Below are 144,179 nucleotides of genomic sequence, written 5' to 3' on the forward strand. Positions count from 1 at the left end.
CTTTTTTACTGGCCACTTCTAGGTGTAAGGAGGGCTGAGAAATGTATCCCTAGATTTTGCTTCTATAAAAATAAGGTTCTGGGGCACCTGGGTGGCTCAGTTGGTTAAGCGACTGCCTTCAGCTCAGGTCATGATCCTGGAGTCCCAGAATCGAGTCCCACATCGGGCTCCCTGCTCAGCGAGGAGCCTGCTTCTCCCTCTGACCCGACCCCCCATCATGTACTCTCTCTCTCTCATTCTCGCTCTCTCAAATAAATAAATCTTAAAAAAAAAAAGTAAGGTTCTGTTAGTAAGGAAGAAGAAACTGGATATTGGGTAGAGAAGTAGACGTTTCTGTCCCAAAAGGAAAGGACATACAAGGATTTACAGATTAAGATATGGTTTTTTTTTTTTTTTTTTGATGCAAGAAAAGGAAATTGAATTGGTTAATGTTGAATAGACTTGTAATTTCTGTGAATGTCTGCAGCAAGGTCATCACTGGAGAAAGAGGATATCCACAGAGACGCTGAGAATGGTGGACACATTTGCAACAGTGTTATGAGAAAATGAAGGGAACGGCAGCTGACCAGACTAGCATATAAAAGAACGTTGAGCAGTGCTAAGGGCTTAGCAGGAGTTGGAGATCATTAATTGGTCTTGGTATAAAACCGAATAACTGTGGGATTTTCTGTTGCAGTGTTCAGCAAGTAGGATACAGGCGCATGGTTAAATTCATTTCACATTGTGTGCGTGCTGGGTGTGGGGGTTGCATAAGCCAGAAAGACTCAAGGGAGGGAAAGATTATTTTGGCAGAAGTGGACAAAGAAGGCCTAGAGAAGGTGTGGGATTTTTATTCAGACCTCAAAATGCAGGCAGAAGTCTGTCGGGAGGTGAAAGAATATTAAGCAGAGGAATGAGACAGGAGGTGGGATCAGAGGTGGGAATGGAGAAAGCATGTTAGAAGACACAGTAAAGCAATCTGGCTGAGTGGGAGGGCTACAGAAAGGCCCACATGGAAGGAGGGTGTGGAAAGGGCACATCTGACAAGGGTCAGGTGAAGTACAAACTCTCTAGCCTCAAAGTCCAAGTTATATTTTCCAGGCAGTGGGGATCTGATGAAGGTTATTGTGCAGGAGAGTGATTTAAGAAGATGAAAGTGGTGGCAGTCTGCTCCATCCAAGGATGGGAGGGAGATTGGCTGCAGGCAGGAGAACTGGTCTAGGAGGCTGGCAAAGGAATCTGACATTCAGGAAACAGAGGAAAGAGGGTTAGAGGCAAGGGACAGAAAGTCACCCCGACTGTGCTCCCAGTACTTCTCACACTGCAGAATTCTTGTTCTCAAATGTGAGTGACTTGCACAGTGTTTCTGTCACCCCATGAGGCCTCTCTCCTTCCTTCCTTCCTTCCTTCCTTCCTTCCTTCCTTCCTTCCTTCCTTCCTTCCTTCCTTCCCTCCCTCCCTCCTTTCACTTCTTTCTTTCTTTCCTCCCCTCCCCTCCCCTCTCCTCCTTCCCTTTCTCCCTTCTGTGTTCTTTCTTTCTTTTGGGGGGGGGGGGGCGCAAGGTGGGGGAGGGGCAGAGGGAGAAGGAGAGAGACTTTTTTTTTTTTAAATAATTTTATTGGTTTATTTGACAGAGAGAGAGACAGCGAGAGAGGGAATACAAGTGGGGGAGAGGGAGAGGGAGAAGCACGCTTCCCGCTGAGCAGGGAGCCCGATGCGGGGCTTGATCCCAGGACCCTGAGATCATGACCTGAGTTGAAGGCAGATGCTTAACGACTGAGCTACCCAGGTGCCCCAGGAGAGAGACTCTTAAGCAGGCCCCAGGATCAATGAGGAGCCTGACCTGGGGCTTGATCTCACAATCCTGAGATCATGACATGAACTGAAATCAAGAGTCAGACACTTAACCAACTGAGCCCAGGAGCCCCTCTTCCTCCCTCCCTCCCTCCCTCCCTTCCTTCCTTCCTTCCTTCCTTCCTTCCTTCCTTCCCTCCTTCCTCCCTCCCTCCCTCCCTCCTTCCCTCCCTCCCCTCCTTCCTTCCTTCCTCAATACTTATGGAGTATTTACTGCTTACATACTGGATGTTGTACAAGGCACTGAAGATTCAGAGAAGGAAATCTAATTCTTGTGGGGAAAGCAAACAAGTAAGAGAACCAAGTGGCATTCAGCAGGTGACCAAGTAGAAGTGTGTGTCAGGTTTTAGGGGTACACAGAGTAGGGGCCTCTACTCTGTTATGGCAGAGAAAGTATCAATTGAACTCAGCCTGGAAAAATCACAAGGAAGTCAGGCGGTAGGGTGGAGGGGGGGAGGGCTTCAGGAGCCCTAGTTGCCTGGGGGACCTGCATCTCAGGGTGTGTGTGCTGCAGGGAAGGGCCATGAGGTTAGAGAGGTTAGCAGGGCCTTATGTGTCCTGATAAAGAATTTAGGTTTTATTCCAAACACACTGGATGATCCTGAAGGACTTTACACAGAAGAATGACATTAGCTTCTTCTTAGAGTCATCAAAACTCAGGCTTTGGAGACAGATTGAGACCAGGGTGTTACTCATGGTTCAGCCAGTTGGTGGCTGTGTAAGCTTGGACAATTTACTTAATCTCCTGAAGCCTTGGTTTCTTCTTCTTTTTTAAAGATTTTATTTATTTATTTGACAGAGAGAGACAGCAAGAGCAGGAACACAAGCAGGGGGAGTGGGAGGGGGAGAAGCAGGCTTCCTGCGGAGCAGGGAGCCTGATGCGGGGCTCGAAACCAGAACCTTAGGATCATGACCTGAGCCAAAGGCAGATGCTTAAGGACTGAGCCATCCAGGTGCTCAGTTTCTTCTTCTTCTTTTTTTTTTTAAATTTTTATTGTTATGTTAATCACCATACATTACATCATTAGTTTTGGATGTAGTGTTCCATGATTCATTGTTTGTGCATAACACCCAGTGCTCTGCGCAGAACGTGCCCTCTTTGGTTTCTTCTTTAAATTGAAAACAAACATAAAACCCTACCTTCCTCATAGGTATTATTGTTTTTATTTTCTGAGAATTAAATGAATACCATTTGTAACATTCTTAGCACAGGGCCTGGTACATAGAAAGCCCTCCAATCCCGATGGCTACTCTTTACCAGCACTCATATCATTATTACTATCGTAAATATTGCTCTGGGAGTGGTATGCAAGGTGAGTCAGGTAGAGGATAAGCTGGAGGAAGGGAGACTGCTTAGAACGCCTCTGGAATAATCTAGGGAAGAATATTCTATTTTTATTTATTTATTTATTTTTGTCCAGTACCCAGCTGTCATTCAGAAGGAATAAAAAAAGTTTGTGGAATAAATGAAAAGGAAGACTGAGCAGAATGTAATGATTGATTAGCTCAGAGAAACCAGGGGGAGAGTAAAAGATGACTTTAAGTCTTCAAGCTTGGGTGACTGCAGAGTTCTGGTACTGTTGACACAAAGAAACCTTTTCTCTTCCCATTCCATGGCTCAGCTTTCTCAGACCATTGCTCGCCTGACACCTTCGGATGGTCACCAGCTTTTTTCAGTTTCATTTATTAGCTCAGTGACTGTGCTGTGCACATCTGCCAATTTGTCTTTTTCTAGAATGCCTTGTCATGACCATAATGGAGGTATATCTGAATTTAAAAACTTCGAATTTTTGAAGTCTCAAACTCCACTTACAAATCGGGTTTGAATACCCTTCTCTAGCTGCTTCCAAATCTCATTTCATTTTTAGATCCTACAGATGTCTCTGGAAAGACTAGCATTCTATGCCTCTATATGGGGGCATTAATAGAATCCCACACTTTTACAATTAATATTGTGTCTGAAACAAAATATACTTATGGCTTCTCAATATTATATAATTGCCATTTTCTCTTATATGTAGAATTATATTTTTGGTCCCATGTCACAAACAAACAGACAACCCAAAACTGGCTCAGCTTTTGGCTTTTCTTTTACTGCTAAATTGGTGTTTCTAGTCTAACTCTGAAGACAACCGGAAAAACCTGGGAATTTGACAGGAGGTCTTGTTCTAGCCAGGTCATCTGTCCACATGAATGATTTTAGTACCAGGTAAGAGCAGATGGGGCTGAAGCCATGGGCATGGTTCCCTGGGTTCCCCCTCTGCCCTGCCCCACCGTTTTCCTTGAGTTTGATTATTCTGATTACTAAAAATGCCTTTCTGTTTGTCAAAGAACAGGAATTTTGAGGTTGTGCTGAGGCTTGGTTAGCTAGGTCAAGCCTCCAGTAACATATATAGAGATTGTTTTTTTTGGAGTGCAGAATTTTAATAAATGTCTTATGTGAAAACAAGTGACACATCATAAACGAGTTGAGAGTGGTCTCTACTAGTGAAAATGGCGGTGTGTTGATCTGTCCACATTCTCTGCCTGATTGTTCTTGTGATCCAGAGCACACATTTGTGAGTCGGCTGTCGCAAACAAGAGGAAGTAAAGCAAACGCCACTGCCCATCAGGATGGCTGTCTGATCTCAGCGTCATTAGCTCCTGAGGTACTACCAATGAAGTTAGTCAGAATTCCTGTAGACCCACAGCTGCTCACATGCAGCCTTTCTACTCCTTCTCTCTACTGGTCCCCTAATCTCTCTCTGTGTGTATGTATTTCAGAAATAGCACGTGAGAGATGGGAAATTAAATGTCTCTGTGGGAAAGAGCAGTGTTTCAGGTTCTCAGCATTTTAGTCAGCTGCGGTCGTATTTTTCCAGACTGTAAATATATTTTGAAGCTATTAAAAATTGATTCAGTGATGAAAAAAGGTAGGAACTCAATAGTTCTTTCCCAGCTGCCATTTGTCCAGTAACAAATATCTAGACACTTTAATTATCCTTTTAATTTCCCCTAGTGTGGCAGAATAATCCTACTCATCTTCATGAACAGGGAAAAAAAATCTGTGTTGGGAACATAGCAAGACAAAAAGCTCCCTGGGCTAGCCTGTTTATCTGGTAGTATGGACTTTGGCAGCGCTTTAAGAGTTTGGCTTCCTGGTGAGGGCGCTGGTCTCTCTTGGGTGTGGGAAGGGAGAGGTAGAGAGGACAGGAATCTCTTTTAAATCACAGAGAAAAGGAAACCAGGAAGTAAGGAGAAATTATTAGTCTGCTCATAGCTCAGGATGTTAAAGGCAATAGGCTCAGCTGGTTGGTTAATCATTAGCAAAAAGGAAAGAGCAGTGGGGGTCAGGACCGGCCAGACCACAGAGACGGACCTGAAGCAGGGAGGGAGCTTCCGGCAGAGGCAAGATGTAATCTTACCTGCAGTTCACCTCTTTCTCTTATTAACTTTACCTCCGCACATAAAGCAAGATGAGTCTTCTGTTCGCAGACGTTTGTCTAAATAAAGCCCTCTTAACTTTATTTTTGCTGTGGGATTCCTAAGCAGACAAGAAGAAAAGGCATCTTCCCCCGAGCAGCCTCCCAGCTCCCACTCAGTTTGGCATTGGGGCAGCAGCTCGGGCCACAGAAAGCAAGCAGGTGAGTGTCCCCAAGCGGGGATCACCGCAGGCAGGTCTGCCGCTTGTTGTGAAACGGGGCTTTGCACCCTCTCGGAAGCCGGGGGAGTTGGTGCTGACTTCCAAGCTGCCTGGTGGAAGAAGAGAAAGTGGATCTGCAGAGACTGAGGGGAGAGGGAGAAGCCCCTCTCCCCTCTTCCCTACCACAGCACCATGGGCAACATTTGTCTGAGGTTCTGGGCGAACTTGGGGCCCTGCCTCCCGTGCTTGTTCCAGGAGGCCGACAAGCCGGCGGTGGTGATTGAGAACCCAGGAGCCCGCTGCTCCCCCGATCCTCCCCAGTCGCAGAGTCAGGAGCCCAGGAGAAGCCACGGCCACTACTTTGTGGCTCTGTTTGATTACCAGGCGCGGACCGCAGAGGACCTGAGCTTCCGCGCGGGCGACAAGCTCCAAGTCCTGGACACTTCCCTCGAGGGCTGGTGGTTGGCCAGGCACTTGGAGAGAAGGGAAGATGCCTCTGGCCAACCGCTACAGGGCTATATTCCTTCAAACTATGTGGCTGAGGACAGGAGCCTGCAGGCAGAGCCGTGAGTAATACAAACCCACACTTTCTCAACTCTCTGAGGGCAGGTAATGAGTTTTCCTTCTTACCTATCCGCAGCCCCCGCATTTCCAAAGAACTGCCCAGAAAGTAGGAGGAAGCCTTGGTAAGAACCTCCTAATTGAAACACACCTCTCCTGCTAAGGGAGAGTGAGACTGGCATGTAATTGTTGTGGAAAGGACTTCTATTACCGTGGGCCCTGGGTGAATCTTCATCCATGTAAACAAATGGTGCATTTAATGCCCTACCTTTTCTTTGGCTGTAAAATAAGTCATGCCTCACTTTAATAATATAATAATGTAAATATATATTAATAAATATATTATTATAATATATATTATATATAATATATATTAAATAAATATAATAATAATAATAGAACTGCATTTCATTTGCAGGTATCTCATAGATCTTCCTTAAATCTTTCAAATCTGAAGTCCAGCTCTCTCTCTTTTAAAACTTTGGAGCATCAACCCCCAACCCTAACTCTAATTTTAATCCTTTTTCATTCTGTTAGGCGCACACAGGGCCAACTAACATACAGGGTAACATTTAGAAGATGCTGATTTTTCACTCCTTTTTCCCAGTAAAATCATGACTAGACTTTTTTCTTTGATTACCAGATAAGGACTTAGGCTACCCAAATTGTGATAGTTTGGAGCTTTTATTATGATTAGAAACTGGCCAGCTACAGATATTTTGTAAGTTTTAACAAGGAAAATATAATGGCAGTATTTCCCCAGAGGAGGTGATAAAGACTACTCCGATATTTGAAAAAAATCCTATGAATTATGATGGACCCACAGAGGAAAATTTTATATACTTATCCACTCATCCATCCATCCATCCATCCGTGCATCCAAGCATCCATCCATCCATCCATGCATCCATCCATCCATCCATGCATCCATCCATCCATCCATCCATGTAAGTGCCAGGCACAGCAGGGGCGTGGTGAGTGGGGGAGGAGGGAGGTTATGCTAGTGGTGGTTGACTATAAAGTAGGTAAAGCACAGTCTTTTCAATGGATACTTGAGGTTTGCTGGGTTGAGAAGCAGGTGGGGACTGTTACTCCCTAACTTTCTTCCTGCCTGGTTCCAGTGAAACCCAAGACTGGGAAAGTCTCTCAGGACTCATTTTATAGAATGGATCCTTAGTAGAGGAACGAGCCACTGGGGATTCACTCATTTTCTCATATGGTTCTCCTTTTTATGAGAGCTGCAGCATCCTTTACTAGCCCAGGGAATAAAATGGCAAGGAATGCCATTGGGGCAGTACTGCTGCTTTCTAAACTCAAATACAAATACAGAAGGAGGTTTTATAATTTTTGAGATTCTTTCCAACACCAGGAACCTATACATGTTAAGAAGGGTCTTATTTTATGCCCAAATAGAAATGAATTGAAATCTAGACTTTTGAGGAATGGAATTGCTCTCAAATGAGAAAATCATCTGTGTAAACATTTGTTTTCTGTGTTAATCTATAGGAAATATCTTATTCATTGAATGCTTACTTATGTGCATTTGTTTTTACTACTGTACGATTTACAGATATGGTATGGTAAGGTATGGTATTATGTATGTTTTATATTCAGCATAACATATGCATACTATACGAATGAATACTAGAATATTTATACTAGAGTCTTGAACTCATAATCTACTAATATTTTTATCATTCTATTTTTTATTCATCATGATAAGTGTACTCTTTAATCTCCACCCCATATTTCCCCTATTCCCCCATCCACATCCCCTCTGGTACTCATCAGTTTGTTCTCTCTAGTTAAGAATCTGTTTGTTGATTTCTCTTTCTCTCTCTCTTTCCCTTTGCTCATGTTTCTTAAATTTCACATATGAGTGAGATCATATGGTATTTGTCTTTCTCTGACTTACTGATTTCCCTTAGTTTTATATTCTCTTGCTCTATCCATGTTGCAAATGGAAAGATCTCATTCTTTTTTACAGGTGTATAATATTCCACTCTCTATCTATCTATCTATCACATCTTTATCCATTCATCTATAAGTGGACACTTGGGCTGCTTTCATAGTTTAGCTATTGTAAATAATGCTGCAATAAATATAGGGATACCTGTATCCCTTTGAATTAGTGTTTTTATATATTTTTTTGTAAATATGCAATAATATGATCACTGATTATAGGATAGTTTTACTTTTAATTGTTTGAGGAAGCTCCATACTGTTTTCCACAGTGGCTTCACCAGTTTGCATTCCCACCAACAGTGCAAGAGGGTTCCTTTTTCTCCACATTCTCACCAACACTTGTTGTTTCCTGTGTTTTTGGTTTTAGCCATTCTGACAGGTGTGAAGTGATATCTCATTGTAGTTTTGATTTGCATTTCCCTGATGATGAGTGATGTTTAGCATCTTTTCATGTGTCTGTTGGCCGTCTCTATGTCTTCTTTGTAGAAATGTCTGTTCATATCTTCTGCCCATTTTTTAATTGGATTATTTGGTTTTTGGGTATTGAGTTGTATCAGTTCTTTTTTGATCCTAACCCTTTATCAGATATGTCATTTTCAAATATCTTCTCCCATTCAGCAGGTTGCCTTTTAGCTGTATTGATTATTTCCTTCACTGTGCAGAAACTTGTTATTTTGATGTAGTCCCAATAGGTTAGTTTTGCTTTTATTTCCCTTGCTTCGGGAGACATAGCTAGAAAAATGTTGCTAGGGCCAATGTCAGAGAGATTACTGCCTGTACTCTCTTGTAGGATTTTTATGGTTTCAGGTCTCATGTTTAGGTCTCTAATCCATTTTGAGTTTATTTTTGTGTATGGTGAAAGAAAGTGGTCCAGTTTCATTCTTTTGCATGTAGCTGTCCAGTTTTCCCAACACCGTTTGTTGAAGAGACTGTCTTTTTCCCATTGTATATTCATTCCTCCTTTGTTGAAGATTAACTGACCATATAAATGTGGATTTATTTTGGCTTTTCTGTTCTATTCCATTGATTTGTGTGTCTGTTTTTTATAATCAATACCATACTGTTTTAATTACTACCGCTTCGTAATAGAGTTTGAAATCTGGAATTGGGATACCTCTAGTTTTGTTTTTCTTTTTAAAGATTCCTTTGGCTATTTGAGGTCTTTTTTGGTTCCATACAAATTTTAGGATTCCTTGTTCTAGCTCTGTGAAAAATGCTGTTGGTATTTTGATACAGATTGCATTGAATTTATAGATTGCTCTGGGTAGTATAGACATTTTAACAATATTTGTTCTTCTAACTCATGAGCATGGAATGTCTTTCCATTTCTTTATGTCATCTTGAATTTCTTACATCAGTGTTTTATAGTTTTATATTTGCAGATGACATAATACTATATATAGAAAGCCCTAAAGACTCTACCAAAAAAACAAAAACAAAAACAAAAAAAGTACTAGAACTGATAATTCAGCAAGTCTCAGGATATAAAATTAATGTACAGAAATCTGTTGAATTCCTATATGCTGGTAATGAAGCAGCAGAAAGTGAAATTAAGAAAACAATCCCATTTACAATTGTACCAAAAACAATAAAATATCTAGGAATAAACTTAACCAAAGAGGTGAAAGATCTGTACTCTAAAAACCTTTTAATCTACTAATTTTAAATGTATTTAATGTATATAATTGCTTAGGACCTCTGTTTGCTCATCTATAGGGTCCCTGGGGTCACGTAGATCTCTGGGTTCCCTGATGGTCTGGGAACATGAGCTCTTAATGTTTCATATGTAGTGGTTTAGCTACATTCATACTTGACAAAACAGCAAATGCTGAAGAAAACAAGTAAACTGAAATAAGACCATTCAAAAGTGATAATAGTCTGGGTAACAGGTGCAAGCACAGTGTCCTTTGCTTATTTAGATTATATTTGCCTACCAAACACAAAATAAGATGACTAAAATATTGTGGCTATTTTTTTATTCTCATGGGCTATCTGTAACCAAGAATACTTTTTCTTTTCTGCACGTAACTCCTGACATTTTTCCTCCTGGAAATGGTTCTCAGCAGTATTCCGGTGTGTCACTACTGACCTATAGTGGGCTCCCCTTGGGATCTTCACATCCACTGGAATAAAAACTTGATGCCCAGAAGATGTTGCCACTGTGTCTCTTGGTCAACGTGGACCATTTCTTTTCATTTAAGTGTACACCATGGCCTTCATCTATGAACAGAGGTTATTAATGAGAGTTCGTGCCACCAAATAGCTAAATTCCTTCAATACTTTCAGTGCAGGTAGCTGCAGCTTCTAGAATTCCAGTCCATTTCAAGTGGTAGTGATTTAACTTAACAGTTAAGCAGTTAACAGTCTTCTGAGTGAGGGTGTCCAAGTGGCCCACACAGTGCCTTACTACCCGCAGAATTACACAAAGATGTTTTTTAATATCTTTCTTCATTGAGTGTTTGAAAATTACACTTAATTTTTTTCCTTTCAAATACTGTGGAAGTTAATGTAGTTTATTTTACAATGAGCTCAGTATATAGCATTAAGTAAAGATTATTGTTTATATTTGCCTGTGTGAGATGGGAGGCAATGGGAAACCAATGAAAACTGAGTTACCAAAATCCTAAGTAGACTAGTTTATTGCATGCATATTAGTATTTGTCTGTTTGTGTCTTTATTCTTGTCTTGCTGAAATAAGAAAACAATGCAAATACTTACGGAGTTACCAGTGTCAGGGCAAATCAGTTGAAGGTTTTAGCTTTTTTTTGTTTTTTTAATACTAAGAAATGGAGATGTTAAAAAAAGAACTATGCTATTGTTAAAAGATAAACCAATTTAATACTTGATTGTTATTCCACTTTGAAATACCTTTTCTGAATATCTCGCATTAAGCGATATAATAAAGCCATTCTTAATGACTTATTTTGTCTCTAGGAAAAATTATTATATTTACCTTAACTTCAATTTGAACTCCTAGGTCCTTTCATAGATGAGTGCTATTCTTCAACATCTTCAACATGGAATTTCTCAAAAGCCTTGCTCTTAGAGTCTGATTACTCAGAACTCTGCATTTTTTTCTTTTTTTAAAATTTATTTATTTTTATTTAAATTCAATTAACATATAATGTATTATTGGTTTCAGAGGTAGAAGTCAGTGATTCATCAGTCTCATATAATACCCAGTGCTTATTACATCACGTGCCCTCCTTCATGTCCATCACCTAGTTACCCCATCCTCCCAACCCTCTCCCTTCCAGCAACGCTCAGTTTGTTTCCTATAATTAAGAGTCTCTTATGGTTTGTCTCCCTCTCTGATTTTGTCTTGTTTTATATTTTCCCTCTCTTCCCCTATGATCCTGTTTGTTTCTTAAATTCCACATATCAGGGAGATCATATGATAATTGTCTTTCTCTGATTGACTTATTTCGTTTAGCATAACACCCTCTAGTTCCATCCACATTGTTGCAAATGGCAGGATTTCATTTTTTGATGGCTGAGTAGTATTCCATCCATTTACATTTTTTTATTCACAGTGTTTTTAGAAATAAAGTTCACCCAGAAAATAATGGTATGGAAATTACATATAAATCTTGGAGCCAAGAACAATGGCTTTAAATTCCATGTTTTTACTGTAAAAAAAAATTTAATGCAATATAGTGATGGAAAGCAAAATGGTCAGCAATTGTACAATTTACACATAGCAAATCATTTATCCACAAAAGGTTTAAAAACTTCTTTGCCTAATTGTCTAAGTGTGCTTTAGGTGGTGCTCACACACTTTATACCAAATTAAACTATGAAAGCATTCAGTGGAAAGCTTTTTCTCCTCCTTTCAATTGCCACATAAAGGCAGATTATTTCCAGTTCCTCTCCTATTCACCATTTTATGAGCTGCTTTGAAAAAAAATATTTGTACCTTGTAATTTTGTTGGTAGTTTATGCTATGAAATAAAAGTGTTAGAATTTTATGAAGTATAAAGGTAATGGAATTTCTCCCTATCTGTTTAGGGCATATTTTCCTAATTGTGCTCCTCTTTACTGTGTCAAACTAGAGTTCTGTCAAAATTTTATCTAATTTAAGATCATTGCCATTGTCTGGCTTGAAGAAAGTAGCACTGAAAAATAAAGGGGTCTATTCTCAGGAAGAGAATTCTTTTACCCCACCATTTTAAAATACAGTTGGAGCTTCACTATTTGGTGATTTGAATACTGCTGAATTTGATAACTGTCCAATACAAGTTGTGCGTAGTGTTCCTAGTTATTTTCAAACTAGATGTCAGTAGACTTCTTTCTCAGCTGGGTAATGAAGCCACCTTTTGAATCTTATTAGTGAACGATGTAGTTTAAAAATTAAAATTATCATTAAGACATAAATAAATGAAGGTATCAGTATATATATATAATTATTTGAGTCTAATTGACATACAATGTAGCATTAGTTGCAGGTGTACAACATAGTAATTTGACAAGTTTATACATTATGCTCTGTTGACCACAAGTCAATACCATTGACTATATTTCTTATGCCTTGCCCTTTATTCCTATATAATAGTCATTCCGTAACTGGAAGCCTGTTTCTTCCACTCCCCTGCACCCATTTTGCCCAACCCCCATCCTCCTCCCCTCTGGCAACCATGTTTGTTCTCTGTATTTTTAGGTCTGATTCTGCTTTTTGTTTGTTCATTTGTTTTTCGTGTTTTTTTTTTTTAATGAGTGAAATCATATGGTATTTGTCTTTCTTAGCCTGACTTATTTCACTTAGCATAATACCCTCAAGGTCCATCCATGTTGTCTCAAATGGCATGATCTCTCATCTTTTTTATGATTTCATAATGTTTCAAATACCCCACATCTTCCTTATCTGTTCATCTATTGATGGACACTTAGTTTGCTTCCATATTTTGGTTATTGTAAATAGTGCTGTAATAAACATAGGAGTGCATATGTCTTTTCAAATTAAAGTTTTCATTTTATTTGGGTAAGTACCCATTAGTAGAATTTTTTGATCATACGATATTTTTGTTTTTAATTTTTTGAGGAACTTCCATACTATTTTCCATATTTCTTTCCCTTTGTGATAGTTTTCAAGGAAGACTAAGTGCATATATGTGGAAAATGAAAATAATGCATTTTCAGTTTTTCTCCCCCAAACAAAGTATAAATACCATTGTTTTAGAAACTAAGTAAAATAGAGATTTCCATATATAAGTAAAATATATTGTAAGAATAATATACCTGTTATCAAAATAAATGTTCCAGATAAATCCAACATAAGAATTTTAGGACAAATAATTTAAATTAGTTAGAAAAATGTATTATTTTTTTTAAAGATTTTATTTATTTGAGAGAGAGAGAGAATGAGAGATAGAAAGCACGAGAGGGAAGAGGGTCAGAGGGAGAAGCAGACTCCCTGCTGAGCAGGGAGCCCGATGCGGGACTCGATCCCGGGACTCCAGGATCATGACCTGAGCCGAAGGCAGTCGCTTAACCAACTGAGCCACCCAGAAAAATGTATTATTAAGTGACTTTATTACCTATAGAATTATGATGTATTCTCTCCTAATCCCTTGATGTAAAATAATAAATATGGTGCTAAAATACTTAATTTATAAAACATTACATCACAGATATAATATTATATGGTTGGTTGTTCATATTAATATAACTATTATGCTTATGTTAACATAACTGTGTTTCTCTTAATTTGTTACATAATGAATTTTATGTAAATTGTCACCATTTTCAAGAAAAATGATAATTAACTGCTAAATTAAAATAAATTTTAGGATGCCTGGGTGGCTCAGTTGGTTAAGCAGCTGCCTTCAGCTCAGGTCATGATCCCAGGCTCCTGGGATCGTTCCCCGCATCAGGCTCCCTGCTCGGCTGGGAGCCTGCTTCTCCCTGGGCTCCCCGCTCATGCTCTCTCTCGCTATCTCTGTCTCTCTGTCTCAAATAAATAAATAAAATCTTTGAAATAAAATAAAATAAATTTTGTAAGCATAATGGCAAAGTCGTAGAAGAGAGGAAAAGAGGAACCAACTAAACTGCACTAAAATCAGCGTTAAGGGGCATCTGGGTGGCTCTGTTGGTTAAGCATCAGACTCGTGATTTTGGCTCAGGTCATAATTTGAGATCGAGTCCCTTGTTGGGCTCTTGCTGGGTGTGGAGTCTGCTTAAGATTGTTTTTCTCCCACTCCCTCTGCCCCTCCCCTTCCCTCCTCCTCTCTAAAAAAAAAAAAAAATCACAGTTAAAGTGTAAGTGTAATTAATAGCAGTTTAAAGTAGTTGCTGAATAGTAAAATTTGATTACATGTATCTCAAGATATCTTTGAGAAGCAGTGAAATGACACCCCAAGAGAGTTGTTTGAATGGCATATTGCAATTGAAACTTTCAAAGTATTGGGGCACCTGGGTGGCTCAGTCGTTAAGAATCCACCTTCAGCTCAGGTCATGATACCAGAGTCCTGGGATTGAGCCCCGCATCAAGTCCCACATCAGGCTCCCTGCTCAGCGGGGAGCCTCTTTCTTCCTCTCTTGCTCCCCCTGCTTGTGTTCTCTCTGTCAAATAAATAAATAAAATCTTAAAAAAAAAAAAGTAAATGAACAACCACCAAAAAAACCAACTCTTTCTCTAGTAAGAGTATTGATTTTTTTTTTCAGGTTTTCAACAAATTACTAATGATGAAAAACATTTTATATAAAAAAATAAAATGATGAATACTATAAAAATTTTTCATATGAGTGAATTACATTATAAGCTACTGTGCTTCAATCTTAAAGATTAGAGCCTAAATTCCAACTTAATCAGATTCATTTTTTGAAAGAAAAAATATTCTATTGGTTTTTTTCTAATTTGTTTTTGTTCAGATGAATTTATTTGAATGTTTAGTTTGCCTCTGTAGCTACATCCTGGTGTTATTTTTGATGAATAAAGGTCAAACATCTCACCAAACTGACATTTCCAAAGTAAACACAACCTTCTGTACAATAAAGTAGAACTAACTTTTGTTAGGCAACTATTATGTCCTGTCTACTAGGTCTTGAGGTTCCCAAGAGAAAAACCAGGTTTTGCCTTAGTTAACTGCCTGATTATCAACTCAGAAAATTCCCTTTGGACTTCCCAACTCTCAGTCCTGTAGTGATACCACCATATCATGAATAAAAATCAGAGCAACATTTGGGTTCTTGCTGGATATTTTAACTAGGTCAAAATGTTAGTGGCGTAGAATTTTAATGGAGATATAATGCTAATTGCTTTTTTAAATGTGTTTAAGAACACAGGCTGGGTGACCAGATGATCTAAATTTGAGTTTGGCTCTGTCATGGCTTAGCTGTGTGAACTTGAGCAAATTATTTGACCCCTCTGCCTCAGTTTCTCATATGTAAAATAGGAATAAAAATGACACCTATCTCGTAGGGTCATTATGTGACATAAATGAGATTATTTGTGTGAAAAGCACACATCACAGGGCTTCATAAATGTTACCTATTACTGAGTTGCATGGCTCCCCATTTACTTATACCTAAATGAATCACACTTTGTGCATCTCCGCTCTAACCTCAGCTCACAGTATTTTTTCCCTTAAATGGGTTTCACATGCTGAGTATCTTTTAGTCTTTTTTCCATACTCTCCCTCACTGCGGTCTTGGGCTTCACATGGGCAGGCTGTCTTGCCTACAAACCTCTCCCTCCTCTTTTCCTGACCACCGCTCACTCATATTCAGTATCACCCTGTTCGTTCCTCTCTCCCTGAAGGCTTCCTTGACTTTCTGGACTACGTGAGGTGTACCTGTTTAGAGCCTTTAACGTCATTCATCATCATTGCCTATCTATTATCAGAGACTATAAACTCTGGGTGTGGGAGGTGGAGAGAGGAGCCATTGCCTTGGGCCCCAGAGCTTGGTGTGGTGCCTAAATAGTGTGGTGCTTAAATAATTCATTTACCCAAATACTGTTTGCGTAAATGAATAATTAAACAAATGTTTACTTATCTACAAATCTCAGATCTTTTGAAGAGCAGCTGACAAAACTACCTTTTTTTTTTTAACAGTTCTCTGAGTTGCTTTTTTACCTACCAGAAATATCTAATGAGTTTCTAAAGGCATAGGACATTTTGCATTCTTTTCTCAATGAATTGTTCATCTTAATTTTTGGTTAGACTCATAGTCATAAATATAATTTCTAAGGTTCCAGAAATTTGTGGCTCTAATCCACTCCTGGGGAAAAAATACTTAGGGGTCACCGATTGATTTGAATATTATCCATAATGTAGAATGAATATTGAGCCAGAAACAGATTGTGAATCTTATTGAAATGGTATTTAAAAATCGCATACATACGTATTAAACTATATTGTGGTTATATTTAGAGTAAAGGAATTATTGGCCTGAGCTTTTAAATGGACAGAAAACCAAAACCCAATTTATAAAATTAATGTCATGGGGCCAGACTTGTAATTTCAGTTTTTATGCTTAACAGACATGATTTCAAATTGTTATGGATATGAAATATTTTTCAGATTGTGCATGCTGAAAGTTTGATGCTTTTACTGAATATTAATAGATTTTCACTGTCACATTCTAAAACATTACCAAACAATAATTATATGTTTTTTTTACTAGTTTTCTTACTAATTAGCTGCTAATTTCTCTGCAGCATTTTCTGACTCCTATTTTTAATTTAACACTTATTAGCACTGGAAAGATTGGAACAGTTTTTCTGGGGGAAGGTAGTTATGCAGATTGATTGTATTTTAGACCACCTTATGGCTGTTTTCCTGAAGCCTGCAACTTTAGTATTGGTTTATGTGGATTTTTTTGAAGATTAACGTAACAAGAATTTTGCTAAACTGTATAGGTACAAATGTAGATCATGTGATCTGTATTATATACCTTCATGCTTATTTAACTAATTTCAGATGCCATATAGACTGTCCTTGTGTATGATCGTTTTGTCATGAGGTCATTTTTTTTCTACAAAGTTTTTCAATTAGGTTTTTTCCTATTTAAAAATTGAATTAATTTTAGTGTTAGATTCTTAAATGTTTTTGTCTTCTTTTTTCTTCATATGCATATTTTGTAGTGCCTTTAAATTCAGACTAAATTTCTCAATTAGAGATTTTTTTCATGAATTTTATGCCTTTTGAAGGGTAAAATGGAAATGCAATTCAAGAAGCGCTGTAACTAAGAACTTTTGTAATTCAAGAAATACTATTACTGAGAACTTTTAAAATTTATATTAGCTATCTATTTTGAAAGGCATTTGGAATCTTATATCAAAATAAATATTTCCATTAACACAAATGTTGCATACCACACTGGCAGCATGATTCAGAAGAATCCCATATAGTTCTGTGACAGGCCAGTATCGTTGGTAGATTTAAAGTCACTCTGATGCTATTCCAATCTCACATATATCTTTTCTTCTATATCTGAATATTAATCAATTATGTCATACCAAGTTTCTCATTACAGGAGGGGCATCATCCTGTAAACCCCAGAATTGTGCTGACGGCGAAGTCCCTTCTAAGAAGTCCTCTCTGGAAGGTGCTTGTGTTATGTCTATGAAGTAGGATTCAGGACACTTTCTCCAAAATCTCCTCAGCATTTCTAGTCATTGAGAAAGATAGAGTCTGTGGGGTTCATGTATCCATTCAGTAAGCATTTTGTGTATATTTACTTTATTAAAGGCACTGTTTTTGGATAGTGGGAGATACCAAAATGAACAAGACAGTGCTTCTTCTTCTCAGAGAATTCTAACAATCTCTGGAGGTAAGACAAATAAACCAAGACTGTATGTCAGTGCTTGTCAGCCAAAGACCACCAGGAATATACCTGTGCTGGTTTATTACTCAGTGTGGGGAAGGAGAACACAGCATGGACAACAGTGGACTATCTCAGTAAGAGCATGTTAGAAAGAATGCATAATAGAATTTGGGGGTATAATTTTGGGGAGGGATGAAAGAAGCAAGGCTTCACTCTAGATTGACTACTGTCAGGAAGTGGGGATAACTGTATGATTGGGTATTTTAATAAATTTTGTTGAGAAGGAGGGAAGACTAGTTCAAGATTAAGGCTATAATTGGTAAAGAAACAACAGTCACTCATGTTAGCCAAGATAAGGGGATGGTTGGTCATTTTTGTGGTTAGACAATGTCCATGTCTTTGTGGGTATTCAGGTGTGATTCAGAGTGATCTGATCTTGTGTTGGACTTGGCTTCATCTGATGTTAATGTTCTCTGAGGTTGTTTATATTCAACAGGAGAACACCAAGACCTACTCACAGCACAAGGCTAGCCCTTGGATGTCAGGGGCTGTTTTTCTCAGCTAGCATAAGACAGATGTTGATAAATGCCATAAGAGTAGCACAAACTGTCATGTCATGCACTTTAAAAAATTATTATTTAGTGAGTGAATGAAGAAATGAATACATGGATCAGTCCTGGTTTGGGAAAAATCATACCTTTCTTTCAGGGTTCAACTCATAAGACCCTTTTCTAAGAAGGTTTTTCTCACCTTCATTGGAAAAATTCATAATTTGTTCTTCCTATGACTTTGTATTTCTTGTTAATAGAGTGATGGATATAAAGATGGGATTTTGAGTTTTGAAGGCATTCACACAGAGGTGTTATAGATGTCACAAGAATAAGAATTGCAGACTATTGTAGACCCCACAAGGATTATAAGAACCATACAGTGTGAGTCTAAGAAATAGGAGAAGGGGCCAAAGATCACCTCTTTAGAAATGCCCATATTTTAGGTGAGTAAGTGCAGTGTGTAGATCATAGTAATGGCCCCATTGGTTCACATCTCCTTGAATCCACACACTTCAGAAGTCTCCTCTCACACAAACTCTCAGTTTGGCCAACTGACTTGTTTTGGCCAATGGAACAATAGTACATGTGACAAATACAGAGATTGAAAAGTGCTTGCATCTTGGGACTTGCTTTCTTATTGTTCTTGGACTTTTGCAAGTACCATGAGAAAAACCCAAGCAAACCCCCTGGAGGATGATACTGTGTGAAGAGAGGTCTTATTTGTCCCAGCTGACTTTCCAGCTGACCGGAGACTCACGGTCAAGCCCAGCTAAGATCAACAGAGCCCATCCCAAATCACTCACCTCTAGATTTGTGAGTTAACTAAATAGTTAGTTTGAAGCAAAACCTAACTAATACAAGGAAGAAGAAGAGCCACTGAAAGAAACAGTGAAGAATTCATGAAAGTAGAACAAAAACAAACAGCATATTTTTCAAAATAAGAAGATAGGATGTGAAGAAGGAGATTTTTGGGTCAAATGCTAAAGAAAGATTGGAGGAATGAGAAAGATAAAAACTCCTCGAATTTCTTGGAGATTACTGATAGCACTAAAAAGCAGTTTCATAAAATAATTATGGGTGATTTCATGAGCTGAAGAGAGTTCAATGAGGAACATTATGCTTCATCTAGAACTCTGCACTGGGAAGGTTAGGCTGGACTGAGCCATAGGAAAAATATTGTATGATAGGGCTCTGCACATGGGACTTGGATTTGTCCTGATACTCAGCTAAGGGAAAGCAAAATCAAAAGAGGCAGTTGGAACCCAGCTGAACAGAGCATGCACGGTCCTAAGGACTATGTCTGTTTGGTTTCAGTTCTCACCCTCTGTAGGGCATCAAAGTTGGTAGCTTTTCAACATCCTCTGGTGGGTTGGGATATTTAGCATTTGGTGGTTGGGGTAGAGCGAGAGTAGGTTGAGGGTTCATTTTTAGCATGGTCAGTTTGGTCTTCCCAAAATTGTTCAAAAAATTAACGAGTTTTCTCTTTGGTGCTATACTTCCAAGTTTTGGGGTCATGTGGGAAGATTGAACTCAGTCATTTAACAGCTCCTTAAGAATACTTCAGTACTTAATTATATACCTCGCATCTACATTTTTATTTTTATTTATTTTATTAAAAAAATTTTTTTTGCATCTACACATTTAGTAATTATTTTCTGTGGTATTGTAGTAGTACTATTATACAAAATAAAAAGAATGCACTCAGATCCCATCTCTTCCACTAATGTTGTATATACAAAACACAATATATGGTCCTCTTTGTATTTTCCTAGAAGACAGATGAGGAGTGGGTTAGGTAAGCCTTGACTATCTTCTATTGTATACTACAGTTATAGAATGTTCCTCTGTTTAGCTTTAGGCTGTTATAATACAGTGAGTACAGTGATATTTCTGATAAAAGCAATACAAAAGTGACTCAATATCTTGTATATGTATTATGCAATAGTTTATAGGAAAACAGGCAGATACTGATTTTGCTGCTGAATCACTTTGAACTCTGTGCTCTTATCAAAAGCCTAACTTAAGGAAGCAGTAGTTTAACAAAATGGAAAGTCATGCTATTGATTTAGTACTTCCTTCCTGGTAAAGTGGTAGAAAGCAAAATAGTTTCATGATTAGTGAAGATCAAAAAATCCCAACAGATGATTTTTCACTTATGATAATTTTGGTGCTTAATGAAACTCCTGATAGGTTTTACTTATTTTTATTATTTTTTAAAGATTTTATTTATTTATTTGACAGAGAGAGAGAGTGAGAGCAGGAGCACAGAGGGAGTGGGAGGAGAAGCAGGCTTCTGGCCGAGCAGGGAGCACGATGCGGGGCCTGGGATCATGACCTGAGCTGAAGGCAGATGCTTAGCTGACTGAACCACCCAGGCTCCCCAAAGTTTGTTTCTCTTGAAAAATTATTTACTTCCTTATAGCAGATAATAAGAATTTTATTACACATTGCTTTTTTTTTAATTCTTAGGTACTAGGAAGCTCAGAGACCAGTTGAATGCTTGTTCACGATAACCATTTTTTTTGAACTTAAGTCTGGCTTATTTTCTTCCTTCTCTCTTCTTTTTGTTCTTATTTTATAGAACAAATACTGAGTTTTATAGGGGTCTGTTATATAACCTACTTTAATACATAAATAATATCATTCTAGACATGTTTTACATTTTATTTTTTATTTTTTTATTTTTTTTAAAGATTTTACTTATCTATTTGAGAGAGAGAATGAGATAGAGAGAGAGAGCATGAGAGGGGGGAGGGTCCAAGGGAGAAGCAGACACCCTGCTGAGCAGGGAGCCCAATGTGGGACTCGATCCCAGGACTCCAGGATCATGACCTGAGCCAAAGGCAGTTGCTTAACCAACTGAGCCACCCAGGCGCCCTAGACATGTTTTACATTTTAAAACCTTAAATTAGAAAGAAAAAGGTAATTTTGTATCTTAATCTATATCCTAATTAAAGAATACATTTTTAAATTGTCTTTCTAAGCTTGATTGAGAGACTAATTCTAAGGCAAACATGACAAGTTGTTGCATTGAATACAATTAATGATTGTTGGCCAAAACCCAACCTCACCACTCCCTTACATTTCTCCCAATTTTTTTCCGAGGTTCCAACACTGGTTGGTGCTGTCTCCCCTGCCTCTTGCCTTCTGTTTCAATCAGGCATACATCTTTGTTTGCTGGAGAATTTGACACAACCTCCCCAGCCTTCTTCCTTGTTCCCGGGATTGCAGGCAGTGTGTGTTTGTACACGGGTGGGATTCATTCTGCAGAGTGAGGCCGGAAAGTGCTGTCAGTGGGGGATTCAACCCTGTGTGAAACCCACATGCATTTGAAGAGAAACGCACGAGGAACAAAGAGAAGGATTGGAACAAAGGGAAGGAGGGGAGTCCGTGGTTTAAAATGTGGGTAAAAGGCCAGATGAATTTTTAAATAAACATCAGAAAAGAAGATATAAGGAACAAACAGAAGTTACCATAAGCAAAAATAAAAGAATATAATGCTGGTGTTTAACTAAATGAAAGGAAGTGAAACTGTATGAGAAGGTGGGATAAGAGATTGATGAGCAGGTAGATAATTAGCCGGGCGTGGTTTGCGGTTGAGGGAAGACTAGATAGAAGGATGCCTTGCTAAGAAGGGAAATAAGTCGGACAGATATGGGCGTGTAGGGAAATTCGTGATTCTAGGCTTAGGTTATTTTAACCGGGTTTAAAAATTTATCCCTGGGCTTTTACATTTCTTTAATAAACATTTATACTAAGGAGACTATAACAAGATACAGTTTTTCATCTCAGGCTTTACTTTTGGGGCCACTGAAAAAAAGAAAATGCTGATTATTGTCGACGAAAGTGAGTTAAATCCTTTTCTTCTTTCTACCTTCTTTTTACCATCCAGTGATATATTACACTTTAGTGTAGATTATCTTTCACAGAGTAAAAAGAAAACAACCCACAAAACTACACACATCGAAAGTGAAACCAAATAAGTGACTTCTGGGACCCGAAAATGAATTGACCTCCTACACTGTGTGCAAATTGGGTTAAAGCAACTTAATAGTGATGTAAGAAGTCTTTCACATTAGCTAATGGAAAATGATCTGTATAGGCAAAAGGTGCTAAAACAAAAGACTTTTGTAGGGAATTAGAGGAAGTTAATAGCCTTGCTTAGCTCCCAGTGATTAAGAAAGGCTCACAAAGAAGTACTGACACATTTGGGTGTGTTACATTCTCCCTTAGGGAAACCTGAAGGCTTTGTTATTTGTTGATTTAATAGTTTAAAGAAATGTTGTGTTAGTAATAATAATAACTTTTTTTCTGATGACATGTTCACATGCAGAATATGAAATTGCTTTTTGAGGAGTTAGAAGAATAAATAGGTGAATGTATACTGAGGAAGGCTTCATAAGCTTCTGCATGGTTCCAATGATGACTTTTCCTAGGACAGAGCACACTTACTTTGGTCACCTTATTTATACATTTGCACTTACAGTTAAGTAGACTGATAGTTATCTTGGAAGGCTGTTTCATTTATTAAATGGACAAAATACAATTAAAAAATCTTTTTCAAAGGAGTATTTTCAGTTTATTTGAATTTTGACAGTAATTTAACAAAAACTAATCTTCAAATGCAAAGAAGAAATACCTCCCAGGCATCTTTGCTCAGTGGTTCTGGGAATATAAAATATGTCAATAAGCATTTTGATTTAACATTCTAACTGCATTGTCATACCTGACGGAGATCACTGTGCATACCGAGTGATTTAGTTTAGTACAATGGGTATTATGAGAAAAATGATCCCAACTTGTTTTTCAAACCTATGTTTTTATGCATTTGAACATATTTTAGCAACTTTTGGTTGCTATAATTTTGTGCCATTGTAAAGAAGTAAGAGTATGAGTAATGAATGGTTTAGTTTGATCCAGCAGAAAGTAAGTTTATTTGCTGCGGGCAACCCAAGGAATTGGCAAAGTTCACTGCATTCCTGGAGATTACCTTATCTAATGGGATCTCAGCCACTGCTGAAAGAGGGGGGAAACTATCCCTATTACTCGAGGATTTGTCATGGAAAGAGGCTTTGTCCAAGCACAGAAGGAAACTGTTATTTCTTCTTAAATTGCAGATCTATTTTCAGAAACGAAGTATTTGTTCAGACAAACTCATTTAAAAAGAGCAGCTAGGGTGCCTGGGCGGCTCAGTCGGTTAAGCGTCTGCCTTCGGCTCGGGTCATGATCCCAGGGTCCTGGGATCGAATCCCACATCGGGCTCCCTGCTCCGTGGGGAGCCTGCTTCTCCCTCTGCCTCTCTCTCTCATTAAAAAAAAAAAAAAAAAGAGCAGATAAATCTACTGCCTGTTCCTTTTCTATCCACTTTTTCAAGAATGGAAAACTGAAATGGAATCATATTTAATGAAACTTAGAGGTAATGATCCTTGAGAAAGAGAGCCAGAAAAAAGGAAAGAAAATAGTTGAAATGAGGACAAGATGAAGGAGACTAAGGATAGGAATGAGGGAAGAGAAAACAATACTTAAATTTCTATTACAAAGGACAGTAACAAATGCCAAAGATCACTGTGAATGTTCTTGTCTACTGTAAATAGAAACCATAGAAACAGACATTCACCTGCTCACTATTTATTCATGAATAGTTGTTGCAACACAAAAACTCAGTACTTGTTAGCTTAGTCACCAATATTGGAAACAATAATAGGTAGAGTGGAGAATTAAGGAAGACATTTAATAGTAATTCTACTAAAAGGTCAATGAGTCGGAAAGTTTGATTTTAAGGAGTAGCTACATGAATTATATGATAATTTTCCTTGTTTCTTCCTTTCTTTGATTCAGGCATTTGTTACATTTAATCCAAATTTATTAGCTATCATGCACGGTAGTTTGCTAATCAAACATGTTACTAGATTATAACTCTGAAACAGGCTTTTCAATCAATAGTAGGTAGAAGGTTTCTGAAAGTATGGTTTTGATGGATGTGTAGGAATGAGTAATGACTGTGGTCATATTGGAAAAGAATAAAAACTTTAGCAAGTTTAGAATGGGCCTGATTCTTAAGCTTGCTGGGGGTTCAACTGAAATTGAATAATGGGTCTCTTATAAAAATTATTGACCTCTCTTACATTCACCACTACAATTTAAATTCTAGTTGGTAAAGAATTAAATGATTTTTCAGAACTAATTTCATCTTGGAAAGCTATGTAGCAGCAAACAAGATCAACATTCTTAACTCTTAAATTCCTCTGAATTCCTCTTCCCCTCTGGCTACTGCACATTAATCTCTTCTCCTGTACAGCATACCTTTGAAAAAGTTGCCTATACTTGGGTCTCTTTTTTTCTTTCCTCTCTCTCTCTTATTTTTAATTTTTTTATAGACTTACAGAAAACAGTATCCGCTCCCCCCCATGTCTCCTCACTCAGCTTTAACAATTACCAACACATGGCAATTTTATCTGATCCTCATACTCCTTCTTCCTACCCTTACTCCCACCCCACCACTGGGTTGTTTTGAAGCAAATCCTAGACATCCTATAATTGTTTCTGTAAATTCTTTTTGTAGGCATCTGTAAACAACATGAAATACTCTTAAACATAATTATAATGATCACTCCTAAGAAATTTTAAAAAATTCCTAATATCATCAAATATTCAGTCACAGAAACTTCCCCAAGTCTTATAAACCTTTTTTGATACTTTGAATGTAAATTTTTGTGGATTTATTTTATGGTTTGTGAATCCAAATAACATCCATATGTTACAGTTGGATAATTTGTCTCATTTAAATCTCTTTTAACATGGATCCCTCCACTCTGTTTATTTCCTTGAAATTTATTTCCTTTGTCTGTAGAGTTCCCAACAATCTCAATTTTGCCCACTGTTTATCTCTTGAGCTGACTGCAATTAGACTTTTACTCTTACCACTCTGGGAAACTGCCCATTCGACCTTGGTGATCAAAGGTCACCAAGAAAACTCCACATTGTAAAATCCATTGGTCAGTTCTTAGTCTTCTTTTTAATTATTTTATTAACACTATTTAACACATGTGATAACTACACTAGCCTTAATAAACTTCCTTTAATTGACTTCCTTTAATTGATCTCTCATCTGGTTTCCTTCTGTACCTCCAACTGAGACATTTTTGCTTGGTTCCTCCCTTCTCCCTGACCACTAAATGTCACAGTACCCAATCCTTTAACTTTTCTCCTCTTTCCCATCTGCCCTGACTTTCTTGGTCATGTCCTTCAATTTGAGACACATGTGTTCAGTGATCTACTTGAAATCTCTGTATTTACATGGAACGCTCCAAATTCCAGCTAGTTCTAACTCTTCCAAGACTGAGCTCCTCAACCTACCCCATAAAGCCTTCCCCTTCTCTGTCAATAGCAACTAGGCCTCCACTTGCTTAAGCCAAATATCTTGGACTCACCGTGACTCCCATTTTTTCTTAATACCTCACTTCCGGTCAATCAGCACATCATTTTGCCTCTACTTAGGACATATATCCACAAGTCAACCATCTCTGACAGGTCTTGCTACCATCTAGTCCAACCCACCTTAATCTTTCAATCTGGCTTTGTGTGATACTCTCCTCACTGGCCTTTCTGATTTGACTATTGCCCTAAAAGACTATATACTTTCAGGGATCATTTCTATAGTCTGTGACTGTTGCCCTAAATATACTCTATGCTCAACCCAACAGGCAGGGTGACTCTGTTTAAATGACAAAATATTAAAATTACTTCTCTGTTCAAAATTCTCCAGCAGCTTCCTGTATCATGGAGAGGGATCCCCTATTTCCGCCATTACCTTTCTTTCTGACTCCATTCCTCATCTGTCTCTCCTTGGCTTCTTCTACTTCCCCCACAGGACTTTTTTAGTATTTTCACTCAGACCTTGGAATTGAAAAGTAGCCTTTTAATTAACTAGTGCTGATATTTCATCTGTGTTTGGCATTTCAAACTCATTCTCATTAGTACATGGTAGCCTGTGTGCCTTTGCATGGTCTTGAGAACACAGTCTTTCTGGCTCAAGGATGTTAAGTTTAAGAAGAGAAAATCTGGGACTTGAACAAAATAGTCTCTTGTACCTCTAATAACATCAACAAAAGTCTGTGTTATTAATAGATATCTAGATTTCAGTTCTAGGCATTTCAAAATCCTTGACATTGAATTTATTTTTCTCTTATTTATATCTTTAATGAAGAATTTTTCTTAATGAATTCAGTGCAATATATGCACATCTAAAAATAGTTCTAAACACAGAAAAATTATGAATCAATTCTGTGTTGGAAATTACCCTCTGCAGCTCAAATATGTTTCCCCCTCCCCTAAGAAATTAAACACAGACATGAAATATAAATGAATATATGTTTGCTGTAATGCTACTTGACATTTAAGTGGTAATCGACAGGATTTCTAATATTAACCAACGTTAATTAACAATGTAACGTGCTTAAACATGGAATGTAGTAACAATGCCAAGTAGATTAGGTATATTCATCAATATACCTCATGCCTATTAATGATTTCTTTTTGAATGCCACATTATTAAACAAGTTTATTATGCCTGCCATCATGAATTTTGAGTTTTCTCTTTTATTCGTTCTGTAGATATTACTTCTTCTTTAAGATATGGTGGGTGTTAGGGATAAGCTCCATGGACTGAGTCAGCAGGTTTGAGGCAGGAACAGCCTTAGGGGGAGAAGCTGATTGGAGGTATGGTTCTGGGAGAAAAAGAGCTGCCATCTGGCTTTGATTTGGTTATGTTAGGTTTGTTTTGTTGGTTTTTTTTCCAAAATGGACATAAGTTCACTTTTTTCTGATTGTGGGCACAAATAAAGGCTTACTATAAAATGTTTCAGACAACACTGAAAAATGTGAAGAAAAATTTCCTCTCATCTGAACATCCAGAGATAGTAACTGTCCACATTTTTGATGCATATCATCTTTCAGAAATTCTTCCTTTGTTCCATATCAGTCTTTTAGGAATTCTCTCTCCTTTCCTTTCTCCATATCTATATATATGTATCTGTATATCTCTAAATAAACCCACTTGCTACATTACATCTCCCCTTAACCACTACAGCTAAATGCGATTTTCCTCTTCTCAGAAATTCTCTTAAGTATTTTTGGCACTTAATCATATGTTGTCTGACGCTGCTAATCTTGAATATTGTTAAAAACATTTGCCAAGCGATATACATATATAACAAATATAAAAATATAAAAATATTTTCTAAGTTTTCTTATGCATATGTCCTCTGTATAAAAGTAATCAGTGTATATATTCTGCTTTTTCACTTCTGTGCATTTTAAGGTACTATAGAGTCTCCTTATTAGTTTTTCAAATTTCTGTAATATTCTTGTCAGTGAATGCACCATAACTTATTTAACCTTTCTCTTAATAGTTAGCACTTAGGTTTTCTTCCATTTTTAATTTAAAAAAATTTTTTTAAAGGTTTTATTTATTTATTTGACAGAGAGAGACATAAGGAGAGAGGGAACACAAGCAGGGGGTGTGGGAGAGGGAGAAGCAGGGTTGAAGGCAGACGCTTAACCGACTGAGCCACCGAGGCGCCCCCATTTTTAATTTTTTTAAAAGATTTTATTTATCTATTTGAGAGAGAGAGCACAAACGGGGGGGGGGGCAGTGGGAGGGTGGGAAGGGCAGACGGAGAGGGAGAAACAGGTTCTCTGCTCAGCAGGGAGCCTGACGCCCGGGGTTCGACCCAAGATGATGACCTGAGCGGAAGGCAGACACTTAACTGACTGAGCCACCCAGGCGCCCCCCATTTTTAAGTTTTATAGTGTTTTGAATAACATAGCAACGAATATCTTTCTACGTAAAGATTTTGCCATGTTTTGTATCATTTCTTTAGGATAGATTCCCAGAATCTAAATTACGGAGCCAAAGGTAATGAACAGTTCTAAGGCTCTTAATGCTTACTGCCAAATTTCTTTCAAACGGATTCGAAAGGATTCCACTGACACAATATGGAATGCTTACATTCTCATAAAACCATAGTCAGTACACAGTATCATCACTATTTTTTCTAGTGACTGGAAATCCAATTTTTAAAAAAATTTTTTCTACACTAACAAATTTGAACTTTTTCCATATGTTCTTTTATTAATTATATTTTCCTCATGGATAAAAATTGGATCTCTTTTGCTTTCCCTTACCATTATGTATGGGCTCTGTCAGAAGAAAACATTGGTTCAGTCTGTTCCTTTGCTAGGGCTCTGCGACAAAGTGCCTCCAAGTGGGTGGCTTAAACCACAGAAATGTATTATCTCACAGTTCTCCAGGCTGTAAGTCTGAGATCAAGGTGTTGGCAGGTTGGTTCCTTCTGAGAGTTATGAGGGAGAATATGTTTTATGCCCCTCTCCTAGCTTCTGGTGGCTTGCTGGCAGTCTTTGATTTGACTTGTAGAAACTTCACCCCCATCTCTACCTTCATATTCGCATGGTATGTGTGTGTATCTGAGTCTCCAAATTTTCACTTCTTATAAAAACAATAGTCATATTGGACTAGGGGCCCATTCTGCTCCATATGACGTCGTCTTAACTAACTACATCTGAAATGACCCTATTTGCAAGTAAGGTGATATTCTGAGGTACGGGCACTTAGGACTTCAACATATGAAATTGAAGGGGACATGATTCAACTCATAACATGCAGTAATTCATTTATCAATATATTTATTGATAGTATTTATTGGTAATTTAGGCAAGAACATTTATGTAGTGATTCCTGCAATGTTAAGCCTCATGCTAATCATTGGAAATAGAGAAGAAAGATACATATCTTGTCCTCATGGAGCTGGAAGTTTCAATGTGGACCCTACAGTTCTGTTTGACTGCCTCTGCCCCAGCTACACTGATCTCCTCCATGATTCAGGACACATTGGGCACGTGCCTTCCTCTGGGACTTTGCACTTTCTTTCTCCTCTGCCTGAAATATTCGTCCCCTGGATGTCCATGGGGCCTGCTCTTTCCCCTCCTTTAATTCTCTGCTCAAATGTCACCAGCTCTATGGGGCCTTCTCTGACTGTCCTGTTTGAAGTGGTGACACCACACATCTTGCACAACCTATTTCTCTTTCCTGCATTTACCTTCTCAAAATTTCTTATCACTTTCTAAGATTATAGTCTACAATTTACTTATTTATTTAGTTTATTGTTTGCCTTTTTAGTGGGATACAAATGGCTTAAAGACAGGGATTTTTGTCTGTTTTATTCACTACTGTATTCAAAGGGCCATGTTCAGTCAATATGCAATGAATGAATGAAGAGAGAACTATGATCCAATGGATTAGGAGATACTATAGTGTTAAGCTTTTACTATTTAATTGCATTTTTATTATTATTAAGACTTCATTTTTTAGAGCAGTTTTAGATTCATAGCAAAATTAAGGGGTAGGTATAGGGATTCACATATATTCCCTGTCCCCACACATGCATAGCCTCCTCTGTTATCAACATTCCCCACCAGAGTGCTACATTTGTTACAATTGGTGAACCTATATCGACACATCATAATCACCCAAAGTCCATAGTTCACATTAATGTTTACTTCTCGTGTTGCACACTTTATGGGTATGGATAAATGTATAATGTCACATACTCATTATTATGATATGCAGAGTATTTTCATTGCCTAATACTTCTCTGTTCTCCACCTATTTATCCCTCTCCCCACCTCTCCACCCCATCAACCACTGATCTTTTTATTGTCTCTGTATTTTTGCCTTTTCCAGAATGTCATAGAATTGGAATCATATGGTATCAAGCCTTTTCAGATTGGCTTGTTTCACTAAGCAATAGGCATTTAAGTTTCCTGCATGTTTTTTATAGCTTAATAGCACCTTCTTTCCTTCCTTCCTTCCTTCCTTCCTTCCTTCCTTCCTTCCTTCCTTCCTTCCTTCCTTCCCCTTCCTTTCCCTTCGTTTTCTTTCTTCTTTCTTTCTTTCTTTCTTTCTTTCTTTCTTTCTTTCTTTCTTTCTTTCTTTCAGCACTGAATAATATTCCATTGTCTGGATATACCACTGTTTATCCAACTACCGAAGGATATCTTGGTTGCTTACAACTTTTGACAGTTACTATAAACGTTCATGTGCAGGTTTTTGTGTAGACATAAATTTTCAACCCCAAATAGTGTGATTACTGGATTGTATGATAAGAGTATGTTTAGTTTTGTAAGATACCGCCAAGCTGTCTCCCAAAATGGCTGTACCATTGTGCATTCCCACTCTCAGTGAATGAGAGTCCCTGCTGCTTCAGATCCTTGTCGGCATTTTACTGTTTCCAGTGTTCCAGGTTTTGGCCATTCTAATAGGTGTGTAAGTGGTATCTCATTACTTAAATTGCACTTCCCTGATGACATTTGATGTGAAGAATTCTTTTCATATGCTTATTTACCATCTGTACATAATCTTTGGTGAGGTATCTGTTAAGATCTTGGCACCGCTTTTTAATTGTTTTCTTATTTTTGAGTTTCAAGAGTTTTTTTTGTAAATACATTTTAGGTAGCAGTCCTTTAGCAGATGTATCTTGTGCAAATTTTTTCTCCCAGTGGGTGCTTTATCTTCTCATTCTCTTCACATTGTCTTTCATAGGGAAATTTTTAATTTTAATGAATTTCAGCTTATCAATTGTTTTTTTTTCATGGATCATGTATTTGGTATTACATCTTAAAAGTCATCACCATTCAAAGTCATATAGGTTTTTTTCCCCTATGTTATCTTTTTTTTTTTTAAAGGTTTTATTTATTTATTTGACAGAGAGAGACACAGCGAGAGAGGGAACAGAAGCAGAGGGAGTGGAAGAAGGAGAAGCAGGCTTCCCGCTGAGCAGGGAGCCCGTTGTGGGCCTCAATCCCAGGACCCTGGGATCATGACCTGAGCTGAAGGCAGACGCTTAATGACTGAGCCACCCAGGCGCCCCTACCCTATGTTATCTTCTAGGTGTTTTACAGTTTTGTGTTTTACATTTAAGTCTGATCAGTTTTGAGTTGATTTTTGTGAAGGGTACAAGATCTGTGTGTATATTCATTTTTATGAATGTGTATATGTCAAATTGTTCCAGAACCATCTGTTGAAAAAACTACCTTTGCTCCATTGTATTGTTTTCGCTCCTTTGCCAAAGATCACTTGACTGTATTTGTGAGGGTTTATTTCTGGGTCTCTATTCTGTTCCATTGATCTATTTGTTTGTTCTTTGTCCAATACTACACTGTAGCTTTATAGTAAGCCTTGAAGTTGGATAGTGTCAATCCCCCAACTTTGTTCTTCTTCAGAATTGTATCAGCTCCCTGAGTCTTTTGCCTCTCTACATAAACTTTAGAATGCAGTTGTTGCTATGCAAAAAATAACTTTCTGTTATTTGATTGGGATTGCATTGCATCTATGGGTTAAGTTGGGAAGAACTGACCTCTTGACAACATTAGGTCTTTCCATGAACATGGAATATTTCTCCATTTATTTAGTTCTTCTTTGATTTCATTCATCAGAGTTTTGTAGTTTTCTTCATGTAGATCTTGTACATATTTTGTTAGATTTATACCTAGGTACTTCATTTTTTGGAGCACTAATGAAAGTAATAGTATCATAGTTAAGGTTTTAAGTTCACTATTTCTTTATTTTATAATTATTTATTGAGCACCTATTTAGATAGTACATGTGTAGTCATGACCAATACCTAATTCAATTGTTTTTTTTTTATTCTTTCTTTCCCTTAAGAATAATTCTCCTAAGTCATGAATTTACCTCTGAGTATTGCTTTTAGGGATCTGGGAAAGTACCCAATGTTCTATTGCATTAGGGAAGTACCATGCACTGCATGAGTTATTTACATTAATTATTCATCAATTCTGCAGAACAGCTATATAAGGGAGGCACTCTTATCTTCAATTGTAGACAAGAAAGCTGAGAAGTAGCAAGTCTAAGGGCTGGAAAGCAAATCCAGATATCTTAGTCATACCTTTCACTCTCTGTGGATTCTTCTGTTTGGCATGATTCTCCTAGAAATAAAAATACTCTGCTATTATATTCTTAGTGTCCTCTTTAACCTGACTTTTCTTAGGAAAACTTTAGTTTCCAGTTATTTTTAATTTTTTTTGTTTGTTTTAGCTTAACTCAATAATTCCAGGTCTTAATTTCTGACCATCTCAAAAAGTAGTATGTAAATTCCTACTTTTACATTTATTGGATTTCTTAGTGGCCTACCATGATCTGTTTTTATTTGTGAGCCACACATCTTCCTTAAGAAGATATCATCCAGATGTGTGTGGTATAGGGTTGGTTCTCCCTGCCTCATCGTAGTTCAGAGTATGAGATGATAATGAGCCAGCCACTCCACAGTACAGACCCTCTCAAAGAATTTCTCTTAAGTGCTAAGGTGGGACAGATGGAAGAGAGAATGATCCCTCAGGTGTCCCACAAAATGCTGTTCTTTTGGTGTGGTAAGCCCAGCCACTCTGGGACTGCTGACTTTCTCAGGTGGTGCTATCTGTGGATTCTCTTCATTCAGAATACCCGTGTCATCCATTTTTGTTCAAGCGATCTGTGGCTGGAATGGCTCTGTGCCTTAGCTGACCATCTTCTTGTGACATAATGTTGCACCATTCTTGCCTTCAACACTTCTTATGAATATCATAATGATTTTCAGTGTTCCTTCTCTGGGCTGGCTGGCTCCTACCTTGAGCCCTGATCTTCTGTCTCAACAGCCCTTTTGGCCAGTGTTTGTGTAACAATCCTGCCCCTCTACTCCTGTACATTTGCATTTAAAAAACCTTCAAAGTTCTAGTTCCATCCTCAAGTTCTCTCCTAATATCTTTAACCTTAATCTTTTTAATCATATTATTCTTTTTCTTCTTTAAGCCATTGAAAATTTTTATAACTGAATCGATTGTAGACCTGTAATACTGGATTAAAAACCTCCCATTTTCCCTTCTAATTTTAAATAGCTCTTTCTTTATGTTATTTGATTTATCCTATTTTTGTATATTAACATATCTTAAAGTTTAATTATGACTTCTCAATTATAATGACCTTTGTCTTTTCCAAGTTAATATTTTTTCTAGATTAAAACAAATTAAATTGATAAGTTTTTATCTGACATTTTACTGTTTTCATTTCTGTGTCTTTCTACCTTTGGTGCCTCAAGTAATAAACAGACAGTTAGATTTGTTCTTTTAAACCAGTCTTAAATTCTCTGACTTGATGGGCCATTTTGGCTGCTTATAGTCATTATATAATATTCATTTGCTTATATAATATTTATTATTTAAGCATTATCTATCATCCTATTTGACATGTTAAAAATTATACCTCCTTGTCTCTTTTCTTTTGAGGGTCTTTATTTGGGACTGTTTTTGTTTTTCATTTTGCTAGTATGATGGAAGGATATTCTTTCATCTTAAAGTGTAAGCATGTTTGAACACTGCCAGATGATTTAAATATGTTCTTTCTTTGGTCGCAATCACCATGTGAAGTAGTTAGTAATTACCTTCAACACGTTTAACAGTTTGGATGGTCCATGGTTAACTCTTCAAGGTCTGATTCTATCCCTGTGGGAGCACATGATTCTGCATAATGCAGACATCATGGCCAGTGTTCAAAACTTTCTGCCATTTCTTATGAACTCCTTACCATCTCTTTCCTACTCCATACCCTGTTTCTTGCCACATTTTGACACATTTTTCTCTGGTTTCTCCAGGTCCCAAGTTATGGCATCATCATTCACTTTTATGCTGCATTTCCTTCCTTCTGGCAAATCATTTGTGACAGTTACCTCGCTAATAACTCATCTTTTGGCTTCTCAAAACCTTTTCTTTCCTGATTACTCTTATGGGAAGAACAGCCAGTTCTCTCTAACTTGAATCCCAAAGAACTTAGCTTCTTGAAGGACACCTTATTCACATTCCTGACACTTTTTCCTCAATAAAGACAAATCTAATAGTCAGTCTGTCTGTCATCTATCTTTCATATTCTTGTAGTACCTGTTGTTTGATCTACTTTGGCCCTTCTAATTGTTCCTATTATGCTTTGGTCATGGATGTAGGGACTATTTAAAAACAACAATAACAACAGCAACAAATTTCTGGGCAGTTAACTCTGGAATTACTCCAGGCTTATTTCTTCTTCGGTCACTTAGAATTTCCTTATAATCAGTATGTCTTGTTTATCATCTCATTGAATTTAAACCCTTTACCAGAAAACTGGGGCACAGGGATTGGTGCCCTGTGACATTTTCTCTACCACTTCTCTTTCTAGAAGTGGATATTTATCTCCTCTCTGTTCCTTTTCTTTTTTTACTTTGCCAATATGTTATTTTTGCTTGCTATTCAAATTCTGTTCCTTGAGGTTAGCAGGAACTCAGTTACAACTAATAATTTGATTACTTTTAAATATGACACAATTGACATTTTGGAATCTGGTGCCGTGGTAATTTGTAATTGCTACAACCATTAACGCCTGCAGCATAGATAAAATAAACCTAATTTCTTCTTTCTAGCTCTTTTATTTCTCAAATAAGAAAGCACACTGAAGCATAATCAAGTGAGATAACTGAGTCGGCTCTGAGTTTTAGAAGAGTGAGCGATTTGTAGACATTAGTGCCTTTTTAAAAATTAAACTTTTAATTATGAGATAATGGTAGATTCATGTGCATTTTGATAGAAATAATACAGAAAGATTTGGTATGCCCTTTACCGTCTTTTGTCTAATGATAACATCTTTTAAAACTATAGTGCAATATCGAACCAGGATATTGGTAGTCAAGATACAGGTAGTTCTATTACCATGAGGGTCTCCCTTTTTCCTTTTTTTTTTTCTTTTTACTCTTTTATAGTCAACCGCCACTCTGCTTCCCACCACCCCCCCACCCCACCACCCCGACCCTCCCTCCAGTCCTGGTCCTGACCCCTGACAACTACTGATCTCCATTTCTTTAATTATTTTTCAAGAATGTTATATAAGTGGAATCAGACATTTTGAGATTGGCTTTTTTCCCCACTCAGTATAATTCCCTGGCAGTTCGTTCAAGTTGTGTGTGTGTCAGTGTGTTCCTTTTTATTGCTACTGCTATGTTTTTATTGCATGGGCATAGTATTCCACAGTATGGAGTACACAATTTGTTTAACCATTTACCCATTGAAGGGCATCTGAGTGATTTCCATATTTTTGGCTATTACAAATAAAGCTTCTGTGAACTTTCTTATATAGGTTTTTGTGCCAATGCAAGTTTTCATTTCTCTGGGATGAATTTCCAAGAGTGCAATGGATTTGTTTTTCTCCTGTTGAGTCTTGAGAGTTCTTTATTTATTCTAGACACCAGCCAGTCCCACGTACATGGTTTCCAGATACTTCACATATTTTCTCTCAGCCCGGAGATTGCTTTTTTATCCTCTTAATAGGATCTTTCACAGAGCACAAGTTTTTAATTTTGCCAATGTTCAATTTATCATGTTTTCCTATGATGAAGCATACTTTTGGTGAAAAGTTTAGATCTCTTTGCCTAGCTCTAGATCCTGAAGATTTGCTCTGTGTTTTTTACAACAGTGGGTTTTACTTAGAGAATTGCTTGCTGCACTCTTCTCAGCTGAAATCAGTAGTCTTGATTCCAAAGTTTAAAACTCTAAATGAATACATGGATGAATTAGCCATAGCATATATAGCTGGGATCTTTAAAAAGTATATTTGATGGCTCCAGCATTACAAAGAAACACAAAGTGCCTCTTCTGTAGGTACTGTCATGAAGGCAGAGCATGGAAAGATAGGACTCTTGTTCTATGTGCCTTATAGAGTTATTGGCAGATTCCTAGAACGAGGGGAATCCAATAGAAATGTCAAGGAGGAAACTGAGGCCAGAAGTCAGGCAACATGTGAAACATACTCATTTACAGTGAATAAATGGTATTCTTTGGAGTAAAGTATAAACAGAACTGTAGCCTGTTCTCCTAAGAGTGTTTAACATCCTGGATTACAGAACCAATGATAGATGACTCATATTATTAACAAAGAATTATAACACACAAAAGTTGGTAATAGGTAAGGCCATAGTTGAGAAATAGTCAATAACTAAGAAAAATATAACCACATACCTTGGGTATTTGGGTCTTCTAATAAGTCTGGTCTTTTTAAAGGTCAAAATTATAAGGGTGTGGTTTCAAGCTTTATTATTTCTAGAAAGGGTTTGCTTACTTTGAAAGTTTATGATCCATGTGTAAGTGCATGGTGACTTCACAAATAGTGGTAAGAGTTTCTTTTTAGAAGTGAAATTTAGGGGCACCTGGGTGGCTCAGTTAAGCATCCAACTCTTGATTTTGGCTCGGGTCATGATCTCAGGGTTGTGAGACTGAGCCCCACATCAGGTTCCACACTGAGCGTGGAGTCTCCTTGAGATTCTCTCTCTCCCTTTGCTCCTCTCCCCGCCCCCTGCTCACGCTCCCTCTCTCTCAAATAAATAAATAAATAAATAAATAAAATCTTTTAAAAAAACACTGAAATATAAAATAACTTTTTATAGGGTGCCTGGGTGGCTCAGTCCATTAAGCATCTGTCTTCAGCTCAGGTCATGATCCCAGCATCCTGGGATTGAGTCCCACATTGGGCTCCCTGCTCAGTGGGGAGTCTGCTTCTCCTTCTCCCCTTGCTTCTCCCTCCTGCTCATGCTCTCTCTCTCTGTCAAATAAATAAATACAATATTAAAAAAAATAAAATAATTTTTTACAGTTAAATATAGTGTAGATTCTATATATAGATTTTAAGATGTTTATAGTCATTTTTCTCTAATAAAAGTTAAAAAAAATACATTTTTGTTTATTTTCCCATCTTTGTATTTCCCTTCTCAAGAAACTAGCTAATCACAGGGCACCTGGGTGGGTCAAGTGTCTGCCTTCGCCTTGGGTCATGATCCCAGGGCCCTGGGATCGAGCCAGCCCTGCATCGGGCTCCTGCTGACTCTGCTTCTCCCTCTCCCTCCCTCTGTGCTCTCTCTCTCTCTAATAAATAAATAAAATCTTAAAAAAAAAGAGACTAGCTATTCAAAAACATAAGTTTGCATAACATATTGAAGATTAGATATTTACTTTTTTACTCCAGTACTTGAGCCTTAGCTAGTCCTCTGAAAATTGTGTCAATCTATACCTTTGAAAAAAAAGACATTTGACATTTGACAGATGTTTCAGGGCCTCACTAACCCCAATTTCTCCTGTTCATGGAGCCTAAAACTTTTGTTGTCCTGGAAGTTAAAGTCCTCTCTCCAGAAGATCTTTTTTAAAGAAGTAAATATCTTAACCAGGGAAGCAGATATTAATATCCTCAAGTGACTCACACTTCTACACCCACCCCTTAAGTGAGAATAGGATCCTAAGGAAGCAGAAGCCAGAACAATTGTACTCAAGTGGGGCAGTCTAGTAAGGTGGGGAAGGAATGGGGGACATTTTCAGGTGCCCATGGCAGCACAGACGCAAACTTTATGAAAGGAAGATTTCTGAGGTCCAACCTTCCAATTGAATTGTTTTTGCAAATGCCAACCTATTTTCAAGTCTAACTAAGGAAATAGTGGCGTTATAAAAGCCACATAGTATAGTTTTTTAAAAATTAATTTTATGAAGTACAATTTATATACAGTAAAATGCACAGATCTTAAGCTTACATTTTGATGAAGTTTGATAAATATATATGCCCATATGAAGAACACAACAATTAAGATGTAGAACATTCCATCACCTTAAAAATTTCCCTCATAGTCCTTTTCTAGACACTCCCCCTTTCCCTGCCCCTGGACAGTAGTTGTGCCTAATCTGGCACTTCATGTAAATGCAGTCTTACAACATTTACTGTCTGTGTCTTGCTGCTTTTGCTCATCGTAATGGTTTTGGGATTCAGCCATGTTGTTGAGTGTATCATTAGTTTGACCTTCAGTGCGGAGTACTAGTTTATTGTATAACTATATCACAGTTTGCTTTTTCATCCTCTTGGTAGACATTTGGCTATTTCCCGTTTTTTGCCCATTATGAGTAAAACTGCTCTCAACATTTTTGTGATAGTCTAGTTGTGGACATATGTTTTTATTTTTCTTAAGTAAATACCGGAGAGTGGAATTGCTGTGCCATAGGGTTAATGTGTGTTTAACTGTACAAAATATTGCCACATAGTTCTCCAAAGGGTTTGTACTATTTTACACTCTTGCAACGACATATGAGAGAGGCTTCATAGCTTGCTAATGCTTGATATTCTCAGTCTTTTTTATTTTAGCCATTCTCCTAGGTATGATATAGCTCACTGTGATTTGATTTTTTTTTTTAAATTTTATTTTATTTAAATCCAATTAATTCACATATAGTGTATTACTAGTTTCAGAGGTAGAATTCAGTGATTCATCAGTTGCATATAACACCCAGTGCTCATTACATCAGGTGCCCTCCTTAATGCCCGTCACCCAGTTACCCCATTCCCAACCCACCTCCCCTCCAGCAACCCGCAGTTTGTTCCCTATAGTTAAGAGTCTCTTATGGTTTCTCTCCCTCTCTGATTTCGTCTTATTTTAATTCACATTTCCTTAATGACTAATGATATTCAGCACATTTTCCTGTGCATACTGGCCAATCCTCTGTTTCCTTTCTAAGTCTTTTGCCCATTTTTAAAATCCAACGTCTACTACTTGGAGTTACTTTCTATTGACTTCATTTTTCCCTGGGTATGGATCACACTTCCCTATTTCTTTGCAGTACTGCTAATTTTTGATTGCATACAGGACATTGTTGTAGCTACTTTAGATTCCATCACATTCTTCTGAGAATTACAGGCTTTCTGTTTTTGTAGATAGTTTAGTAGATAGTAGCCTGGCATCTAAGTGCAAACTTTGTTTCCTTTAAGATATATAACTGCTTGTATCTTTATTCTGTTTTTATTTTGCCTGTAAGCCTGACAGGGTTTTTTCATTGTGGCCCTTTTTCAGATTGACGAGGTTTTCCTCTACTGCAAGTTTGCTAAGTGTTTTTGCTTTTAATCATGAATAGATTGCATTTTTCAAAAGTATTCTGTGTCTATTGATTTGATTCTGTAGTTTTTTATTTTTAGTCTATTAACATGGTCAATTACATTGATTTTTAAATATAAATCAACTTCTTCCTGGGATAAACCCCATTTGGTTGTGATATATTTTTTATTTTATAGATTCTTGGATTTGATTTATTAGTATATTTTAAGGATTTTTGCATCTATGTTCATGAGAGATATTTATCTGTGATTTTCTTGAAATGTCTTTGATTTTTGATATCAGGGTATTTCTTGCCTCACAAAATAAATTGGAATATATTCTTTTTCTTGAATTTTCTGAGAGAACTTGGATATCAGATTGATATTATTTCTTCCTTAAATTTTGGTAGCATTCACCTGTGAAGCACTAGAGACATAGAGTTTTCTTTGTGGGAAGGTTTTAAATTATGAATACAGTTTCTTCAACAAACCTTCTTTATGGTTATTAAGATTTTCTGTTTCTCCTTGTGGTAGTTTGTATAAGATGGATTTATCAAGGGGCATGTCTATTTCATCCAGGTTGTCAAAATTATTGGCATATAGTTGTTAACAATATTCCTTTATTGTTATTTTAACATCTGTGGGAATCTGTGATGGTCCCCCTCTTTAATTGCAGATATTGATAATTTGTTTTTTTTTCCTTGAATAATGTTGCTAGAGGCTTATACCTCTTATTAATCTTTTCAAAAAAATCAATTTTTGTCCTTGTGGATTTTTTCTATTTTTTTCTTTTTTATTGAACTAATTTCCACTGTTATTTTTATTGTTTCTTTTCTTCTATGTCTTTTAGGTTTACTCTGTTCTTCTGTTTTTGTGTTCTTTTAAAGGGAATATCTGGTGTGGTTTTGAAAAAGCAATAGAAAGATTTGTATTAGTGTATACTTAGAAAATCTATGTTGAACAGATTTTGCGATCTTATTTTTGTAATCAAGGGACTTTTAAAATTAAATGACTATTGTTGTAAATTTAATCTCAATTAATTACATATGAAGGGCATGAAGATTGAGGCACATAGAGAAATTGTGAGGTGGAAAATCCTTGTCAAGCCAAACTCCTAAAAATAGCACTTTAATGTGGAGGTAGAAGTATAGTTATATTTTCCAGGCAATTACACTCATAGGTCTTTTTTTTTTCATAGTCTCTGCCTTATTAGCTATTATCTGTGAAATTTTATCTGCACCATTGACATATTGATCACATACATGTCAATTATGGAACATTTCCTCACAATACATTTCTTTTAAAATATATTTCTTCAATTATCTGACATCAAAATGATGTATGATATGGTTAGGTAGCTTATATTTTTTGACTTTTGTGTTTTCTTTTTATACTGGTCTACATGTGTGTTTTTCCAGTTGTAATGTAAACTTGTAAGCAAGCATATTATCTTTTTTTTATTATTATTCCTATAGCTTATCGTAGACTTCAATAAATGTTTATTGTAGTGTTTTTCCTTTTAGATGTGATGTTTCTCAGCATTTGAAATGTTTTAAAAACCATCCTTTTAGTTTCTAAAGAATGAGAATCTGATTTTAAAAATTAATTGAGCATAAAATATCATTTTAAAAAATGAACATGAAACCATTTAGTAGTTCTTTTTTTCACTCCAATTTTCCAACTAAGATTTGGAAACCATGTGAATGCAGATCAATTAAATATATAGTAAGAATTAAAAAAATAAATAAATATATAGTAAGAAATAAAATCAGAAAAATGTTGATAATTATTGAAGTTGGGTGTTGAATAAAAGTGGGTCATTATACTATTATCTCTACTTTGGAAAATGAATGGAAAGTTTAAAAATGTCTATTATGAATGCATGTATGGAAACTCAAGGAGATGGGGAAATTGTGTCTTGTCATTGAGACTTCCTAAGAAAATATTTCCAAACATGGACGGATCTTGGTTTCATGGGTCTACCATTAATGTGGTTTGGAGGGGAAGGTTCTCTTTAAGACAGTGAGTACAGGGGTGCCTGGGTGGCTGAGATGGTTAAGCGTCTGCCTTTAGCTCAGGGCATGATCCCAGCCAGGGTCCTGGGATCGAGCCCCGCATCCTGCTCCCTGCTTGGCAGGGAGCCTGCTTCTCCATCTCCCTCTACTCTTCCCCCTGCTTGTGCTCTCTCGCTCGCTCTGTCAAAAAATAAATAAAATATTTAAAAAAGAAAAGAAAAGAAAATGAGTACAGAACTATGTGAACAGAATTTGGTAAGAAAAGGAATATTTAGGGATGCCTGGGTGGCTCAGTCAGTTAAGCATCCGCCTTCGGCTCAGGTCATGATCCCAGGGACCTGGGATCAAGTCCTGCATCAGGCTCCTTGCTCCGTGGGGAACCTGCTTCTCTCTCTGCCTGCCACACCCCCTGCTTGTGCTCTCTCTTTCTCTCTTACTCTCTGTCTTTCTGACAAATAAATAAATAAAATCTTTTTTAAAAAAAGGGAATATTTAAACAGAAGTCACTACAAATTAAAGAAGCTGACAGATAATAAACATAACCATAGTGAAATATTAATGAACTGCCTTCTATATAATTTTTCCTCCATATTTTTGCTCATTTTCTTTGACTCTTGATATGACAGTGATTTTGTAATACCATTTTCCATAGAAAGAATAAATGATAATTTGATCTTTTGAAATGTTTGATCACTTTTTTTGTTGACAGTTTAGAAAAACTACTTTAAGCTTCATAATTCATTATTTGTAATATCTAAATTTTGGGATTGCTTTGCTTATTTAAATATTTATTTGAATCTTATTTTGTGCTTTTTATTTTCAAATTTTGATCCTTGTGCAACCAAGCGTACCTCTAAATAACAAACAGGAAGTAGTGTTTAACTTCATAAAAGTATATTTTGTTACTCTATGGGAATATTTTTAGGAACAAATTTGGTGCTACCTACCTATTGAAAATGATCCATCCTTTGTGTTGTACACATTTTTTCAGGCAAATGTTAAAGTGAATAAAGGGTAAGTCTCATGGTTTCCTTTTTTTCTGGAAAATCAGTGAAATTGAAGAGAAATTTAAAAATAAGAAATGAAAATATATGACTTGTTACACTAGCACAAACCCCGTGGCTTACTCTGTTCAGCATTCCTTCTGAGAGATATTATAAAAGAGAGCTTATCGACTCACAATGAAAAGGGGTGTGACCCCAAATCCTATTTTTTTTATTATGGTCACATTGTGGGGTAGTTTTCTATGAATTTAGGTGATACCTATTTATAATGTTTTCAACTTGGTGTTCCTCTTTCTGCCATGGTTTCTGTATATTTCTGACCTGCTCTGTAGAGTGGAATTATGATGTGAGGACAACTCCGTATGTCCCACTGTGCGCATTCGGCACAGTTTTGGAGAGGTCACGTGTAACTGCCTTGCACATTTGCCAACACACTTACACTGCTTATGCTCTTCTCTCAGCTCTAGTTCTTAACTCCGCAAAGTGGAGCTATTGAAGCACCCGCTCTGAGGGCCCCAAGATTTGCCATGAGAATGAGCGCCACAATGTCGATGATGACGCTGGAAATTATAAAGTGGAATCCAAATGTTAGTCTTACTGTGATTGTTATTACTGTCACCTCCCTTTGAGGACTGTGATCATTTGCTTGACTGTGAGGATATTCATGACTGATAAAATCTGACTTCTTTCGCCGTCTGTTCCAAATCTTCAGATGATTTTCTCTATATTCTTGTCCTATTTTTTTAAAGTTGTTTGGTCAGCTTTAATGTTTAACAGCGAGACTCATGTCCCCAAGCAATCATTTGTTCATTCATTCATGTATTCATTCAAAGATATTTGTTGAGAGCATATTTAATATCCGGTGCTGTGCTAGACTCTGAGAATTGCAGTAATGAACAAAAAGATAGGGTTTTGCTCTTGGAGCTTATAAGTATAGTTGGGAAGTAGGAATTAATCAAATAATACCAAAAAGAGGAATCCAAGGAAAGGGGTGTGAAGGAAAGGAACAGGAGAGGGGGCTGTGTTCTGTCTCACCTGCTCTGCAGATAATCCAAAGGTTAAGGAGTTAAGGGAAGGGAAGTTCTGATATATAATGAATGAATCTGTCATCACTCAGTCTTAAGATTACCTGCTTCTCAGACTGACTGGGGGGGGTGGGGCGGTGTCCCAGTTCCAAGGCTTTAGGGTGTTCCTTTCCTGTGCTCTCATTCCAACAGCAGTCTTTTCAAATCTCTAAGATTTAAAAAATCTTTTCTCTGGGTCACAACTTGACTGACCAGTCAGAATTTATTATACTCTGTGTGTTTCACTGAGTTCTTTCTTCAATTAATCCCGGACAAAGAAGGTAGCATTTTCGTACCTGGATAATTTTTTGTATCACCAAAATTATGGAACAAACCTTACTTAATTGCAATTTGCTAATTAGTAAGGTGGCCATCCAGGCAGGACATACTTCAGTTTCTCTGAACACAAACTTGCACACAGGTAGTTCACATGCTACTTACAAATAATATTTACTTTGTGTATCATTAGAGTTTGTCCTTTTTTTTTTTTTAAAGATTTTATGTATTTATTTGAGAGAAAGACAGAGAGCAAGGGCTGGGGGAGGGGCAGAGGGAGAAGCAGACTCTCCGCTGGTGGGACTCCATCCCAGGACCCCAGAATCGTGACCTGAGCTGAAAGCAGACATTTAAGCAGCTGAGCCGCTCAGGTGCCCCTGAGTTTATCCTCTTCAGAAGACATTTTGAGAGAGCAAATATTTTAACCTAGTTCAAGAAATTCATATTTTAATAAAACTACATTCTTTAAAACATAAATGTAACTGAAAAAAAAACACCCCAACTCTGCCCCTTCACCCTTATCCTCAGATGTGGACTAGTTTTTGATAGCAAGAGTATGCATAATTTTTCTGCTACCTTCTGCTGTGGAGAATGGTGTGAGAGGTGCTCTGCCTGAGGATATATCCTGCTAAAGAAAATTCTATTTTCAAAGCTCTGGTTGTTTGTACTGTTGAGAATCAAGACCTGGAATGGATGGGCCTTTATGGAGCAGAACAAATGAACATCTATTGGAGTATACAGAAGGCCCAGAATGCTCCTTTGGAGTGGGGGTGGGATTAAGAACTACATTGCTTTGCATATAAAATCAGGGGTATTTTGTTGTAAAAGCCTGATCCAGAGGAGAGGGGAAGGGCCTTAGCAACCTGGCAGGGGGCTCTGGACCTGAGGGATAAGAGCATTTTGGGAAATTCCCTCTTCAGGACACTTGGTATTAAATTTCCAGGAACAGAGAATTCTGATGTATTTGAACTTGTTACTCTAGATTGTACTTGGCTCTCCACAAATTTTACACAAAGTTCGGGCTGAATTTATATCTTTTGGTTGGGATGAAAATAAGAGAGTGGGGTCCGGTTTGGGGCAGAGTGGACCAGAGAGAACCAGGGTTTGGGGTGGGTGATGGCAGACATGAGAGAAAGTCTTTCCCTTCAAAGAATAGCTGTGCTTTTCAAAACTCAGCCCCAGGTTCCCAGCCTCAGAATGCTCTGGGGCACTTGGGAACCTGCAGCATCTGGAGCCCCACTTCCAAGCTGGGAGTACCTGTACACACTCTTCCTCGGCTTTCTTAGCAAACTGGGGTTTGAGAACTGAGGCCCTGGAGGAGGTTAAGAAGTGTGGCGGGGTGGATGGGGAGGGACAGTTTTCCTTCTCTCACGCAGCCTTTCCCCATAGCCGTTCCCAGGAGTGAGGCTGTAAGATACTTGTGCACCTGCCCTAGAATTAGAGAATTCTAAGCAAAAACAAGCAGAGAACTAATTTTCAGGTTTCAGAAAAATCCACCAGTGTGCTGGCAGAACCTTCCTTTTGTTTCCTGACAAATAGCTTGTTGGCACTGAAAACAAAAGGTGTATTTTCTGGCACTGTTTCCGGCTTTCCTTTTGACAAGAATAAGCTGCTTTGTGGATAGGTGCAGCTTCTACCATTTCAGGAGTCCAGTGGGGGACATTTACATAGGTTATAAATACTTCAGTTATTAATACTGGTGTGATTATTGATAATTATTAATGATAGCGATGTTGAGTTGGTAGCTGGGTGCACAGGATCAAATTACTAAAAAGAAAGGAAAAGAAAAAGAGAATATGTGTGTCCATTCTGACCTTTATGGACTCTGTCTCTCCTCTTGTCTGCCTTGGGACACCTGCTTCATTTAAACCCCTAAAAAGTCAGTGATACTAGTGCACATCTGTGATGGTAGCAGTGGGTTCACACCTACACACATACACACACACCCGCATACATCCACATCCACAACCACATCCACATCCACATCCACAACCACATCCACATCCGCATATATGCCTGTGTCTCTGTGCCGTGTGTGGGTTAAGAGAATAGAGATTTTGTTTTTCATTATATATTTGCCAAATGTGAAAGACAGTTTCACTTAAACATTTTGATTTTTATATGGATTTAAGAGATATCTATAAAGAAATCCTACCTCAGCTATTCCTTTATAATCAGAAATATTATTTCTATTCTATGTATAGTTATTTTTTTTATAAAAGGGTACTCTTCCTGTTAAACAGATTGTTCATTTTTCTTTGGCTAAAGAGCCATAGTGCCCAAGGAGACCCTTGGAGGATACCTGGAGCTTCTGGTGTTTTGCATTTCCATAAATATCAGTGATTGTCAATGAAGTTGATGGATATCATTTATTTCTTACCTAGAAAAAATGCTAATAGATATTGGCCAGGCGGCAGTTGAGAAATCTGGATATTGTCTCAATCCTAGAGTGGATTACAGTCCTCACTCATCTACTCCTTCCAAAGACTCTATCCAGTTTTTCTCCACAGCTGAGTTTATTTTGATTACTTTGACTTCAGGAACACACAGGCAAACCCTCTGGAATTCCCTCTGCCACATATTGCAGCCTACTGAGTGATTTTAAAAATTTACTCTCTCCTTCTTACGTTGCTTCATTTTTTTTCTCCTTTGCCCTTACCACCTTCGAACACACTGTATAATTACTCATTTATTTTATTTATTGTCTATCTTTCCCCATTATATGGGAGTCCAATAAAGGCAGGACTTTCTGTTTGTTCCATTCACTGCGCTATTTCTACCAACTAGAACTGAGCCTGACACATAGTAAGTGCTCAATAAATAATTGTTAAATGAAAAATGAATGAGTGAAGGAATTTTATGGTGGTAAGGCTGTGGTTATAGCTTTGTTACCTGCTCTTGCATGAACTTGGAAAAAAAAACACTTAGCCTTATTGAAGGAGATGTGTAGTTTCTGTCACAGGCATCATTGAGAATTTAATGAAACACTGGACTCTCTTCCCAGAGAATGCACGTACTCATTAAAACACATTTACAATAAAAGTTTCAGAGGTTTACACATGGACCCTCATAAAAATTTCTTTCTAGTTCTAAAATTCTGATCACCTCTCCTGTGTCCCTCCCATAGAATAATTCTCCCTTGCTCTTGCCTTCCACATTTTCATCTCTTAAACTTATTCATTAAATGATTTTTAGAAAAAACAAGTCAAAATTTCCCATCATTTTTGCAGGTGTGCTCAGAACTCAAAATTCTTTACTTTGTTAAATCTTAATTGGAATATCTTATCAACCTCCTAATGTACTTTTTGAATATTTACCGAAGATCTACCTCAACTGTGGAGTTAGTAGTTTCTACATGGGAGTACATATAAACATCGAAGAACTGGTTTTGTTTCTTCTTCATTTAATCGACCCTCTCCCACCCCCCATTGCCCACCAAACCAGGCTGCTCACAGACATGCTGCTGGTTCTTCACCTGTGACATGCCCTTGTCCTTCATTTCTTTGGGTTTCTCATCTCTTCCAAATCCTTATTCCAAGTGTCTTTTCTCTAAGATGCCTTCCCTTTTTTTTTAAATTTTATTTTATTATGTTATGTTAATCACCATACATTACTTCATTAGTTTTTGATGTAGTGTTCCATGATTTATTGTTTGCGTATAACACCCAGTGCTCCATTCAATACGTACCCTCTTTAATACCCATCACCAGGCTGACCCATACCCCCACCCTCCTCCCCTCTAGAACCCTCAGTTTGTTTCTCAGAGTCCATAATCTCTCATGGTTCATCTCCCCCTCTGATTTTCCCCCTTCATTTTTCCCTTCCTACTATCTTCTCTCTCTCTCTCTCTCTTTTTTTTAACATATAATGTATTATTTGTTTCAGAGGTACAGGTCTGTGATTCAACAGTCTTACACAATTCACAGCACTCACCATAGCACATACCCTCCCCAATGTCTATCACCCAGCCACCCCATCCCTCCCACCCCCCACCGCTCCAGCAACCCTCAGTTTGTTTCCTGAGATTAAGAATTCTTCGTATCAGTGAGATCATATGATACATGTCTTTCTCTGATTGACTTATTTCACTTAGCATAATACCCTCTAGTTCCATCCACATTGTTGCAAATGGCAAGATTTTGTTTTTTGTTTTTTTTTTTTTTGATGGCTGCATATAAGATGCCTTCCCTTACTGACACACTTGATTTGCTTATTTCTTGGATTGCAGTTCCCTTAGCAATTAAATGCTCCTTTTGTTTTTGTCACTTCTTTTTTATTTATTACTCAGTTAAAGTGATCTCTTATCCCTCCCTTCATAATCTAAAATTCTCAAAGGGAAAGAAATATACCCTTCTTTTGCTCTTATGCTTCTTCATCTGTTTTCCATATAGTTAGTATGAAATGAATGTTACTGATATATTTTAGCAAATGAAGCACACAGAAAACTATATCTGTATGACCATGTACGGTAATAAGAAGGTAAAGTTACCTTCAAGTTGTATACTTTCTGATTTGGGATAAAGGATTTAACGAAAGTATATGATGACATGGAGTGTAATGTTATTAACCCATCTAGAAGAGGGTACACACGTGGACTACTAGCTCACTAGACTCAACATTTGGTCTTGTTCCTTCTGTGAACATTCCCAAAGAACAAGTTATTTTGTAGATCTTTATTTTTTTTAAGTAAAATCTATGCCCAGTGTGGGGCTTGAACTCACTACTCCGAGATCAAGAGTTGCATGCTGTATCGACTGAGCTAGCCAGGTGCCCCACATTTTGTAGATCTTTAAGAATACTCAGTGCTTTAAATAAAGTGGGATGAGATAATATCATTCATGACTCTGGGAATTAAGATTCTTTAAAATTAAGTGAATTAAAAAGTTCCTTTCATTTTTCCTTCTTGGAAGTGAGAAAGGAAATGATTCATGAGAGGAAATAACTATTGTGGGTTTTGTGTGTGTGTGTGTGTGTGTGTGTGTGTGTGTGTGTGTGTGTGTTGATAGGAAACTGAGTGGGGCTATCACTTCTGAAATTAGAACTCCCTATAACTATTAAAAAGTCATACTAGTACCCAAAAACTTATTCAAATAAAGAATTGGAGTGAACATTTGTGGTATTTTGTGAAGTAAGGCATTTTCCTAGACATTATAAAATCAATTGCATTTACTTTCTTTGGATGTGACAAAGATGGAAATTCCTTAATGATTGATGCTTTCAACTCTAATATTTCTCTCGTTTCTAGGACAAACATTATCACAAATGTACAAAAACAAAGCAGACACGCTTAATGATTGGAAATGCCATTATATATTCACACACTTTATTTATTAATTTATTTTAAGTAAGCTCCATGCCCAGTTGGAGGGCTTGAACTCCTGACCCTGAAATCAAGAGTTGCATGCTCCACCTACTGAGCCAGCAGGCACCCTTGTTTTTTATTTTTAAAAGAGAAATCAATATTAGTTTCCATTTCCTTTTATACAAATAGGAGGTGGTTGTGAGACCAAAGCAGTGCCTTCAGATTGAATCCCTATCTGAACTTTATTATGCTCTTCAACTTTTTGTGAGGAATTGCTTTTGATTACTAGACACTGGCAGGTGGGTTCAGGTTATAATCATATCCTTACAAACATATAGCACCACACCTTCCGCAGGGGTGAAAGTACCAATGAGTTCCTCTTACTTCCTTTCTAAAGAAGTTCCTTCAAAATTCCCTTTTTATGATGACTGTACAGGTGAACAATAACAAAAAAGCTTTGTCAAATGAACCAAGCAAGGAGCTTCCTGGTTTCTTTGTGATTGCAAGTCATACCTCAGACATTGAAGGTGACATCGTCGCTTTATCACACATTTTTTTACATGTGTGCAGCCTTGATACGCTTGTGTGTGGGAGGGCAGGAAAATCAGCTCTATTTTTGACCTTTACATTCATAGGCAAATGTTCTCTTTGGGAGAAGAAAGTGGTCAGATTGGAATCTGTGGTCTGTGGCCAATTAACATCTGAATCTGTGTTGCAACTGGCCCAGGACAGATAAGGCTTCTCCCTTAAGTGTTTACCACTCAAAGTATGTGGCAAGCGCAGATAAATGATTACATGAACACAGGTTTTATCTAGTTCAACATGCAGTATAAACTGGAAGACATATATAAATGCCCACATTGAAGTACAGTGTATTGTTTCATCAACAGGTATTTAACTGTTCCAAAAGGTATATGGGGTGTTTTCAGTTAGGCTTTGTACCGGAGAGGTCTGCAGCCTCAAGTGAACGTGGAATAATAATAATAAAATAATAATAATAATAATAATAATAATAAAGCAGCTCTAACTTTTGTATGCTACATGTGAAACCGAAGGGTGGTCACTGAAGACTGGGAATTCTGGGGAAGCAGATTTAAGTGATGCCAGTGCAAATAGCCATAAGAAAATGAGTTTAGCTAGAGCCGAAGAGTTGATGGTGGGGAAGACATTGTTCAGGAAGTGGCCGGTGTCCAGATGGTAGAGGGCCTGAAATTCCAAGTCAATAAGGATTTTATTCCATAAGCAAAGGAAACCCTTAAAACTTATTATGTGTATGTATGCCTTGGTGAGATGTATCAGGTCATATGATCAAATGATTAATCTAGTGGCGGTGGCATAAGCAAGGTGGGGGAGTCTAAGGTAATGCATGTAACACCATAACAGCAGTCCCTGGCTCCTTGTCCGTGATCAATAAGCAGAAGCTGTTAATATTAAAGAGGACAGAGAGTAAAATATTGCCATGATCTAAGTGGTGATGTTAAAGTGGACAAACGTTGTGATGAGGGAAATGAAAAGGAGGGAATGCATAACAAAATACATATGAGCATTATTTGCTTTTTCTTTGTCCTTATCATGCTATGTTCACTTTCTGTGAGCTAAGTGGGCTGCTGAGCCTCAGGAGACTTTGTAGAGGAGAGGGACATGCTTACCTGGACAGGAAGGGAACTTCACAGGGGCTGTCCTGACAATGTTGCTGAGACGCAGATAGATGCAGGGGAATCATATGGAACTGCCATAGCTCAAGGGACCATGAGTTCACACCTTACTTACATTTAGATATGATAAATGACTAAATGTGGATGATGAGTGTACCCTGCAAACTATAGGTGTTTTGCAAATGTTTGTGTCTCTGATGTCTCCCAAGCCACGCTGGTGAGGATGATGGGAGGTTTTATCCACTGTGACATGTGTCTGTGAAGACTATGAGGAAGAAATGAGGAAATATTAATGGACGTACCACATCTTTATTTTTTTTTAATTTTATTTATTTTTTTAATTAAGGAGGCTCCACACCCAATGTGGGGCTTGAACTTGGTACGCTGAGATCAAGAATTCTATGCTCTACCAACTGAATCAGCCAGGTGCCCCTGGAGGTATCATGTCTGTTTACATATTGATTTCCCTAAATTTTGATTGATATCTATATTTTTTAAATGTTGATATTCAGTAATAACACATAAATTCTGTTGTTTTCTTTTTAAGACTGATTTTGTCTTTTTTGTCAAAGTACTTCCAGTTATCACAGTACAGCCTTTTTGAATTAGTAAAATTGCCTACTGCCACCTGGTGGCAGCATGTCCTAATCAAGAATGGGCAGGCAGGACCAAAAAATCACTAGGGAGGAACCTTCCAATACAAACACATCTAGAAAAGTGAGATCACGTTCACATATTTATCACATTTTTTTCATGACCTCACGCCTAACATGCCTAAAACCAAATATATAATTTCTCCCTTAAATTAGTTTTCTGAAAATAGGTGCTATTTATTGAACATGAATGTAGCCAGGCATCCAACACTTGATATACATCATTTTTTCTTTTTTACTCTCAAAACAAACCTACCAGGCAGTTGTTGTTGTTGTTATTATTATTATTATTATTATTATTTTTGCTAACAAATGACGAAATCTGGGCATAGAGAGGTTAATTTTCCCAGTGAGGTGCTGTAGCTCTTAATCATTATGGTACTTTTTTTTTTTAAAGATTTTATTTATTTATTTGACAGAGAGAGACAGAGCAGGAACACAAGCAGGGGGAATGGGAGAGGGAGAAGCAGGCTTCCCGCCGAGCAGGGAGCCCGATGTGGGACTCGATCCCAGGACCCTGGGATCATGACCTGAGCTGAAGGCAGACGCTTAATGACTGAGCCACCCAGGTGCCCGGTACTCTGTCTTTAATGCGTTGCCCAGTATATTGTTCTTCAGTCATCCAGATTTGAAACCCTGGGGTCATGTTTGCTCTTCTGTTTGTTTCCCTTCTCATCCATCAGCACCTGTCCTGTACTCTTTTGAGATTTTTCTTGTATCTATCAATTCTAACTGCCAAAGTTTCTACTTCAGCTCTCTTACAGCATGCAGATTTTTATAGCTTATTTCTGATTGGCTTCCTTAGATTTTTTCTGTTTAAGTAGATTGCAAAGTAATATAAAACTACATCTTGCTGTAAATATCCACATTATGGAGAAGAATGCAGAGTAAAAAGTGAAAGTTGGTTTTTGGTTTTTTTGGCCATCGGTTTTGCTATCTCTCACTAATCTCTAGAGAAGTAAGCACATATAAGTTTTGGTTTGTTGGGTTTTAAAATATAGATAAAACTAATATTTTGATTCCTCTGCAGTTTACTCTTTTTCATTCAGGAGTATGTCTTGCAGATCTTTCTGGGTCTGTGCTACAGAATTTACACACAGTAGACGCTGGATAAATGTTTGCAAAATAAACCTTAGACTTCAATTACATACTCCTTTCATCCAAAACAGATATTATGCTTTTTGCTCCATTTTCTATTTGAAGCATTTCCTTCTCTTTTTTGGTTATTCTTAATCAAGATCTCTTTCATGGCAAGTATGGCATAGCAATAAAGATTAGTTTCATTAAAGATCAATAAAATGTGTGTGTAGTGTCATTTTACTGGATAATTTTCACATGTAAACACCAAACTCTAACAGTATTCTCAGCTGTCTCATAAAGATTTTTAATTTTTTTTACTATTCCTATAACTCAGTAGTTCTCAAATTTTCCTGGGCATCAGAGGCACCTGGAGACTTACTGAAACCTAGATTGTTGGGCACCACCCCACAGTCTCTGATTCAGTAGGTATGGGGGATACCTGCAGATTTCCCTTTCTAACAAGTTTGCACGTGATGCCAATGCTCCTGGTCCGGGAACCACACTTTCAAGGGTCACTAACCTGTAAGACTCTCCCAGGATCTGTCCTGGGATATCCTGATCACTTCTCAGCACTCACCATTTACTGCACACAAGAATTACAGCAGAAAGAGGCATTAAAAGTGGCTGTGGTGAGCATGCTGGGATGTGCGTGACCCTCTGGAATGGGGCCAACAGGGGCTCTAGCAGGCAGAATGGAGAAGAATGACGGTTCTGCCACAGGCTCAGACCACAGGTTAAGGCACAATTTTCCCATGTGCAGAGGGTGGAAAGAACTGTCTTTCTCCGATTAGTCTCCACAGCAGCACGTGCCCTAATGATTCAGCACATGCTCTAACGTAGAGTGGTTGCGTCATCATTGAGTATGAAAGATGGCATTATAATGCCACTACATCCAGAAAACAATTTTTTATTTATAGTCACTTCCTGGTGGTAGTCAGCCAAGTAAAATTCCAGGTATTAAGTGAGCAGATGCATCCAGTCAAATATTTATATCTATTTCATTACTGTGGAGTCAATACTGGTGTGATTTGCCTTGTGAAGTGAGTGTACAAAACTCTTATACAAGAATCCAAAATTGGTGAGAAAAAAAGGATTTATGGGGCGCCTGGGTGGCTCAGTCTTTAAGCGTCTGCCTTCGGCTCAGGTCATGATCCCAGGGTCCTGAGATCGAGCCCTGCATCGGGCTCCCTGCTCAGCGGGAAGCCTGCTTCTCCCTCTCCCACTCCCTCTGCTTGTGTTCCCTCTCTCGCTGTGTCTCTCTCTGTCAAATAAATAAATAAAAGCTTTAAAAAAAAAGGATTAAAAAAATTACCACAGTTTCTCTCTACAAATGTTATAAAGTTACTATATCTTTGATTTACAAAACTGCTTGCTTATACATATATTGGGCAGAGAAAATACATCATTTACAGATTTGATTAAATAAAATACAAATGTATGTATATAAAACATATAATAGAATTTATTCTTAAGGATGATGAGATATATGAGATATAATCATACTTCTAAGAATTTAATCTGCTAGATAAATTGTAATTCTTGTAAAGGTTTAAATATTTATATTTTGAGCAAACATTTTAATGCTGATGCATAATCAATGCACTCAGAATCAAGGAAATGCATGGGCTTGATCAGTATATTTGATCCATGTTGCTAATGTGCTTGAAATATTTGTGCAAAGAAATTTTGCCATTTCTGGAAATGGAGTAAAAAAATGTTATTAGCTATTAACTATTAGCTTTCATTAAGCATGCAACTGTCCATAAAAATATATAGTGTTTTTTATGTGTTCACTTAAACTTTACATAAAGGACATTATAGTAGTATGTGTCATTCTTCAGCTCCTTTTTGTCCCTCAACAATTTGTTTTGACTGCTGTATGTTATTCTATCTTTTATCTACAACTAAGTTTATCTATTCCCCTGCAATGGACATTTAGATTGTTTCCAATTTTTCAGTGCTAGAATTCTTCAGTGATCTTGTGATTTATTTCCTTGAGCACATATGGTATATAATCTAGAAGTGAAATTGAATGGTATATAAATGGTATGCAGCCTTATTAGATATTGCCAGGTTTTTCTCTGAAGTAGTTGTACCACATGATATTGCCTCTAGTATTGTATGAAGGTTCTTGTTTCACATTTTTCCTGATACCTGAATGTGAAAGTTTTAAATTTTGTCTAGCCTGAAAAGTGTGAAATTTCATTGTTTTATTATTTATTGGTATAGATAATACTGGTACAGATAGAGACTGTGCTTATTTTCTTATTTTTATTAGTTAATGGATTTTCCTTTTCTGTGAACTGTACAATTATATACTATGCCAATTTTTCTACTGTGTTGTCTCTTTATAAAAAATTCTTTCTAGGAGCGCCTGGGTAGCTCAGTCGGTTAAGCATTTGCCTCCGGCTCAGGGCGTGATCCCGGAGTCTTGGGGTCATGGGCCCCCTGTTCACTGGGGAGTCTGCTTCTCCCTCTCCCTCTGCCCCTGCCTGTGCTTTCTCTCTCTCTGTCAAATAAATAAATAAAATCTTTAAAAATATATATTTATTCTGAGAGAGCGGGCGTGCACCAGTGCAGGGGAGGAGCAGAGGGAGAGGGACAGAATTCCAAGCAGACACCCCTCTGAGCGCAGAACCCAAGGCAGGGCTTGACCCCATGGCCCCTAAGACCATGCATGACCCGGCTGAAATCAAGAGTAGGGCACCTAACCAACTGAGCCACCCAGGCGCCCCGTGTTTTTTTTTTTTAATTGATTATAGGTCTCTATGTAATCTGATTACTATGCCTATTCTTGGTTATATACTTTGCAAATATTTTCTCCAGGTCTGTGGTTTGTATTTTAATTTTATTTCACGATAATCTTGCTGTTGTAGAAGTTTTTAATTGTGGTATAAGAAATATTATCAATCTTTTCCCTTAAGGTTTTTATGTCTTTTTCTTTTTCTTTTTCTCTTATCTAAGAAACCCTCCCTAGTCTGGTAGCCTCACAAAGTTTTTAAAGTTTGCATTAGGTCATTAATCTACATAGAACAATGTTGTATGTTGTAAGTAGTATCAATTTTTTTTTCCGTATGGATTACTCATGGTACTAATATTGGTTATTGAATAATCTGCACTTTCATCTCTAATTTGTGTGTTTGGGTCTGTTTGAGGTTTTTTTCCCCCCCCCATTATTCTATTGACTTATTTCTGTAGTCATAGAAAACATGCATTTCTATTTTTCTGTGAATTCATTACATAACCCCTTGGAATGTTTCCCTGGCTTCCATAGTTTCTGTCCGACAAACAGTAGTCTGTGGACATCAGTTTGGTCCCTGATATTGAATCGGTGAGGTGGTCATTAGTGCAGTCTACCACGTAGGATTCCAGCTCTGCCTTCTGGGAAACGGTGCGACTGCGTTTCCTACTCTCTTTGCATTTAGGCACAAACATAGGACTTATTTGCAAGAGTTTCATTCTTGTATAGAAGCTTTAACTAGAAACTCCAGGAACCAGTCTGTGATTGGCCACATGTCTTACTCCTGCCTCAGCCATCGTGGAAGCGTGGAGACAGAAATGCCCTGGTAGTGCTAGTGATAGACCTAGAGCAGAGCCCTGGGCGACCTTTCGGACATGCAGCTGAGGGAAAAACAGGTCTTCATTGTCTTAAACCATGGAGATTTTTAGCACTGTTCATTACTCTAATATAACCTGGCTTATCCTAACTGATATAGTTAAGATTGTGTAATTTCCAACTTGATGATTGGCAAAATGGTAAACAAGCACCTTGCCTTTGCTAGGAGGTAATGATTATGTTTTAATGTCTCTCTTTTCACTTCCTTTCCCCTCTTCCTTCCAATTGTATCACCCTCAGTGCACTCATACTCTCCAATATCCATGACCTGTCAGACCAGTTGGACCCAATTTGGTATGGCCTGTATGTCCTCCCTCAGCCTGCAGCTCCTCACACAGCCTGTGTATCTTCCCTCAAGCCTACATTTCCTCTCTTTGAGTGTCTACATTTTTAAAGATGATACCCGAAAAGATAAAATCTGTACCTAAGATTTTGTTGTACCTAAAATCTTAAATGATAAAGATTAACTTTGTGACTCTAGAGTGAGGGGCCATCAGTGAAAAGCAGGTTTTCTCAACTTCCTTTTATTATAACATTAGTGTCTACTGACTCGATATACATCTTAGGCTGGCTCCAGCGTTACAATCCATAATTCTTGGGGCGCCTGGGTGGCTTAGTTGGTTAAGCATCCAACCCTTGATTTCAGCCCAGGTCATGATCCCAGGGTCCTGGCATCGAGCCCTGCATTGGGCTCCCTGCTCAGCGGGGAGTCTGCTTCTCCGTCTCCCTCTGTCTGCTGCTTCCCCTGCTTGTGCTCTCTCTGTCAAATAAATAAATAAATAAAATCTCAAAAATAAAATAAAGTCCATAATTCTTTGTTAGGGTTAATCACATTCACAAACGTGTGTGTTCAGTATCTGACTTTTATATTTCTGGAATGTTCAGGATAGGAGGGTAAAGATAAGAAGTGGGGGTGGCCCTAGGAAGATACTTCCCAGGTGGAAGCATCTTTTTCACATCATCTCTCCACCAAGGACAATTTCCTTTATATTTGATAAGTTTCTCCTAAACATGCAAAATTGTCTCATATTATGGTGGCATTGGGCAGTAATGGATGGGGTGGGGGGGGGAAGGAATTAATGCCCAGAGAACTACATTTTTAATTGTTCACACTTTAATGTGGAGTATATGAATCCATTGATTGGAATGTTTGCCTCCTCACACCTAGAAGGTGTTAGGTGAGGTGGTGAAAGTTTGATGGTGATGATGAGTAATTATAGAGCATGGAACCCAGCCGGCTAATGTGGTGGGCCCACCCTGGAGGCTTTGAATTTGACAGAAGGAGGACACATTACCTCTCAGACAGAATACAGATGTGAGAAGGAATGTGGTAGCAGGCATCAGCCAAATTCCTATTATATAATTTTTAAAAGGCTCCTGGTGAGGGTTACAGACATCCAGAAAAATCATCTCAAGTATCGAAAGGTACATTTATACCTGTAATAGTTTCACTGAAGAATAGCAAACATTTCTGATGTTCGAACACTTTCTTGCCAAACTTTCTGCTCCTTAAAAAAATGACTCTTGATTGGTTAATTAAAGTTTACATCTGTCTCTTTTTAGGTGGTTCTTTGGAGCAATCAAGAGAACAGATGCAGAAAAACAACTATTATATTCAGAAAATCAGACTGGTGCCTTTCTAATCAGAGAAAGTGAAAGCCAGAAAGGAGATTTCGCCCTTTCAGGTATGGGCATTATTTTGTGTGATTTAGGTGTGGGTTTGAGAGTCTGTAGGAATGAACCTGCTGTGTGAACATGGACAAGTTAATCTGAAATTTGCCTTATTTCTTATTTTCATAATTAAGTACCAAATTAAATCTGAACTACCCAAGAGTAATACAGAAATTAGCAAGCAGTTTCTATCTATGGATAGGAGTCTCTGTAAACAAATACATGCGCTCTGGATATGAAATGAAAATCATATAGATCTGGCCGCATTTTCTCACTTTTGTATTACCTAAGGGTCTATCCTTCTAGGGAAATGATAAGCAAAAAAGTGAAAACTACACTGTTGTCAAAATTGATCTTTCCCCAATATAGTTTGAGTTTTTGCATTTCATTTGTCTTTGCCTGGTAAATAGAAAATGAATTGAAATGCTGGATGCAATTGCATTTAGTTAACTCCATGACATGTAAAATTTAGCCAAATGTAGTTAGTTTTCTAACTAAGAGTCAAATACATGTTTACTTTATGTTGTCTTAGGAAGGAAGAAACACCTGAGAATTGTCTTTGATAATTACAGGTGCTTACATGCATGTCTCTGCCTTCAAGAATCTGTTTCTCGGGGTGCCTGGGTGGCTCAGTCAGTTAAGCATCCAACTCTTGGTTTTGGCCCAGGTCACGATCTCGGGGTCATGATATGGAGCCCCCCCACCCCCAACTCGGGTCAGGCTCCACACTCAGCAGGGAGTCTGCTTGAGATTCTCTCTCTCTCCCTCTGCCCTTCCTCCTGCTCATGCTCTCTCTCTCTCTCTCTCACAAATAAAGAAGTCTTTAAAGAATCTGTTTCTCGGTGTATGTTGCAAGGCCACAGAACGTCCTTTCTTCAAGACCATCCAGACCATCTGTCATGTGAGACTTTTTCTCTCCTGACTCTGCTCTGACCTCTGTTTTGTCCAGGCGCATTGTGTGCTATTATCCCCTTTAAAGCGTGCACTCTGTCTAGATATAAACCTTTTGGGGGAAGGGATTTTGCCTTCCTTTATCCCTGTTGCCCTGCAGTAAATGTTTATTAAACACCATGCCCAGGCACCTGATTTTGTCTGCCTGGCTCACTGAGCTGAAGTCAGGACAGCCTCCAGGGTGCACCGGGGAAGCAGGCCTTGAGCTCACATGTCCTAGGAACTTTGATTGAACCTGAACTCAGGCCAGACTGTGTGTGTTGGGGACCCATTTTTCTTACTTACACTAGGCAGTCCAAATATCGGGGCAGATGGATGGGACCTGGAAAGGATTAAGGGCAGAGGTGTTGAAGCACCTTTTTTCAGAGGTTCCATCCTTCAGCCCCTGCCTCATCCTGCACCAAATGAATGTGGTGTTCTCAAATTGTTTGGCTTCAATCCACCCCTCCTTAGAGGATGCTGTTCTGATTACCGTTTTTGAAATGTGCTCCAGTATGATGTGCCACTGACCTTTCTAATCTTGCTTATACCCAAGGTGATAATAAAACAGTACAATGACTGATACAGGATAGGCATTCGCCACTTAGAATTGATGACCCATCAGCCTGTGACTTCATACCAGGGCACACCTATACACACCCAGGTGACATACATGAATATTTTATTAGATCTAATAACTTTTTTCTGATCATGAAAGCAATATCAACATTGTTATATAAATAGAGAAGCTCAAAGAAGAATCAAAAATATCACCTTCTGAAGATGTATTTTTAATACCGAAATACCTTTCCTGGCAAGCTTTTTTTTCTGTGCTTCATCTGTAAGTATATTTATTTAAACAAACACACCCTCATATTCAGAAAATAAATGGAGATCATCTTATAAAGAAAAGTAAATATAGATATGTGTATATATGCATATCTATATTTATATATACATACACACAAACTTGTGTGTGCACACACACAGTGGATCTAGGCTGCATTTTTCTTATTCTGTCTCTCAGTGTCCTGTGAACAATTTTGCATGTCCTTTCATATTCGTCTACATCATTATCTTTAGAAACCACATAACCTACATTGTATGGGTAATTCATCATTTAATCTATTTCATGTTTTATGTATTTTCATTATTTTTAGCTGTTTTGCTGTTAATAAAGTATGATGCAGTGAACATCCTTATAGATAAATATTTGAAGATTTCCATGAGACTATTATACTCAGAGGAAGAAAAACGAGTCTTTTGGAAATCTCTATGCTTAATGATAAGAGATAGAAGAGAATTCCTAATTTAAGTGCATCCATGTTTGTTTATTTGGCTTTCCCAATACTTATATGCAAAATTAGGTAATCATTATTTAGCTAAGAGCTAGATTATATGTTTTAGATTAGCATTAAACATAGAGAAGAAGATTTCCATGAGGAAAACAAACTAAAAGTAGAATTGCTTGAGTTATATGTTTGAATAATGCCCAGGCTGCAGTGACTGTTCTGAACACTTTCTAAGAATATTATGGAACAAAACAGCTTTACAGGCTTAGAACAAAATTACAAGGATATTGACTTTTATGTGCTGAGAATACTCTAGTGCTTGCTTATGGATTTAGGAAGCTTTGTAGGACTTTCTTGGAAACCAGCATATCATTATATATTCTTTTTGAATGAAGTCAAATGATTTAGAGTCTTTCAAACAAATTATCTGATTGCTGTATATTCACTGGGGGACAAAGTAAATGCAGACCATTATATTCTACTGAAAAGAAAATTTTCTTATTAGCCAGAAGGAGGGTGATCCAAGAGAAAAATGGAAAGAAAAAGGTCTTCAGTATGTCCACATTAACACAAACAAATACACCAACAAACAACCCAACTGCTGACTGTTGATTACCACTGAGGATCTTCAGATATACCATGGATTTATTTCTTAGCGCAGTTGTTCCCTTAATAAGTCTGAATTGATGGTCTTCCATTTTGCTGACTTGTGTGCTGCCAAAGGAAGGCAAATAATACCCCTTTTTTATCCCTGTCTTTCCCACATGCATTTTCTTTAGAAGTATTGTCTTTATTCCTTGGGCAGCATTGGCTTGCAGCTGTCAGAAGAGCTTCATGATGGAGCATGATTTATTGGTGCTAGGGCAGGCTGGAGAAGCAGCAGCCCAAGGTTGGGGTGGGTGCTAATTGGCCTGTTGTGATCCTTGCATGGCTGTCAGCTCTTCTGAGGTCTGAGTAGATCTGGAAAGAGAGTTAGGGCCGTGACACTTCTCATAATGGCAAGACATTAATTAGCTGTGAATTATAGCAGCACTTTTGGATATTACATATTATATGTGGTAGCCAGAGAATCTGTCTTCATTTGATGCCTGACAGGTAGTTTTAGCAGCCCTACTGTTATTTCTCACTGGTAGTGAATTGTTTTTCTGATAAAAAATATAAAATTTCGATTGCATGTCAACTTGTTTGGCTATTTTTTGACTTCAATGAAGTCCTTTAAAGACAATCATTATTGTTATTACCATTAATATTAAGTTGATGTTTGAGTTCTATACGCATTTATATTATTGTTTAAAATACACTTTGAAGAAAATACACTTTGAGGGCTAAAACTGGGCTGCAGGTAGGTTTTTCAGAAGAGATTCTGCATTGCACATTGTAATTTCACTTTAGGCAACTCTGCATACAAAAGCCTCCAGAGTAGTAGAGGGAATTCCAGATTAGTCCTCAGTGAAACCCTTTCAAGAGCAAGCGATAACAGATTGAGGATAGTTGAAAAATGACCACATCGATGACACGAGGCAAACAAGCTCCTCAGCAGTATTCAGGGAGATGCATTCAGGAGTTGACATCATTTATTTGTACATTTGCTTATTTCTTCAACAAACATTCAGGTGCCTACCATGGGCCAGGCCTTTGCTAGGTGAAGGGCAGTGAAGACAGCAAGGCACAGTCCCTGGGCCCAGTCTTTGGGAAGATTATAAGCTGTCTAGTGAGAGGCGGTGGGGGCAGGGACCCAGTCTCTAAGGAGGGGGGCAAAGAGGTTTCACAGAGGAGGAAGCATTTGTGTTCTGGCCAATTTCTGTTGCCAGGTAGCAGTGTGGGAAGGCAAATGCACAGGGTTATATGTCTGTGTGTGTGTGTGTGCGTGTGCGTGTGTAGTGGGGATGGAGTTGAGGAGAGGAGAGAAGGAATAGTAGAAAATGAGCCTGGAAAGGAAAGTGGGAGCGACACCGTTTAGGGCCTTGTGTACCATGTGAGGAATTTGGACCTTGTTCTACAGGGGGAAGTTTTAGGCAGAAAGCGACCTGGTCTGACCTTCGAGAGCTTGTGAAGGGACGAGGTTTACAGGTGATAGTCTGCAGAGGAGTGACAGGCAAACACAGTGGCATCACTTGTCACTGTTTGAAATCACAGGTGCAAGGTGGCAGAGTTCATCAGCATTACGCACAAAGGGGCAACGGGACCCAAGCTCAGCTGGTCCCACTGAGGCTCCACTCAGGCACAGGGCAGCCCCAGAAGCCACAGGGCCCATCTGTTGCTGAGCTTTTCTTATGGGGCAAGTGTGGGAATCGCCCGAGGATTCACAACAGCAGCTTTGTCTTGGTGCAGTCTGGGCTTGGATATCAACTGTTTGCCAGGTTGTTTGGAAATCTCACCACCTATGGGCTTCGGGCATGGTGGGAACTGCAGCTCCTTTTTCATCCAAGGAAACCATGGGATTTCTTAGAAGTGGAGTTTAGGTGCAGCCCCTCCTGATAGAGGGTGACAGTGAAACAGGCCCAGTGGGTCCTTGCCACACAATCAAGAATGAACTCCTAGGGTTCTTCACTAGAGAGTCCTGCTTATCTCCACAGATGACAGCCTGAACCAGGGCAGAGGTATGGCAAATAGAGAGGAGGAAAGGGAGGTGAGAAAGAATTAGAAGATGGAACTGACAGGAGTTGGTGGCTGATCAGAAATGGGGTACTGTCGGGACGCAGAATCTGGGATGACTCGGATCTCTGACTTGAGTGAGGGGGGGATAGTGTCAAGATGAGAAATATAGGAGGAGATGGCGTAAGGGGGAGAGGAGAAAAGACCAAGGCAAGAACGCCTAGAGATGTTTGAGGCAATGCACATATGGTGAACATACGAGTAGCCACTATCTCTCTCTCTCTCTCTTTTTTTTTTTTTGACTTGTTTCTGCTGAATTTGAGCAGAGTACTTACTATGATAAGTTTCCATTACAGTGAACATGTCCGTCCCATGGAATATGCACTTTTATGATAGTTTGTGATTGCTGTGAAGTCCCTTCTTAAGAATATAAGATAGGCCTCTGTAGTGACATATTTTAATTTTAAAGTAAATAGAGATAATTGGAACCAAATCACTGTTTTTGCCCTTCCAAGTAATAGATTGCCCTTGATTAAAGTATTGCACAAAGGGTAGAAGTGTCTTATAGAAAGGATATCGCTTTCGTTAAAGGCCTTCAGCGGGGGCGACTATGTGTTTGCTCACTGAGGGTAGCTTTGACGCTTGAAAGTGGCCGGAGTTATCTGAAGCAACTTTCTGAATAATATGGATGATTACCCTGAGTGATACCATGGATACAAAGTGATACCACCTTGTAAATATTTCTGCATGTGTTATAGATTAATTCTGAGGGTAACTCAAAAGCTAATGAGAACAGCAGCTTCGTCAGGGAAGACGCTCACCCTTTCGTGTTGACCTTGTGTCTGTCCTTCACATCGAACTTTCATATTCCAAGATTCATTTGTATTTGTGAGCACCTCTTTCACTGTAGGTAAAAAAATGTGCTTCTCAAACTAGGTTATAAATTCCTTGAGCAGAAGACACGCACGCGTTTTGCTTCTGTTACTTTCTTCCTCTCTATCTGCACAGTTGCCGTATCATTTGTAAAGCCAGCAGGCGCTCAAACACTCACTTCTGTACCCTACAGTCCACCAGGAGCAGAGATAAGCAAGGCCATTGTCACTTTCTTACACCTCTGAAGTCTGGACCATGCAAGATCACAAATAATCCTATTTGCTGGGCTTCAGGCTTATTTTAGACAGACTATTTCTCACCTTGATAGGTTAGTTGTTTCCAGGTAATAAGACTTTTGTAGACGAGACCAAATTGAAAAAGGACATCACTTGTAGTGTGGCCTCTGTTTGTCTCCCTGGCACAGGGTTTAAACCCAAACTCACTTTCACTGACCACTGAGAAGCCATTATTATGCCCAGACATCTTGAGATCTGCTGCCTCATGCTCATCTGTTGCTGGCCCAACGGCAAGAGTCCGTGTGTTTCATACCTGTCCCCTGAGCCATCCATTCGTTCTTCGTTTAAAATTAATGTGGACATAGTGGCCACAAGAGTGTGTCAACAGTTCTATTACTGTTTTTTTTTTTTTTTTTTTTAAGATTTTATTTATTTGAGAGAAAGAGAGAGAGTGCACACATGAGAGGGGGGAGGGTCAAGGGAGAAGCAGACTCCCTGTCAAGCAGGGAGCCTGATGCGGGACTCGATCCAGGGACTCCAGGATCATGACCTGAGCCGAAGGCAGTCGCTTAACCAACTGAGCCACCCAGGCACCCAGTTCTATTACTGTTAACCATGAATGGAAATACAATTGTATATCTCAAGTAGGAACCAGTATTAAATGATTGGAAAAAATTGCTCCTTGAATTTATTATGCCATGAAACTTCTATGGATTCTGGGAGCATTTTGATATTGGTTAAAGATGTTTTGCTTTTCAAAAAGTGCACGTGCTGCAGAAAGAAATCTTTATGTTAATAACTCCAGTATCTCATATAAAATGTATTAAATTTTAAACATGTTGGTGTCATCTTAGAAAATGCCTTTTAATTAAAGACATAATTTAGTTGTATTCAGCTTAATTGCAAATATCATTGCCTATAATAGCAAGTGGCTTTTTTTGTGAGTTAGGGCATTTCTTAACGTTTCCTTTTCTTAACATTATTACTGATAAATTATATTTCAAATGTTTTAAATACTCTATAAAGTTAAATTAACATTTTATTATGTAGTACATGTCTCTGTGTTTATGTCTGTATATACACACACACAGATGCACAGGCAAAGAACCTTTTCTCTAGGGCACCGGCTCATGGAAAAATCTTCTCTCTTATTGAAAATCTATGACTAGGGGCGCCTGGGTGGCTCAGTCGTTAAGCGTCTGCCTTCGGCTCAGGTCATGATCCCAGGGTCCTGGGATAGAGCCCCGCATTGGGCTCCCTGCTCAGCGGGAAGCCTTCTTCTCCCTCTCCCTCTGCCCCTTGCTTGTGTTCCCTCTCTCGCTCTGTCTCTCTCTGTCAAATAAATAAATAAAATCTTAAAAAAAAAAGAAAAGAAAATCTATGACTAACATTTCTAGAAGCCACAGTATTCTTTAGGGGCTTGCATTCTATTTTTTTTTTCTTCTTCTTTCATTTATCTCTGAACACCACATACTAATTCATCTCAATTTTCATTTCTGGTTTTGCTTACCTTGTTTTATTTATTAAAAAAAACCTTTCTGTATGAATATTTTGAGCTATTTGGAGGAAAACACAAAAAAGAAATGATGCATATTATTATTGCTTTTTGAATGTAATGTTATAATAATAAATTCCAGATATTAAATAAATAAGTGGGAAGTTGATAAGTCATGTGGAGGTCGGGGAAACTGCTTCCTTTTTGTAATTCATGATGTATTCCATTCTGTTATTTTTTTCATTTTATTAGTTGCAGATTAAACTGATTATTTACATTTTGTCCCATTTTGTACTTCTAGTTGGAAATAATGGCTAGATGAAATTATCTGAGTTAGCATCCTCTGGTTTTATATTCAAGAATATACATAAAAGGGGCACCTGGGTGGCTCAGTCCGTTAAGCAGCTTCCTTCGGCTCAGGTCATGATCTCCGGGTCCTGGAATGGAGCCCTGCTTTGTGCTCACTGCTCATCGGGGGACCTGCTTCTCCCTCTTACCCCCCTCTGCCCCCACTCATGCTCTCTCTCTCTCTCTCAAATAAATAAATAAAATATTTTTTAAAAAAGAACATACATAAGAGGTACAGAATCAGAGCAGCTCTGTAAATGGAGTCTGTCCATTGATGATTTGTTAGACTCTGGGTAGACGTTCTCCCTACTTCAGTGTGAATGTAGATGAACTGACGTAGAAGGGGCTGGAACAGATTTTGACTTTCACATCAGGTCAGGGCTAATCATGAAGAAGGGGGGATGGTTTGGCCTGTGCTCAGTGTATGTTTCTGAGGCAGGATATGCTGCCACCAGGAAACCAGGCAGCCACTGCTGGCCTGAGTGGAATGGCTTAGTGGTTTGGGTCTTCCCTTGGCATCCATTGGTCGCCCCCTCCTTCTCTCCATCCAAGTGAGAACAGTAAATGAACTTCCCGAACAGTAAATATTATAAAGATGGAAGTTGACAGGCAATGATAGTGTGCTGCAAACTAGGTGAATTTAACCTTGTAGAAAGAAAGAAATGAGCAATGTACTACTCTCTTGTAATTGTGTTTTTCACGCATTCTTCTGGTTGAACAAACAACTCAGCATTACTATCTTGGTTTGATGTGCTATCACAAAGTACCATAGACTGGGTGGTTTAAAACAGCAAACTACTGTTCTGGAGACTGGGAAGTCCAAGATAAGGTGCCAGCAGATTCAATGTCTGATGAAGAGTGTTCCTGGTTTGGAGCTGGCTGCCTTCTTGCTATATCCTCACATGGCAGAGAGAGAGAAAGACATCACGTGTGAGCTCTGGTGTCTTCCTCTCCTTATAAGGGCCCTATCCCCGCAGGAGGTTCCACCTGCATGGCCTCATCTACCCCTAAGCACCTCCCAAAGGCCCACTTCCTAATACCATCATACTGGGGATTGGGGCCTCAGCAGATGACTTTGAGGAGGAGACAAGCATCAGTCCATAGCAAGGACTGAATTCTGTTCCTTACTGTCAGCAGGTGTGCCAGGGGGTAGGAGAAGATCCACCTTTCTTCCAGCAAAGGTGGAAGGCTGAACAGTTGCTGAACATTGGCAATATGCGCAGAAGCTGGGTGCGTTAGCAGCCCTGCTGTGCATGCACCAAGAGAAGGAAATGTATGCTTATTCAACTGGATGGAGAGGAGGACCTGTGCATATGTGTTTTTTTTTGAAATGCCAAGTTTCTTTTCATTGAGTATAATGGGGAAAAAATAGAAGTAATGAGATTCTGTATACTCAATAACAAACTTTCCCAACTTATGTTCTAGCACATGAAGTCTTTGATAAAGTGAAAGTGACCCATAGAACAGGTTTAGGGGTTAAATGCATTTGAAGAACACCTCATTGTCTCTGCCCTGACTCGACAAAGCACATGAAAGTCTTAGAAGTCCTATAGCAAAGAAACTTAACTTTTCAACCCAGAGTTTCCCAAGCCACTTGATTAGAGAACCATTTCTTTTTCTGTAAGATGTGGTTTGGGGAAAAAAATTCTAATATAAGAGATGATAAATGGTAATCTGAAGATGTAGAGAAAAGTCATCCTTTGGAGACATATTTACTAAAAGGAACAGAAGAAAATTTTTGAAAGCATTTGATTTGCAGTTATAAAATTCAAGAAAATACAAATTCCAAGAAATTAGGCATAAAAAGCAGCACAAAAAGGCAAAAGATGGAGATAGCAAACAGCAAAATTGTCACCTTAAGGATGTAAAGAATGACTTGAGATGCTCTCAGAGACAGAAGAAAAACGTGAAAATTTGTGAGGGCAGGTAATGCATAAACAGGAGACTTTTCTTGAAATTTATAAGAATAATTAATTGGAAGCAACAGTTAAATATGTAGTAGAAGAAAACTTTCTTGAGTTAAAAAAGAAAATCTGTGCTTGTCGATTAAAAGGACTCACATTGTTGCATGTAAAAAGATCTATACCTAGTGTGTCTTTTCAAAATAATTTAGTATTGGGGTAAACGAAGAATTCTGTGAGCATCCAGGAAAAAAATAATTTCAAAAGAATGAAAATTGTGTTGGTTTCAGAATTCTTTTCCACACCTTTCTTTTCCCACACCAAAACTCAATATAAACATTAAAAAAAAATTCACCACTGATGAAAGACTAAATAAATAAATAAATAACCCCCCACAATATCTTTTATACCCCCCACAAGTCTTTTTTCCCCGAATCTTATTGATAAAGTTAAAAAGGTAACTGTATAACTTTCGCTCCAGTTCACCAGTTTTAATACTTTGTGACATTTCTCTTCTCTTCATCATTCATATATTGATATATGTCTCTTTATATAGATATTTATATAGAAGTTGCAGATATCAGGTTACTTCACCTTTAAAAACTTTAGTATTAGTATGTATGTCCTAGGAATAAGGACATACTTTTACATTACCACAATACCATTATTAAACTCAAGAAATTTCACACTGATGGAACAATATTATCTATTATAGAGTATATACTCAAATCTCTCCTAATGTCCCTGCTAGCTCTTTGTTTATTTATTTGTGTTTTGATGCAATAAGGGATTATGCATTGCATTTGGATATTGAATCTCATTAATCTCTTTTATCTAGAAGAGTCAAAGCCTTTGATAACTCTCCTTTGCATACCCCATAAATTTTTATCTGCCTTGACATTTCAGCCCTTTATGGTACTGCTCAAGGCTGTCTCCCAGCCTAATCTTTCCTATTCTCTGTAGTCAAACCGTGCTTCCTACAAGGTGAACACTAGCTATTACATGACCATCCCTTGAACTTCCCCTCTTCCTAACCGTTTTTTTTTGTTTTTGTTTTTTTTTACTTTGGGATATGAGCAAGGTACCCAGGACTTAGCACAGTGTCTTGCGTGTAGAAAAAATTTTTTGATAGATGTTTGTTTACTAAAGGTTGAATCATTTTAATAGTTTGCTACTAATTTTTTTCTTGCCTCACTTTTTTTTCTTTTTTTAAAAGATTTATTTATTTCAGAGAGAGTGAAAGAGAGAGAGCCAGGGACGGGGAGGAGCAGAGGGACTGAGAAACAGGCAGACTCCCTGCTAAGAGGCTTGATTCCAGGCCCCTGAGATCATGACCTGAGCCAAAATCAAGAGTTGGACATTCAACCGACTGAGCCATTCAGGCGCCCTTCACTTTTCTTTATATAGAAAAGCAATTTCAAAAAAATATTGGGACGAATATTTATTTTGAACTATTTTTAATAATTTATTCATTGATTTATTCATTCACCCATTCATCATGAACCTTTCTTTTGTGTATGTTATGTGGCATAATTGTATAAACAACTAGCTGACACTATAACAAGCATTTGGTTATGCATATAAAGCACTTATATGCAAAGTGCATTTAGAACCCAGAGAAGAGAACAGTTATTTCCTGGATTAAGAAGGGAGGCCATCGGGGCACCTGGGTGGCTCAGTCGTTAAGCACCTGCCTTCGGCTCAGGTCACGATCCCAGGGTCCTGGGATCGAGCCCCACATCGGGCTCCCTGCTCAGTGGGAAGCCTGCTTCTCCCTCTCCCACTTCCCCTGCTTGTATTCCCTCTCTGGCTGTGTCTCTCTCTCTCAAATAAATAAATAAAATCTTAAAAAAAAAAAAGAAGGGAGGGCATTACAGGGAATGAGACAACAGTCAACACTACCTAATAGTGAGTAGAAGTAAATGGAAAATAGTGTGCACAAAATTAATTTTTATTTTCAGATAATGGCCATTGTTAAGAACATTTCTTACTTTGAAAAAAATCAGACGATGCTCCTTAGATGAAAATGGGAATTATTTTGAGCACTTTGACAAAGTAGAGATCTGTAAATCATCTATTACTACCCATATGCTTGAATAACTATCAAGGTAGTAGACTGTATATATTATAAATGTGATCATGATCAAGTCAATAGGAGTTTTATTTTTGAATAGCAAGCCAGTGCCCAAACTGAGATTTGAACCCACGTCTCTCTGGATCTTGGACCCAGATAACATATAAACTTAATGATCTCAAACTGGGACAAGGGGGGAAAAATAAAAAAAGTTGAGCAGTGGAAGACAGCAGGAGGCAAAGAGAAGAACATTTGAGAAGGCATGAGGTTGAGTTTTGGATCGAATAGGAAATTAATCTTGGCTCTGGAAATGAGTTAGTGACCCACGGGCCTTTTAATTCCTCCTCTTTTCCACTGAGCATTCTTGTCTTGAGCATTCTCATCCAGTTTATACTTCAGAGAATAACGAAATGTTTGCATTTCAAGGCTGCCGGATTCTTAAATTAAGCATCTAATCAATTTCTTTTAGTTACTCTTAAGTGGCAAAAAAATATTTGAAAACATCCTGTAGAAAGAATCCTGAAGAAGCCTAACCAGCATATTTCATAGAGTGTTTATACAAACAGAGACACTGTCTACAATGCTGAATGCTTTATGTCTATCTTTTAAAACCAAAACACGGGGCACCTGGGTGGCTCAGATGGTTAAACGTCTGCCTTCAGCTCAGGTCATGATCCCAGGGTCCTGGGATGGAGCCCTGCATCGAGCTCCCTGCTCAGTGGGAAGCCTGCTTCTCCCCCTCTCACTCCCCCTGCTTGTGTTCCCTCTTTCGCTGTGTCTCTCTCTGTCGAATAAATAAATAAAATCTTAAAAAAAAAACCAAAACACTATGCTGGCTTCTATTTTCTGCTTACACTCGTTACAACTATGGGCTGTTGGAGGGCTTTCAATCAGACCCTTGCTTTGGGGCTTTGCTCCCTCTTGTGGCACATCGGAGATAACATTCCATTACAGAAACAATACAGGAGATTTTTGTTTTGTTTTTGTTTTTAGGTTTCATGACCTATTAATTTATGGGAAGGGAAGGAATATCTGATTTTAGTTGAAAACAAGTTTACAATTTTAATTTATTTTTTTTAAAGATTTTATTTATTTATTTGAGAGAGAGAATGAGAGATAGAGAGCACGAGAGGGAAGAGGGTCAGAGGGAGAAGCAGACTCCCCACTGAGCAGGGAGCCCGATGTGGGACTTGATCCTGGGACTCCAGGATCATGACCTAAGCCGAAGGCAGCCGCCTAACCAAACAAGTTTACAATTTTAAAATATCTTCAGCAGCCTGTGCTATAAATGGAAACACATCCGACTGCAGTAATTTTACTTTATTCATGTCAAAAAAATTGACCAAGGTTTAAATTTTCTTAATGATTCAGATATCTAGGTACTATGTGGTGATAGTTACACAAAATGTGTTCATGATGTAATAAGTGAGTGAAATAAATACAGTCCAATTTAATAAATTAATAGCTCTAATTTTAAACTATGTATTTAAAATGATATATGCATATTAGCTACTTTATAACTGTTTATCAGCATCGCATCAATCATGAAGTCATTTCTAATGCATTTTAGAAACGTGCTTTGCATTATATTATTAGAAACTTTGGCACAGGAGCTACAATCTGAGAAAGTATTCTGTTGTCTTAAAAGCCTATGCATGGCAGGTACTAAATTTATTTTCCTATTTGTGTTAGCAGGACAGGAACTTTCTTTAAATCTCTTCTCTCTGCAGAATTAGCTCCTTATCACCTTCACATGCTTTAAAAAATGTTTTGCTAGAAGTAAAATATGGAGGAGGCAAAAGCATTAAAGGAGCAAAATGAAAATTGTATTCCTATTTTTATATAATTTTAGTAAGCATCATTTTCGGTTTATCTCTTATGTGTATAATCCTGAACAAAATGATAACCCAGGCCTTCAGGAACTTGTGATTCATCCGTCCATTAATTCATTCACTCAGTCAGTCAATACTTGTTTAATGCCCATTATGTGCAGTTAGTATTCAGAGGGTTGAGCTACAATGGCAAACAGTCTCTGCCCTCATGGAGTGGACACTCTAGTTGGCAGTGAGAGAGAACTGCCAATTAAATATAAAAGACACACTTATATAGGAAAGATATCTATAGATGTGCTGTGTTACTCTGGTTTCTACAAGAGTAAGCAAATAGTTGAAATCAAGGAAAACACTTTGTTTTACTATACAGAATAATGATGGATTGGAGTAGAAATGAGAATTGCTTTCTTACATGGGCAGTTTAAAAGAAATCCGGAAGCAGAATTTTATGCTAAGAATATCTAGGCTGGGAAGATGAGGTCATCAGAGTTTTAGTTGGATTCTCCCATTAAAAGTATTACAGTTTATGATTATGAGCTCTGTAGCTGGTTTTTTGGGCTTGGATTCTTCCTCTTACACAGTGTGGCTTTGGGCAAATCACTCAGCCTCCCTGTGCCTCAGTTCCCTCTTCAGCAAAATGAGGATTAAAAATAGTATCTACCAGCGCACCTGGGTGGCTCAGTTAAGCGTCTGCCTTGAGCTTAGGTCATGATCTGGGAGTCCTGGGATCCAGCCTCACATCGGACTCCCTGCTCATTGGGGAGTGGGGAGTATGCTTCCTGCTGCCCCCATCCCCCACCATGGCTCATACTCTCTCTCTCAAATATATAGATAAAATCTTAAAAAATATATGGTATCTACCTCTTGGTGCTGTTCTTTGGATTAGATGAGTTAATATAGTACAGGAAAAGTACTTAGGACATTGCCTGGCACAATGCAAACAATATATTTGCCATTGTCATTAGCGTTCAAACCCGAGCAATGAGCCCTCAGACTATTTGGCCCATCATGGCAGCTTGCTGTCTAGGCATAACAAAGGGACCGTGAAACTATATTAATTGCTATGTGGGATGAACCTAAGAAGATACTGGTTTTATTCTTTTCTCTTTGAAATTTATGGTGTAGTTTCAGCATTTTGTTTTGCTAGTTTTGGTAATTAGGTTGTAAAAAACAAGGATTAGGTACAATAATGAAGCTGCTTTCAAGGGTGGGAGGGATGCCCAGCGACTAGGGTAGAATCTCAAGTGTCAAGCATGTTTACCATCATATATAAATATGTATAACCCGCCACGTTTCCCTGGGCCTCTGTCACAATGCCGCACCCCCAGGATTTTCACGTTTCATCTAACTGTTTAAGTTTGTGTCTTAGTTTTCTCCTTCAGGAAGTAGAAATCATAATTTTTCTCCACCACATTCAAATGTTGCAATGACTATATTTATTACTGTAAAGCTCCTTGCTAGAACAGTAGAATTAGAGAATTTGAACTGAAAAGGACTTTCGGATCATCTAGTCAAAACACTCATTTTATAATTGAAGGAATTGGAGGTCAGATAGGGTAAGTTACTTGGCCAAGGTAACACAAGTAGGTGTGAGCAAGGTGTAGCTACCTTCAAAATTGGATCTTTTGACCTCTTTTAAATATTACTCAGAAATCATGCTGCTTTCTTTAAAATGCCCTCTGTTAGCTAGTTTTTGCCCCTGAAATTTGGTGGTTTACTCATTTGCATGAGGGCTATTGGTTGATTGTGCTTGGCGAGGCTCTGTCCGTGGTACCAGGCCTAGGTTCAGCACCATGTAGCTTTCATTCTGGGACTCAGGCCAGGGAGCCCAGCGGCTGTCTGGGATAGGGCACTCTCAGGGTGGCGAGCAGAAGATGGGGACAGAGCAAAGAAGAGGAAGGCAAACTATTCCGACTATTTAAAGCTTCTGCTAGGATGTGCCATGGGTGTGTTTGCCCCCACACCAAAGGAATCACAGAGCTACATGCTAAGTCAGTGAGTTGGGGAAGGATGTTACACCTATTGGAAGCCATGGCAAAGACCAAGAAAGAATGATTCATTGACATGCCTTATATAAATAAACGCAATTGAAGGGCTCAGAATCCAGTAAAAGAGGTACACTGTAAATATTGAAGGGGTTCAGGACAGGTCCTCCCCTCCCCTGCCCCAAATGTGCCACTTTGGCATGTGGAGTGTTTTGAGCTGAAGGCACCTTGAGACCCTGCAGGCTCAAGAGAAACTTTTATCCCTCCCTTAAGCACACAGAAGAATCTAAATTAGGGCCTTTCCGGGGCGCCTGGGTGGCTCAGTTGGTTGAGCGACTGCCTTCGGCTCAGGTCATGATCCTGGAGTCCCGGGATCGAGTCCCGCATCGGGCTCCCTGCTCGGCGGGGAGTCTGCTTCTCCCTCTGACCCTATCCCCTCTCATGTGCTCTCTCTCTCTCAATCTCTCTCTCAAATAAATAAATAAAATCTTTAAAAAAAATAAATTAGGGCCTTTCCAGAATGCGGGTTATTAACAAAGATATATTTTATCTGTGTGACCTATTTGTATGGCAGGGCAAACATCTAATTACTAAACATCTGCTCTTCTTATAACCCTGTGAAGTACATTTTTTTCCTCTGAAATCCTGGACCCCTATCCCCTTCTCTTTAGTTCAGAATGACATATATATCTCATTTAGCTTGGCTGTCTTTGGAATTTCCATGTCTGTGTGGATTCCCCATATGTACGCTTATATTAAATTTGTTTTTCTCCTGTTACTCTGTCTCATGTCAATTTGGTTCTTAGTCCTAGAAGGACCTTTGAGGGGATAGGAATTCTTGCTCCCCAACAATATATGGGGGCAACACTGTGGAATGAATTCAATAGCAGAAGTCAATGTACAGTGAGATCCGAAGGATCAAGTGAGCCACTCTGCTTGCTTAGACCAGGAGGCTTAACAGAGGAGAAGCCTGGGCTGGGCCCTGAAACATGAATCTGTCTCGAATACATAAATAGAATGGCATTCTAGTTGGAGTTTACAGTTTGTACAAATGCACAGAAACGGGGAACTGTATAGTGCATTTAGGAAACTACAGATAAGTGTTTAAACCTTGAAGATAAGGTGCAGCAGAGAACTGTCTCGAGGTGTCTGAACTTAGGCAATGGGAAACACTGGAAGAGCTTTCAAGAGGAGAATGTCGAGTTCAGATTTAGGTTTTACAAGACTATATGGGTGAGTGTGGCAGAAGGACAGTGATGCTGGGGACAGGGAAAGCAGTATCTAGCTTACTGCAATAGTCCCGGAGAGAGAATTGAGGGGCACTTCCCGAGGTGGTGGTGGTAGGGAGTATAGACTGGCAGGCGTAATGCTCAGTCAGAGATGAGAATTCTGGAGGAGAGAGGAAACCAGGGTGACCCCCAAACTTCTAGTTTAACTCTCTGGGTTTCAGGATGGCAGTGCCATTCACTGAGACAGAGTATTCCAGCGGGGAGGAAACTTGGGGAGTAAGATCATGTGAATTAAAATTTTGATTCGGTACATTTGAGGTGCCTGAGGGATCTAGAAGGCAAGAGAGAAGGCATCAGTGCAGAGGGAGTCACCAATATTCATTATAGTCATCGGAAGCTGAATGTCTGCAGTAACACCAAAAACGGGTTGTGACAGATTATGTGATGTCCCGGGTCAGAACCAGTATTGAAGGAGCAGATGGAGGTAGAGAAGCCTGAGACACAGTGAGAATGAGAAATTAGAATCATTGCATTAGATGGGGTACAATGTTTCAAGGAGGGATGTTCAACCTATGTTTCCCTTTAAAAGATGTCAATTGCAGAAATAAGGCTTATCTGCAGCATCATCATCACCTCATGATTCAAGAGTAGCAGTACATTTACTCGCTTCCAGAGCTGTGAGCACTGCCTTTAGGGAACTGTCTGAAAATACTGTTTGGCAGTCGAGGGAGACAGTTGGTGTAAGGATCAGTTGGTGTAAGACTGTGGGATTCAGAGTTTCATCACCTGCTTTTGAATCATAGCACTAATATTTATCTGCTTTGTATCCAGGGGCAAATTACTTAATCACTCTATATACTTTAGTTTCTCCTCTGTAATGTGATGAAAATACCCTCAGGGTTGTTAGCAGGATTAAATAAAATATTACATAAAAAAGCACTGAGCACACTGCTTGCTTAAGGCAGATGCTCAGTAATAATCCAATTGCATTTTGTTATTATGCATAAAGAGTGCTGCCTTTTGCACAGAAAGATGAGGTGTTGGCCCACCTTGCCCTGGAACATGTGCTTTAAACTTTTTCTGGGAGTAGTGATGGGTCGTGCTGAGTGTTCACAGTGGTTCACCTGCTTTACCCCTGAGCTCGTGAGTCATCAGGAAGATGGTTGGGCAGCCTTCCAAGTGCAGCCTGTGACTAGGGGATGGTTTGTCTTTATGTGAAGTGTTTACCTGAATGTGACCTGAACTATGTGAGCACGGAGCGATGACAAAGGAAATGTAACCAGACAGAGCCTTGTGTAACCGTCATCAAATACTTACCTGAAATAAACAGCGGGAACATATCTTATATCATGGGTCTTCATTCAATACAAAGCAATTTCCAAGAATGAGAGCTATTGCCTCTTGGAAATGTGAATGAATAGTGAGCAAATTATCAATAATTGTCACGCGTATGCAAAAACAATGAAAAAAGTGTAAGGAGACTATTCTGCTGTGAAAATAAATTAGCTAATACACGAGAAGTTCCTTTGTATTTTTGCAAGAAGATAAAAATTGATTTCAAGGTATTTTGATTATCATTCATTACAGTCCACAGTGACTTTCATGTTCACTCTATTTAGTATGTCTGCTAGTTACTGAAAGTGGGTGGGGGGAAGAGGAGTTCAGGGCCGGAGCTCTCCAGCATGGGGAAATTTGCTGAGAGTTTTGACAAGGAGGGGACAGAAAGATGCCATTCAGAAAGCTTTGAGATCTAAAACATTCTTCTGAGAAATTAGTAAATTATTACTTGGTTAAAACAAACAAAACCAGGAATCAGGAAATAAGAGGTTGAAAATTTTCTCTGTTCCTACTGTCATTCGCTGACACCCCAGATGACTGGAATTGGCTTCCAGCCCTACAAACAAGTAGCAGTTTATTTCAGAACTCGGGGCTTTGTTTTTCCCATCAGTAAAGGAGGGATTGGGACTAAATCACCCTTAAAATTTCTTCTTGTTTGCATATCACATTCTCTTTGTTGATAAGACTAGTAGAATTTGCAAAGACTGTCTAGACTAATATTGTCTTTTTCTGAGGGATCTTTTATAATGTGAAAAGGAGCTGCAAACCTCCCATGGACAGAAAGCCCAGACAACTAGCCTATTCCATTGTTGGGCAGTTCATTCCATTAGGAATTCCTTCTTATGTTTAGTAGATGCACCATTTCTTTGATTATCATTTTATATGTTCATGTGTTTGCTTACTTCCACGAAAGGTTTTACGTTGGCTTACAGTGCTGAAACAGTGTAAAATACAGCTAAACATAAAAAAAAAGACAAAATCAATGAAAAAGAACAGAGAAATAGATTTTGCTGAGCCTCTAATGGGAGATAATTATCACGGTTTAGAAATCAGTTTAGCCGAGGATTCTCTGGCAGACAGGGCAAAAAGGGAAGCATGTTGTGCTTCTTACTGGCTTTGTAGGAGATGCGTTCTGATTTTAAACATTAAGGTCAAAGAGAAATGGGGGTCTTTATATAAAGAATATCAAGTATCAGAATGGACAGTCGTGCGCTGAATATGTGTACCTTGTCTTACAGAGTTAATCCTTATATGGCTTCTCTAAAAAAGGTGGAAACATTATGTATTTGTTCTTATTTTAAAGTCACTGTACCTTTATTACTGTTGGTTAGGAAAACAGAGGGAGTGAAATACTCACAGATCTGCCCATCTTTTCATGTTGGCAAATGTAATCGTCTTTGCCCTTATGCAATTATGGTTTTCATAGGGAACCTCAGCTGGATTCCCTTAGCGGTAAAGGGCCCCGGGATATGGGAGCCGCCAGATGCATCCTTATGTTTGCAATTATACTATTCTCTTAATTTTGTATCCCACTTATTTCCTTAACACATTATGTTTTTTCTTGTTACTACATAATTTTTATGATTATATTTTTAACTCTCAATTTTCAGATTTACTACAATTTGAAAGTCATTTAGCGCTATAAAAATGCTGCAGTGAACATCCTTATACATATTGCTTTTCCTATTTTGGATGATGAACTGTGGTTAGTTTCCCATATAAATGCCTTTATTGAATTTCATGTTGGAAATGGACCCACATTAATGGACATGATAAGAACCACCCCTTTGCAATGTGTCAGTGTATTTATATTAAGAATGCTGCTGCTGATACTCATTACATTTTCTGTGATTTCTTTTTCTCTTCTTTTCTTTTCTTTCTTTTTTTTTTTTTCATGTTCTGTGTTTTTTTTTTATGAGGACCCATGTGAGAAATTTCTCGCACTTCAATTCCAGGAATAGTTGTGGTTTTTTTTGTATTTTTGTTTTTTGTTTTTTGTTTTTTTTTGCTTTTGTTTTTGAGTAATGTTAATCTTACTATGTTCAGTTAATGTTATTATGTTCTTCAGGGAATCAGGTAACTGGATGTGTTTTCCTCAGGGCTTATGAGCTGCCAGAAATGCAGAGAGCCAAATCTTTGGCTTGCATCTAGGAAACCTGGATTGGAATGTAAAGAATACCTTACAGAAAGCATACCAGCCTTGTTCCTAGAGTGTCGTCCTTCCCTCTACCTTTTGTCCTCTTTCCTTTACCCACTTATTCTAAATTTTCTTTTATTTTGATAATTTATGCAAGCCTTTGAGTCTTTCTGGAACAAAGCCAGGGATAGAGCTAAATAAATGCATGTCAATATTTGGATTATTTCCTTAGGGTAAGTTTTGAAAAGTGGAAGCACCGGCTCTTATGTCACATTAAATCTTAGCTCAGTGAAAGATTTTCTGTTAGGAAACTGAAATAATATAATCCAAGCATGTAAATTCCTGGTGATTTATTGCAGATATAATACTGAGTGAGATGTTAGAGTCCTAAGAGGAATAAAGAGTCAAGTTGTTTCCTGGAGACTTTCTTTGCAATATTAGATGCTGTAAATGGCATTTCATGTGAAACTGTGGGAGATACTCCCAGTTATCTAGCAAAATATTCAGTGTTACAATTATGTACTATTAATTAGATACTCATTTTCCTTTTTCTTTCTTTCTTTTTTTAGTTTCTCTGTGTGTGTGTGTGTGTGTGTGTGTGTGTGTGTGTGTGTTTTGAAGTAGGCTCTTCACCCAGTGTGGGGCTTGAACTCACAACCCTGAGATCAAGAGTCTCATGCTCTACTGACTGAGTCAGCCAGGTGCCCTGAGATAGTCATCTTCTTAAGATAACATTTCTATAAACAGTAAAATTGACATTCTGTTCTGAAAATTTAAGAGCCAGCTTTGATAGGGAGTTGGCCTACTTTTAGAAAGAGTCAGACCATATGGGTCTTAAGGATAAGGCCAACATTTTTCTCAAATATGTCATTAAGTATTTGGACAGTATATGGTTCAGGCTCATGATTTTTGTGCTATATAATATGGGAGAGACAGTTGACTTTTGTATGTAAGGGTAACTGATTATATGTCATCTTTGACTTATAAAGGTACCTAGTGGTTAGATGTGTCCTCAAATAGTATTTTTAGTAAGTTTTTTTGAGTCAACTATTGAAAACATTCTCTTAATCAGTCTTCAGTCAGCCTACAAGTTTAATAGAGTTACTGACCAATGTCCACAGCACTCTCAAATATGCCTGGCTGGAAGGCAGATGTCCTTGGGGACCCACTAGTTGAGATGTACACAGAAAAATAGTTCTGTTTGTTCTCTTTGGTTGTATTGTGTGTGTTTTTTTCCCAGAGAAGGAGATAACAACTCTTCTGCATGATACTGCTTTAATATTTTAAGACAGATGTACTTTCTCCTTTCAAAACGATTCATGCTGGGATCCTTCTGTATCTGCTGTAGAACAAAATAGAGTGTAAAATGAGTGTGTGTCTTGAATTCTGTTTTAATGGGGATACAGTAGAATAACTCAAATGTTATTTACTTATTGGTGTAGACCAATCTTAGTGTGATTTCTGAGGCAATGGTGTTGGAGGAGTTATCATGACTATCTTCATAATAGTTTTGAAAAGTACTAATAATAAACGGGAGTTTACAAGTGCAGGAGCTCTCTCACACAGAATTAATAGCAATTTCTTCATTTAATAGGTTTGGTGGCCACTATGTTATATAGCCATTATTGTGCAAAGAGTGGGAAATTCTACTTTGGGAGTGGCTCTCTTTTGTTGACAAAGCTATTTGATAATACTGATATTCTAATATAGTACTCACACATTGCACATTTAGATATATCTATCATCCTTTGTGAATAATGACACTCAAACTATCCCTGGGGGGGTATATAGATAAGATCATTATTTTCATTTTCTAGATAAGGAAACTGAAATGAAATTCCTTGCCTAAGGTCAAAGAACAAATCACTGGTGGAATAAGATTAGGGCAGTGAGTTCTTGATTTTCAATCCTTTGTTCAGTCACCTAAGTCATAGTGTTTTACTCGGTATGGGAACAGATTATTATCAGTCAAGAGGAATAAGGCTGTGCCCAGATGATGCCAGCAGATCAGCTGAAAAATGAAAATCTGCTCAATCAACCATTTGTTTATCTATAAAATGCCAAGCTACTCATTTCACTGATACTTTTCACTGAGATACTAGCTTGCCTTTGTGTCTTGCAGACATAGTCACTAACTGGACGTTCCTATTGTATTCTAAAGTTCATTTCTGGACGTTCTGTCTTTTAAAAATCTAATTGTGGAATATCGTGGAATTCATAATACTTTAATATGTACTGAATACTATGTTAGTGGTGTGGTAGAATGGGGACAGAACTCCTTGAAAGCTCACAGCACTACTTCCTGCAGCAAACACTTCTACCAGCAGAGATGATATAAAGTAAGATCTCACCGTTAGGAGAAAGCTGGACTTCTGCATCTGCTATCAACCACTGAGAAAAGCACTGGAGTCTGGCAAATAGGACTGCAGTCATAAGATTCCATCCCTATGACACAGATTCCCCCCAGAATTATTTACTCTGGAAATGAAGGTGGCCAGATAATCACAGGACCTGTGCCACAGCCCTCACAGAAGTTCATGGGGAAAAATAGTTGAATTCTCTCAACATTCACCAGACCTTTATTGTACTCTTTCTGCATGCTTACCTACATCTCTGCAATATATCCTAATTCTTGGACATGTTCTGGTAGATTAATCTGTTGACAGGTGAAACATTTTCCCCTAGGTCAAACAGCATAAATGAGAGTCAAGATGTAAACTCAGGATGCCTGGCCTTTTAGCTAAATCCATTCAATCATGATGCTCCCTGAGTTTGTTGATGGATGGTTCCATTATATTTTATAGTTAGCCTTATGGTTTTTGCTGATGAACTACTAGAATGCTTAATTAGTCTGAACTCAGTCATTCACAATAAGAACGGCACGAACATTATCATTCACTTATAGTCTATAGAATTTGGAATAGGTTTGGTCCAATAATAAAGATGACAGCGAGCCAGAAAAGGAATAGAAAATTCATTTCTCCCTAGTTCTGAGACCCCGTCAATTCCATCTTTATTAAGAACGACAACTTGGAAATGTCTGGACTCACTACTAACAAATTAAAGCCACTTTTAAAAAAACAATCATATATTTTGGATTTGATTACTCAAAAATACAATATTAAAAGGGCCTCCATTCTGACTAAAATGTATTGGATTTCCCTGATGTAGCTTCTGTGGTCTGATTTGTATATAGAGATAGATAGATAGATGTCTTTCAGTCTTATTTAGGTTGAAAACTTGAATGAAGCAAATATAAATATCCGTGCTGTCACTTAGAGATGCAGTAGTTATTTCTGTGTTATGCTGCAGAAATTAAAAAAAAAAAAAGATCTAAATTTGAATGATGATCCTCTAATAGTATCTATATTCTGGGGCTAAGTGTGTTCTTCCCTTTAAAAATAAAATTCCAGGGAATTTGTCTTGAAATATTTATATAATTCCCTATTTAATTTTGCAGCAGACATTTCAGAAGCTTATATGTCACTTCAAATTCAAGGGTTGGTGAATCATCTCCATTCATTTAGCAGATGTTTATGTTAGTTGTTACTCTGTGCCAAACTCTGATTAGATACTGGGTCAAAACAGCAGAGCCCCTGCCATCAGGGAGCCACCTCTACCGAGATAAATAATTTCATAGTTAAACGGGGTGATAGGAGGGAGCTGGGGAAAAGTGTATTCAATAGGGTGGGTGGAGAAGGGTGGTTCTGAGGATTTAAACTGAGATCTGAAGGAAGGGCCGGCTATAAGTAGATTCAGATTTGTAGGAAAAGCATCCAAGTAAGTGGTGCTCAAGGCTCAGAGGTGAGAATTACTTGTTTTTTGAAAGGACTACAACACATAATGGGAATTCAGGGAGAGAAAGCAACAGCTATCAGAAATGTTTGATTACTAAGGTGGAAACAATTGGAAATTTGGAAATTTCTTAAAGCCTGCTCTTTTATTTTAATGTTGGGGAAACTGAAACCAGGTGAGATTGATGTGTTTTTGGTCATACACAAGTTAAATTGAACCTGGGTCTCCCATTTCCAGATCTATTGCTTTTTCTATTAAACAAAATTACTTTTATTGTGCTTGAGAATGCTAAATGTATTGCAAAGTATTGGTTTTTACAGTTGAGAATTGAAACCTTTACAGAGTTGGCAAACATTTATTTAGGCTTTCTTTATAATCAATAACAGTTGCCAAAGCCATATCAATCATTGAAATTTGCATCCCTTATTAAGAAAATCACAGGGAATACTTTAACCCTTCAGTCATTTATTGATTTTAGTCTCTAGCTTGGAAATCTTTAGATCTTTTGTGGTGCATCAAAAAGGCATTCCTGTTTATGTTTAATTTCCACACCGTCCACTTCAGTTTGAAACCAGATATTGTCCATCTTGTTTAAAAGTAGGGAATTTTTTTTATTGCTTCCAGTCATTTCCAATTATAACCCCATTGGCTTGCTAGACATCTCAGCTATAATTTATGCACTTTTCTGTTTGATAAATGGGAAAGCTTGAATTTTCAGGCCAATCATTTATATAAATTGCAGGTATGCTTTCTATTTAGCTACCTTTCTACTTCTAATATTTTTATTACTTTGTGGAGAACTAAATTGGGCTAATATTGTTGACAGCTCTCCTTGATTTTTCTGTTAGCCTTTTAATCCATATATAGGGATTGTTATGAGCTTAGTTCTATATCTTGATAAAACCTTCCATTTGGTGATGATTATTCAGGGCAACTAACATTGTCCCAAGAGTCACAGTCAGTGGGAATGGTAACTTGACAGATCAGAGAGTATAAGAATATGTTGCAGATACTTCAAAAATTGTAACTTAAGAAACTTATATGGCTTTTGGAGAATCTAAATGTACTCCCACCCTCTGTATTATGAAAAACTAAAATATTTTTCTGTGTGCAGATGATGTGATTCTTTTTTTCAGTTTTATTGAGGAAAAATTGAGAAAATTGTAAGGTATTTAAAGTTTACGATGTGATGATTTGATATACATATACTTGTGAAAGCATTACTCCCACTGAGTTAATTAATACATTCATCACCTCACATATTTACATTTTTTTGGTAAGAGAACATTGAAGTTCTTTTTTCTTTTTTTCAAAGATTTTATTTATTTATTTGACAGGGGGAGAGAGAGAGAGAGAGCACAAGCAGGGGAGGGAGGGGCAGGGGCAGAGGGAGAAGCAGACTCACCGCTGAACAGGGAACCCAATGTGGGGTTCGATCCCAGGACCCTGGGATCATGACCTGAGCCTAAGGCAGACGCTTAACCAACTGAGCCACCCACGAGCCCCTAAAAAAATTCTTTTAAATTGATGTGTGACATATGTAGCAAAAGTACACAATTTGTAAGAGTTTGGTTTGATGAGCATTCAGAAGGTGAATACACCCATGTAAACCAGCACCCAGTCAAGAAAGAGAATCTTACGAACATGCCAGTCTGACTCCAAATGTCAGTAGTTTTGCTAGTTTTTAAATAATGGTTTTAAATAATAGTTTTCAATAATATTTGTGAGATTCATTCATGTTGATGTGTGTATTTATAGATTGTTTATTTACATATCTGTACAGTATTCCCTGGGCAAACATAAAATAATTTCTTAGTCTGTTCTATAGTTGATGGACATTTGGATTGTTTCCAGGTTTAGACTCTTACAAACAATGCTGCTAAGAGCATTCTTGTACTTGTGTTGGGGTGCATATATTGTGCATTTTGTTGGTTACATACGTTGGAGTGGAATTACTATCCTATAGGTATGATTATGTTCAACTTTAGTAGATCATGACAGTTTTCTAAAATGATTGTGAAAATTACACTTCCATCATCTGTGTATGAGAGTTCCAGTTACTCTTACTTCCTTGTCACCACTTGTTATTGTCTGTGTTTTTTTTTTTTTTTTTAATTTTAGCCGTTGTGATGTGCACTGATTATTCTGTGAGGAAAACATTGTCCCTCCCAGCAGCGTGCCCTCAGTAAACCTCACCGCTGGGATTGAGCTGTCTTCTACTCAGTCTTCTTTCCTTTCATGAGAGCATTGCTCCAGCTTTACCGATTATTGGAGCACAAGTTTCTATATTTAGCAGGGAATTCAGAATATCTGTATCCCTGGTAAATGCTGCTCAATACTTACCAATAACTTTGCTAAATGAAAGACAAGCTTATGAAATGTATTAGGCAGTATTCTGAATGCAAGTGCTTTAAAAAAGCCCCTAATTCAAACTAGTTTAAGTAAAAAAGGTGACTGATTGATGCTTCTAGCTGAGAAGCCAAGCTTGGGGGGCTCCGGAGGCTAAGCTTCACTTCCCATATCAAGGGAAGAGCTTCTCAGGCAAGCTCTCTCCCTGCCTGGGGGCAAGATTTTGCAGGGGCTTCAAACTTCCAGCAGTTAAACAGAAACCAAACCAAAACAACCACCATAACAACAGACTTCTTCCTGTTTTCCTAGAGCTCTCTAGCACAAGTCCTGGATTTGAGGCTTATTGGCTCTGTTCATTCCTTGGCTCAGGGTTGGCACCCGTACCTTTGGACCACATGCTCTTAGAGGAGCAATGATTCTCTGAGGAAAATTGGGGTGCTATTACCAGAAGAAGGGAGGATGGTTGGTGGCAGGCAAAAGCAAAAAAATACTCACTCTAAGTCAGATGATTTGAAAAAGGGTGTGCAGTCTATTCATTCCTTTAGCTGTTATAGGACTTGTCCTTGGATCAAGCAATAGTGCTGGAAATCCATGTATACATGGATTGCATTATTTGAGGCCCTATGGAATTGCTTTTATTGAACTGTGCTTGGACATTCTGTTATCGGCCTGCATTTAGAGACAGTATAACGAGCTGCCCTGCAGAATTCCTTATATTATTGTTGGGTAGTACTGAGGACACTGTTTTATTGTTGGGTAGTACTGAGGACACTTTATAGGATTTCATGGGAGAAAATTCTCCATGGTCTCTGTACCAGGAAGAGTTGAACTGTTTCTAAACAACTTTTATGATTTCATCTTATGGTATTTCTATAACTGATAATGTTTGCTTCTTGGTATTGCTAGTATGAGAGTCAATTTTTTTTTTTTTTAAGTGAGCTCTACTCCCAGTGTGGGGCTTGAACTCACGAACCCGAGATCAAGAGTTGCATGCTCTACCCACCGAGCCAACCAGGCACCCCTGGAATGATAGAGTCAATTTTATGTCTTGTTTTAATTGAGTCAAATAGGCCTCAAAGCCTGGCTTTTTTTAGTGGTTACCTCACTCCTTTATTTTTATTTTATATTTCCTTTAAACGTGATTTCCCAATTCTTTTTCCTCTTTCTTCTGCTATATATCTTTTGTAAACTTCCTGAAGTCTTTTCTGAAACCAAGTTGTGAAATAAATAGAACTTACGAAAATTTTATTCCATGCATTGAAACTTTTACTGCAAAATAAGTAAAGCTGCTTGGCTTTGGCAAGAAGTGTATTAATAGGACTTATTTTAGGTTCTAGTTTTAGATGCAAGGTTGTGAAACACTACAGAATCAGAAGACTGGATGAACCAGGTACCCCTAGAATGATAGAGTCAATTTTATGTCTTGTTTTAATTGAGTCAAAGAGGCCTCAAAGCCTAGCTTTTTTAGTGGTTACCTCACTCCTTTATTTTTATTTTATATTTCCTTTAAATGTGATTTCCCAATTCTTTTTCCTTTTTCTTCTGCTATATATCTTTTGTAAACTTCCTGAAGTCTTTTCTGAAACCAAGTTGTGAAATAAATAGAACTTACGAAAATTTTATTCCATGCATTGAAACTATCACTGCAAAATAAGTAAATCTGCTTGGCTTTGGCAAGAAGTGTATTAATAGGACTTATTTGGGGTTCTAGTTTTAGATGCAAGGGTTGTGAAACACTACAGAATCAGAAGACTGGATGAAGGGGGTTTTTTCCTTACCCAGAGAAGAACCTTTTCAACACTGAATGAATTTGTGAGCTACTACACCAAGACAAGTGATGGCCTGTGTGTCCTGCTGGGAAAACCATGTTTAAAGGTGAAATGCTTTCAAGCTGTGTTCATTTTGAAGTTAACTTTTTTCCTTCAGATATTGGAGTATCTCTCATGTGATCTGTCTGTTCAGAAAAAAAAAGGTCATTTGATTACCTGAGGCATGGATAGACAAACTATGGCCTATGAGCCATACTGTCCCACACTTATTTTTTAAATACTGAATTTTATTGGAACATAGGCATGCTCGTTCATTTACAAATTGTCTTTGCTTTTTCTCCATATTAGCAGAGTTTAATAGTTGCAACAGAAACCTCATGGCCCACAAAGACTGAAATACTTACTATCACATTCTTTTCAGAAAAAGTTTGCCAACCCCTGACCTAAGGCACTCACTCAAGACAGAAAATATTCATTCTTTGCCCTAGGAAATTAATCTGATATCCTGCCACTGGAGCACTTAATGATATGACTGGAGGGGAAAAAAGTGCCCAAATATAATTCTTATTTAGATCTGTATTTAAGAATATTAATATGAAATTACTAGACTCATTATCTGGTCTGCATAGAGATGTCATTTAACTAACTGTTCTAACAGTGTGACCAGGCCAAACAACATTTATAGAATTTATCTACATCTATCATTATTCAGTTGTTGCATGTTTTACCTAGACTTATTTAAAGTTATGGAGTGGTCTTTCACTGTCGTGGGGCAAAACCTCAGCTCCTCATCAGAGTTCAGGTCTCATGTCCTGTCAGTGGGACAGCCAGCCCTGTGGTTTATGTCTGGATGATCAGTGAAGGGTTACTGGTAACACCTGACCAAAATTTTATGGACAAGTAGAAGTTGAAGAACTTTGTCCCGTATGTAGGGAATTCATTGACTTAAATCTTGCCAAGTGAACATGCAATTTTGGTATAACTATGTGCATCTTGGATGGTATAGGCCTGACCCCACAAGAATATGTAAGCTCATGTTAAGAATAGCTTACCTGATGCAAAGATGTGGCTTAAAAAATACTCAGTTTAACCAATATTGTTGAATTCTGGTGGGGACAAGTGTTCACAAAGAAGCCTACACCTTCTGTGTACTCAACGTGCTGATGATTTGGCAGAGGAGCTAAGATAATTTCTGATGGTCAATAATGAACTAGATGATGAACTCCACGAGGGCAGGGATTTTGTCTGTTCTGTTTACAGAACGGCACCTTGTTGGTGCTTGAAAAACATGTATTTACTAATTGAACAAGTACATGAATGAACAAATAAATGAATTTGAAACAAGATGAACATTTTAATTATGCAAAAATATATGATACATATGGTAAATGCTATAGACCAAAGAATTTGGGAAGTAATTGCTAATGAGGTGAAACTTCAAATGGACCTTAAAATTGGGAGGATTTGGCTAGGCAAAAAGTCAGAGGAAAATCACACCAGACCCATGTAAGGGTAGCATTGGATGTGGGGTGGGACAGATGGACAGCAGGTAGCCTGATGTAGCAAGACTTGGGGGGAGATCAGCTCAAAGAGGCAATGTTACAGATTCTACCATGATTGCTTTTCATTTTAAAGTAATTAGAATAAAATGTACAATATTTTGGTTTTAAAAATGGTGTCTTTCTTAAAAGTGCCTAGACTATTATTTTCAACCCCAAAAATTGTTAAATCCTTTTCTTATAATTATTCTAATTATTCTGTGAAACAGATACAAGTGCCAGTGCCTTTTGATTTGTCGTATAAAACCGTGGACCAGTGGGAGATAGACCGCGAGTCCATACAGCTTCTGAAGCGATTAGGATCTGGTCAATTTGGTGAAGTGTGGGAAGGCCTATGGAACAATACCACTTCAGTAGCAGTAAAAACATTAAAACCAGGTATGAGACTGAGAATGGCAAAGTTTAAATGTCAGATGTTGATTTTTAGAAGCTCAGCTTGCTACTGTCAATGTCCAAGGGGTCACAGGACAGCCAATGCAGGTATCACGCAAGTGTTGTGATCACTTTTTCTGGACCAGGTGACAAGAAAGCAGAACATGCTTTGGACTGTAAAGGCAAGAGCAAGTTCCTGTGATCAGCTAATGCTTAAAATAGCCCCAGTGCAAGATTTCAACAAGGCATCTCTTCTTCAGATTTCAGATTATCCCTCTTCCCATTTTTTTCCTAGGTTTCATGGAAAATACTGACTTTACTGAAAATACTTAACAAATCAATGGAACCTTGGAGATCTTCAGGGAGAAACAATTTTATTAAATACTAATTGTTTATGGTTAAAAAGTAAAAGTGTCCATCTAAAAGCCCTCGTATTTGGAAATGTAGGAACTAGTTTTTTCTTCCATTTTCCTTTTTCCTATCATGGAAATTAAAAGTACACTAAAATCATATTTATTCTGCCGGGCATTATCCCCTCCATTTTAAAAGCAGGATAAGAAAATTTAGAAAGATTAAGTAACTTTCCTAAAACTTACTAGTCCTATGAACTTGGGTAAAGTTTTAAACTACTTTAAGTCTCAGTTTTATCATTTGGAAAAAAGAGGGTCATTTGTGCAAATGCTTTGAATAATGTCTGGTTCATAGTAAGTGACCAGGAAAACCTGTTCTTATTTTGATTATTATTATTATTATTATTATTATTATTATTATTACTATTACTGTAAGGTCAGTCAGTGACAGAGCTGGAATTTGAACCCACATCTATCCCTGTTGCATCACCCCAGGGAAGTAACATTCCATGACAGTACAACATTACTGTAGTTGCCTCATATCTACTTCTAATAACATAGGCAAGAATAATAACCAGAGGCTAGAGTATAGTTCTCTGGGGGACCTTCCTTCTTTACCTAACCCAGAATCTTAAGGGTTCAGAAAGCCTCCTGGTGGCAGAACTTGAGCATCTGGATGCTGCTGGGTAGCAGTCTTGTGTAACACCATGGTTCCCAAACTGTGTGCCAAGGCACATCGGGGCACCACAGTGAATTCACGGGAGTGTCGTAGGATATTTCACAGTTTTGGGGTAAACAGCTTGAACACAGTTCAGTATTAGGTCATGTCACATTCCCTTTGCTGACATCATATCTTTGTGAAAATGGGTTTTTGGTGGGGACTGGGATCACACTCAAGATCCAAGCAAAAATCAACATGGGGCAGGAAATGAGGGGAGCAATGTTCTCTCTGCTTCCAAGACTTGAGAAATTGTACTGTGCCCCGTAGATGTGTGTATCTCTTTAGTAAGTAATTGCGATTAAGAATGAAATAAAAATTATTTTTTCTTTTGATTTATCTGTATTACTTTTTAAAATGGATATTAATGTTGTTGGGACACAAATACTTTTAAAGTTGCTTTGATTTAACCAAGTAATCAATAGAACTGTTAGATATTGGCTTAGGGGCATCATGAAAAAAGTTCCTGAGACAGTGAAGGTGCCGTGAAGCGAGAAAGTCGGGGCTGCTCTGGTGTAATAGTAGGAGCATAAAGTTTGGTCTGAGATAGACCTGAGTTCAACCTTGGCTCTGGCCTCTGTGACATTGGACAATTTATTAATCATTTGAATCTCCTCATCTGGAAGTGGGAATTATAATAGTTCCTACTTCACAGGGTTTTATGAGGACAAATTGAGTTAATGTACATAAAATATATGCAGTGAGTTCTTAATAAATGTTAGCTTCAGTGGGGCTGCCGACAGCTGTCCACTGAGGTGCAGATTCGCTAGTGCAGGACTTCGGTCTCAGCATCTACACCTGCCTTCTGAAGTGATGGAGAAGCACTTTTGAGTGGCCAGATGTCATGTGAACACTCCAGGGGAGGACGATCTATTCCAGCACCTGAGATTTTCCCAATCACTGCATATATATTATTTTGAAACCTGAGCTTGTTGACAATTGAGCCTAAGCTTTATTTCCCAGTCTAATCATTCTTTTCCAAAAACAAAGCAGCCAGCTATTCATCCTAACATTGTTCTTGAAGGAAAGCCTTCTGGAGGTCAAAAGAGAACAACAACAAAAAAATCGCATTTCTTATATTAAAAAAAAAGCCATGATAGTTTTCTCTCCAACAGGAATAATTATTATTGATTTACAGTGTAATAGCAGCAAACAGCTTTGGTGATTGGTTAAATGTCTTCACTTCACCGGGGCCATTAATCAATCTTAGCAGCTATTTATTGCTTAGCAGACTACCACGCAATAAAGACGAGCCTGAAATCAACTCCCACAGTAGCTCTGACAGGCAAAAATTAATATTTAATGTTGCATTACTAGCTGAGTTGAAATTGGGTCTCTGCTCTGCAGCTGGTCAGCTGTAACCAGCGATGCAATGGAGTGCTCTGAGCAGACGTCACCTGCAGAGGCTCCTGATGTCCCGTGGGTCCAGCTCTTGTGCGGAGTCTGATTTGGCAATGATTTGAGTGTCCTGCATTCCACGAATCTGATGGCTACCAAAGCATTAGGGTAGAAACATACTGTATACATAAATTGCCTGAATGGTGATCATAATTGCTTTTATCACTGGAAGCTTCATGAATCAGATTATTTTGGGGGTGGGTGAGGAGAATTCCACTATATCCATATTTGACCGTAGGCCAGACTAATTGTAACAAGAAGAAAGTCCTTTATTATGTTTTGGGTGCCTCTTTTCTTCTCTGCTCCATTTTGCCACTCTTTGATTATATGGAGCAAACCAATGGTAGGGATGGAATGAGGAAGCACAGAAAATCATGATGGAAATGAGAATAGGTCATTTTTCTCTATTCCCCCTCTTTGAGTCCTTGCCCCTTCTCCTCCTCAGTCTGTGAAAAAATAGAGTTGATGTGTTTGGTTTTTCCTAGAGTATGCATATTAATAATAATACAAATAATGGCCAATAGTCATTGAATATATATATATATGCCAGGTATTGCTGATTCCTGGTGATGATATTGTGATATCAGTCGGGTTTTTAGCCATGTTTTACAGGTGAAGAAATTGAAGTTCAGAGACATTTGGTAACTTGCTGAAGATCACACAGTGAGCTAAGATTTGATCAGAATCCAGAGTTTGACCAAGCCTGTGTTCTGAACTTCTACTCTCAAGGGAATACCGAAGGATAGACTGCCTAAATGCTTTATGTGAAATGATCTGCAAGTCACATGTAACTCTTCTTAACTTCATATCAATAAACAAGTTGGAGTGTTATCTTAGAATGTCAAAGCTTATCCATGCCTGGGTTCAAATATCAGTCATGAAGTCATCATGCAACAGATGAATGGAACAGTCTCTTTGAGCATCAGTGGATATGATATTGCACTATCCATTGTGAATACTGAGATGTGAAATGACAGTATTCCTTCAGTTACAGTAATGTCTCTGAAACATCCTATCCTAAAAAAAAATTGAAAGATTTTTAAAAATTACTGATGAAATATAAACTCCAGGTATCTTTCCTCCTCTTAGACTTTATTTGTTATTAACTACTTGGCACTTTGCATGGTAAGAGTTGAGCCATTAAAATACAATTTAATTGAGGCAAGTCTTCATAATAGGTCCCAATACTGTCTCCTTATCACTCTGCTAAGCTCTTAAGAGTCTGACTACAGAAGTATTAATATAGGAGAAAATGTTGAAGATCAATTTCAAGTTAGATGTAGAAGACTGGTAAAAAAAAAAAACAACCCACTAAGTTTTGGGTGTAGCCCTTGAATGTTTTCTCCTCGGCCTATACCAAATATCCCTACAGAATGAAGGACATAAATATGGCAGAATGTCATTGCTTTAGGATTGTTATGCAGCTGTTCCCACAGTGGGTACCAGGGACAGGGCAGCTATCAGTCTTCTCTGGATCCTGGACCAAAAAGCTCTGGCTGCAGTAATTAAAGATTCAGTGTCCTCCAGCATTCATGGTAATAGAATGTCTTCTCTGTGTTCTTAATTTGCCGGCCTTGTTTTATCAATTAGACTGTTAGTCACTCCTTTTCCCTTCATTTTTCATATGGACCAGCATCAGCCTCTCTTCACCTACAGGTCATAACACATAAATTACACCCCCTTGATGCACCAACACGTCAGCTTTAGGTTGCCCTGGTTGGGCTCATTCTCTTCTTTGATAAATCTGAAGATTTGTGACACCGATGCTCTTACTTTACTGAGAAGCAGGAAGCAGTCTTAGTGATTCCCACCAGACTGCTGTGAGGATAGGAATGCCTCAATAACATAAAGTGATTTCCTTCTTTTCTTGTTTCAGGTTCAATGGATCCAAATGACTTCCTGAGGGAGGCACAGATAATGAAGAACCTGAGACATCCAAAGCTTATCCAGCTTTATGCTGTTTGCACTTTAGAAGATCCAATTTATATTATTACAGAGTTGATGAGACATGGAAGTCTGCAAGAATATCTCCAAAGTAAGCTAAAGACTTAATAAAAGGGGAAAAAATGAGGAATTTAGTTTAGCTAGTCCTATAAATGTCAATTTAGCAAGCCTTCTATAACCCAATGTGTGTATCTGTGAGAATGAATGTCTTAACAGTGAATGGCTCAACTACATTTTAATAGGATATATACTGTGTGCCAAAAGGAGGAAAAATATTTATGTAGCGAAGAACAAGTTGTTCACAATAGACATACTGGAACACATAAATGTAATGTAGAAAACTGAAGACTATGAGATGCCATGTTTTACATGATGCTTTGTTTCCTATAATAACTAATGGAACATTATCAGTCATGGACCAGTTTGTTCTATGGCCCAGAATTAGGGGACATGGAATACTTTTGGGGAGATAGAGGGAGAGGTACCCTCATTCTTTTTCCTTTGCCAGTGTTTGACAACATCATACTTGTTGGTATTTAAAAAATACTTCCACTGCTAGGCAGTTTTAGAATTTTCAGACTAAAAAGCAGAAATATACTATTGCTTTATTTCTACATCTGCTTCCTGTAGTCAGAGAAGACTTAAGGGCATTGTGAAATTTTGATGTTTATTACAAATGAATAATTTAATATGCAAGAATATAATGAGTATTAAAATGAGATGTTCAAAGTAGTGGAGATCAAGTACCGAGAGAATAATTCATGCTTAAAAAAGAGACTTTTTCTATGCTTTCTTGAAATGTCAGAGTGGGATTGATAGAACGTGTACAGGTAAAGGGAGGTGAGACTAATAGAACAAAGATATTAGAAAGATAAGAGTATTCTCTGATTTCAGGGTGACTTGTGAAGCTGGTGGTGTTAAATCGCAAAAGTGGAAAAGAGGAACAAAGAACATGGGCCTGTTAAATGCTGTTAAAAAAATATGCCTAGCTCCTTTGCATGAAGATAGCAAATTTAACAATTATCAGAATATATTAGCCACCAGAGTAAGACTAACCTAAGCCATTGACCCGTTTTGCCTTATTCCCAGGGACAAAAGTACAGTAGCCATCTTGGGTCATCTTTAACAAAAATGCTTTGTCAAGGCCACTTGTAACAATCATGGTGGTAGATCTAATAGTCAATTCTCAGTCCTCAGACCTATCCATAGCATTTATTTCAATGGACTTGAAATAATGGAAACACTTCCTTCATTTGGCTTCCAGGACACTTCACTCAATGGCTTTTCCTCCTCTCTTTTTTGTTGGTTCTTCTCCCATCTATGTGGTTTCTCTCATTTCTCAGACCTCTCAACATTTTGGAATTTTGCAACATCACTAGTTCCCTTGCTAAATTCAGTCAGTCTCAGGGTTAAATAACATTTATGTATCAAAGATTTCTCAAATTACATCCCTCCATTACTTCAGAATCAGAAATCCAACTGCTTTCTTGACTCTACTTGAATGCTTCTCTGGATAACATAGATGTGATGCAGCAGCACCCCCTCTCCCAAATCCCAGAGGCATTTATTTCTTGCTCATATTATGTGTGCAGAATAGATTGGTTGGTGGCTCAGGTGTTTTGATCACCTTGGTAGGGAAAGGGGATGAGACTAATCTCGTTCTGGCTCTTAGAGCTCCAACTGGCAGATGCAGAGATAACTTCTGTGCCTTTTTATTTGGTCAAACCAAGTCAGAGGGAATAGGGAAGTAAAATCCTCTAACATGGTTGAAAGAAGAAAAAAATAAATGTTTGTGAACAGCCAGAATTTCTACTACATATGTCCATTAAAAATCTCAAAACAACATGTCCAAAACTGATCTTATATTATCCTCAATAATTGACTGCTCTTGTGGTCTTTCCTTCTTTGATGATGTCAACCCTCAGCCTAATCCCTTGGATCATCTCTACTTCTCACAGCTTCCATCTAACCAATCAGCAAATCCAATTGACTTTTTTCAAAATATATCCAGGATTTTGCACCTCTCTGCACGCCCACCCTGGTCCAAGCCGTCATCAGCTCTTTTCTGGATGGTGCAGCAGCCTCCTAAGTGGTCTCCTTCTTTTGGTTCTTGCTCCTCTCGGTCTCTTCTCAACACAGGAGTTGGAGAGATCCTGTTAAAATGTAAATCAGATCGTGTCCCTCTTCAGCTCAAAGCCTTAGTGACTCTCATTGGTTCTCTGTGTACAACCTCTAAAGTCCTACATGGCCCAGCTCTCCATTACCTCTCACCCTTGTCTCCACGTCTCCCCCAATATCTCCCTTATCTCCCTTGACTCTGTGTCAGCCGCACTGCCTTTTGCTGCTCTTCATATCTTCTACATGTGCTTTGCTTCAGGCCCTTTGCACTTGCTCCTTCCTCTATCTGAATTTCACCCCCATTAACATCCATGTAGTTCACTTCCTCACTTCTGCAGCCTTTCCTCAGATGTTTCCATTATGGTGAGTCCTTCACTGGTCACCCTCTGAATTCTAAAATTTAATCTTCTTCTTCTGTCTCTTTGTATGCTTCTTTCCTGCTTTTTGTTTTGTTTTGTTTTGTTTTCTTAGCTGCTGATCATCTTATAATGTATGACTTTGTTTTGTGGCTTATTGTAAGTATCTTCTAAAATACAACTCCAGGAGGTTAGAAATTTTTCTTTGTTTTAGTGATAGAACAGTGTCAGGCACATAGAAGGTGTGCACTAATTATGAATGTGTTGACTGACTGAATGAGAAAATTAATGGATAAACTAAGTGGGGCTATTTTGAACCTAATATCAAGACTCGGGGTTGAGCTTGTTTTGAGACTCTTTGTGTCAGCTTGACAAGATCCACTTATTAATTATGAACTCCTTTGACATTGAGGATTTTTGTGGTTTGTTGATGTGTTTTACACAGGGGTCAGCACAAACCCTGTCATATTGTGAGTTGGGCCTTAAGGGTCAAGTTTACCAAGGCCTTCATTTGTCAAGACACTTAGTAGCCATGAGGAGTAATGAAGAGATGCTCATTACAGACAATCCCTTCCCAATCAAGAGGGCTTAAATTCAACAAAGTGATCTTAAAATGAATCTACCACTCTTAAACAGTCCATCATGATAACTGTTATAAGATGAAAGACTCTTGAGTAATGGAACATAATTGAAAATATTTTCTTGCAGCAGATGTAAATTGTAAATTGAACCTTTATATCAGTTTTGACAACTGACTGTTGTACCGGAAGTGTGTTCTGAGGTTTACTTGGGCATATTCTAGGCCACTGCAGTCTTTCAGGGTAGAAAACGTGTTATTCCTCAATTTTCTTCTCTATTGTGCCTGTCAGTGAAAACTTTTTATATCCACTGTAATAGGATTAGATGTCATATTTCATAGTTGAAATGACATACATATTTTTCCATAGAACCATCTTTGTAGTCCCTAAGCTTGGCTAAATATTTTTTTGTAATAAATTTCTCCAAAGTGGAAGAAGCTTGTCAGAAAACTTTAGCTTTGAGGGTAATTGATGTCAGGTATTTCCTATTGAAATTTAAAGAGAATAAATACCTGCATTTTTTTATATACGTACATATTTTTTAAAATAAATAAAGTCCTAGCATGTTGTTAATCAATCTCATGGACAGTTCACTTAGATGGCCTGAAATAGACAGGAGTGTTTTCATTGAGATACTCTTTAGCTGACTACAACTGTAGCCCCACCATTCAGGTGCTCAGGAATCATGTGTAAGGTAAGTTTTAGGAAGGAAGGAGTATAGAATAGTTTTTAAGAGCATGAGATTTCAACCTCAAACATGCCCGAACTTGAATCTCCACTCTACAACTTATTACCTGTTCTTCTAAGTAGCAGAAACTGCTGTGGAAGGGAACAAATAATAACAATACTTACTTCAGATAGTTCTGAGCATAAAATGAGGTGATGTAGTGAAAATCAACCATATGGGATAGTGGTAGGAGAAGTGCATATATATTCATTTTTTTTCTTTAAAAAAAAAAAAAGCCACTGTATAGTATTTACTATGTGCCAGGCATTTTTCTTGCTTGCTTTCTTTTTTAAAGATTTATTTATTTATTTGTTTATTTATTTATTTATTGGAGAGCGCGAGAGAGTGATCGCATGAGTGGTGGGGGGAGGGGGGTAGGAACAGAAGGAGAGGGAGCGGGACAAGCAGACTCTGCACTGAGCATGGAGCCAGATGCAGGGCTCAATCCCATGACCCTGAGATCATGACCTGAGCTGATACCAAGAATCAGATGCTTAACCAACTGATTAAGGTTAATCACCTGTTTAACTACCCAGGCACCCCTGCCAGGCATTTTCTAAGTGTTGTACAAATATTAACTTAGTTCATTCTTCTAACAACCCGATGAAATGAGTATTATTATTATTATTATTATTATTATTATCATCATCATTTCCACCTTACAGTGGAAGAAGCTGAGGGATGCAGAAGTTAATAACTTATCCAAGGTGGTTGAGCCAGAATTCAAACCCAGAAGTCTGGCTCTGTATTCTATGCTTTTAACTGTATGCATAACACTGGCATTAGTTTCTTAACGTGAACCTGTATTCATTATCTATTGCTGCACAACAAGTTACCCCAAACTTAGTGGCTTAAAACAGCAAGCATTTATTATCTCACAGTTTCTGTGGTCAGGAATCCAGGTACAGCTGAGCTGGGTCTTCTACGACCAGGTTTCTCACAAGACTGCAGTCAGGTGTTGGCAGGTGCTTCAGTTATCTGAAGCCTCCAGGGGAGGTTGATCTATTTCCAAGCTCACTCATGTGATTGTTGGCAGGAATTGGTTTCTCCAGGGCTGTTGGATTGAGGAAGCGTTTCTTGCTGGTTGTTGGCCTGAAGCTGCCCTGTGATCCTTGGTACATGGACCTCTCTATAGGGCAACTTACAACATGGCAGTTGGCTTCATCAGAGTGAACAAGTGAGAGAGCAAGAGAGAGGAGAGTGCCTGCAAGATGAAGCCACAGTCTTTTATAATTTATCTTGGAAGTCATACCCCATCACTTCTGCTGTATTTTATTTGTTAGAAGTGAGTCAGTGGTCCAAACCATTTAATGGAAGGGACTTTCATAAGAGCACAAATACCAGGAAATAGAGAATATGAGAAGCCATTTTAGAAACTATCACTTGACCTAGGACTAGTCACCAGTTTATCTTGACTTTTTTACATTTCTTTTCATATTGAGTTAATTTGGTATCAAAAGGCATAGCTATTTTGGCCAATACAGCAGCAATACTTTGCTATTATGCTGCACACTAAGTTATGCTTTGTCTTCGGGGCACCTGGGTGGCTCGGTCAGTTAAGAGTCTGACTCTCAGGCCATGATCTCAGGTGTGAGATCGAGCCCTGTGATGGGCTCCATGCTTAGTGTGGAATCTGCTTGAGATTCTCTCTCCCTCTGCTCCTCCCCCTGCTCTCTCTCTCTCTCTCTCAAAAAATAAATAAGTAAGCAAATAAATAAATAAATAAAATCTTATTTATTTGAGAGAAAGAGAGGGCCCAAGCAGAGGAGGGGGACAGAGGGAGAGGGAAAAGCAGACTCCCCGATGAGTAGTGAGCCTGACTTGAGACTCGATCCCAGGACCCTGAGATCATGACCCAAGCAGAAGGCAGACACTTAACTGACTGAGCCACCCTCGTGCCCCAATAAATAAAATCTTTTTAAAAAAAGTTGTTTTGTCTTTTTGCTTACACCTCATTTTAGACTGAATAATCAATGTTAGCTGCTGTAATACACAATTCAAACATTTTAGTGACATAACAAAAATATGCATTTTTGATAGGCATCAGACTTGCTCTGCTACATGGCTTTCTTTAAATGGTGACATAGGGATTTAGACTCCTTTCATCATGTGGCCCTGCCATTTCAAAATGTATTTCTTCTAGCTATAAAAATGTGGGAGATTTTAAGGATCAGGTCTGTAAGTGACGAACGTGCTCTCTTGCACACGTTGCAGTGCGCAGAATTAGTGACATGGCCCAACTTAACTGCTAGGGAAGATGGGCAACATAGTCTTCTATGTTTGCCCAGGAAGAAAAGGGCAAAAGAAAATGGGTCAGTGAGCACTTAGTTTCACCACATATCGTATTTAAATATGCTGCTTGCATTAAAAAATAAATATATATGTATGTACGCATACACACACAGTGCTTAGATCTATACCATTAAAAAAAAAGTCCTCAACTCTATTTATTTCATTATTTTAAAAGATTTTATTTATTTATTTGACAGAGAGAGAGACTGCAAGAGAGGGAACACAAGCAGGGGCAGAGGGAGAGGGAGAAGCAGACACTCCACTGGGCAGGGAGCCCGATGCGGGGCTCGATCCCAGGACTCTGGGATCATGACCTGAGCCAAAGGCAGATGCTTAACCAACTGAGCCACCCACGCGCCCCTGTTTATTTCATTTTTTATTGAAAAGATAGCATGCATAAAGAACACACATCATATAATATAATTTATTGTTAATTAAAAGTGAGCAATAAACAACGGTATGGCCACTGTACTAATCAAGAATGAGAACATGGCTAGCACTCCAGAAACCCCCTGAGTACCATATCATTGACAGCCCCTCACAATCCTGAATTTCCTGCTAGTTGCTTTCCCTTGACTTATTCTCCTCTGCCAACTCCCTGTTGTCTTCCCTTCTTGACTAGGGTTTGGAAATTGCTGTCTCCATATCCTCAGCTCCCATTCTGCCCTCAACCCCTTATCCCCTATCTCCAGTGAAAGTGCTCTTTATACACTAAGGTCACCAATGACTGCCTAGTAATATTTAATAAATACCTTTTAGACCTTATCTTGCTGGACTTGTGGAATTTGACAATGGTGGTGCCTTTCTCAAAACCTTTGACTGTTAGGATGCTCTCTTCTGGTTTATCTTTCATTCTTCTGGCTGATTTTTCTGTCTTCTTGTAGGTTTATCTTCCTCTGTCCACCCGAAATGTTGGTGTTTCTCATGATTCTGTCACTTCCTAACAGTCTCACCCACTTTTAATGTTTAACTCCTACCCACAAACTATGACTATTAAGTTGATATCTTTAGCTGCATGTGAGCTCCAGACCCATATGTTTGTCTTCATTTAGGCATTTCCATTTGGGTAATCCATATGCATCTCTGCCTTAACAATTCCTAAACTGTTTAATTCTGCTTAGGCAGCAGCAATGATAATAAAAACAGGTAGGATTTACTGAGTTCTTTCTAGGTGCCAGGTTCTGCTTTAAGTGCTTTACATGTATTAACTCATTTTAATTCTCATTTTAACAACTAATACCATAAGGGAATTACAATGACCACTATATAGATGAAGAAACGGAGGCACAGGAGTGTTAAACAGCTTGCCTGAGGTCAGGAAGAAATGTGAGGCAAAGCTCTGATCCAGATCTTGGCAGTCTAGCCTCAAGCCAGTTTTCTAACCCCTGAGCTAGAGTTGCCTTTCAAGTCGAGTTGTATCTAAGACTCTTGACCATGAATTCAACACAGTTTTGGTAATATTTGGCTTATTGAGTCAGGGATGATGATAGTTTGGATTTATAGGAGACCTTTTTAATTCTCCAGAAATCTGAAGACATCTACTAACAGTATGGTAGCTAAACAGTATCCAGGGATGGCTGACCCCACTGCACAGAGTCAGCACAGAATAACCCTAACCTCTCTACTAATGATCAAACTGAGTCTACTTTCCTATACTTAATTATATAGGCTGAGTAGTGGTAGAAACTATGTCCATGCCTGGAGAGATGAGTGAACTATTTCTAAGAATAGCAGGCTTAAAAAGGGAAATTAAAAAAAAGTATATCAAGCTTAATGGAGTACAAATGTAACATACACATTTTATAAGTACTGATAGACCCTTCATTTTTGTTAGTGAGCTTGTTTTTAAGAACAATACGATAGAAAAAAAAACCCAATATGATGGAAGAATGACAACTTTTCATTGGCTCAGCCATGCAAATTAGTATTATTTTATAGCTTCAAAGACTAAAATTATGAAATGTTTGAAGGAAATCTAGAGGCAACCAAGTAACCAAGTAACTCTTCCATGAAGAGATGAGTCAGTGATGCATGCTGTGGGAAATGGCAATACCTGGACACTTTCAGATCTTTAGAGCTGTGTTTGAATTAGTGATACTGTTGTTTCTTTCTCTGTGGAATGTTCCTTCAGGGGAGAGGGGGCCACAGCCTTGGAATGTGTTTGGACTCTGAAAATTGTTGCCTCATTGACCCTTCATAGGAAATGAATGGTCTGTATTAATTATGTTTCTTTGCTCAACAGATCAGTGCTATGGCATTTAATCCCACTGACAGCTCATTCATCAAAATTCTCAGAATTCACTTCAATAATTCACATGTTCTCCAAAGTCAGTCTCTTACTTTCTCTTATTGCTCAGATGATGCTGGGACAAAAATCCATCTGACTCAGCAGGTAGACATGGCTGCGCAGGTTGCCTCTGGGATGGCTTATCTGGAGTCCCAGAACTACATTCATAGAGATCTGGCTGCCAGAAATGTCCTGGTTGGTGAACATAATATCTACAAAGTTGCAGATTTTGGACTTGCAAGAGTTTTTCAGGTGAATTTTGTTTTGTTTTAACTAGGTTTTGTCACAGGTCAAAAGTCTAACATACCAGCAGACTAACAGATTTACTGTTGTTCTTCAAAATAATGATTCTCCAAATTCTGTGGTCTGTAGAACACTTCAGTAGCCCGAGGCCTTACTGATAAACTACCTCCTGTTTCTGTTTCTTCACCAAGGAGAAAGAAACAGAGAAAATGATGCCTAACCAGATGGGAAAGTATGTGATTAAGTTTGTGGTTGGATTAATGATCTGCTTTTCAGTACAGTAGCCTCTGTTGGTTTGCCTCAATTTTCCTTACAAAAAGCAGCACATTTTGTATAGTTACCCCATCCACCTTTGCTCACTTTCTGCCAGATTAATATTCATGCTGCCAGAACTCTTCAGCAATTGCTGACTTTTTTTTTAAAGATTTTATTTATTTATTTGAGAGAGAGAATGAGATAGAGAGAGCATGAGAAGAGGGAGGGTCCGAGGGAGAAGCAGACTCACTGCCGAGCAGGGAGCCCGATGCGGGACTCGATCCCGGGACTCCAGGATCATGACCTGAGCCAAAGGCAGTCTCTTAACCAACTGAGCCACCCAGGCGCCCAGCAATCACTGACTTTTTAATTCCTGCCCCTCTCCCCATGTCATGACATCAGGCCAAAAGACACTGACATTAGTGACATACTATTAGGTGTTTTTCTCTGAATTTAATTTTTAATTTCTACATTGTGCCCTACAAATATGGGTGTGGAACATGAAACACAACATATAAGTGATTCTCTTTTGATCTTCATGAATTCATTATCTTTTTTAAATAAGTTAATTAGAACCTCAGTGACTTGATATATTATTTTAAATCATTTGGATCCTACTTTTCAGTATCAGAAAGTGGCAACATGGTAATTATTAAAGTCAGTGGCTCTCCAGTACCAACAGTAAGTCTGGAAACAGACAGACTTTGCTTTCATTTTTTTTTTTTTTTTAATTTGCTGAAGACCATCACACGTGAGTTCTCCCATATGCAGTAGAGTACTCCTGTCAGTGCTCTTTTTAGCACATAGTAGGCTCTTAAATAATATTTTATTAACAACTTCTCATAGATTTCTCAGTCTTATAAGCCAGATTTGGAATTTGTTACTATAATTATCAATTGAACTAAACTCATTTTGAAACTTTTCCCTCTAAATTTTAATGTGAAAGAGGTTACAGATGAACGAGGGTAGCAAAAAAATATATATATATCACTTGAACTTGGCTTGATTCCTTAATGCATTAACAGGTAGATAATGAAGACATCTATGAATCCAAACATGACATAAAGCTGCCAGTGAAGTGGACTGCGCCCGAAGCCATTCGTGCTAATAAATTCAGCATTAAGTCCGATGTGTGGTCATTTGGAATCCTTCTTTATGAAATCATTACTTATGGCAAAATGCCTTATAGTGGTGAGTAATTAATTCTGAAGTGGGCCTTTCTGCTGCAGATCACTTACTTAGGTGTGACTTTAACTGCCTTGCCCAGACTTAGAGGGCAGAGTTATGGGGCTGACCATACCATGTGCCTGTAGGAGCATAATAGATAAAATTTGATGATGATGATTTGCATTAATGAGGTAGTTTATTGCCTCTTTCTCCTTTGCTCTTGAATTGCAGTCTTATGGACATTACTTGCTGCAAGATGTAGTTTAATCTCTGCAGCCTGGGAAGGGGATGGTAGACCTCATAGCTCCACCAAGGAAATCAGTTTGCTTTATAATCTTTAATATAATTATCTATGAATTTAAGACCCTGAACTTTAACTTGTTTTTTGTTGGTTCCTTTCTATGTTATTTAGGCATGACAGGTGCTCAGGTAATCCAGATGTTGGGTCAAAACTATAGACTCCCTCAACCACTTAACTGTCCACCACAGTTCTACAACATCATGTGGGAGTGTTGGAACGCAGAGCCTAAGGAACGGCCAACATTTGAGAAACTGCATTGGAAACTTGAAGACTATTTTGAAACAGACTTTTCATTTTCAGATACAAATAACTTTGTAAGATGAACACTGAAGAAGAACATTAAATAATCAAGTAACAAAAGAGTTCAATAATCAGTCCAGAAATACAACCTTATTAATCAACTGCCAGAAGAGCTTACCTTGACATATTCAAGTGATAGGGTCAACTTACCCGTGTATTATGAAGAAGATTATAAGTGCATTATATGTGACTGGGCAACACTGCACGACAGTCTAAGATGATATTTTATCACTGCCTGGCAAAAATCAAACACATAAACACAGTTATTTTTCTTTTTAAAAAATACTTAAACATTTCTATTTATTGTTTGAAATACCGATCAAGAGGATCAACAGATGACAGTCAGTTTTTACTCAGTGACTGTTGTAGCATTTTCCTGTTTACTGATTAAAGTGGTTATTCATTATTCCTCGGATTGCTGAATCCCATCAGGCTGTTATTATGAAGGAATCTGATTGCTTTGCTGCACAGCAGGACCTGTGCTTTGAGATGTTTTTTTTTCTCTTTTAAAATATCCTGTAACTACAGTGATGGTAAAGCCATGTGAAATGACTTGATTGTACTTGGAGTAATTGCACATATTTTTTCCTATGCATAAAAAAATGAAGCAGCTGTTGAAAAAAGAATTAAAATTTCTCTCCTTTTGTAGAAGGAAATGATGGGATTTTTCTGTACCTCAGTATGTGTCATCTGAGAATCATCTACATTAGTTTTAATCTCCTCATGTTAAGAATTAGATTGCAAAGCAGATGAGTTATTATCTATGGAAGTATGTGAGAAACATCGAGTAGCCTGCAAAATCTGAGAAATAAGTGTAAAATAGTTGAGGAACAGGAGAGGAGAGCAGTAGGATTGCTATGGCTTAGATAGCTGAATAATTTTTTAAAAGATGGACCTTTGGCATATAGGCCAGAGTTTTAAATTGATTACAGTACAGGTTAAGCTCAGTTTTAGATCTAGAGGCTAGGAATAATGTCTGACCCTGGTTATGAAGCTGTATTTTCCATCTGGTAGGACAAGAGGGTTTTTATTCATCTTAAATGTGCATTAACCTTTGTAAGAATGTTACTGTCTTCTTAAGCAACGGGTGGATCAAATTTTGTGCTCCATTAGATGATTTGGGAGAGTTCTCAAAGGTAGTTTCAGAATCAAGGATATAGTGAAAGATCTCTGCTGTAAAGCAATATGAATGAAACAAGCCACGAAAAGACGGAAGATTTTGAAGTATATTCTCTCATCTTTAAAGGAGAAGAACATATCTAAACAGTTACAGAAACCCGAATTCAAAGTGGATGAAGTATTAAGAAGTAAATGTGTGAGCTCTGCCTGGAAGGCTAGAGGTAGGGAGGGCTTCAGGTACCATATCATTAGCACTTCAGTGATAGTGACGGGGACCCACGTTCCTTTCAGCTATCTTCTCTGTCGCCAGCATTGTCCTCATTCTCAAATCACAGATGGCTCAGTAGCAGCTGGGGCTCCCTTTTCTTTTCTCCTCATCTAGTAGCAGAAAATGGGAAACCTCTCTCTCTGCATTTTCAGCTTGCATAGGAAGCATTCTTTTTGGGGGCGCCTGGGTAGTGCAGTCGGTTAAGCCTCCGACTCTTGGTTTCAGCTCAGGTCGTGATCTCAGGGTTGTGAGGTTGAGCCCTGTGTCGGGCTCCGTGCTCAGCAGGGAGTCGGCTTAAGACTCTCTCTCTCTCTCCGTCTGGTCTTCTCCCCCTACTCTCTCTGTCTCTCTCTCTCAAATCTTTAAAGAAAATCATTCTTTTTTCTCGTTAGGCAAATTGGGTCATATGCTGATGAATAATAGACTTAATGTGAATGTTATGTGCTGATTGGCTTAGAATAAGTTCTGCCACTTAAACTGGAAATGTGGCCATTTTTCCTGGAGACAAGTTGGGAGGTTGGCTTATCAGAATAAAATTAGATGCTGGATAGGTTTCCATTAAGGAGAAAATCCCAGTTGTAGGTAGGTGTGTGTACGTACATTCAGACTTCTCTGAAACTGAAATGGGTCATGTGGAGCTATTGATAATAGAGCCCCTTGGCTTTTTTTTTTTTATAAACAGGAAAGATGTATAAGATAAGGTCAACACTAATTGTTTAAGTCAGCTGACGATGTAGAGGACAACTTCATTTGTTTAAAGTCAGAGTCTAATTGTGAAAATTCAACTACTATATAATCTTTTTTGTAGCAGCTAATAATAATAACTTTCTTAGTAAGATCTGATTTTGAAATGTATAGAGAAGGTTATCCTTTCTTGTTTTAATAACACCTGAAACCGGTTTAACTTACTACGTTTGATTCTTGGAGACGTTTATGTTCAAGGTTCTGTCAAAGCAATCTATTGTTCTTGTTTTTGCCTGATGGATCATAGAGAAAAATAATGGATTCATTTATGAGAAGCAGTAATAGATTTTTTTCAAGCTGACATAAATTTCTTTCCCTGTATAGAATAAAAGGATCGGGAAAAGATAAGTTGAATTTTCCTACAATGAGCCAGCTCTTGTTAAATTTACCTCCCATAAATTGTAGCAAAGCTCTTTCTATGTAATGTTTTATTTATGTAATTCGGTTATTTGGAGGTGGTGGTGAAGGATGTGAGTACATCATTTCATGTGGTATTTCAAATCTCTTTTGACAAAAACCTAAGAATTTTTGCAATAGGAAAAATTCAAAATTCCATTAAGCCTCTTTTAAGAAGGTTAGGAAGAAAATAGGTTTACATTACCTAAGGTCGAAAGAGGCACAGAGTGTGCCTAAGAGCTGTGGAACCTGAATATTGTATCATGGAAAACAAAGTAAAATCGAAGTGACTAGCAATCTGCAAACTGGGCCGTGGTGGGTGGGAGGGTGTCTCAAAGGACACCAAAGGATGGGCGTGGGGAAGTATCAGGCTGAGCACATTCACATCCACTCACAACGCATGTCTGCATAGTGACTACATGGATCAACTGAACCATAAGGGGCCAAAACTCTTTCGATTCTCTGATGGCCCAAAAGGAGCCATTGCCCTTGGAAGGATGCCATAGTGTCACCCAGCTGGAGCTTCCTTGAGGAAGCAGTGCCCAGCTGGTGATCCATGGCTTTGCCAAGCACATGCCCTGTCTGCAATAAGGTTTTTCATAGTCTAGTTGAGCATATGGTTTCTGGACCAAAGTGCCTGTCTGCGAGTGTGTCCGTGGCGATTTTTAAGGACTCTGCAACGAAACATTATGTGAACTAGAATGGTGATACTACGGGTACTTATTCGCCTTGTGTTATTGTGTTCTCCCATTGAAAACACCTAGTCTCAAAAAAAAAAAAAAATAGTAAATGAGGTTCGAATACCTGGGGATTGGAATTGCCTGTGGGCTCATCTGGAAATGTTCAATTCTCTGGTATTTCCTTAGCATTGTTATGGAGACATTTTGGTCTATAGTCGCCAACATGATCCAAAAATTTAACGTTGTAGCATTAAAAAAAAGAAAAAAGGCCGGGTAGTTTGGTGGAGAGAGAATACTTAAAATCTTTTAAATTCATGGCTCCAGTAATATTTTAATTTTCATAGTGTCATCTTTTTACTGCCTACACTACACCATTAAACTCCTTCAGATTTTTCCTTTTTTTACATGAAGGAAGTGATGGTAAATCTCTTAAATTATTTATTACATTTAGACATAAACTGGAGAATAAAAATAGCATGCAAACCCTGAATTTCAGAGCCTGTTAAAAGTTTAGCTTCGATTTGCACTCAGCTGGCACTATCTACATAGGAGTTATAAGATTCAGTTATAAGGAAAGAAACACCCAATTATTTCCATTTACTCTTCTTGCCTGAGTAGTTTATCCATTAGTTATGTGAAGTAACAGGCTTCAATGTAACATCTTTTTCACCCTCATGGAATATAATCAGCTCTTCCAGAAAAGGGTAACAAATCTCAAACTTGCGTTAAGTATCTAGTTATGTATATTTCTGTGCAGGGGATTCAAGTCATAGAACATAATAACCCTGAAATCATATGTTAGGGGAAGATGGCTAAAAGCAACTAAAATTGCTTGTTTTGGAAGAAGCTAAACATCGTCTTGTAATAATTCTCTGGGATTTTAGAATAGAGGTTTGATTGTACTATATGTGAAAGGTAAGATTGCTTGATATCAACCAAGTTGCTTTAATGTTTATGGTTCACACAATTTCAGGGTAAAGGATATTAGAGCTTTTAATCATTTTTCAGAATCTGCATTTAATTATAGATTCAGAAAGTGGGAAACAAAGCCAATTAGCCAGATTCTATACTTTAAAGGTGCCACAATGAGATGTTTGTCTCTAAAAAATGAGTATTTCTATGTTATATGCTTTAATAATACTTACATTGTACAACTACATGCGAGTGTATTTACACATGATTAGTATGTGTATCAAAAAGGATAAAAAAAAAACCACTCCTTTCGGGGTGCCTGGCTGGCTCAGTTAGTAGAGCATGCGACTCTATTTCAGGGTCGTGAGCTCAAGCCCCACGTTGGGTGTGGAGCCTAGTTAAAAAAGAGAAAAAGACTTCTTTTAATTGTACCATTTGTTACAGTGCTATTCCTTATCTTGGTTTAAATGCAACTAATATTTGAAAAATTTCTATTTCTGGGTACTTTAAAATACTAAGGTAAAGGCTTTTCTTGAAAATACATTTTACCCTAAGTGTTCTATCTTTATTTAAGATGGATTTTTTTTCATTATGCCAGTTATATCAAAATGATTACTTTTAACTTGACTTTTAAAAGCTGACTTCACTGTTTCAGAGGTCAAGTTGGTAGTGGACCCATGACATAAATTTGATGTATTTTATGGTATTTAAAATGTTTCCTCAGTTGACTACATTAAAAAGGCTTACATTTCTGTAATGGGGAAAGTAAGTTGGTGAATCCAGGAAATAGACCTTGCTACATACTCACTGCAGGTCACCTGCTTCATGTCCCCTTTATCAGAGACCCAAGCTGATGGAGAGATCCCAGCTCTGACATTGTCAGTTGCTGGAGCAGTGGGAATGAGAGCCCTGATGGGTCTCATGTTGGCAACTGAATCCGTGGGCCCAGAAGACACATATGTTGCTTCTGCTCACAGCTAACTCATTGACCGTAATCACATGCCTTCACCTAGACAGAAGGAGCACTGGATGTGTAATCCTACCATGTACCCAGAGGGAGGGCACCAGAAATACTCAGCGAACAGCACTAAACACTATCACACCACATTAGAACATCAAGTAAGTTTTACATGATGCTGAGTGTTGGAAGGCCACGTATACTTATTTACCCATCTTTTCCCCTTAATTATTTTATTCATTCATTAAACAAATGTAGATTGCTAACGAGTAGCAGACATTGGGCTACATAATTGAATAAAATTATGAACAAGGGAGAAATGGACCCTGCTTTCTCTAAGGTTACAATCTATCTGGGGAGACGGATTGGCGTGTGTGACTCTCAGCTCACAAATCTATCTATGTGCACAATTTTACCTTCCCATTTTCTCCCTAAGAATGAACTTACTGTCTGTAAGCTACTATCCTGTGTCCGTTCTCTCCTTGCTTCTTAATAGAAGAAACTGTTTTCTTGGAGCCCAGCTAAAAAGATCACATTTTCAGCCTTTTTTGTAGCTAGGGGTTACCAAGGAGATGTAAGAGAAAATTGCTCAGAGGGACTTCTAGGAAGACTCCATAAGAGGTGGACGGAGAACTGGAATGGGCTTTTTCTTGTCTTTTCCCCTTTTGTACTGTTTTAGGCCTAAAATTCAATACCATCTGAGATCATCAAGAAACCTTATAGATGGAAGTCACTTCTCAGTAGGGTCTGGGTTAGGGCAGCTGCCATACTTGCCATGGATGGCTGACCTCAGAAATTCTACTATAGGAGAGAGAGAGAGAGAGAGAGAGAGAGAGAGAGAGAGAGAGAGAGAGAGAACATTATGCTATGTAAGCAGATGTTATTTCCAATTTCTCTCTCTAGAGATTGGAATGGCCAATTTCTGAATGGCACATTATCTACTTAAAACCTCCCTTCCACCAGGTATTGGAAAATAACTTCTCAGGTATTGCTAGGATTTTTTCCTAAGTACTGGGTGCTCAGGATATGATAAGATTTGGGAAGAGTTGTAATTGTTTAGTGCTGATATCAGATCATCAGCTGTCCATGTGGCCATCCCCTGAGATATCTTTTCTCCCATCTGAAGTCACCTCTTCGTCTCAGCTCTTTCTCATCTATTTTCATGCTCCTTCTGGGTCCAAAAGAAATTCTTTGACCCATCTGTCCAGATGCTCCCACCAGTAGGAGCTTTTCTCTCCTTCAGGACATGTGTTGGGAGGTACTTCAGTGCTTTCCTCTCTTCCAGGCTCTACTTGGGAATTCTGCTCTCAGATTCTCCAGACCATCCGGAAGTCCTCCCTCTCTCCCTCCTCACATATCAGAATAGGGACCTACAAAACTGAAGTGCATCCCTCTGGCCTCATTCTTCCCCTGGCCTTGGAATCTTTAGTCTTTTATGGTAGTAGGGTTGGGTGGGGTGGACCAGAAGGCTGATGACTGCATTTCAAAAGCTTTGGATATTAAAAGACAAGAATTTGACTCTTGTTTTCCTGTTTTCCACTGTAATAATTTTTTTTTCCAGATAATAGGTGTCTCATGGTCTAGTTGCCTGATATGGGAGGACCAAAGCATAATAGAAAATACCTGGGAAAAAACATCAATTAATATCTTAAATAGTATCCTGCCACACATGGAAATTCAACAAAAAATACATAAAAATTACTTGACTGTGGTTGTGCTGAGTATCATGAAGGAGAAATGTGGGGTGCTGTGACAGTGAACAAATGTCCCCATAACTAGGTCTGGAGAGTTGGGGAGAAATGGAGACATGATGTTTTACTGTGGTCTGAAGGATAAGAAGGTGTTTGCTGACTCCAGGAAGGAAATAGGCACAGCAAAGACAAAGAACATGGGACAACTGAAGAACTAAAAGAAATCCAGTTTGCCTAGAGTGTGTGGAGTGAGGGGGAAAGGTTCACAAGTTAAGGCCGGCCAGGCAAGTTCTGTCCCAATAATGGGGGCTGTGTGGTCCAGGTTAGTAATCTTATTTTTAATCCTAATGGGCAGACATTGACATCTTTAAATTGGTAGCACGACCTATTTTGGATTTTTAAAATATTATTTTCACCAGCATATGGAGAATGGATATGGGGAGACAATTTTGGAGGTCCGATTGTCTGGGAGAGAGACGAAAGTAGGTCAGAGGAGTGGATGGAGATCTAGAAAACTGGACACACGTGAGACCTGGAGGTAAAACAAGCCGCTCTTGATAACTGGGTATGTGGACAAGGAATAATTACGTATTAAGGATGACTTCCTGTGTCCTCTAGGAGCAACTAGATGTGAAACAGTGGAAAAGAAGCAGGTCAGGGGAACAATGATCAGAGGAGCTGGTTAGCTGATCAGTTGTCATGAAACATCCAACTTGAGATGTTAATTAGAGTTGAATATTCAGACCTGGAGTCCAGAAGTGAAGTATGGAGCCAAATGTAAACTTAGGAAGACTTTGGTATAAGGGAACCATGTAAGGGAAGGGAACCCCCTCAGAGAAAGAGCAGAGGAGGAGAAACAAAGAGGATTAGTTCTGAGGAGATGGGGCATTTAAATGTGGGTGGAGAAGAAGCCAGAGAAGTGGGTGGGAAATCAGGAGCGTGTCATTACAGAAAGCCAAGAATTAAGGAGTGCCAGTTGTGCTGAACCTTAATGAGAGGTCAAAGACTTGGGAAAGTGAAGGTTTCCATGAGCTTTTAGAAACACAGCGGTCCTTTGAAAGTGCAAGTTCACTGGAGAAGTGGGATCAAAAGTGAGATTGTAGGGAGCTGAGGCACAAGAGATGAGCGAGGACACTTAGGGCCTGGACAGTCTTTCTACATAGGGCGGTGTGCACGCAGGAGGCAACAGGGAGCATCGAACAGTGAATGTGGGACTCAAGAGGTGGGTGTGTGCGTTTCTAAAAACCAGAAAGACTAGATCTTGTTTGAGTGCTGTTAGGATGGTTTCTGGAGGTTATTGTAGCAGGAGTAGAGAACATAGTGTAGGAACATTTTGCAACTGAAATAAATCTGAAAGAATAACTGCTGCCTTGTTCACTGAATTTGTATGGATTCTATAATATGGATATTTAGTTAAGCTAGATATCTTTGCCTTAAGGAAACTAAGGTCTGGAATGTAGTAAAAACATATTTGAATGGATATGTCTCCTTTTCCAGAACCATTTACTTTGTTTGAATGAAAATTTCATGGTGAAATTTTCTTACCTGTTTCTCCAAGATTGATTTACTTTTCTAATATTCTGTGAGTAGATAGATGGCTTTTCTTTAGAAATATAAGTTTTAACTGGATTGGAGAAAAAGAAAGAAAAAAGAAAAAATTTCAAGTAATCCCAAATAAAATATCTATTCATTTTCCTTGGATATGAATGTCTGGTCTAATTGTTCAAAATGAAACACTATGGCTCATTGCAGATTAATTATGAAATCCATTTAAGAGCACGTTATAATAATGTCAGGGAGGTGATAAGAAGCTGGAGTGTTAATATTTCAGGGGGAAGACATTTGAACCACCCCCAAAGAAGATAATCATAAGAAAGATTAAAAGGGAAACAAAAAGAAAATTCAACAAAGAAAGGCAAGGCTGTTTTAAGAAAACATATCATCAAAATCTTAGGAGAAATGTTTCTTCATTCATCTTGTTAATCGGCTTATGAATAATGCAGAAATGTACTTATTTGGCTTTAAAATATCCTTAGTTCAAATCCTAGGTTTTTGGGCTTGAGTCAGACAGACGTGATTTCACAATAAAATCTTTTCTTGGGCATTATCTTCATCAACCTATTTTCATGAAGCCACAGAATTGTAGAGCTGGTAGGCACTTTGGAGGTCATATAGTTGGTCTCACAGGAGTTCTTTCCCTTCTTTTGAAATGAAAACTCAGAAGCAAAAATAATAAAAAGCAGGGGATATTTAGTCATTTGAGAGATTGTTTTCTTCAAATGAAACTGCTTCCTAGACTCTTTAAATCCTTGCAGAATTATTTGCAAATCTTCAAGAAAAGACTCGGCATAAATAAGATTGCCTCAAGTTAATTATCTTTCTCCTGTGTTTTAAAGAAACTTACGGTACTTAATTTAGAGAAAACCAAAGATAGAACTCAAGATTTGGTTTTGCGGCTGCACATTAAAAATATTTGAAAGCACGCAAGATGTGCGATGTTGTGCAAATGGGAATGGGAGCCCACATCAAGTAATAGCAGAAATCAAAGCAACAGGATAAATGAAGTTCACAAGTTCTCAAGCTGACCAGCAGGTGGGGGCCCAGATCGCTGCTGAAGAGCTATGGTTGGGGATTGGGGGTAAGAGAAGAAAAGAACCTTGAAAATAATCTAAAATTCTCATCTAATATTTAGTTTGTGTAAAAAAAAATAGTGGAGGTAAGCTCGCGTGTTCATAAGTCCCTATGCTCAGACCTGCAATGAAGACACTGATTATGGATGACAACACAGTGCCCCACAGTTTCAAGAAATGCAAAATTGCATACTTGACTCCTCCCCAAACTCTAATTATCAAAGTAACTTTGAGTGCTCACCGAAGTAGAGTTAATGGCACATAGCCTTCATGAATATTCCTTTTGTGATATATAGATTTTAATATGTTAGCTCTCATTTTTATATGTATTTTTATGATATACCCTGAATATCTTCCCACATGCCCAATTATATTCCAAAAGCATTGACATATTCTTTATATAGCATTGCTTGCTTTCTTTGCTTATTCACTCTTATAACAAAGAAGGTATGAATAGACTTCTGTGAAATTAATTTTAAAAAATTATAGGCATTTTGATTGTTATTAATACAAAAAGCAAAACATTTTCAATACTGCCTTGCAAAACTGACAACTAATCATAGTTCATTTTTTTTCAATCACAAGAGAGTTAAATTATTTTTATACCAGTGAAAAATTGCACATTTTTTTTCCCTACTGTGCTTTAGAACTTTTAGTTTAGGAAACAGTGAAAATGATACGTTGTTTGTGGCATTAACTCCACTTAATTTGGAACCTTAGAATAATTTTATTTTCCTCCCATTAAATCTTTAATGCACTTTCAGCATAAAATTTAAATATATTAATATGTCAAGTATTGATTTTGTGTTCGCATTTTAAGGCTATCTAAATTAATTGATACTTTTTGGTGGATCTGAAAAACAGTTGATGTATACTTTATTATCTGCTCAATATTATGATTTTAAGCTCATTTGTTGACTAAAGAAGATTTATGTCCTTCGGGTTCATTCTATTATAATAATCAGATTTCTAATACTGTGAAGACTTAGAAAGATTCATGCACTTTTTCTGTGTAAATGATACAATTATATTTTCTTTTTCATTTTGACATTACTTGGTTAAATTCTGGCAGCCTCTTACACAATGAGAAGGTCTTAAGAAAGGAAAGCATTACTTGATTAATGCTGGAAGAATGCCAGTGGAAGGTTGACTTCATATCTGGTTGGTCTTATTGTTTCTGTGGTAAGATGGATGAAAAAAATATAGAATGTTAGAATGCCAGTATGGTTCTGACAGACTGCTGTGCTAAGAGAAGATTTGCCTCTGGGACCATTTAAGAGAACATTTGGTTTACCTACAGAGCAAGTTTTCAGTAACACCTTTATAAAATACTAACTCGTTCCAGGAAAAGACAAGGAGAGCAGAAGGGAAAAGGGTGAATGTTCTCTGAGAAATTTAGGAATTTTCTTCTTTATGCATTCCATAGGGGTTGTCCTATTTTTTCCTACTTCATACTCCCTAAGTTTGGCAGAGGGTACAAATGATATAAGAGGCAAAGAACAAAAGAAGGGAACTAGAAAGAAGAAATAATGTAGTGAAGCATTGAGATGGTGAGCTAGGGGGAGAAAACCAGCTCTTCCCTCTTGAGACTACATAGTCAGATTTATAGCATCTATTTCAGTCTTAGCGAGAGATTTACTGACAGATCTTTGCCAAATCAAATCACTTAATTCCAGAAGCCCTCTCCCTGCCTTTTGGCTCTTTTAAAGATATTATTGTTAGTATTTATAAATTGCACTGAGGGTTTCAGAAACATAAAGCCATGAATATTTCATGAAGATCTTGAGATATTTGGATCTAAGTATGGCTACCAAATACAGCCAACTCTCAAATCCCACTTCGTGGGTTACGTGTGGGGAACTTAGTTCTGGACTGAAATCCTCTTGCCACATAATATATTTCTGAGCTGTCTCCTTTTACAAATTTGTCAGTGTGTAGTTAAGGAAAGCAATCTAATTTCATTTCAGTCTGGACAGTAAATCTTCTGCCATGAAGGTTGAGATATAAGGAGGTGGGGTGGGGAGTGAGGAGGAACTGCTGTGGGCTTTCATCCAATCATCATTTCAACACTTACTGGGCATCTGCTCCACGCTAGAGACCAAGTTAGGGTTTGGAAATAAAAATACGAGTAATAGAGGAAACCTTGTGTCCTTATGTGATAAGGCTTTGGAGCTAGGCTTTCTGGATTTGAATTCTAGATTTGGGTTACTGGTGCTAGCCTTGAGCATGTTATTTAATCCCTTTCATCTGTTTTCTTATCTGCAAAATGGGGATGTTACCTAGGTGACAAACTTGTTTTGAAAATTAACTTGAGAGGAGCAATTTGAGCAGTATCCGATACATGGCTGTGTACTCAATACATGTTATCTGTGAAGATCCAGTCTCTGTCCTCCAAGACAGTCATCTAGGGGGGGACTGTGGGTAGGGAATGAATCACTATAACATAGTGTGGTAACCCAGACTTGCAGGGGCCTTTATGAGGGCTCAGGAGACACATAGAAATCAGTCTGGACGGTTGGTCCAAGTTGGAAAAGGTTGTCAACACCAGGTTTTGAAGAGAACTGCATGCTAAGCCAAAGACCTAAACTGTAGTCTGAAAAAATATTGGTATACAGTGTATAGGCTTCTAATCAGAGCTTTCAACTCAGGAGATCTTTGTCCAAGAAACTCTAATTAGGGTTTTCAACCTGGGACCGACCCCTCTCTTAAGACATGAAAGAACTTAGTTTTACATCTTTAGCCTTTGACCCTTTTTGTCCATCAGAGATTTGGCTTAGTTCTTAGGGATCTCCTTACCTCATCAAAATTTTAAAAATTAGCTTTATGTTTGGGCTCCTGGGTGGCTCAGTTGGTTAAGCGACTGCCTTCGACTCAGGTCATGATCCTGGAGTCCCACATCGGGCTCCCTGCTCAGTGGGAAGTCTGCTTCTCCCTCTGACCCAACCCCCTCTCATGCTCTCTCTCTCTCATTCTCTCTCTCAAATAAATAAAATCTTTAAAAAAATTAGCTTTATGTTCAACTTATTTTTATCTACCTTCATTAGCCGTATTTTTCAAATGACTACTTACTCTTTGCATTTTATTCCTATGTTAAAAATTTAATCTCTTTCTTTAGAGAATTTTGGAATTTCTTGGCCCTTATAAAATATGGTTATTTGCCTCACATTTTTCTTCAAGTCTGGCAGATATTATAGAAGAGAAAGCACCGACTTAGGAGAGCAGGTTCCAGGGTAGTAACTGCAGTGCCTAATGAGGTTTGCTAGAGCGACCTCTGTATGTGCAGGACGAGGTCTGTTCCTTAACTCTGTGACCTTGAGCTGACTAATTAATTACTCGAACTCATTTAAAAAGCTTTCTAAAATATGGGTATCACATGGAATAATGAATATGGAAATGGCCAGCATACAGAATATTCTGAACAATCTAAGCTAAACCTAGTTCATGCTCATGAGCAGAACCCACCGGGTGGTTTACAAGGATTTGCTTGTCCCAGGGGGAGCGGGCTTCTACATCGCAAATACTTAATGTGAGCATAGTGCTGGTACATAGTAGGCAATCAAAATATATTATGTGCAGGGATAAATCAAAGAATGGGATACTACAAACCTCCACAACTAGAATCACAGCTTCTGGCTTCTCACAAGTTAACAAGTTAAACATTCCCCTAAGAGCACACTGAAGATTGCATGGTTTGCTTATACCCAGATCAGCTGGTGCCCGGTGGTCAAGTGGGGTAACTGTCTGTCTCCAGTTAGGAGGTAGACATGCAGACGTGCAACTGCTTTTGGCTCCATCATGCGGCTGGAGCCATACAGTAAATGGGAAGAATGAGCCTGAAGCCAAGTCCAAAGATATTCTCCACTAGTCATCTCCTCACAACTCTGTTTCTACAAAAACTCACGTGGTGCTGAATCTTTCCTTGAAAGCTTGCTGCAGAGAAGCATGGGATAGGGTTCCCGATTGATTCATTAGAATACCTGCTTCCAGAATAAGCAAAACCAAGTGGATTAAATTTATTTTCCTTCAGGACTAAATTTTTAGGAATTCTTTATCTCCATTCTCTTCTCTCAATGCAGAATCAAAGAGGTTACCTGTGGCTGGGAACAATAGAGACCAAATTTAGTATGAAGATGGATCATCTCACATAAACCATACAAAAGACGAGTTTTTATTGTCTCAATTTGCATCTGTGCTAAGACAAAAATTAAGTACATGTGAAGCCTGCTATGGTTGATACCTCAGTTTGCCGGGCTTTTGACTTAATAATTTGAGGAAACTTGAATGTCAGGGCAGGAAATGCTTTGGCAAATCTTGCACTGAGAAGTTTCCACACTAAGGGCTGGTTCTAGAAGAAGAGCTTCCTGAACCATAAAGGAAATTTTCAGGTCAAACAGATTTCAATATTATAGGCTCATTGAGCTACCCTCAGGCTAAGTCTTCATTCAAGGTCCCGGAATGATTCACTATTACTGCTTTTCTCCATTCTGGAGAGAGATGTTTTAGATCAGGTTAAAGTGATCATTCATTTATTCATATTCGGCCAACAACTATATATTGAGTACTTATTATGTGCCAGGTATTTTCTAGGCCCTGGGGATAATGGGGCAAACAAATCAGAACAAGTCTCTGTCCCATATTCTAGGTATGATTTCACCCTTAATCTTATTCTGACCCAGTATTCCCGCTTGAATCTTGCAGTTTCCATAACCAGAAGGGCAATATTATGGGTATATAAGGATGAAATGGAGCTAAAATGCTTCTAATTATGTAGTTAATCTTCAAAGTTTTAAAAGACTCCAATTGTCTACTTAGACACTGCTATATGGTTGAGCTTTTTTCCAAACTAAATACCAAAGGCTTGATGATTCTTTGAAACCAGTCTCAATTGCCCTATGCCTGGAAAACAGAGAATTAACAATCCCATCTCTTAGTTAAATAATAATTCCGGGGCGCCTGGGTGGCTCTGTCAGTTAAGCGGCTGCCTTCGGCCCAGGTCATGATTCCAGGGTCCTGGGATGGAGCCCCACGTCAGCCTCCCTGCTGAGCAGGGAGCCTGCTTCTCCCTCTCCCTCTACCTGCTGCTCCCCCTGCTTGTACTCTCTCTCTCTAATAAAAAATAAAAAATCTTTAAAAAAATAACAATTCCTAGATTTTTTTTTTACTCTAAAAACTTTGTAGAGACATTTTAGGTAGAATTTATATGAAATGATCTAAGTGCCCATGTTTATTTTTTATTTCTATTTTTTTAAAGATTTTATCTATTTGACAGAGAGAGACACAGTGAGAGAGGGAACACAAGCAGGGGGAGTTGGCAGAGGGAGAAGCAGGCTCCCTGCTCGGCAGGGAGGCTGACGTGGGGCTCCATCCCAGGACCCTGGGATCATGACCTGAGCCGAAGGCAGACGCTTAATGGCTGAGCCACCCAGGCGCCCCTAAGTGCCCACGTTTAAATATTTTTGCAAAAAATGTAATGTTCCAAGCTTAGATTATCATTGTTCGCATTAGGGGAATGACAACAGGGTACTGTTGGCGACGGTAGATCTTTTTAAAGAGAAACAAAATACAAATCCCGTTGATTTGTCTGGACAAACATTTCCCTCAGTTCTGCTGTGAAGAGCTATCTGAGTTTCGTCAATTGCAGTGTTTCTGTAGCTATAACAACAATAACAACAGCCATAAAATCCTTGTGTTCTTTTAAACATCTGATCAGTAGACCACAGCTTAGAAGAGCCTTATGACACTTCTTGTTGCCAAGAAACTTCAATCCTACCTTGGATTGTGGATCTTCAAACCTTTGCGAAAGTTCTAATTAACCCTGTGTAGGTATTGTACTCCAGATGACAATTGTACTCCGTAGGTATGATTCCCTTTGAATGACTCAGTGTATAGCTTACTCCACCTGGAAGTGGAGAAGCATCTCCTTTTTGAAAATTAATAAAAAGAAACCTCATTTAGAATGGAGTCGGGAGGCCAGCAGGGGGAGCTCTCATCCCCTATCACAAGTCAATTGCAGCTCCAATGGGAAGAGAGGGGCCTTGCTGTGGAAACTACTTTATTATCTCAGCAGGAGGAAGGAAGTTTGTGGGGCCACAGCCCAGCCGGTGAGAGACAGTCACGATTCAGCCAATGAAAAGCCACTCTACTTCAGCTCCTAGTTTACTTCACTGGACTTTTCGTTTCTAACAGCCCCTCCTAACTCCCTCCTTTCCTCTGTAAAAGAGTGGTCCTCTCTTTTGGCCTCTGGACGTGATTACAAGTCTCTGCTATTCCCGAATACACCCATTTTTTGCTGGCAAAATAACTGGCGGTTTTCTTTTTAAGGTTAACACCTTAAAATTTTCAGACTTAAAATTGATACCCATTTTTTACCCTTTATGTCTTTCATGATTTTTCACTGCCCTGCTTTTCTGACTTCTTTGATAAAGCAGGATATGTGGCTATGGACTTATTTCACCTTTCCAAGTTTGCCTTTAATATTAGAGTAATTTGCTTAGCATGATGGTGATTGCAGCCAGTGGACTTTTGCCCCTCTTTTTATCGTATTTATCATGTATTTTCTTACCAGTGGTCTCAAAAACAGAACTCTACATTCTTTTTTTTAAGATTTTTATTTATTTATTTTAGAGACAGTATGTGTGTGCATGTGCATAAGCAGGGGGAGGCACAGAGAGAGAATCTCAGGCAGACTCCCTGCTGAGCATGGAGCCTGATGCTGGGGTCGATACCACAACCCATGAGATCATGCCCTGAGCCCAAACCAAGAGTTGGATGCTTAACAACAGACTGAACCACCCTATTACAGTCAAATGAACACCATAAGCCTCAAAATGGATGAGAAATTTGTCTCAGCTGATAAGTGGGATAGGAAAGCTGGCTATTGAAAACATTCATTAGTAGCATTATAGAATCAGCGCGTTCAAAAAGAGCAGTGAAAGAATGGGGTGGCCCTCAGCAAATGTCATATTCCTTCTTTTAAACTCCCCTTTCTTTTCTCGTTCCCTAAATGCAGGCATTCCATTTGCTCCTAGACTTTCTGTTCCTCTCTGAAGGCCCTTCTGCTAGCGTTCTGGGTCCAGTCTTCTGGCTTTAACTATCATCTCTGTGGAGAGTGAACAACTGTGCATGCTCCCCGAGCCCTGGGCTGGTTAGTCTCTGCTTGCCCGCTGGCTTTTCTCTGCCCTGCTTTGTGCCATGGAGACTGATTTCCGTAGACTGCATCATTGCCCTGGCTCCTCGCTCTGGCCTCTGGTTGGATTGAGACAATGGGAGGCTGGGAGGAAAGGGAATTTGGGTAATGATTTCTCTTCCCCTCTCACTGCTGAACGGTGATTCTGGCTTCAGCTCTTGCCGGCTAGCCCCTTCTCTGCCCTGGCAGCCCCCACTGGGCTCACGTAGCACTTCGCTTCCTCCTCTTGATTCTTTGTGTCTGGAATTACTGCAACTTCCTCCCATTGCCAGTTTGTGTGACTCTATCTGTTGAGTCCCTTCATCCTGCCCACACTTTGAAGCCCGACAGAGACAGCTTCTGACTGGGTACCAGGAATCATGCTAAGTGTTTGAGATGGTGAACAAAACAGGTAATGTTTTTGTCTTTGTGGAGCTTACATCCTAGCGTGTGGGCATAACCAGTAAACTGGTAAACTAGTAAAAAGAAAAAAAAACCCAAATTATTGTTTGTGGTAAAATTTATGATAGCAAGAGGGTGGCTTCAAGGACAGACAGGTGTGTGGATTTGGAGAGTTGGCAAATTTAGACGTGAAAATCTGTTCCTGTGGAGGTAGCCAGTGAGGGACAAATAAAATAGCCATTTGAGGGACAGGAGAAAACAATCAGCAAATAAAAAGGGCCTGAGGCAGGCAAAGAGGTTGGTGATACTTCAATCTCTACGTAGAAGGCCTCATATTTAAATTCTCTTCTGACATCCGAAACTGTTCACAGATACATATTTTTATGTATTGAACTAAGACTTGGATCGTCGCCCTGTGCCAGGCACTGTTGTGAGCGCTTTATATGATCTCATTTAATCTTCATGAAGATCTTAAAAACAGATGCCATTTTCTTCACTTTATAGAGGGGAAGCTGTGGCACAAAGAAGATACGTCCTAGGTCATCTCAGACTTGGCAGAGTCAGGGCCAATTTTACGACTTCGAATTCTATCAGTCTTATTTATATCAGTGGAATTCTCATTATGTCAGTCCCACGGGGTAGAAACTTTGATATTGCACTGATTTTTTCCCCTTGTCTCTCATTCCCTTTATCAGGCAGAAATCCATGTCAATTATCTCTTCAATACGTCTCTTCCATATGTCACTGTCTTTCCATTCTCAGTGATGTCCTAATGCAAGCCCTTTCCTCCTACCTGGATCAGTACCTGGCTGAAGCATCCTTTGACTGCCCTCCTGCCTTAGATGGGGAGAATCTGAAGAAGCTGCCAGATTAGTTCTTCCTAAAAAACCAATTCGCCATGTTTTTCCCCTTTTTAAAAAACCACTAGGGGCGCCTGGGTGGCTCAGTCGTTAAGCGTCCGCCTTCGGCTCAGGTCATGATGTCAGGATCCTGGGATCGAGTCCCGCATCGGGCTCCCTGCTCGGCGGGAAGCCTGCTTCTCCCTCTCCCACTCCCACTGCTTGTGTTCCCTCTCTCGCTATGTATCTCTCTGTCAAATAAATAAATAAAATCTTTAAAAAATAAAATAAAATAAAAAACCACTAGAGTCCTTATAATTCCAACCAAAAGGACACATCATTAGAGTGCTTTACAATCTAGCTCGATGCTCTTTATTCCTAATCTGGTTTTTTTTTTTTTTTCAACGCAGGTGTTCTGTACCTGGTTTTCCCATTTCTCTACTATTTCCGGCACATGGAGGAGTCAGAAATCGCATGTGTACCACTGCCCCCAAGTATACATTAGGTGAACATGTTAGTTATGGGGTAAAATGTGTTAATTCAGGAATCTTATTTAGAAGATTCAATTGCTATGTATTATAAAGGGATTGTGCACATGTGACGGAAACATGTTTATAAATGTGAGAACTTAATTCCTCTTCCCACATCCACCATACTGATTAAATAGCAAGGTAGAGTGGTTTAACTGGTCTTGTGTGCATGTGTGTGTGTGTGCATATGTGTGATTATCTATCACAATTTCATTTTCTTTACAGCAGTTCTTTTGCTCAGTTGAATGTTATATTCAACCATGAAGAATATATTTAAGGACATTCATTCAATTAATTTAATATATATTTATTGAGCCATTATTATGTGAAAATCCTGTTTTCAGAGTCAAAGGGAATATAAAAATATGATACGCTTTTCCCCCTAAAAAGAACTTAGACTCCACCAGCGTTCAAAATTAAGCTTATCCTGGGTTACCTGGACGGTTCCTGGTGAATAGTGGAAGGAGGTTCTAGAGGAACCCAGGTACTTGGGTAGGTAGAAACCACTCATTCATTGATTCACTACTTAGATTCACCACTTTGTATTGGAGTTTAAGTTTCTCGTTAGTCCAAAGCTGCTCTCTGGCTCAGCGCTTAATCTTCACTTATGCCTCTTAGCATTAAGAAACAGCCAATATTTGCCTGAAATTAAGGATTGAGAAATCAATATTTTTAAAAAGTGCATAGTAACCAGTTTCCTAGGGTATTCACTCACTTTCAGTATCACTTCAATTTCAATCAATGCAAAAGCTCTACGACAGATTGTTCTGCCTCAAGATGGAGTCCCTTTTCCCCATCGTGACACGTTCCTGTGTCTGCATAATTCAGTCTAGAATAATGCCCCGGGAATTCTAGTAAGACAGCCTGCGTTGTCTTTTGTCACTCTCTGCATCTCAGGGTAGTCAGGGGAGGAAGGGTTCTTGGTTTTTCAAATCCTTTAGAAGTCATGGGTATGGCCATAGGCACCCCAATTTTGTTCTCTTTTGAGGTCTCTCCACTAATGTAAGTTGTGTATATGCCTCTTAGTTTTTCTCATTGTCTAAAATAATAACTATAAGAACACACACACACACACACACACACACACACACACACACACACACACCCACCTGTCCCAAAGACCAACATCAGTTCTCATAGATAATACAGTTTAAGCTAGGGGGTCTCAAATTCAAATGTGTGCTGAGGCCAGCCAGGAAAATCAAGTGAGGGTGGGGGCACAATGTCACAGGGAGAGATAGGGACTGTGACAACCTCTACCTGGGAACGAGTCCCCATTGTTGCCAGATCACTGAAATTATGTCTGAGGAGTCAGAGATCCATATTTTTAAAATGCAAATAAATGAATCTTAAGTATTGTGATGGTTAATTGTATGTGTCAACCTGACTGGGCCACGGGGTGCCCAGACCTTCGGTCAAACATTATTCTGGGCGTGTCTGTGAGGGTGTTTTAGGACGAGATGAACACTTGAATCAGTAGACTGAGGGGGGCAGATTTCCCTCCCTAATATGAATAGAACAAAAATACTGAGTTAGAGGGAATTCTTCCTGCCTGACTGATGGAGCTGGGACATTGATCTTTCCAAGCCTTTAGAATTCAAGCTGATAAATTAGCTCTTCCTGGGTCTCAGGCCTGCTGGCTTTCGGACTGGAACTTAATGCCATCAGCGCTCCTGGTTCCAGGCCTTTCAACTTGGACTGCAACAGAGCCAATGGCTTCCCTGGGTCTCCAGCTTGTCTCCGTAATTGTAGGAGAAGCCTATTCCTTTCTTCCCCTCTCAGTCTCTCTCTGTCTCTCAGTCTCTGCCTCTTCACCCTTCTCAGTTCTGTTTTAAATCAAAATAAAACAAAATAATGGCATGAGGTCCTTTGTGACATGCCCGAAGGCCAGTACCATCCTTTCATATGCTGTATTAAATCCACGAGTCCCCATTAGAGATGGTGTTAAGGAAGCTGGGGATGGTAGTTTCATTATTCCGGTTAGGTAAGTAAAGAGACTTTATTTTAAACACACAAAACCATATGCATTAAAAAGGTGGTTGATCTTCAAGCTAGTCTCCTCTATAAAACTACGTGTATTTTAATAAGGGTGATGCCATTTTTCTTTTCTTTTTTTTTTTTTAAGATTTTGTTTATTTATTTGAGAGAGAGAGAGAGGGAGAGAGCGCAAACAGGGGGAGCAGCAGGAAGAGGGAGAGGGAGAAACAGGCTTCCCGCTGAGCAGGGAGCCCCATGCGGGGCTGGGACCATGAACTGAGCCGAAGGCAGACTCTTAACTGACTGAGCCACTCAGGCACCCCTCCATTTTTCAAATAACATTTTTTCTTCCTCTTTCAGAATTGCCTTCTAAAACAATTTCACAGGAAAATTTTCTAGTGTTATGTACTTGCTCTTTGTTTTTGAACAAAAGCATGATTAGCCAAATTAAGATATGTGCCTTTTCAGGGGCGCCTTCCCCTGCTCCACGGGAAGCCTGCTTCTCCCTCTCCCACTCCCCCCTGCTTCTGTTCCCTCTCTCGCTGTCTTTCTCTCTCTGTGTCAAAAAATAAATAAAATCTTAAAAAAAATTTGCCTTTTCAAATAAATTTTGGTTAAAAGGTGAATTTAAATATGCCCTCCAAGGCGGAAAAAAAAAGATGTATTAGCACTAAGAATACATGGAAGAATGCACCATAAACCGGTTGCTAAAATATTGTGAGCAATAGCTGAATCACTGGAATAAATGGGTAGTATGCCAAGCTGACTGCTCTGAAGGGGTCACAGGGAGTGGTTTTGATGTATTTATTCAGAACTCAGCTAAGGGGTCCTTAGCTCATTGAGCGACTTGGGTTGGGAAGAAGAAGATGGGAAGTGTGGTGAGTTTAAGGACGAGGCTGTCAAGAGCAGACAGCTACTACTCAGCAACAGCCAGATGTTGTCAGGAATACTTCTGAGCCCCGTGTTGCGAAACGACTAATATTTCAAAATCTGTGGAGGAAAGGGAGTCTGGAGGCTCGGAGGTGACTGGTACCATCGACGGTCACGCTTCAGTCATATGGCGGCCAAGACAAGAGGGGAGGAATTGAAGATCCTGAGTGCAGATTGTGCATTTGAGAAATTTGCCCGTGAAAGGAAGAAAATAAATTAGGATGTTTGCAAGGTCCAGTGGATTTTCTTTAAGGTGGATATAAGAGGGAAGGGAAGGATTCTGAGGGTACGATATGAATAGTGTGAGTGGAGAGGAAACAGTGAGGATGTTGTAGAAAACAGGATTAACTAGGGAATACGGAACCAGGGAACTTTGAAAGAGTGAAGCCAAGGGCCCAGGAAGAAGGGAAAGTTGTGGGAATGAGGAAGGAGATCGCATCCTCTGGGGAAGAGATTTATTGTGGTAGAGTGAGAAGATAAATTCTTTGGATAAAAATAGAAAACACACTTATCAAATTTGTGCATGCTCCTAATCTGCAAGGAGTCACTAATATGATTGATAATAGAGTTAAGATTCAAGAAGTCATATTGGAATGTGGGAGTGATGAACTGAAACAAACAAAATGAAGTTTAGTGGTGATAAATGCAAAATTTTCCCTTTATATTAAAGTAAATCATTTAAAGTACAGAAGGGAGGAGAAAGGCCTAATACCACTTCATGTGGAAAGGACTGGCATTTTACTTGATAAAAAGCCTACATACTAATGATGCCAGGAGGGTAACATGCTTGCCTTAAAGCTAATACAAACCTAGTTTAATGAATTGGAAGAATAAAGGGTCCAGCTCAGGAGAGTCTGTAATTTGATATGTGCAATGTGTAAAATTGAGACAGAGGGAACAGCCCATAACTAGGGCACTAATTAAATAAATGATGATAAATTCTCATAATGGAATACTTTGCAGTTATGAAAAAGAATAAAGAAGCTATCTGTGTGTTAATTGGGAAAGATTGTTAGGATGTATTGTTAAGCAAAAAAAAAAAAGGTGTATAATAGTATATATTGAATGCTATCTTTTATGTATGAAATAGAGGAAATAAGAATAAATAATCATATTTGTTTTTATTTGCAAAACAAAATTCCAAAATAATAAAAAAGAAATTAAAGAACGTGGTTACCCATTGTAGGCAGAGTAGGAATGGAGTAGGCAGGGACAGGAGAGGAATAAGGGTGCTCAATGTAACCTTTTACATTTCATTTTATTTTGACCACACGAATAAATTGCCAAATTAAAAATTATTTTTAGAAATGACACTGGTGGTTGGTTGAAATTTACAATGGAGAAGTTCCAGAGACACTATCCAAAATCATCTCCTTCCTAATGATAGGGTTTGCATTTCATTTCTCTGTTCTTTTCCATAGGTATCTTCAGTAATACTTGCCATGTAGAAGGCTATCAAATATTTACTGGTCAAATGAAGAAATGTATGAATATGTGAATGATATGACATGAGATGACATCTCTTCTCAAATGTATGAGTGACTTGTTTTACAGAGGAATGAGCCCTGTTTTCAGTTCTACGTGATCAAAGTAGGAAGAATGAATGATGGTTACAGGAAGGCAGAAAAACCAGTTTGTTCTTTGAAGAAGCATTTTGGAGAGGCTATTCTGTAGCAGGTACTGGGATTATCAAGTGGAAAAAGAAATGGCTTAAGCTTTCACGCAGTTCACAGTTTAGAAGGGTATCAGGTACAAAGATCATGGCAGTTATAAGGAAATGGTCACAATGCTGGGGACAGAACATAAGTTTGGAGAGTGCTGAACACACGTGCATAAAGGTGTATGTGTGGGTTCGGGGAGGTCAGAGTTAGCTTCCTGGAGAATGGCAGGCTTGAGCTCCATCTTAAGATGAAGAGGGAAAGGGAAGGGGAGAAAGGAGGGGTAATGGGGAGAGGAACAGCAAGAGCAGGGACTCGGGGCAGGGAAGAGTGGGGTGTGTTGTGAGGAATATCCAGCAGTTCATCCTGGGGGGGCAGAGACGTCAGGCAGCGATAGCAGGTCATGTGGCAAGAAAGGTACGCCAACAACCTTGAACTCAGTAGAAGAAAGATGTATCTAATAGCCTGCCTCAGCTCAAGAGGGAATGCGCCTTGATGAAGGTTTTCATGTTCAAGCCCAGGCAGGTGACAGGACCACTTATGAGTGCTATAGAAAATAAAAGAACAGGGGCTCAAAATTTAAAATAGAACCTTGACTTTAAAAAAGCTGCATTGCAGTAAAAAAGGAAGGTGGGACCATTCTGAGTTCCCTGACACAGCAAAAATGCACATTTCCTTTTCTACAAGTGCTACTTCAAATCACCTCCCCCCATTGCCTGCTGGTTAGCAGGGGAAGAGAGGCGCCATGACACTCAGGGAACAGACCAGGAGTCTTCATGACACTAAGCAGTGGGGAGAAGGTGGAGCTTGAAGCGGGTAAAGTTGAAAATGGCTGTTTGCAAAGGGTGGTGATAACACACATTTGAAAAGGGCCTTGTAGTCAGCAAAGCATCGAATAGCTATTATTTTGTGGAAGCTCGAATTTTCCCTAAGGACTGCCATATAGATCTGTCTTATTACATAGGGGCTGAGTTTTTGTTGCTCAGTAAGGATAGTAAAGAGAAAGAATCTAAGCATGCTCTAAGGGGTTGCACCAGATGGTCATTTATGATACTTTATAGTCCTGAGTTCGGTAATGTGAAGGATTGTTGTTAAAGTCTGCCTTAGGACGATACAGCCTCATATCACTCCTGTAGAAAGAACCTCTTGGAGAGGAAGGAAGGTTTTTTGTTTGCCTTTGCTCCCCAGGACTTAGCATAGGGTCTTGCTACCTAGCAGAGACATTGATAAAGTTCTTTTAATAAATATATGTGGTAGAGGAGCATTGACGTTTTTCTCTGTTTATGCTAATGTCTAACAGGTCTATGAATCTTGTAACACACACACGCGCGCGCACACACACACACACACACACACACACACACACCCCTTTTATAGATGCAAAAGCTGAGGAGCTGCAAGGTGAGGTAACTTGGCTGAGATCAGACCGCCAGTCTTAGTCAATGATGGAACACACAAGCCTTGTATCTCCCAAGCTCATGGTCACAGACTACAGTAGCGAGAGATGTATTCGGCTTGTTCTATGATTCATTCTCTTTCTATGTTTTTTCAGATTTTAATTATTTTCAAAAGCTACACAAAGGAAGCAAGGTGGGATACTTTCCCCTTAAATTAAACCACAAGGTCCTCATGCTTGTTAAGAAGGATGCTCACGGTAGCAGCGTGCATTTCCCACAGGAAGCCCGTGTCCGCTTTAGAGATTTGTTGTGTAATTTGGAGAACCGGTAGAAGCTGACAGTGTAGTGAAAAGGGGACGATCAGCTTCCTGACATGGGAAGAAAGCTTGTGAAGAGGTCAATTCCCTGGAGCCCCTGGGCGCCAACTGTGGGACAGAGCTAACAACTTCCAGAGGGAGTTGGGGCCAGCTTTTCCTCTCCAGATGGCTCATTGCAGGATGGAGGGCCCCACAGTGGGGGGCTGTGGAAGGAGCTGTCCTGGAGGCAGGGACAAGTACTAACAATGAGGAACCCTTCTGATACCAACTGGGGCACAGCTATCCCTGAAAAGGAAGGATCCAAACTACTGTCGCTTCACAGCAGGATGTTGTCTCTCACACTGCTCAGCCGACTCACCCGGCACTTCCTTTGATGTGAATAGTTATAAATACACTAGAAACAATCTTGCATGTGTTTCATTTTTGGCAAAAGTGATTATACTAATTACTAGCATTTTTGAATATATGTCATTATAGTCAAACACTTGAGGTGAATGCTTTTTTACCTCCTGAGAGAAGCGGCGATACCCTGCACATATGGGACTATATTAATGAGGTTCCAAGAATGTAATTTAAGCAATTTTGGGTGTTTTCCTCTTATGTATATTATTTCCTCTCTACTCACCTGCGTGATGGTGCTTGCAAATTCTGCAGCAACATCACCCTGTAGCCATCATTTCTTGAAATTCTCTCTCAAACAAGTAAGTAGAAAAAGCAAATATAAAACCCACAGGCGCCTGGGTGGCTCAGCCGTTGGGCGTCTGCCTTCGGCTCAGGTCATGATCCCAGGGTTCTGGGATCGAGCCCCACATCGGGCTCCCTGCCCTGCGGGAAGCCTGCTTCTCCCTCTCCCACTCCCCGTGCTGTGTTCCCTCTCTCTCTGTCAAATAAGTAAATAAAATCTTTGGAAAATAAATAAATAAATAAATAAATAAATAAATAAATAAATAAAACCCACAAAGGTGGTTTCACTTCATATAGCTATAATTTTTGGCTATCTATCTTCCTTCTACAAATAACGTCTGAAACATGATTTTTCAAGAACTTTTATTTTAGTTTTTCTGAGATTGTAATGATGATAACATTCAGTTTTATCTCTTCTCATGCTGCTAACCTCAAAGACCTTATACAACTAAGGGATTAAATGTCACGCATTTGGAAACCACTCTTTGACTCAACGTTTCATTTTTTCAAATCATCAAATTGCGATAACATTATGTACTTTTAAAAGAGCTTTGACATAGAAGTTATTTGCTTGTTAAAATAATTAGTCTCATTTTATAGGTATAATCTTTGCTCAGGGAAGTTGAGTGCCTTGCAGGTTGGCCGGTGGTGGATGGAAGCTGGCCTCTGATTTTTTTGTCTGGAGCTTCAGTCATGGTGCTATCTCGCTTTTCTGACTCAGTTACTAGGAACACTGACACAGGCCACTTTCCTCCCTATTTACAGCTGTTTCGTGTATAGCTATTAAAACTAGGGGGAGAAGAGGAATGAAGGCCTCTAGAGGACGATGGGAGTAGATGAGTATCTGGAGGGGGTGGGCCTGGACCGATTTCTTCTGCCTCCCAGGAATCTTTTCTGCTCACTGCTGTTCAGGTGGAAGCACCATTTCTCTGAGAGTTGGCTTTTTGGGTTACTCTAGAAGACATGGTAAGGATCGGGAGAAGCTGAAAGATCAAGCAGCCCACCTCCTAAATGGAGTGGGGGCACAACAAGAAAAGTTTCCAGAATCCCCCAGAACTCCCTGGGTCTCTCCTCCCATCTGCCCTTCCGCTGGCTCTCTTCCTCACCCCTCATTCTCTTTTGCTTTTTCCTCAGCGTCCATCTCTCCCATCTCTCTCCCCTCACCGGTTCTGTGAATTTCTTGCCCTTCCCGTTCTCTCGTCAGAGAACATATAATACATTATATGTTAAAAAAAAAAAAGAAGAAGATAGTAAGAAGGGAAAAATGAAGGGGGGGGAATCTGAGGGGGAGACAAACCATGAGAGACTCTGGACTCTGAGAAACAAACTGAGGGTTCTAGAGGGGAGGGGGGTGGGGGGAAGGGTTAGCCTGGTGATGGGTATTAAAGAGGGCACGTACTGCATGGAGCACTGGGTGTTATACGCAAACAATGAATCATGGAACACTGCATCAAAAACTAATGATGTAATGTATGGTGAGTAACATAACATAATAAAAGAAAAAAAACAGTTATAAATTCAATAGTAACATGACAGGTCCTCCCATGTTTTTTACTCAAGGAAAATATAAAAAAATTGTGATAGTTAAGCAATTAGGAAAAACCAGGAACAAAATGCCAAATGAGTAGAATAAATTTCAACAAGAAGTCAACCAGCCATGTGAGTGAGAAAATGACTATTTAGGTTCTTTGTGTGAATGTTTAAGGCAATAATTAGAGGGGAAAAAAACCCCAAGTACTTAACACAAAATTTATGCTATTAGTTTAAGATTCTTTTAGGGGAGGCTAAGACTAATTACAACTTTATATTAAAACTATTGTGGCAGACATTGTTAGTTGCCTACCCGATATCCACTTGTCCTTTCTTTTTTTTTCACTAGAAGAACCTCCATATCAATGATTAGCTATCATCCCAGCTAAAAAATATGTCCCAGTCTCCCTTTAGATATAGGTGTTAGTGAGATATAAACCCAGGTCTCTACCCAGGGGGCTTACTCAGCTTTAGGTGCCTTTCTTGTGCCTCTTTCTTTTGATTTTGACTTGGAATGTAGACATGATGAATGGAGGACAGTGACTATTTGTGACCACAAGGTGGCTTCGAGAACTGGGGCCATGAACTTGGCAAGCAGAAAGAGAGAAGAGCCTCGGGAATTGATTACACCTTAGAGCTTCCACACCAAATTTATACTGATGCCTTCATCTGCATGACAGCAGAAACATTATACACTTATACATCTGCGTGTATATATAATATGTGTATTCCATGTATCACTTATATGGTATCAATCCAGCCGATTCCCTCAATATTTCTTCCCCGTCCTTCAGCACTCTCAGTCATATTATACTGCTCTAGCTTTTCTTTTCTTCTGTACATTTATCCCTTTTTCACTACTCTATAATTTCTTTTGTATTATGTTTATAGTCTGTCTCTCTTGGCTAAAATATCAGCTTTGCTAGGGCAAGGATCCCTGTCTCACTGATGTATCCTGAGTGCTTAGAACAAGGTCTGGCACATAGTGCTTACTTAGGGAATACTCACTGGATGAATGGATGTGTTGCTACACACAAAAAGTCAATGAAGTGGTTGGCAACACCTGTTAGTAAATTGCACGCAATAGAGAACATAATCTTCCATGTGTACGTGGAATATCTGTCCTTGGATTTTATGTATAATGTTGGTTATTAAAACTCAAGGAAGTGTAAGGAGATTGGATAAAGACTGCAAGAGGGCGGCTAGAGAGGGCTGGGTGTAGGGGTGGACTTAGAAAGAATTAGGATTGTTTAGTTTGGTCAGCCAAACTGAAAGGACAATTAGCTAACATCCAAAAAACCTTAAAGGACATGAAGAGGAATTGTTTATCAGATTCCAATCCCAAGTATCAGGGGTTGTCAATTTTAAGCTGATAGAGAAGTTTCATATAAATATAAGGATGCAAAGTATGGATGTCAGTGATGTCCATATAGAACTCATTGCCCTAACTAGCATATGTGTGTCAGCCCCAAATCTGAGAAGGTTGGAACTCGGACACCAGAGGGTTCCTCTCAGCTAGAACAGAGGTGAGAGTAAGGTCCAGCAGGATGTACCAGGTGAGACTGTAGCTGGGTGACCTCAACACAACTCCATGGGGCTACTGGCAGGGGAGATGCAGAGAGTATTCTAAGAACTGGAGTTAAGAAACAAGGCTTCAGTGCTGGGACAGAACTGGGAAGGGGTGAAGAGAGAGAATGGAGAGCTAGGTGGGAAAGACTACGGGGAGACCCAACCTTGGAACTGGAGTGCAAGGCAAGTACATACTGCTAGTGGAATGTGCTGTCCAAGAACAGGGTGGGTTAGCTAAGGATCTGCATATTGGTGCAAAGATCATGTCATCCTTCCTGCTTTGGGCTTAAACTATTCCCAGGGCTTGAGCAGGGCTGAGCATATAGGTGTGCTATAGATGGCCCCAAGTCTAGTTCTTGGAGTGCCTTTGTAGCAGGAAACCAAGTGCATGAAATGACAGAGAAAACAATCTTGAATGAAGAGCATGGCCTGCGTCTGCATCTGTAATTTGTGAACATTTCTGGTTCTTTACCGTGTCAAAGAAAAGAGAAAACTTGAAATATAAATAACTCCTCGTAAGGTCTAAATATGTTAAATAATTTTGGATACCTAATAAGTAATTTAAGGGAGCTGGGACTATCTGGAACATATCAATGACGTTTTTGGGGCCGATATATATGGAACAATCATATCTCCCATGAATCTATTTTGGTGTCACCCTCAGAAAATTATGCCCAAATGGAGAAACCATGAAACTAATTGAGTTTATCAATTTGTGTTTTTAAGTGAGCTAGTAAAAAAATCACACAAAAATAAAATAAAAATTTTTCCCTCTAGAGTGTTAGTATTCAGTGTCATAGTCACTACTAACCCACTTACTTGTAATTTGACTTCTCCTTCGGCTTACCTTTTAAATTTGTATAAGGATTTGAAGAATCGCATTGCCCTATTGCCCGTTTTAATGCCAACGTGGCAAAACATTTATCTGCAAATTCATTTCACCACATGTCTTCAAGTTTGTTTCTATAAATGCCCTGACTTGGCATTTCTTATAGGCCATATTCTAAAGGAAGATATTTTGGCATTAATAAAACTTTCCTTTGAGAAACCATAACATGATTGGTTTGTGCGTATGTGCATAGATTACTTATACAGAAACGGGCCTAGGGACCAATGAATTCATACTCAGAGCACTGTGGTATGTTTTCTACAATAAATATGTTATCGTTAAAGATGGGGATTTTTTGGCACCTGGGTGCCTGGATTCTGGATTCTAGGGGTGATTATTTGGTGGAGGACAGACATTTCTCTGGCAGGTGGTCCTACCAATATCCTTCCCGATAGCCTTCATGCGAGTTCGGGTGGCCCTACCTATAAGCCAGTACTGTGGAAAAATCAGGATTAGAAAAAGGAATGATCCTTTTGCCAGTCAAGGAAGCAAATACTTTTTTTCCTTTATCTCCCTCTGGTCACGATGGATAAACACATTAATTCACTGTGTACAAAGGACACGCAGCTCAATTATTTACTAGAGGCATAAATTAAATGCTGAGCATGGTTCAGGCAGCAGGACATCTCTCGTTCTTGAAAAAAGTAAAGAGGGGAAAGAAAAGCCTTAGATGCTCCTAATCCTGCCTGTTCATATTATGGTGAACCAATCAAGTTTAATCCATTTCAGTGTTGGGCTTTACATTTTCATGTTCGCTTCCTGTTTTTCCGCGGAAGCTCAACCACATTGCCTGTTTGTTTTTATCTGAACAAATGTCTCCATCCTCACCAAAGGGATTGTGTATTCTTTACCCTTTCTCTTCCAAACGACCTGTCAAAGCTCAGAAGTGTCAGGTTAATGTTTTATGGACAGACTACCCCAGTTGCTTCAGGAAATGGCAGGACCACGTCAATAATTTACATTATGTTTCTGCTCTACTTTTCCTGGTGTCCGTAAAGTTACGGCAGTGAAAAACCCAGAAAGCAATAGGGCTTCTAGGCAGCAGATCTGTCTCTAGAGCTTTGTCCACTTCTAATCCTATTTTCCTCCCCTTAAATGAAAAAGTCAAGCCACTTCCGTTTTCCAGTGCTGGTGGGAACCATCAATCTGTCCACACACGTGGGGGGCGATGCTTCAAGTTTATTCTGTGGTTCAACTTTCACACTTGTTTTTACCTATTGGATGTATTCACTGTGCTTTATAAGAAGCAACATATTTCATATTAACTTGTTCATTAAGGATTCCATTCATAAATGTCTTGATTTCTTACCTTGATGAAAATGTCTTGGCCAAGAAGAGAATGCATACCTCCCCTGTGCCAGTTGGATAGATTCATATAAAATCTGGCACACTAAAGCCTCAGGTATTTTTTAAGATTTAAAAATATTATCATGAGGGGTGCCTGGGTGGCTCAGTGGGTTAAGCGTCTGCCTTTGGCTTAGCTCATGATCTCAAGGTCCCGGGATCGAGCCCCACATTGGGCTTCTTGCTCAGCGGGGAGTCTGCTTCTCTCTCTGCCCCCCCCCACTTGTGCTCTCTCTCTCACTCTAGCTCTCTCACAAATATATAAATAAAATCTTTAAAAAAATATTGTCACTAATTGAACATGATAAAAAATAAATTAACAAAAAAAGACCATCACAAATAAAATTTGCCTTTGGTTTATATATGATGTGGTGTAAAGAAAAGCTTAGCGGTCAGGAGGCTTCAACTCGAGTTCCCGTTTTGTCCCTGACCTTTTTTGGAATCAGAGTCAAGGATCTCTGTTTCTTCGTCTTCAGGAATTCTAATACTTGCCTGACATCTCACAGGAACTGTGCAAAGATAAAATGAGATGCTGTATGTAAATGTTTCATAAATAGAAGATCCTCTCAAGTCTATAAATGACTCTTGAATCACACATTTGGGTCTCTATCAACCACCTTTCCAGGCCTTTGCGCTCTGAGTGAGCAGAAGTCCAAGTGGCAGGGCCTATTGGAAGCAGCACAACTTCATGGCTTTTGGAAATGTTAAAATACCTCCCAAACAAGGACGAACACAGTTTGTTGCAATCTTTTGTCAGAGAGCATGAAAGGGATTCTGTAAGAGAAACCATTTCTGCTGGTTTCCTTCCCATAAAAGGATGCCTCACACCAAGGCCTGGTTACCTTTTTCTAAACTCTCATTCTGACATATTTAAAGGCACATAATTTTTTTTGAAGAATCTTAAACTTATAGGTCTTTTGATAAAGATTTTTAAAATAGGAGCATATACTTTTCTTTAGGGATCAATTTCCAGGGCAGGTTCACTTCTGTGCAGAATCGAAAGCCTTGGAGTTTACAAAACAAAAATCTAGCATCCACTAAGAGGGGCATATTTTCCACTTTGAGAATGTATATTTGGAGTTTTACTTTGCATATAGATTATCTTTATATATGGCACTAAGTATCTATAATGGAAACAGTATATAAACTTGAATAGATAAACTCGAATCTTGTGGTGTGTTTAATTGACCTGAACCTCAATGGTTTGTATATAGCAGAGTCTGAGGGATTTCCCAGCGTTATTTCTTATCATGCTATTACCTCCCTTACTAAATGGGTTATTGCCTTGATGTGGGGATGGTAAGTACTGAGGTTTAACTTACATACATCTTGTGTTTATAGTCTGCCTTATGTACGGTTCTTTCTGGGCTTATCTCTCCTTTGATGCAAGAGACTCAATCATGTTTTCATAAGCCACATAATTGCTTGAACATATGAGTTACCCAACAGATACTTGTATAAGGAACTGTACTACGTCCTGTCTTGACGGAATGATTTTTTCATGAATGATTTTCCAGAATATTTTGCTTTCAACTGATATGATGGCATGACTAAAACAATCTAAACTCTTGAGCCTGTTCGGTGTGAATTCATGAGGCAAGGGATTTCATGTCTGCAGGTGTCCATTTCCTACCAGTAAAGTGAAGATGCTGACATGGACAATTCCTAAGTTACCACAGGTAGATCCCTTTGTCTTCCTTGTTACTCAGCTCACTGCCAGCTCCCTGATTTATATGCCATCACTCCTACCTGGAATCTCTCATGCGCACTAGCACTCACAAGCAATCATAGGGAAATTATGCCATTCTCATTCTATTGTATCTCATTTCCCTGGAATTTCCTTGCACCTTTGAAGTAGAAATTAAGCAGAGGCAGGAGGGTGTGTATGTGTACAGAAATGGAAAAAAAGACATTTGTAAAAATAGACCTTATGTGTAAGTGGACAGAGTTTGCTTATCTAACTGAAGAAAAGGAAATGGGTTTATTGAACCAGCAAAGTGTGATTTGCAGAGCTTTGGAGAACTCCCCTATTATCAGCAAATGAGGAAGTTGAGACATGGGAGACCCACAGTATCTTGGAGAAGCTAGTTACAGAGAATAGGGAAAGTACATACAATTTGGGGGCAGGAGGAGGGGGAAGATGTCCTTCTTAAAAATTAGGGATGCAGGTATCATTCTTTATTCCAAGGAAATGACTTTCATCAGCTTAACCTAAATAATGTTACTAAGTAGATGCAAGTGCCGTAACTTGAGTTTAACATTTTTGTAATGGAATATGTGATTATAAACGGAGTTTCTTATATCTCATTGATGGTTATTTTTCACTCATAGAGTCCACGCTTGTGTCTCACCGCGCCACCCTCCTGCTCACATTATGGCGGAGAGGGAAGCATCCCTGGCAATCATCACAAGGATGTTTATCTCGCAGGATGTGGACGCCAAATCTCTTGTGCTGCAGAGTTCCAACTGTTCACTCTCAATTCTGATTTTGGCTTAAGGAAGGCACCCCCCCCCCCGCCGTCTGCCACTTGCAGAAAAAAGCGAACCACTTTACCATTGCTGCAGGTCCCCAGCCCGCAGATGTTACTACTGTCTTTAACTGAGCATGAGCCATAAAAGTAATTTCACTGTAAAATAACCTACTGTTTAATTTTCTATATTGTGATTTATTAAAGGCAAACAAACAAGAGGCTTTGCCTTCCCAGAGGGAGGCAGAAGGGATATGGTTACCAATTTGGGTATCTGTTATAATTTTAAAAAATTAAACCTAGATGAAGAATATTAATGGTTACAGTCACAAAAAAATTACAACGGGGTATAAATATAAGGTATTGAGGGCTTCTTGAGTGCTAAAACAAGAAGTTGTGACATCTCCCTCTTGAAGGAAGCTGGGCACTAAGAAATGTGCTATGCTTTTGGCAGGATGTCGCTGGCTCAGTCACCAAGCGGTTTGGTCCCAGCTGTGAGTTGATTGATGGCACTGCATCAGAGAACGCTCTTAGGGGAGCTGTTTACCCCCATCTTCCATCTGGAGCTGCTGGGACATAGTTCACCGTGATGATGGCTACTGAATGAGCTGCACTGGCAGGACCTCAGTGACAAGGAAGGATGGTGGCTGGGGAACCAGCCCAGAATCAAAGAATGTCAGGGAAATGAATGAAGCTAAGCGCAGAACAGCCAACTCTTCTCAAATATGATGGGGTGGCAATTCCAAAAGAAAGACGGTGCACAGCTTTTAAAAGTACGAAATGGGGAAATATGTTCTTTTGTTCTCTCCCTTAGAGGTTACTTTCTAGAGATTTATTTCAGATCAAGGGAACAGGCTACATATGACTGAAATATAATGACTTTGTTGACAGCCATCTATTGTTTATAATATATTTGACCACATTCAATTATCAACTTCTTTTAGGGCAGGCATCCAATATTTATCTGGGCACATTAACAACCAGTATAGGAGGTGCAGGTTTTCTAGGAATCTGCAGTTACTATGTATTAGATACAGGCAAAAGAGGTATCTATAGTTGTATAATTTAAAACGATTTTTTCCCTATGTTATGGGGAATAGTCCAGAAAGGTCTGTAAGAATAGTGTAGAAAAGATAGTGCAGAAAAGCACCTGCAAGAGCTGGCCACATGTAAACTCACAGTCCTCCAACCACAGATGTAGCCAGAGTGAGTGCTAAGTATTGCAGGAGTGAGAGGCTGTTGTAGAGAGGGGGACACGGCTGGGAAAGAAGCCAGCAGGAGAGTGTCTTGAAAACCTCCGTGGAGGAGGGTTGTAAGCAGAGCTTAAAAGGAGCAAGAGATGTGATTTTCTATTTTGCTTGTTTTGTTTGAGGGGGAGGTTTACTCTGCTGCACATGGGCATGTATTATCACTTTGGCATTCTAGGTTTGCCTAGTGCTATCATACTGCTTCCACTTTTTATAATGGAATCCCTCTCCTTCACTCTGGTGTCGGGTACAGAGCATGGGATGTGAACATCCCAGAGATGAAAAATGGATGGCTTTCAGGAAGAGTGACCCCTTAGGCGAGATGCTGAGTTGGGCTAGAATTGAGGCAGTTTGGCTGGTGGAATAAACTTTGTGGGCATTACTTGTCATCCGTAGAAGAAATAGTCGCTGCAATGAGAACGAAGTGATAGTTGAGAAAGGTGGAGTCAGCTGCATTAAGTTGCTTAGAATTGTGGCTGGGAAGAGGTCTGAAGGAGGGAAAGGTCAAGTTTGAGAACCCAGATGAAGTATCTATGCCTTTGGTTCTAACGCAAGCAAGGAAGGAACCATTCTGAGAGGACATCCTTGTTTGGCGGCACATTCTCTTACGAAAGTCTTGTTCATTTTGCTGCACGGAGTTCAAGGACTGATTCTGTGATTGCTACTATCCTGGGTATGCCATGTATTATCACTTTGCTCCCCATTTTTGCACACGGTGAATATGATACTTTCATTTTTTGCAATAAACCTCATTTCTTAAACTATGCTGGTTGGATAAAAGAAGGTGCTTTTTGGAAGCAAAATTGCATCATTGGCAATATTTGCTTTATGGGCAATATTTTTAAAGGCCTGCGCTGATAGACATGAATATTCTCATTAACTGAGGCAAGTACAAACAGGCTTGAAATAATTAACACTTGAAAAACAGTAGAAGGCACCAACCAGGCACTTAACTTGTGTCCATTGTTTTGTATTTGCTTGCTCTTTAATCTCTCTGCAGTCTCCCTGTGATGTAGGGATTAAAATGAATTGAGTCACTTGCCTGAGCTTATGTAGTTAATAAAAGGATGAGCAGGGATTTGCACTCAGCTCTCTGAGTGGACGCCCCCCCTCCCTTTCCCATTACTCAATTTTGCTTGGATTTTTACTACGCTTGATTATCTAGAGCTTGAGTTTCTCATACTTTTGACATCCTCAGAGCTTCTTGTTAGTTACCTGCTTCAGGGAAAATGAAAGAAGGCAGAATATAAAATGTATCTATCTTTTGCCTTAGTACAGCTTTTGTAAAAAACTTTGCTAATGAGGACATTGAAACAAATGCCTGAAATTAGAAGTGTGGTTAATAACTGTAATTTTGATTTTTAAAATTCTCTCTCTGATCTAGAAAATTGTGACTCAAAAGCAGGAGTCACTATGGAAAACCTATGCACTTGAAGTCAACATTTTAAGGGAATGGAGGTTTTCCATTTTTCTTCATCCTCTCATGAAGTGTGACCAACACTATGTTTTTAGCTACAAATATTACTAGCTATAGTAAACAGTATTCTGAAGCACTTAGCTCAAATTACAATGCTTTTTAACTTTTTTATTGTAATAATTTTACTTAAAATTTGGTATTTATTAATTAAAATTTATATGATGCCCTTTATTTTTAATTGAAGTATAATTGACACATTAGTTTCAGGTGTACAACATAGTGATTCTACAAGAATATGCATTATGAAATGCTCACTACACAGTAAGTATAGTTACTCTTTATCACTATACAAAGTTATTAAAATATTACTGACTATATTCCCTATGCTGTGCTTTTCATTATTATGACTTATTTTATTTTATAACTGGAAGTTTGTACCTCTCAATCCCCTACCTATTTTGCCCATACCCTCAACCCCCTCCCCTCTGGCAACCACCAATTTGTTCTCTCTCTGCATGAGTCTGTTTTTTTGTTTGTATTTTAGATTCCACATGTGAATGAAATCATATGGTATTGAATTTTTTCTGTCTGACTTATTTCACTTAGTATAATACCTTCTAGGTCCATGCATGTCACTGCGAATGGCAAGATTTCATTCTTTTTAATGGCTGTGTAATATTTCATCACACACACACACACACACACACACACACCCCACATCTTTATCCATTCATCTACTGATGAACACTTAAGTTACTTCCATATCTTAACTACTGTAGATAAATGCTTCAAGTTACAGTGAGATTATTTTTTTTAAATGAGCTGCTATTTCAATTAGTAAATGATTTCTGAAAAATTTATGGAAAAGTATTTCCTCAGAACGATTATGGAAGAGTTTAAATTTTGAGTCTATTTAGTATATTTGAGTCAGATATTGTTGTGGGCTGAATTGTGTCACCTCAAAATATAAGTTCATGTCCTAACTCCTAGTACATGTGAATGTGACTTTTTTGGGAAATCACATTATTGCACATGTAATCAAATTAAGGTGAGGTTATGCTGGATTAGAGCAGACCCTAACCCAATGATGATTATTCTTTTTTTTTTAAGATTTTATTTATTTATTTGAGAGAGAGAGAGAGAGAGAGAGCTGGAGCAGGGGGATGGACAGAGGCAGAGGGAGAAGCAGACCCCCTCTGAGCAGAGAGCCTGATGCGGGGCTTGATCCCAGAACCCAGGGATCATGACCTGAGCTGAAGGCAGACGCTTAACTGGCTGACCACCCAGGCGCCCCTAATGATGGTTATTCTTATAAGAAAAGGAAAATTTGGGCACAGACACATAGAGACACCCAGGGGAGAGGGCCATGTGAAGATGGGGGCAGAGATTAGAGTGCTGTGTCTACAAGCCAAAAGATATCAAGGATTGCCAGTCACTACCAGAATCTAGGAGAGAAGCACTGAACAGATTCTTCCTCAGAGCCTCCAGTAGAAACCAAACTTATTGACACCTTGACTTCAGACTTTCAACCTCAGAACTGTGAGAGAATACATTTCTGGTGTTTTATGCCATCCAGTTTGTGGTCCTTGGTTCCAGAAGCCCTTGGAAATAAATACAGATATAAAAAATCAACGACAACAACAAATAGTGCATCTTTCTCCACTGGTGGCCGTTTTCTTTTTCTAGCTTACAGTTTTTCCTTATGGATATTGATAGACTCCTAATTAAGAACAACCAAGTGATATACACACACAATTTTTAGTTTTGTATCTTTTTTGTCAATCAGTGACTGCTTCTCATTCACATTAACCATCTGTAGATTTTTGAAAGTGGTGACAGGCCCATAGGTAACCAACGAATAGAGCTTATTTGTGAATCTTCATCCTCATATGTTTTCTGGACAACCGCACATGGATACGGCGTGGAATATTCCTTATTCCTTTGGCCCAGACAGATTTGTTGAGCCCGGTGTCAATGCGCACATCTGGAGTTCCCATCTCCTTCATGGCAAATTTCTGGATCTCTTTGAGTGCCTGAGGGGTACACTTCTTGAAACCCACTCATAGATGCACTTGTGAAAGTGGATGGTGTATTCTCTGGTCACTACCTCATTGATGGCAGAATGACCCTTCTTCTCCCCACCCTTCTTCATGGGAGCCATTCTGCTGGGCCCTGGTTGGAAAGGAAGCACAACGTACATATAGTCTTAAAAATTTTTTTGGAAGTCAAAACATTTCCAAGTATGAAGGCATGTCCAATTTCATGGTTCTGAATCCAACTAAAAAATATTTTAATAGTTACAAAGGTTTTTTTCTTGTGATGAGAACTTTTTAAGATTTGCTCTTTCAGTGAATTTGAAATATGCAATACAGTATTATCAACTATAGTCACCATGCTGTTACATTATATTTTTATTTAGGAATGGCAAAGGAAGATGTCTGTTTCAAGATAAAAGGAATCAAACAATTTACTTTGATTCTTGGGCATCAGTTAACATCTGCAGAGTAAGATGTAGTAGATGTATTACTATTATGAATCAGTGTGTGGTCCTACCTCTGGGAAGACAGGAATTTGTTGAGAAAAGGGGTGGTGGGCACATACCAACAAGGAGACACACTTATTTCTAAGATTTTGAGTCCCTGCACTTAACCAGCCTTGCTCATACTTTTCCATTTATAAGTGGGAAAAAGACCCTTCACTTGAATGTTTGTTTCGGCAGTTAAAAAAAAAAAACTACAAATAAAACTCAAGATAACTATTAAAAAGGACAAAGTCATAAAAATCATTTAGAAAATGAAACACTAATAGAGTATTATATGTACTTGGTGCTTTTGCATACATGATCTTGTTAATCCCTCAGTAAGCCTCATTAGATATAAAGGTCATGGACAGTTTCCCCAATTTTTCTGTCAAGGAAACAGCATCAGGGATGTTTAATGACTTGCTGAGGCTGCACAGCTTCTCATTTGCAGGGTAAGAGTCTAAACTTCTAATTCAAGTGTTCTGACCAGTTGCCTCTCTTACGCTACACGGCATTGAGATGACAGGTCCACTAATCTAGACTATAAAACGTGTTGCAGAACACATCCAGACTGAAGTAAAACTCAGTGAAAAAGGTGTAGAAATGGTTTCTTACCTGGAGACCAGAAGCTTGACTGCAGAGTCAGATCAGGTCTATGTAATTCAGACATTTATGTGTATCAACGTGAGCATTTTACAAAAGGATGCTTTTTGAATGCCTGAGCTTACATTCAACTATGGAGAGGTGGAAATAATCAACAGACATATAAAATGAACAAACATGCAGTAGGTTCTGATATCAGTCTTCAGTTTTTCTCGTAAAGGGGTTACTGATAATTTGTCACTTGTGGCCGAGATTTGTCAGCAGCTGGTCCCGTGGACCCTCCGCAGTGTACTCCAAGGAATTCCACTCCTGGCAGTGTGGTCGGTACAGTTCCAGGGCATTTGACTAAGTTTCAGTATTGACTTTTGCAATGGACCCAACTACAGAGAATTGAGTACTAGGTCTTGATCAGTGGACTCCCACAACAGTGACATACACAATGGCAACATGCATTTATTCCCTATCATGCCCTAGATTGTGTGGTCTATGTTCACAAATGTCCTTCAACCCTTTAGCCAAGATAGAATGACTTATGGACCCTCTTCTCTCAGCTTGTCTGTGTATTCTCTTATATCCTAACCAAAGAAAGCTCACCTGGGATTTTTGCCCTAGCAAAGATGTATTGACATAAAAAAATACCTCCCTTTCTTCTCTTCTTTCTCTTTTTCACACAGACTTTTTGGCTTAGCTGCGCTTATAATAGACTTCTCCTTGCTTTTTACTTTGAATACGTCTCTGCAGGAAGGATGTTTCTGGTCACTGCAGTCAGGCGGTACTGAGAAAATTATCTCTGGGGGCTCTAAGTGGGTCATTACAGCTGAGGAAGAAGTTTTGCTTTTGCCATTCTGAAGTCAGTTTGCTTTTTAATATATTTTATAGGATTCTAAGTCCATCTTAGACACTCAATTTCTATTTTTTATTCAGTTTTCCACTAAGAATATATTCGCCATTAAATAACTTTTATGTTCTCAGGAAATTTCTAAATTTCCAAAATGCCATGCTTTACAGTTAAAGATGATGTAGAAACTGAGACGTCCACACACATTTTCCCCCTCCTCAAAATGCTAGCAGGAGAGTACCCACTAGAGGGCGTCGTTGAGCTGTAATGGCGCGCTATGGCCCACTCCCGCAGAGGGTTTATTGCCTGCCAGTCTTGCCTCTCTGGAATGGAGAATGTGGATAGTCCTGCTTGCCAGGGAGGAAGTGATGCTTCACCGATATCTAAGCTTCTAAGTGTCCGGATGGAAACAAAGAGAGGGGTTTGCATATATTTTAAATTTGATGAAAAAACTCAGAAGATAAATTATTGTTCACAAACAAGCACACACACACCCAGACACACATTCTAAAACAAAACTTCACAAAAATTGAAAGATATTTGGCTTTAGTAGAGATAATACTTTCTCTGGAACTTAATGAACTTAAGACGTGAAGTATTGCTTTTGGTCCCGCAGACCGATGCACGTTTTACCAGGAAGATTCACGGAACGAAACATTTCCCTGAGCTTTACTGTGTGTTACTTACTGTTACATCACTGGGTTTGAGTGTAGAAATTCCAGTCTAGATGAGCAACAGTGTCAGATCAGCCCAACACTCACGGGACACTGAGATGCCATATAAACATTACCACAGGCTCTTTAAAGGTTTGCATTCAAGATGCCAGTTTGTTATTTTTCTCTTGATCTTCGAGGGCTGTTGAATGTTATAATGATTCAGTGTCAATGCAGTTAAGTAGGTGCTAGCCTGAGCTCTTTAAAGCATCTTAGCCTGCTTCCTTTCATTATATTTTCAAATAAAATGAAGTCAGCTGCTGTTCTTAACAAAGGTGTCATTTTTGCCCACCACTGCTTTTGCATCATCAGTGCAAATACCAATATAGTGAAAAAGGCAATTATGTTCATGTCTTAGCGATATTATTTAAATAGACCTTGTGAGTTTCCTGAAAGTGTCTCAGAGAACACTCGAGGTCAGTGGACCACACTTTGAGAAGTCTTGCACTGATTCAAAACCCTTTCCTGAGACCTAGACCCATATATTCAATGGTCTACTAGATATCTTATAGGCACGGTGAACTCAAGAATCTTACTTGGATAGTGGCCACATTTCCTTCCTTTCTTCCAAGCTGCTTCTCTTTCATTCTCCAAGTCACTTAATCAGAAACCTAGGAATCCTCCTTGATTTTTATTTCCCTTTAACCTCTTTGTGTTAATTAGTCACTAAGTCCAATTTCTCAAATATACTTCCCGTCCAACCATATCAAGATTGTGTTAGTTCAAACCTTTTGTAACTCGGACAACTGCCTGTAGCTAGTACACCCCTAAACAAGTCTTACTCTTCTGTCCACCCTCCATATGCCTTCTAGAGTTAGCTTTGAAAAAAATAAAACTAGATAATGCAAACATGACCTTGGCTCTCTGTGTTAGAATAAAACATTGTAAAACAATTTTTTTTTTTTTTACATTTGGCTGAAAAGATAGTTGGATCACATAGCCTGGCATATAGCAAGTTCTTAATAAAGATTTTTTAAAGCA

General features: G+C 38.7%; 1 protein-coding gene across 1 annotated transcript; it reads left to right on the forward strand.

The window, feature by feature from the left end:
* Nucleotides 1-5,647: 5,647 nt before the first annotated feature.
* Nucleotides 5,648-102,785, forward strand: FRK (fyn related Src family tyrosine kinase). Its single transcript, XM_028117071.2, has 8 exons — nt 5,648-6,021; nt 57,512-57,633; nt 85,740-85,903; nt 87,566-87,734; nt 92,071-92,229; nt 100,567-100,748; nt 102,020-102,185; nt 102,574-102,785. The coding sequence occupies exons 1-8, from the start codon at nt 5,648-5,650 to the stop codon at nt 102,783-102,785; spliced, it is 1,548 nt and encodes a 515-aa protein (XP_027972872.1).
* The last annotated feature ends 41,394 nt before the right edge of the window (nt 102,786-144,179 follow it).

This window comes from Eumetopias jubatus, unplaced genomic scaffold (genome assembly GCF_037043125.1).
Source record: "Eumetopias jubatus isolate StellerSeaLion01/CBP00866 unplaced genomic scaffold, mEumJub1_p1.0 scaffold_6, whole genome shotgun sequence".
Classification (NCBI taxonomy): domain Eukaryota; kingdom Metazoa; phylum Chordata; class Mammalia; order Carnivora; family Otariidae; genus Eumetopias; species Eumetopias jubatus.

Bases quoted from the DNA above. Each gene is read 5' to 3' on its own strand.
- FRK (XM_028117071.2), top strand. From the start codon at position 5,648: ATGGGCAACATTTGTCTGAGGTTCTGGGCGAACTTGGGGCCCTGCCTC. The intron at 85,904-87,565 runs GTGAAATGCTTT...TCTGTGAAACAG, and splicing joins TGGGAAAACCATGTTTAAAG to ATACAAGTGCCAGTGCCTTT. The intron at 100,749-102,019 runs GTGAATTTTGTT...ATGCATTAACAG, and splicing joins GACTTGCAAGAGTTTTTCAG to GTAGATAATGAAGACATCTA.